Source organism: Sceloporus occidentalis, unplaced genomic scaffold (genome assembly GCF_023333645.1).
Source record: "Sceloporus occidentalis isolate IW3139 unplaced genomic scaffold, rSceOcc1.0.p SCAF_5, whole genome shotgun sequence".
Lineage (NCBI taxonomy): Eukaryota > Metazoa > Chordata > Lepidosauria > Squamata > Phrynosomatidae > Sceloporus > Sceloporus occidentalis.
In genome coordinates, this window is record NW_028316985.1 from 156,140,081 (window position 1) to 156,284,259 (window position 144,179).

General features: G+C 39.3%; 1 protein-coding gene across 3 annotated transcripts; it reads left to right on the forward strand.

Moving 5' to 3' along the window:
• Positions 1-6,122: 6,122 nt before the first annotated feature.
• Positions 6,123-120,115, forward strand: PRDM5 (PR/SET domain 5). 3 transcript variants are annotated; one of them, XM_089525869.1, is made up of 17 exons: positions 6,123-6,410; positions 9,179-9,262; positions 26,316-26,438; positions 33,357-33,549; positions 35,008-35,182; positions 36,495-36,587; positions 36,875-36,996; positions 39,969-40,048; positions 50,368-50,452; positions 52,270-52,427; positions 61,008-61,097; positions 65,964-66,057; positions 67,206-67,366; positions 72,901-72,994; positions 94,153-94,238; positions 107,865-107,969; positions 118,293-120,115. In XM_089525869.1, the coding sequence occupies exons 1-17, from the start codon at positions 6,318-6,320 to the stop codon at positions 118,455-118,457; spliced, it is 2,001 nt and encodes a 666-aa protein (XP_089381995.1). In that variant the 5' UTR covers positions 6,123-6,317; the 3' UTR covers positions 118,458-120,115. The 3 variants fall into 3 exon arrangements, with proteins under 3 accessions (XP_089381995.1, XP_089381993.1, XP_089381994.1); XM_089525867.1 differs by lacking the exon at positions 52,270-52,427 and having other exon boundaries at positions 61,003-61,097; XM_089525868.1 differs by lacking the exons at positions 6,123-6,410; positions 52,270-52,427 and adding an exon at positions 6,785-7,298 and having other exon boundaries at positions 61,003-61,097.
• Positions 120,116-144,179: the final 24,064 nt, after the last annotated feature.

Here is a 144,179-nt window from a genome sequence, read left to right on the forward strand (position 1 = left end):
GCCAGTTGAAAGGCAACCAAATAAATAACACACACACATCAGAAAACCAAATCCTAATGTATGCTATACATCAAATATAATTTGGTTTCCAAAAAAGTATAGACATCAGGATTATATAGGGATATTACACATTGTTTTCTGTGGGATATTGCACCATTTATTTCTGCACATTTTTTGTAGAATGTTGTACAGCTTGGTGTCATGGCTGAAGCACATAACAAATAGAATCACACTGGTTACTTTCTACCTGAAGTAATATTTTATATACAAGGTGAGAAGAAGGGAGAAATGAGCAAAATTCTATACATTTGGATAAACCTTAAAGGATTTGCATTTTAAGGCCAAATTGTGTGCCACTTTTTCTTATCTTTGACTTGAAAAGGAGTTACAAGGATCTTTGAACCCTTGGTTCATCTGGAACTGTGTCAACATGACAGTAAAAACAAAGAAGTAATTACACCCCTTGGCTTACTTGAAAGGGAGGGCATTTAGAACAAAGCAGAAGCCAAAATAACAAATCCAGAGAGTGGACTGCTAATTAAAGTTAGACAATGTAAGCACACCACTTTAAATACAGATTTTTAAATACTGCAGGTTTCTTCAAGACATCCACACAGCTCTCATATTCTCCAGATGCATTGTTTTTCTTTCAGGGTTTTTATAATCAGATTTAAACAAATACATCTCTCCACTGGGGAAAGAACACTCTTTGGCCAGCTCCAATCTGCACTTTGATAAACTGTGTACAGACTAAAGCAATAATACATGCACTCTGGATTGAATTCCCTTCCTAAATTAATCTGTTTAATAGAGTGAGTTCACTTTCAGGTCCCTCTGTCATTCACAAAACTGCTAGTGTATAATGTACAATATTAGCAAAATAACCAAAAGTGATTTACAGCTTCGTGTTCAAACTGGGACTAGGTATAATATTATTCAAAGGGTAATGTTCCAACAGGGGATACTTTGTCTTTAATGATGTATTTAGTTTTACTACGTAGAGAAGTATTTGGCAGGAACGTTTTCTCTAGGTCTTCTCTTGTGTCTTCTGAAGCCACTGAATCCCGGGGATTATGTGCAATGCCTTCTGGAAAATGGAAGATTAAGAATTCAGGATTTTAGTAACCAAAAAGCAATAATTATGTAGCTTTTCTACTACTATTGCAACCACAAATACCATACTAATTCCACCCTTCAATAGCCAATCACGATTTCCAGGGAAGCTTACGAAAAGAAAGCAAAACATAAATATTACAGGAAAAAAATAAGACACTAAAAGAACATGCAGAGTCAGGGAGAGGGAACATATGGCCTTCCAGATATTGTTGGAAGGCAGTTTTCATTTCCCCTTGCAATTCACTATGCTGGCTAAGGCATATGGGAGCTGCATGCCAAAAACATTTGGAGAGCCATACATCTCCCCTTTATGCTGTAAGGAAACACACATGGGGTTATGCAATTGTTGGCAATGCCTTAGAATCATAGAATCACAGAGTTGGAAGAGACCACAAGGGCCATCCAGTCCAACCCTCTGCCATGCAGGAACTCACAATCAAAGCACTCTCGACAGATGACCATACAGTCTATGTTTAAAACCCTCCAAAGAAGGAGACCCCATGACTCTCTGAGGCAACATGTTCCACTGTCCAACAGCCCTTACTGTCAGGAAATTCGTTCTAATTTTTACATGGAACCTCTTTTCTTGTCTGAGATAAGAGAATTAGGCAAACAAGGAAAAAAAAAAAATCTGCTCCTGCCATCTTCCTCTTGCTCATCTTCTGCGTGCCACAGCAATGGGGTTAAGCCCAGGATGCTGCCAAAGAGAAAGTGTGAGTAGATATCTCTGCTCACTTGCTTGCTGTCATCTTCTGATCAGTTTAACATAGGTTGGCCACAGACCTACCTCATCCTTTCACTCACTCACTCACTCTCACTCCTATCACCGTCCCATTCAAAAATCAGAGTGCATATGAATGAGTGAGAGCATGAGGTAGGTCTTGGACCCAATCGTTCTCATTCACTGAGAAATAGCAATTACCATAACTGCCAGCTTGCCCTCTCTTGCTGAGTGCTAGGCACTTCTGGGCTAGGTGACTGGCAGCTCTCAGTGGATATGCTCTGATCTTTATTCTAAACTTTAAAGGAGCCATCCAAGGTGCTGAACCTATTCGAGGGTGCTACTTTGAATAGGTCCTTTAATATTAAGACTGAAACCTGGATACATCAGCTGGGGATACAAAAGACACCACTTTTGCTCACCGCTATGGAACATAGTGGATAACAGTCGAAGCATGCAGGATTGCAGAGAGCTGCACTGTGGGGTATAAAGATTCTTCACAGCAGACCCCAGCCCCAGGTGCCATTAGTGGAGTGTGGGGATGCAGCCCATAGGTCACACCCTAAGGGGAGGTGACACCACTGCTCCCCAAACATTTGCCTTTGGGCAGAAAGCTGCCTACGTCCCTTTAAAATGCAGGAGCTCAATGGAAGAGATAGTATGAGTGGGGAGAGGCTCAGTGGGCGAAGAAAGGGGAGGCCTCAGAGTTTTAAAAAATTGAAAATTATTTTTTATGCGTGCACACACACACACACACACACACACACACACACACACACGCCATGTGGTTGCAAGTTCAATACTAGCCAGGGCTCAAGCTCGACTCAGGCTTGCATCCTTCTGAGGTCGCTAAAATGAGTACCCAGCTTGTTGGGGGCAATTAGCTTACAGTTCTAAACCGCTTAGAGACTGCTTAGTTCAGAATGAAGTGGTATATAAATGAAGCTGCTATTGCTAACTGCCTGCAGTCACATATCTGTTGGGAGTGTTTTGATTGTGAGTTCCTGCATGGTGGGGGGTTGTGGTCCCTTGTGGTCTCTTCCAACTCTATACTTCAATGATATATTTTTTAAAAAAAACATAACATCTTACTAAACTTTCATTTTAACCACATGAAACTATGTACATCTAACTACATTTAGTCTGTGTGTATGCTACAGCGCGCCCGCGCCATATGCGGGCGCGCCATACGCGGCCTTGAGCATACACGCTCAAGCCGCGGGCTGTGCACGGGGTGGAAGGGGTGGCGCGTCCCATTCAATTGAATGGGCGTGCGCGCCCGTTGCGCCCCGTGTGCGCGTGCGCCGCCACGCACGAGCCCCATTGTTTCCAATGGGGCTCGAGCATAGGCGGAATTCGCCTTACGCGGAGGGATCCGGAACGGATCCCCCACGTAAGGCGAGGATGGACTGTATTGCAATTTCAATGCATAATTTTAATTTTGCTAATTGTTTATATCACAACCAATGTCATTAAATTCAGTGATATATGGGAATTATGAGTGATGAGTAACATGTGTCCAAAAAACATACCTAAAGATTCTGTACCATGGCGCAGTGGTTTGAGTGTTGGAGTGACTCTGGAGACCAGGTTCAATTCCCAGCTTGGCCATGAAACCCACTGGGTGTCTTTGGGCCAGTCACATGCTCTTAGCCTCAGAGCATGGCAAGGGCAAACTGCCTCTGAGCAAATCGTGCCAGGAAAACCCCATGATAGGTTCACCTTAGGGTCACCATACATTGGAAATGACTTGAAGGCATGCAACAAATGTAATAAAATGCAGCATAAGTAATGTAGCTGTCAATAAACTATATGAAATGAATTGATATTTATATGAGTGTTTTTAGATTTTATTTTGCAATGTGCTGCATTTTTCTTGAATGTGTGGTGCTTTGTCCTCCTTTGAAGATATGACATCTGGTCACCCTGATGTGTGTGCATGTGAGGTATGACACCATGAGTTACTGCACTGGGTGACGCCAACCCAAGTGATCTACTGGTTCCCCCCTACCTTGTTTTGGGTCATATGCACCCCTGTTTAGCCTAATGGACTATAACTTAGGGATCTGTCTGCAGGCCCAATGAGAACCAGTGTGGTGTAGTGGTCTGAGTGTTGGACTACAACTTTGAAGACCAGGGTTTGATTCCCCACTCAGCCATGGAAACTCACTGGGTGACCTTGGGCCAGTTACACTCTCTCAGCCTCAAAGGATAGCAATGGCAAACCTCCTCTGAACAAATCATGCCAAGAAAATCTCATGATAGGTTTGCTCTTAGCTCACCATAAGTCAGAAATGACTTAAAGGATCACAACAAGAGCAACAACAAGATGATAAGGCAAGGGCAAACCTCCTCTGAACAACTTGCCAAGGGGGTCCCGACAGGTTCATCTCAGGGTTGCTATAATCTGGAAATGACTTGAAGGTACACAACAACAAACATAATGAAACACAGTTCAGTGGTCCCTCCATATTCACTGAGGTTATGGGTGAAGGATCCTTGTGAATGTGGAAAAACCACAAATAAAATAACACTATTATTTTCACCTTTTCCTTTCTAGGAATCTCCAGGTTCCTCAGTGCAACTTTATGGTCAGCATCTGCCAGAAGTCAATCATAGAATCATGCTGGACTAATACTTAGAGAAGTGTTTTCCCTAGGAACTTCTAGGTTTTCCAGCACAACTTCAGACTGCGTTGCACTGGAGGAGCTAGTGATTCCTAGAGAGTCAACTCAACAAATGTGGAGGGCCCAGGAAGAGGAAGAGACAATAATTAAGACCCCCCTCTCTAAGTATGTTGCTATATGCAGATTTTAAGGAACTAATAGGGATATATAATTCAGTATTATATATCCCTATAATTGCATTATTTTAATGATGTAATCCCACTTCAATCCTTGAAAGAGGCGGGACATATAAATAATAATAATAATAATAATAAGTGATATACCTTTAAATAAATCACATGAAACAAAATGTATAGCTTTGATCATGTTTTTAGCTTGTTGCTGTTGTTAATTGCACTCGAGTGGATCTCAACCCATGGCGACTCTGCTGATGAGACATCTCCAAGACTTCCTGTCCTCCACTACTCTGCTTAGGTCCTGCAAATTCATACCCATAGCTTCCTTAATAGAGCCCATCCATCTGGCATGTGGCCTTCCTCTCTTCCTATTTCCTTCCACCTTTGCCAGCATTATTGTGTTTTTCTAATGTGTCCTCTCTTCTCAAGATGTCTCCAAAATATGACAGCCTCAGTTTTGTCATCTTGGTTCCCAGGGAGATCTGCTCTGGGACCCATTTGTTGGTCTTGTTGGCTGTCCATGGATCCTCAGCACTCTTCTCCAGCACCACGTCCCAAAGGCATCGATTTTCTTCCTATCTGCTTCCTTAACTGTCCAGCTCTCACATCCAAACATGGTAATGGGGACTACAATTGTATGATTCTAACTTTTGTGCTGAGTTGTATATCTTTGCCTTTTAGGATCTTTTTTAGTTCTTTCACAGCTGCCTTCCCCTTTCTGAACCTTCTTCTGATTTCCTGGCTGCAGTCCCTTGTTTCTGTGATCCCAGGGATGAGAATTCTTTTACTATTTCAATTTCCTCATTGTCTAGGTTGAATTTGTGTAAATTCTCTGTGGTCATTTATTATTATTATTATTAATAATAATAATAATAATAAAAATAATGATAAATAAAACTTTCATTTCTATCCCGCCTCCCTGTTCATGACAATCGAGGCGGCTTACAGATTAAAAGTACCTACAACCCCCACGTGCCAACAGTTCCCACCCTCCCTTCAAACATCAAATTAAACAATTAACTATTAGAAACACACATGAAGAATAAACATAAGCATCAACAAACATAAACAGAGGAAAGTGCAGTCCCCAGACCTCCCCGGCCTGGAGCCAGGGCCCTTCCAGAGCGGCCTGAAAGGGGGGTGGCTGCCTTCTGGGGGGAAGGAAGGAAGGAAGGCAGGCAGGAGGAGGCAGCCTGGCTGAGAGAGGCATGATCGGCAGGACTGAGCCTGAGCCTGGGCTGCTTTGCTTCCTCCCCAAAAGCTCGCATGCCTTCAGCTCCAGAGAGCCTTTGCCTCCTCCTCACGCGCTTCTTTTTGGCAAACTTTCCTCCAATGGGAGCCTGGCCTTGGCGGAACTGTGGCCAAGAAGAAGAAGAAGGAGAAGAAGAAGCCCCTCTGCCCAGCAGCAGCAGCCTCTCGGGGAAGTCAATGGGGGGCCTGAGGGGGGCAGCAGCAGCAGCAGGAGGAGGAGGAGGAGGAGGAGGAGAGGGGGGAGCAGGAAGAAGAAGAAGGGAGGCGGCTCCACTTTGACCCAGTTGGGGCTGCTTTCTTTCTTTCTTTCTTTCTTTCTTTCTTTCTTTCTTTCTTTCTTTCTTTCTCTCTTCCTTTCTTTCGGGCTTGGCTTCCCCCCAGGAAGAGGGAGAGGCCTAAGCCCCCCTTCCCCCTCCCAGGGCAGGCATGCTGGGCATGTACGTCCCGGACAGGTTTGCCCTGAAGTCCTCCCACATTCAGGACGGCATGGGGCTCTTTACGGCCCGGCGAGTGAAAAAGGTGGGTGAGGCTTGCTTTCCAGGAGCCCCTGGAGAACGGGGGGGGGGGGGGGGAGGGAGGGAGGGGAGTGTGGGCTGCCCTGCTGCTGCTGCTGCTGCCCACTGGGTCTGGGGCGAGGGGCAGCTCCCTTCTGGGCTTCAGTCCCTCTGCTCCATTTCTCCCCTCCAGCTGGCATTGTGTGTGTGAGAAAGAGAGAGAGAGAGAGAGAAAGCCTGCTGCCACGTCGGAAGGGAGGCCCCCTCCCCTCTGGCCACTGCCGCCTCCCTCCCTCCCTCCCTCCCTCCCTCTCCCTGCAGTCCCAGCCCCCTTCCCAACCTCGGCCTCTCTCCCTTTTTGTGGGTCCCTCCTTAGTCCTTGCTCACTTTGGTGTTAACTTCTAGTCATCACTTTGAGAGAGAAAAGTTAGGAGGCGCCCCTTCCAGGTTAAAGAAGAATTCTTGGTTTCTTTGTGCCCCTCTTTCTCTCTCTCTCTCTCTCTCCCACAGTTTCTGATTCCTCATTTATGAAAGACTTGGGAGTCCAGTCCTCCCTCCCTCTTCGGGGCCTGGAGACTCAGGTTTCGATTCTTCCTGAGGTCAAGGCTGCTAAGGTGGACCTTCCTCCTCTGTTTCCCTGCCTGATCTCTCTCTCCAGGGGCAGCCCAGGCAGAGACCAGGGAGGGCAAGGCAAGAGTTGCCCTGCCTCCCCCCGCAAGACCCTTCTTCCAACAAACCCTCTCCTTGGGTTTCCCATGGAAAGGATGGGGAGGCAAGGCACCTCTTGCCTTCTGCTTCCTCATCCTCTCCTTGCGTTTCCCAGGCAAAGTTGGGCAGGAGAAGGCTCTGGAGTGGCCAAGGCACCTCTTGCCTTCTCCCATCTCAGCCATGGACACCTATTAGCTGAACTTGGGTAAGTCACACTCTCTCAGTCTCAGAGAATGGCAAAGGCAAATCCCTTCTGAAGCAACTTGCCAAGAAAACCACATGGGTGACCGTAAGTTGGAGGCAACTTGAAGGCACACAACAACAGTTAATTGGAGCCAGTGTGGCATTGTGGTTTGAACATTGGATTACAACTCTGGAAACCAGAGTATGAATCTTCATTTGGCCATGAAAACCCATTGGGTGGCCTTGGCCAAGTCCCACAGTCTCAGACTCAGAAAAACCCTGTGCAGAAAACAACTTGAAAGCATGCAAAGACAACAACTGTTAATTACGTAATTCATACATATTGAGGCGATGGTGTGTGAGGGATGCAGAGCAGCAACTGAAACCTTGAAAATCAAAACCCATTTTTCAGGAAAGACCGGTTTGCCTTGGGGCAGGAATTCCACCTGCGTCATGCAAATCCAAGACATGCATCTCATGCAAAATATGCAGCTGGTGTCTTTCAGCTGTTAAACTTCCACAGCAAGAAAAAGTAATAAAGAAAAGAACATAATGATAGACACTGCAAGCCTCCAGTTATTGGTGATGGCATTATGCTGGTTTTGGGAAAGCAGTATACAGTTGAAAATGGTGGTTACAATCAGAACCTCTTTTGTGCTTCACATGTATTTAATCCTGGAGTATACAGCAGCACAATGTTTTTGATGTGGAGTACACTAGGTTAGCTGCTGTTTGAAAACAATGTTAAGTGCTGCATTACTATATCTCTGGTTTGTTATAATATATACTGGTAGTTTAGCCTTTCCCACATTGGCTTCCTCCAATTGGTTTGGACTACAACTACAGCTACAGCGCAGTTTAGAGTGATGGGAGTTGTAATCCAATTAATACACAACACATCAGACTGGTGTAATCATACATGCTGGCATTCTGTTAGTGCTATATACATGTATAAATCACACATCTGTGGGGTGAATAATTTGACATTGATGCAACAGATGCATTCTGCTGACATTTACAGATGTGGAACTGCACATATAACAATGTTGCACATTGCAGTTGCTCATTGCACAGAAACCAATAATTGACAGATGCTGCACAGTGTTCCTGTTCCACATGGGGGTTGCATAGTACTGGCATAGAATATCTCTACATACAGATATTAATGGTATGCTGAGGGGTTTTGGAATGCAATCATCATTTGACTGGGATAGATAGATATGAATATAATAGATATGTGGAACAAACTATTTGAGACATAAGGAAAACTGCCAATGTTGTTTTTGTATGTGTTATCATTAATTATTAGTTTCCGGGCAAGGTACAATGTGTTGGTGATTACCTTTAAAGCGCTACATGGCTTGGGTCCAGAATACTTAAGGGAACACCTTCTTCCATACTGTTCATCCTGCACATTAAAGTCCTCTGGGAAGAACTTACTTCAGCATAAAAAATCTAGACTAACTTCACTCACCCAGAGGGCCTTTTCTACCACTGCTCCAAAGTTGTGGAATGACCTGCTGGAGGAGATCCGCCATATTTCTACTCAGACTTAAGATGGATCTCTTCCTGCAGGCCTTTCCAACCTAGCTTCCCTTCCCCGAATATGAATATCAATGATTGTCATTGGCACTTCTTTATATCCGCTCAATTTCGCCTCAATGTTTAGCTAATTGTATTTTAATGTTTTTATATTGTGATTATTTTATCATAGTTGTTTTTGAACTGGGTTGGGAATGGTGTGTGAGGGATGGTGATAAATTTTGAGATAATTTTGAATTTTATTGCAATTTTGATGTATTTTTTTACTGTTGTAACCTGCCCTGATTCTGTGTGATTGGGTGGGCTATAAATAAATCGTTGTTTATTATTATTATTATTATTATTATTATTATTATTTAGGGTGAAAAATTTGGGCCATTTGCAGGAGAGAAGAGAATGCCCCAGGAGCTGGATGAAGACACAGACTGCAGGCTGATGTGGGAGGTGAGACTGCAATATGAGCCATTGTATGTAGCATGTTATCTACAGCATTGGGCCCAAACAGACAGGCCAAAATAAAGCTGCTTTGGGTCACTTTGGAGGTATGCTGTTTAAATGATGCATGTGTCCTAAGAGGCCGGAAGCTGTGCTAAAACCACACTCCTAAGGACTGGAGTGCAGCTTTGGTGCAGCTTCTGGCCTCTTAAGATGTGTGTGTCATTTAAACAGCACGGCTCCAAAGTGACCTGAAGCAGCTTTATTTTGGCCTGTCTGTTAGGGCCCATTGTTTTGCATTAGCTTGCATTTTGGGGTTGAAAATGGGGCCAAGGGCAGATCATAACCTACACTGACCCAAACCCCCACAGCTTGCGCGCGCGCACACACACACACACACACACACACACACGAGGTTTTTAAATTTGACAAAATGTCCACATTCTGGTGCCTGGTTCTTTAAAAAAAAAAGGAGGGGGGAAGCACACTTCCGATGCCCGAATGAGTGCTGGAAACGTCACCTATGAAGATCGCGGAACTGAAATTTGATTGACAGCAGGCGCCTTCATTTTAAACCTGGTTTCTCCAAGAGGGCATTCGGGTTAAAATACACTTGCTTCCGGAGGGATTTGGGGAGGGAGAAACCGAAGCTTCCCAGGTCCTTCCAGCGCAAAAGTGCCAGTGAGAATGGAGCCATAGTGTGAGTCAGTGTGATTATTTCCCACATGAGTTGGATAGGCTTGCTACAGGTTGTCGTATCAAAACAGCTGATCTCATTTTTCAGCTGGTATTTTGTACTTGGCCTTATTTAGTATTATGTAAATGTTTCTAGTTGCTCTGTTGATGTTTTTTGACAATGCTTTTATTGCTATAGATGTGCTATGCACCACCTTGGTGTTTTTAATAATTATAAAAATAATTATAGGGCTGCCATGCAGGAAATTTTGTTTTACAGTAACAGAAATTGGTATAAGGATTCAGGATTCAGTATTTTAAAACCCAGCTTCTACTTTTTCAAAAAGGATGTTTTAATTAAGGCATGTTTTAAGTTCATTAGTGAACTTTCAAATTCAGGGAAAGTGCATGACAAAGGTGTGATGCCAATACCCAATAAATTATTTAATCATCTTTATGATGACAGCAGAAAAGCATAAACTGTTCAAAATAAATGATTATGTACTGAGGTGCTTAATTTGTATGATTCGATTCAGAGGGGAATAATTTTAAGCACAGAATACCCTTTTTTATCAAAAGTTGTAAAGGTATCATTTTGAAAGTAGCTGTGTGGTGATAAATGACAAAATATACATTGATTATTCACTTGAGGTACATTATTCTACTGCTGTTCCTTTTACAAGTGGTTCTATAGAAAGGAGATACTTTTTCTGAAGGTCAGTGAGAAATACTAATCTTTACAGCAATTTTGAATCCTGTGAATTGTTCATTACCAGTTTGTTTGATGATGCTGGACATGTTTATGAATGAAATCCGTAGAGATCAAGATTTTAAAAGCTTTTTGACACATTACTTACTCCTGCCCCCAGTTTTGGAATCTTGCAGAGATTCCTGCATAACAGATTTTATTATTTCCTGGATGATTGATCCTAAGGTTTTACTTTAAAAAAAAAGAGCGGGGAAGACTGATTTTAATGCTAGTGTTGTAATGTATTACAAATCAAGCTGTGAAACCAACTTGATTTGCAAGATTGATACTAGGGATATATTAGATAGGCATTCCAGAAATTATTAAGCCAGTTACTAACTGTTTGGCTTGTTAATGTTTCTTTTTCTGGAATCTTGTAACTTGGTAATTTTATGACTATATCAGTGAACCTCTAAACAGAATCACCCAGCTCTCCACTCATGAGAAACTATTCTTCTGTAGATGCAGAAACATAAACCAAAATACTGGTTTAACAAAAATAGTGATGTACTTCCTGTGATTCACTTATTTATAGTCTGAAATAATGAAGAAAGTTTGTTATTGTTATGGGAGAGCTACCATGGTGTAGTGGTTTGAGCGTTGGGCCATGACTCTGGAGACCAGTGTTCAAATCCCCATTCAGACATGGAAATCTACTGGGTGACCTATGTCAGGTCACACTCTCTCAGCCTCAGAGGAAGGCAATGGCAAACCTCCTCTGAATAAATCTGGCCAAGAACCCCCCATGATAAGTTTGCCTTAGGATCACCATGTCAGAAACAACTTGAAGGTACAGCAGCACCATCACCCACCTTCTAATCACTTCCAACTTATGACGACCCCTCATCAGGTTTTCTTGGCAAGCTTTATTAAGAGGAGATTTGCCACTTTCTTCCTCTAAAGCTTAGGAAATGTGACTTGTCCAAGGTCACTCAATGGATTTTCATGGCTGAGCTGGGATTCACACACCAAATCTCTACAGTGTGCTTTATATGAACGAGTAGGTTATATAAAGTATGTTCTATATGTAAGATCTAATATTTCTGAATCCCTGCACATTTGCTATAGCTATGGGCCTGAACAGACAGGCCAGAATAAAACTGCTTCGGGTCACTTTGGAGGTATGCTATTTAAATTATGCATGCATTCTCAGAGGCCAGAAGCTGCACCAATGTCATATCCCAGCCTTAAGCGCAGCTTTGGTGCAGCTTCTGGCCTCTTAAGATGCGTGTGTCATTTAAACAGCATACCTCCAAAGTGACCCAAAGCAGGTTTTTGTGGGGTTTTTGGGCTATGTGGCCATATTCTAGAAGAGTTTCTTCCTGATGTTTCGCCAGCATCTGTGGCTGGCATCTGACCCAAAGCAGCTTTATTTTGGACTGTCTGTTCAGGTCTTATAACACTAATTGAATCTGAAACTTCAGAGCATAGTTAGGGCTTTGGTGATGTTCAGTGCATTGGGAATTGCAATCACATTCTGTCATATCATCATCACCACCATCATCATCATCATCATCATCATCATCATCATCATCATCATCATCATTATCATCATTTGTGTCCATGCTCTTTCCCAATACTGGCATTCAAGATGGTTTACACATTTAAAAGATTACAGTTAAGACATAGAAAAAGTGTGTGTGGTCTTGTGCGACATAGCCATTTGTTGATCTCTCATTAGACTATCATGTTTGGAGGACTTCTTTTGAATCATACTAGGTGGCTTTTGCATTGCAAAAACAGTTCTTAACTGAAATACAACAGAACTTATGTTATGTGTTTGTTTGTTTGTGTGTATATATATGCACACACGCACATACACACATGGCCCTCCATATCCACAGATTCAATATCCATGGTTCAATCATCCATGGGTTGAAAATATTAAAAACAAAATTCAAAAAGCAAACCCTTTTAATATGTTGCCATTTTACATAAGGAACACCATTTTATTATGGCATTGTATATGATGAGACTTGAGCATCCATGCCTTTTGGTATCTTTGGGTGGGGGAATCCTGGAATCAAACCCTAGTGGGTACCAAGGGCTCACCGTATAATGTAGCACCAGTATAGTTATATATCTCTTTGTACCACGGTGATGTTGCAGTTGACTGTTTGTAAAGAAATTAAATACGTCTTCTGTTTTTAGGGTATAAATACCTTAAAGCAGTACTTCTCAAATAGTGGGGCGGGCCCCCCAGGGGGGGCGCGAGGCTCTGTAAAGGGGGGCGCGAGGCTCTGTTATGCAGAGGTGTACTTATAAGAGGTGTACTTATAACAATTTTATAGACAAATGATACTATTTACAGTCGCGCGGGGGGCGCGAAATGTTTTCTTCTTCCTAGGGGGGCATGACAGAAAATAATTGAGAAGCACTGCCTTAAAGGCACCAGATCCCACCTGATCTTAGAAGCTAAGCAGGATCAGTTAGTACTTGGACCAGATGGGAGACTGCCAATACTAGGTGCTGTAGGCTATATTTCAGTAGATGGAACTAGCAAACCACCTCTGAGTACTCCTTGCCTAAGAAAATCTTATGAAATTGATCAGGTCACCATAAGTCAACAGGTGACTTGAAGACACATGTAGCCACAAATATCTTCTGTTGACAGAAGCCTCAGGACAATTGTCAAATTAGAATAGTTCAATGTTGTGTATGAAAATTCTTCACTGGTAAAACACAGACCATTTGCTATGAAGTAATCTCATTAAAGTAGCTTCACTAAAGGCCATGCAGTTGCAGTTCCTACCAACCCTGATATTTAAACAGTGTTCAGTTATTTGGCTATACCTGACTGGAGAAACTCTTTAAGACCTGATGTAACAATATTTGACATGACCTACAGGATGTTACAGAATGCTCCAGGTCCCTTAACTATAAATAACAGTCAGTCTCAATGCTATTAACAGAGTGTGTGTGTGTGTGTGTGTGTGTGTGTGTGTGTATGCAATCCAAACTCTTTATGGGGTAGAATGTGTTTTTATTTGTAATGCGGCAGAATTCTTGGTCTGTGATTAAAAATAAACAGGGTTCTATGATAGCATCTCAGGGGGTGTAAGAAGTAACAGATATCCTTCTCTGAATTTGAAAAGTGAGGTCCAATCTCAGTTCTCTGGTCTGGCCCTTCCTAGCCACTGAGTAAGGTTTCTGTGGTGGCTCCACCATCCAACCAAGCTCAGTACAGAGAGAAATTTAAATCCCTATGAAGTAAGTCTAACACAAGGTTGAGACAGATGGCCCAAATGCAGTGTGGTGGCGGCGATATTAGGGTTCTGGACCACGCAGCAACTGCACGGTCTGGAACCCTACAATGTGTGGACAGCAGCCTAATGGTGGCCTCTCATCCACATGAGGGCCGGCATCTTGGCGTAAGCAACATGCAGCATCCGCACGTCGCTGTGCGTCGCTTATGTCACGAGTGCTCCATTGGCTGGAAGGCACAAAAAGAACCCGGAAGAACTGGGTTCTTTTTACCGCAGAGGGACGTTGTGCTATTTGGTGGCTGCGGCATCCCTCCGGAGATAGAATGGGCGAGTACAGGCCGCCGTTTCGGGGCGGTCTGTACTGTGCCAGAATTTCTTTCTGTTATTTGCAGTGAGAAGGTATCTTAGATGGTAAAAGATTTTTGTTTGTTTTTTTTTTTTTTTAAATGTAAAAGGGGGCTATTTACCCTGCCTTGTTAGATTTTTTTCAGCAATCTTTTCAAATTTTTCAGATTGAGCACAGTATGCAATCTTCAGCTTTCAGGCCTAATCAATCCCATGAAAGGTCTGCCGCAGGTCTACCTGAGATAAGAGATTTCTTGTGCTTTCTGTCAGACTTTATGTATTACAGAGTGTTAGACATTTAAATTTGCATGTGCTAAAATATAATCTAACTATTCATTGCTTGAGACCCTTCTTTTAACAACACTGAGTTGCACACCTGGACTGTCAACATGCAGACAGAGGTGTTGTGTCTCAGCAACCTGAAACTATGGACTCCATCTCTTTGAAAATTAATTAGCTTGATCTTGATGTTTCTGTGGCAGTGTGGTAAGATGTCATATGATGTTTGGAGCCAGGGTTCAGTTGGAAGGGTAGCAGAAAGCAATATTTATTTTTATATTCTATGTTTCTGGTGCTTACCCACAACTTGGGGGCAGATAACAACAAATTAAAAGAAAGCATAACATAAAATAAGATTCCAAAATAATAGTGATACGGTTAAAACACATAAATACAAATACAAATACTCCCCCACCCATGGAAATCAAATAAAACAAAAACACTGATGAAACAAAAACAACACCGAATAAAACTTATAAAACAAACACCTGCCTAAACAAAATGGTATTAGCTATGCAGCGAGACAATTGTTAAGAAAAATATATGTGGTGTTAATTGGACCATAATTAAAATGTAATAAGATAGTTTGCATTTGTGTTAGATAGCTTGTAGCATTATGTTACTGAGATGAACCAGGTTATATACTTAAGTAATTGATTGTATTCTTATTAACAGTAATGAAATTCATACTGTTTTTAAATAGTTAAAGATACATTTGATGTTTATTTTGTCTCTAACTGATCCAGTGATAAAGAATTTGCACTTATAATACCTGAAGAGCCAATCTTGGATAAACGCAACCAAGGGCCAAAACAGACTGGCCCCAAAGGACGGCGCCACAGCAACGAGGCACCACAGCAACCGCACACCACGGCCCCAATCAGCCAGCCTCTGCCCCAAATAGGAATGTTCCACTTCATTTGGGGTGGAAAAAAGCCACCCCTTCTCCCAAAGGGGCAAGTGGCATCTAAACACCATGTCCGCAAGCCAGATAGAAGCTGGCCGGTGTGTAATTGCCAGCCCAGCTTCTGTCTGGCTTGGGGGTGTGGTGCGTCTAAGCACCATGTCCCAAGCCAGCCCCAAGCTGGCCAAAATTGCCTGTGTCTTTCGGCCCAGAGTTTATATATAGAAGTTGGAAAATTACAGAGGAGTGTTCAGCAAAACTTCAATGCTGTGTTCTCCAAAATTCTAATCAATAAATTAATTGATCTAATTAATTAATTAATTGATTAATTGCCCCATCTGTCTCCTGACATGGGACCCAAAGCAGCTCACATCATGGATTAACGCTTAGGTTAATTTTTTTTAAAAAAATCAAGCTACTATTTAAAAATACCTGTACTTAAAAGCTAGGAAAAGTCATTTAAAACATAAGAATAACGATATAAGTTGCAACTTAGACTTCCCATTAGAAGACCTTACTGCATAGCCAGTTAGTTAGGCAAATGTATATTCAAATGAATAGGTATTTACCTGCTTGTGGAAGGAGAGCAAGGAAGGGAATAGTCTAGTCTCCCATGGGAGAGAGCTCCACAGTTTGTAAAAACCACTGAAATGGCTCTCCTCTGTTTCCTTACCAAATATATCTGTAAGGATGGTGGAACTGAGAGAAAACCCTCCCCTGTGGATCTTTAAACCTAACTGAGCTCATAAATGTAGATTAGCTTTTCAGATATTCTGGACCTAAGCATAGAGGAGAAGGAGCTGTGCTTTCTGTAACATATAATGTAAATCCAGTTTTGAAGGCCCTAACAATAATGAAGCTCTGCAATATCAATAATGCTACAGATTCATGGAATAATCTCCACTTTTGCATAGGCTGTGCTAGTATACCAAACATCATTCCCTCCTCCCCACCTTTCCTTTAAATGCTGTTGCTTTTACTAAAGGTTATATATGGGCTTCTTTTTATGTTCACCAACTTTGGCATTTCTTTCAAGTTTCATATGTAGGCAGTGGCACTTAAAATAATCCTTGACGAAGTTCAAACATCATAAGTTTTCTAAACATTGCTTTAAAACTCTGGTCTTTAATTTCATGGACTTTTATTCATGTTTTCCTATGAGAGACATCATGTTTACCATTGGGAATTTTGAAATGGCAATTTCACCTTCACCTCCTATTGATGTGTTTAATAGCTGATTCAGTTGATCTAATTTTCACTTTCCTGATAAAACACCAGTGTAGATCAAACACTGTTTATTCAGCAGTATTTCAACATACAAGTTTTCTGAAGAATGGTTACCTGTATTGCTTAGAGAGAGGAAAAAGTGACTGATCCACATCTGATCATGCAACTGGAAACTACTACTCTGATGTGGCTGGAAAAGGCATTTCTTAACATTCATTTGGCATCTACATGGTGAGGCCAAGGTGTCTGTCTTAGTAGTTAGTTTTTGACCATTTTGGTATTTTGTCAATATAAGGAAAACAGGCTGTTTTCTATTAAATGCAAGCAGGTTGTCTTATGATTTTTGCAAAGAGAACTATGTTCTTTCTATCCAGGCAGACTAACCCAATCTATCAGGCAAGGTCATAGCAAAAAATATAAGGTGGAATCCTAAACACAGTGAACATATTTCTCTCTCTCTCTCTCTCTCTCTCTCTCCACACACACACACACACACACACACAGAGTGGCCCCTTTTTTACATGCGTAAAAGAAATTCTGCGTATGCTTGAGCCTCATTAGAAGTAATGGAGCTCATGCTTGCGTCAGTGCGGTGCACTATATATATATATATATATATATATATATATATATACCAAACAAACAAAGCAATACAGACAAAATAAACAAAAAAGGTGAGCAAGCAAATAAATAATATATAATTAATTAATTATATATACATATACTTGCTCAAACATTTCTTTGAAGATATAAACCAGCAAACAATTCTATTAGCACCAAAGTTTTTCTAATTTTCCCCATTTTTTTTCATATTGTATTCCCTGTGATGTACATGGTCAGCCTATCCATAATCACGAAATCATTTGAACATATTACTGTTAAATGATGGTCATATTCTTTTTAAAAAAAATACAGATAGAAGATAGAACTTGTATCAGTGGGATTCCATGATGGCTGACTCTGCTGTCATGTAATATCAAATACTATGAAATGTAATAAAAGATTTACAATCTACTCTTGATCAAATATAGTTAGCATACATTTTATGTGCCAGTTTTTATGGCAAATAACACATTAATATTTGAAAAGTTTCTATATTTTTGAAACATAAGAAAAACCCCACTGGTTCAGACCAAAGGCCTGTCTAGTTCAGCTGTCTTTTCCAACAGTGGCCCACCAAATATTATGACATGAACACAATAGCAGCCCACAACCCCTCACCCATTTTTGTAGCCCCTTAAAATAATTCCTTATATCTATCAAGCAAACTTTGTTGAAAAGAATGGGCTGTTCTAGGCAAACATTTTCAAGATCAGTGCAAGGCTAACATTTAGCCACTAAGAACAACTGGTATGAGGCCTCACATGTTCTGTTTCAAAATTAAATTAAGAGTCTAGTCACGGAATATTTTCCCCCTTGCTGTATATATAGGAATGTAGTGTCTTGCATTTCTTATTTAATAACAATCCACCAAATGGTCTCCAACATTGCAAGCAATGTGTTTACCGAGGAAGCCATCTGTTTATTATCAATGTTGTGCTGACATTTTTCTCTTACTGGCTGCAAAGTATTTGACTTCAGCTCACATCCATAGCTTTCAGTAGTAGAGCAGAGTGCATTCTACTACTATTACTTTTGGCCAAACCCAACCTGATTTCACTACAGGCTTAGGCAAGTGATCTAATAGGCCTCTTGAGCCATATTGGGGAATATGTCAAATCCATACCATTTTTACGCTCTGTCTACAACAGAAACCTTATTGCTCTAGGATGCTTTGAAGGAATTCCTAATGTGTAGTGCTTTCCATGGGGCTTCCTGCAATAATGACAGCACTGCAAAGACAGTTGGGGTGATGGTAGTAGGAAGCGTGATACAAGCTTTAAGGTTTGTAGGGCCTAAATACCCTAGAGATACCAGATCTCACCTGATCATGGAAGCTAAGCAGGGTCAGCCCTGGTGAGTACTGGATAGGAGACCACTGACAAATCCCAGCTGCTGTAGACTATATTTCAGAGGAAAGACCTAGCAAAAAAGGCCTGTTACAGACTGCCAAAATAAAGCTGCTTCGGGTGTCTTTGGAGACATGCTATTTAAATGATGCATGGGTCCTAAGAGTCCGGAGGCCGCAACAAAGCCACACTCCATTCCTAAGCAGCTTTGGTGCAGCTTCCGGATTCTTAGGGTGCATGCATCATTTAAACAGCATACCTCCAAAGAGACCCGAAGCAGCTTTATTTTGGCAGTCTGTAACAGGCCAAACTCTTCTGATTATTCCTTCCTTAAGGAAACCCTGTTAAGTTATGGTTCAGCATAAGTGAAGGCACACACATACAAACACAGTATTTAAATGATTATTCAAGTTTTTCATGTTTAATTTTTTTAACTTTTTAAATTGTTTAATTGCTTTTTTAAATAACGCACAATTTAGGGATGTGGTGGTTAAGATATCAATTCTGATGATCGTAAGGTTGGAAGGTTGGCAGTTGGAGGTGCAAGTGCCAATTGATGGGGTGACCAGTCTAGCAGTTTGAAAGCATTCAAATGCAAGTAGATAAATAGGTACCACATTGGTGGGAAGGTAACAATGTTCCATGCAGTCATGCTGGCCACATGATCACCAAAGTCATCTTTGGAAAATGCTGGTTCTTCGCTTAGTAACAGAGATGAGCACTGTCCCTTACAGTTGGAGATGATTTGACAACCTGAACAGACAGGCCAAAATAAAGCTGCTTCGGGTCACTTTGGAGGTATGCTGATTAAATGACACATGCATCTTAACAGACTAGAAGCTGCACCAAAGCCGGACTCAAGTCCTTAGAACTGGAGTGTGGCTTTGGTGCAGCTTCTGGTCTCTTAGGATGCATGCAGCATTTAAACAGCATACCTCCAAAGTGAACCAAGGAGCTTTATTTTGGCCTGTCTGTTTGGGCCCTGTGAAAATGAGAAATCTTTTTAAATAACATGTTTATACTTTTATTAATGACATTTGTATAGTTTTTAATTTGTATTGTTTTTAATATGCTGTTAGCCACTGTGAGTCTCATTATTGGGAGAAAGGTGGATTATAAATGAATAAACTAAGGAATGAATGTGGAGTTGAAGGCTTTCATGGCCAGCATCCATCGTTTTTTGTGGAAGTTTTGGGCTGTCTGGCCATGTTTTAGAAGAGTTTCTTCCTGATGTTTTGCCAGCATCTGTGGCTGGCATCTTCAGAGAATACTTGCCTGGAAAAGAGTTGTGTGTGTGTGTGTGTGTGTGTGTGTGTGTGTATATATTGTGTCACCGTGGGAAAGGAGGAGTCACTGGCTGCTTTTCAGTAAACAAAACAAAACAAAACAAAAACCAATGACAACAACAAAAACAATAACTTCAGCACATATCAGTGAGTCTACTGGATGGCATGGGAAAATCACCTCTGTTTTGAGTCATCATCTGCATAATGGGGATATTAATAATCTAACCACACCACTGAGGAATGCAGGGATTTAGTGAGCTCAGAATCTTGCAAATGGATACAATTTTGAGGGTAATATTTTTAACCACTGAGTCTTTTTTTTTTAAATCTATGCATACTCAGGCACATGTATGTGCTGAAGTCCCACTGTTCTCAGTGGCACTTACTCACAAGTATGTAGCCAGTGTCAGTAGACTTCAGCAACCTGACTGTGTATAGTGCTGCAGTCAACAAGTTTCCTAAGGAAGGTTCCAATTTTCATGATTGCATTTCTTGTCTGCTTAGTATAATGTAATGTTTTGTGTACTTCAGCAATCCCTTCAGGCTTTCAGTCCTTTCATGTTGAAAACACAGAATAAACCTGTGCTATTGTGGAAATGTCAACTGGTTTGAAACTTGATCGCTTTAATTTCATCCATATTCACGCCAGAATTAACACTGACCTTGCTTCCCTGTCCCAAACAAAGTCATTTTCGTTCATATATATATATATATATATATATATATATATACACACACACACATACATATATACAAAATCCATGTATGAAATAAAACCTTTTGGAACATATTTTGCTTTTTGCACAACCATATACAAATCCTGTTATCTTCATAAATAAGTTATATTTATAAATCTGTCCCGGGGGATGGGGGGGTGGAATCTCTCTATGGGAAAAGAGAAATCAATTGAAGAAACTTTAATGTTGCTTACTGGACCTCAAGATGCCTTCATTTTTCTTTTCTTTTCTTTTCTTTTAAAGATAAGAACAGTTTCAAGTAAGTTCATTCTAATGTGATTTTTCTTCAGCTTAGTTATAGTGATATGTCTTTTGTTCGACTTTGGGGCTTGACAGACAGCCCGTTCAGGCTAGGTTGGGGACATGGCAGCTGCATGTCATGTCCCAACTCAGTGCAAATAGGAGATGCGAAATGTGGCTCCTATTTGCACCCTAGAACAGGCGCCATAAGAGCCGTGGCATGCCCTTATGATGCCCTTCATGCACAGCACTGTTTAGGCACTGTACATGAGTGGCGTGGTGTCATCATGGCATGCTCCATCTTTATGGGAGCTTGCCAAGATGGTGCTCAGGCCACGCGGGAGAGTTTCTGAGTGTGTAAATGCTCAGCCCCTGCACAACCCTAGTTTAGGTCCAGGCTGGCACAAAGTGCTGGTCTGTCCAGGCCTTTTGTTGTCTATCAGTGTCTGTCAATAAGGAAATAAGATTACCCTTTCAAGAGTAAGTAAGACAAAAAGATCATGGTATAGTGGTTAAAGCACCATTCCTTAACTTAGGTTCCTACAAAATATTTTGGTTATCATCATCTTTGACCCCTGGTCATGTTTGCTGGTAGTCAAAATATCTGGAGGGATCCATGCCAATGAAGGCTGCTGTAATCACTACACCAAACTCCTTTTTGTCTTAATTATCATTGAGCCCTGGCCATGTTTGATATATTTGATGAAGGATAGGAAAAGACGGGTCTGCATGTTGGACTACAATTACAAAGACACAGGCTCAAATGTTGACCCATTTGTGTACAGCTGTTAACTTGCATCACAGGACTATTGGAAGGATAATGTAGGAATATATGCATGTGCATGAGAATGACATATTTGGCCCTGAGTGCCCTGAAGGAAAAGTAGTCTATAAATGAATGGACCATGAATTGTTTGGCATCCTTTTGCAGGCAGAGGACAATAGTCTTCTCAAAGCTTAATCAGTAGGAAAAAAAGATTAAAAAACAGATTTGGCGTTTGCTGGCGAAACGTCAGGAAGAAACTCTTCTAGAACATGTCCATATAGCCTGAAAAATCCACAAAGAACTATAAAAAAACAGATTATAAAACAGGATGTGGGATGATGATGGTGAGGGAAAGGAATAGTCTTAATGTTTTTGAAAACAAGCATGGAGAAATAATAAGGAGCAGATTTTACACCAGGTGTAAGAAATCCAATTGCTTCCCCCTATCCCAGACTAGTACATGATGATTTGATCACCACAGTCCTGGTGACTTAAAACAGGAAATCAGCTGTGTCCAGGCTGTTACAGTAGTAGGCACTTTAAAATTCAGTCTGGTGCTTTAAAGGAAATCTGTATGAAACAGGTGTGCACAATCTGTGGGCCAATGTATTATGGACATTTTATTTCCTTACATATGTGTTGTGCAATCCTCATGTCCCTGTGATGCTGCCAAATCTTGACTCACTGATTAACACAACTGCTTCTCCACCACTTATGGTGATGCTAAAACATCAGTGTCAGATAGTGGGTATTAGATGGGGTGGGTGTCCAGCAACCTAGAATCAGACAGCATTGCTGCTCCCACATTAGTAAAATAATATTTCTGAATACTCTCACTTTACTTTTCAATGCTGACTCATGAAAACTAAATGGCTCTCATTGGGGGCCTCTCCTGATGGTAGCTCGTTCCTTTTGGGAGAAGCCCATCTGAAACAGAAAGTGGTGGGTTTATAGATTAGGTCAGGAGATCACTTTTATGTTCCACAAACTTCGGGGGGGGGGGGTTGTACAAACTACTGAAAAATACTCCCCAGTTGCCAGAACCTCACTTCTGATTCTCCAAATGAGAATGTTTAATGTTGTTTAGCATTCTGTAATGTTGAAAGTGATTTTAAAAAAAATTCCAGGAATAGCAATTCACCCTTTTTCTGATCCAGTAAAATGACAGGGGATTCTGGGGATGTTGAAGGTCACGAAGACATACTTAGGGGGATGCTTATGGCACCAGAGCTAGCATTTACCCACCCCTAGTTTAGATTATAATTCTGTACCCTCATACCTGGGAGTAAGAATTCAGTGGAACTCACTTTAGAGTAGATATATATGGGAATGATTTGTTAATGGGCTAATCATTTCTTCCTAAAAACTGATTCCATTTCTCCTGTTTCTGTACAATATAAAAACTCATCATGAGGAATAATGTTATAATATCTTCAAAACTGTGGTCATACATAAACTTTTCAATGCAAAAGGATATTGCTGGTTCCCAAGGTCTTAGAGATGCAAGTTAAAATATGGTGAATGTTATTAAAACATGACCTTCCTTTGGAGATCCTAAGAATGGCTCTATTTTTGTTTTGCAATGTGAAGCATAAAAGGTATACATTATCTTCCAGCAGCTGGGAAATGCTACAGCTACATGCTGTGAGGAATAGTGCAGATGTGAATTTTGAAAGGCAAATGAAGAGGAATGATAGGAACTGAAAGTGCTAATGAAACCACAGATGTGTTTGCATTTTCCCAACCAACATTTGAATTTGGGCAAACTGCCAGCAACAGTGTTGCAAAGAATTCTAGAAGATCTTCCATTATTTTTATCAATACCGTACATTGTTTTGAATAGCCCAACATCATTGTCTCGAGTGAATATCAGCGTAGATCAATAATCCTCATTTTTATTGACCTCTGCAGCAAAGCTGAATCATTCCTTCACTACTGTAGAATGGTGTGGGGAAGCCTACATCCTCTAATACTAGTGAATTCCAATTGCCATCATCCATATTGTTGCTGGTTTTCTGTGTCTTCAAGTGAGGTCAGACCTATGGTGACCCCTTTTTGTTTGTTTTGTGCATTCAAGTCATTTCTGACTTATGGTGCCACTAAGGCTAAAACAGTATTACAGGGTTTTCTTGGCAAGATTTGTTCAGAAGGAGGTTTGGCAGTGCCTCCCTATGAGGCTGAGATAATGTGACTTGCCCAAGGTCACCCAGTGGGTTTCCATGGCCAGTAGGAATTTGAACATTGGTTTTCATAGTCCAATGCTCAAACCACTACACTATGTTGGCTCTATTCTGACCTTATCCTGGGTTTTTCTTGGAAACACTTATTTGACCTTATAGCAATAACCTTTCTCTTAGGCTGAGAGAGTGTGCCTTGTCCAAAGTCATCCAGTGGTTTACTTGGATTTCTCAGCGTCATAGTCCAGTATTCAAACCACTGGTGTACTCTTCTTCATCCATGATCTTTGGCTATTCTATCTGAGGCTGTAAAAAGAAGGAATACAATAAAATTTGGAGAACCACAAGTAGCCCAACCTTATTGTAGAACAAAGTCAAAATAGCAGCAGGTATATCAGAAGCATGGTCTGGGAACTATTCATCCCAGCTTTCTTCTACCTGATGCCTTCGGATGACTTACACTATAGCTCCTATCATACAAAGAAAACACGATAACTGGTAATGTGTTTGATAATGACCTGAATAGTAGTCCAACACAACTGAAGGGTACCATGTTAGAGAAGCCTAATCCAACATAACTGATGCTATTTCTTAACAAAAATGGGAAGAATGGGTCTCTTCAGAAGGCGACATAATAGAAATTTACAGCTATCCATGGCATGTGCAGGCTTTGCAATGTGTCTTCATTCTCTAGTTATCCTGTTCCATCTCTACTGATGAAGAATCTATGCAGGTTATTTACAGTGCACTTTGTTAACATATCTACTCAGAATTTACTGAGTTCAGTAGGGCTCTCCTCTCCATCCCTGCCCCCCACCCACTAGGTAAAATAATATAGGATTGCAGTCTTGAGAATGCTGTTTGCCTTGTGGGAATTAGACGTGCTTATGAGCCTTGAAAAATGCCCTCTTCAAAGCACCTGCATAACTTTGCAAAAAAGACTTCCACATCAGAAAAAAACATCTAAATTAGTGGTTCTCAACCTTGAGTCCTCCAAGCAATTTAGATTTCAGCTCCCAGAATCCCTGATCATTTGGGCAAGCTGACTGGGACTTCTGGGAGTTCAAGTCCAAAACATTAGGAGAGCCAAAGGTTGAGAACCACTAATCTAGATGCAGCTAGGAGAGAGACATGTGTGGGAGGAGGAGGCGGGTGAACACTTGCACTGCTAAGCTCCTCCCACTGGTCAGCTTTCTCTAGAGTAGAAGACTGGGTGGCGGTGATGGAGGCGAAGGTGAAGGAGGAGGACAGGCGAATACTTGCCCCTCAAGGATCCATCACTGTCTGGCTTTCTCCTGAAGAGAAGGCCAGGTGATGGTAGAGGAGGAGGAGGGCAGGCAAACACTCGCCCTGGAAGGCTCCTCCTCTGCCCAGCTTTCTCCTGAGAAGGCCAGGCAGTGTACAAGAAAGAGAGGCAAATGCTATCCCCTCAAGGCTCCTCTGTTGCTTAGCCTTTTCCCAAGGAGAAGTCCAGGTGGAGGAGAAGGGCAAGCAAGACTCTTCTGCCACTCGGCTTTCTCCTGCGGAAAGGGCTGGGCAGAGGAGGAGATCAGTAATATAATTAGTATTTAATTGAAACCCAACTACGGCCTGAAGAAGCTAGCCTATTGTAATTTCGGCCCTTACCAAATGCCAACTTGTGTAGGTCTGTTCAAAACTATAAATTGAATTTGGACTACATTTGAGTCTTTTTAAAAGCAGTTTTAGCAGCACACAGAGAATCCTAGAGACAGAAAATTGGCTTTTGGACCCCCTCCAGTTGCCTACCTCTGATTTGCTTATTTTTTCTGCTACAAAAAAAAAAATGGCAGTGTAGAAATAGGAAGATAAAGACAGGTGTATAGATAAACAAATGAACAAATTGTCAGGAAATTTATATAATGATTTTATCTTCAGGATAAAGTATTAAAAATTGTTGAAATTAGATATTTTTACAGTGGAAAAAAACTGAACTGATAATATGGGGGAAAATTAGGATGGACTAAACCTCTTTTTTTTAAAAAAATAGGTAAAATAGGAATGAAATCCAAGTTCTATATATAGAGAGTTAAAAAAATCAAAACAAACAAAAAACCTCAATGGATTGTTCAGAGGTTCTGATAGCAGTAGTCAGTGATATGAAATAGAATATGAAGGTTATGATGAAAGAAGTCATCCCACTTTGGGCAATGTGAAATGTTCCCAACATTTTTGGCAAATGTGTAGAGGAAATGCTGCTTTGATTGTCTTAACAAAAAGTGGGATATAAATAAAAGTTTTATTTATTAATTATTTGGAAAGGATAAAAAAGAGGGGCTGTGAGTTTGAAGAGGATTAACTTCTTAGAGGCATCAGTATGTGGAACAAGGGAGTAAAATATGGCCCATTCCTGGGGAAGGGATAGGTTTGCTTCTCCTGCTAACCATAATAGGGTAAGCAAAGAACCCAAGAAGTCTGTGCAACAAGTTTATAGTGAAAGTCTTTCATCTTTTCCATTTGTGTTCTGCAAAGTTTTGTTTTGCTCAGTGGTTTTTGCAATTTCAGGTACGTGGAAATAAAGGTGAAGTGCTTTATGTCCTGGATGCCAGCAATCCAAGGCATTCTAACTGGTTGCGTTTTGTACATGAAGCACCATCTCAGGAGCAGAAGAACTTGGCTGCTATCCAGGTAATTTCCGTGAATTGTTATCCTTTTAACTCAATCTTTTACAAGAGTGCTTACAAGCTCTGTTGATTTTGGTGTGCCTTATTCCCAGGTAACTTTGCATAGGCTTACAGCTTAAATCTTACAAGTGTGGCAGACATTTGGCACTCCAGATGATCAATTTTCAGGGGTACCTGCCAGCACATGAAATGGTAAAGAACTGTAGGAGCTGTTGTCCAGAATATTACAGAGCTACTGTTTTGTCCACCTCCCCCCCCCTGAAAAATATATGGAAACAAACAAATTGAGCCCAAAAAACTACTCATTTATTCATCAATGTAGTCCTGCAAAATATTATGAACAAGTCCAAGAGTAAGGTAATATCATTTTCATAGGATACCAGAGTATTGTAGTATTTGTTTATTGTTCACAATACTCTGAAATAACTAAAATACCACCGAATTAATGTCCAGAGTGCAGGAACTTACAAGCAGGCTCAATCTGATTAATCTTTCCCTAGGTATAAACAGATTTCTGGTTTTACCAAAGATTGATGTGTTAAAACGATATTTAACCTATTTTTTGAACAAATGTACAGTTTAGTAGCTATGTGAAAACATGAAGTCAAAGGCAAAGCTAAAAGGTACAATCAAACCTACCTCAACATTTCATGTTTAACGTCTGTGTATTTTCCTTATCTTTGGAAAAGCTAGTTTGAAATAAACACATTCAATCCCATAGTTCAGAAACACATTTGGGCATGGAGTGTTCTTCCTCTGCAGCAGGAGAAGAACTGTGCACCACTGGGACACTTTCCTTTTAACACCTGATTGCACTTATTTCCTTTTGATGGCTTTTTGTTGTTGTTAATGCCTTTCATGCTGTTACACAAAGTCTTTGGAATAGAGAAATAGGATACCAAAATAAATCAGTGTTACCTTGCATCTGCTTGAAAAAGGAAAGTTGTAATGTTCCCAAGCAAACTTTTAAAAATAAAATAGGAGCTGTAAATCCAGTGTTCTGCATGGGATCCATTTGTTCAGTAACACATGCCTAGAACTGAGTTGTATACAAATATTTTTAGATAAAGGGTGAGAAGAATGCCATAATGTTGAAATTGCTGCAAAACTATAATTTGAAAGTGTATGAAATTCAAGCATATAGCTAAACATGGACTAGTTTCAGAGTAACTAAGGTCTATTACAGACGGGCCTAGTAGTACAGACTGGGTCCGTACTAGGGTTAGAAAGGGGCGTCACTTCTTGACGCCCCTAACCCTAGTACGGACCCAGTCCGTACAAAATTGTGCAGGCCCATTCTACACGGGTGCCGCCATTATGACTTCACCACCACGCTGCCTCCAAACGAGGCGGCGCGGTGGTGATGTCGTCGTGCCGCGCGAGGGCGCCTTCAGCACCCTTTCCGCAGCGCAAGAAGGAGCTCCAAAACGGAGCTCCTTCTGAGGTTTGCGTCCCTGGCGCAGCCTTTAGACAGCTGCGCCAGGGACGCAAGGGAGAAAGGGGCCGAGCGGCCCCTTTCTCCTCCTTCCTGCCGCCATCGGGTGTCCTTGGGGCATGAAGGCCCAAGGACACCACTTTCCAGGCTGCAGGGAAGCGGCCTGGAAAGCGGCGGATCGGGGCCTCGGAGGCTGCTGTTCTGGCAGCTGAGGCCCCGATACAACGGGGAAAGGGCCGCTTACAAGCTGCCCCAAACGGGCGGTCTGTAACGCGCCTAAGGTAATGACAGATTAATTGTGCAGGTCTACTCAGAAGAAAGTCTTACTGGCTTAGGGGCTGTGCCTGCAGCCGCCCCTTTTACGGCCAGATCAGGGCCATGGCAACCTCACGCCATTGCCTGCGCATGATGTGGCCCTGATTTGGTTTTTCCAGGCCATGAAAAGGAGCCACAAAAAGTGGCTCCTTTTGTCTGCCCTGATAGCCGCACCACCGTGGCTTTATAGTGCTCCTTTGGCTCTACATCCCGACTCTGCCCCAACCCAACTTTTAAGGCCAGACTGCACAGGGCCTTAGGCTGCACAGGACACAAGGCCAGGCTTTCCCCTGACCTCATGTCATCTAGTTTAAACAACATAGGCCTAAATACCAGGGGAAGAATCAGGCTTTATCCTGCCTTTTGAGACATGATCCAATCTGATCCCAGGATAAATAGTCTTTACCTTAGTATTTAAAAGACCTAGTTTTGCAGAGAGTTTCCATGAAACCCTGCTGCAAACCATGATATTTATACCCCCCACCAGTGCTGCTTACGTTAACAGCTGGCAATCTGACTGAGAAGCCCCCTAGTCACCATGTGTGATATGGAAATGGGGCACTGGGCCATGTAGGTGCAGCAGGTGCCCCATTTCTGCTTCATACATGGTGACTGTGGGGCTTCTCAGACTGCACGCCAGCAGTTAAAGTAATAAGTGGTGCCCTGGTCCCGGGTCCCTTGGTCAGCATGGAGATGGGTGTCTGAACAGTTACACGTCCCTACGCTCAGCCAGGGACCAAACCAGGTGAACCCTGGGGCCAGGAAAGCACAGGCTTGGCCCATGGTTTCCGGGCCCATCTGCTTCAGCCCAGTGTTGTTTACTCTTGGGAGAAAAACTGTAGCCTAAAGTGTCCTAGGAATTCTGAAGAACTGTAGCAACTATTTATAAATGCTTTCAAAGTCTGAGGCCAAAGTTGTGAATGTATTATAATGAAAATGTTGCAATTGTGCTGTCTTGCTCCTTTTTCAAAGCATGCGAGATAGATTTTGTGAATGACCTGCAAAATAGGGAAGTGGTTAATCAAATTATTGTGAAACTGCCAAATTGAATGAGTAGTCGTAAGACTGGATAAGACACATAGCTATGAAGTCATGGCCCTTTTCTTTAAATTTTCTTCAGTCTGACAGCCACAATAAACCTTCAGTCTTTGCTCCTGTCAATCAACTGAACAATGAATTTATAAAAAAACTACAGTGTTGGAACCTGTTGGAACCTGCTGGAAAAAGTTTGTTTTGAATAATCTGTGAATAAAAAAAAATCCTGCATTTGACTGTACATTTTATTATTTTAAAAATGTTATATGCTGATGACTACTGCGTGGTGAAGACCCCTTGGTTGTTAATGTCAAAACTCTATAAACAGAATCACAGCCAATCCACTGTATTGAAACCCTCTGTTCATTGGCAAAGGTTAATGGGAAAAGAGGTATTTGCTGTGATGCAGTAGAGTGGTATAAAGACATACTTAACCAATGTAACAATGGAAGATTAGTATTTGAGAACCAGTCCACACTATAATAAATCTGGTACAAGGGATCCATTTCTCAACCTAAATGACAAGCAGGAATTGGGTAGGGAAGAAGAATAGTAATCCGCAAAGACAGCATGGAGGAATTCTAGGTATGTATGAATGATAAAGGCAAGTTTGAGAATATTTCCCATGAATATCCTGTGCTGCACATAAGCAGCTAAATTAATGAAGTGATAATAACAAGACACAAGCATGGACCTAAGGCCTATATTCTTCAATGAAGGTCTGACTCTCTGAGCTGGAAGGGATCCTTGTCAGAATGGCTGCTGGTCAAACCCTTTGAGTCTACCTCATTGTGTTGGTCTTGATAGTCTTATGTATCACTTGTGGTGGCAACAGCAAGAATTGTGGTCAGTAGTTGTGACTCAGACACAACCCAGTAGTTGGGTCTGAGTCATGTAACTGCCACTCACTTTCCCACATTGCCATGATGTGGCATTGGGTAATTATGTAATATTGAAGTCTAAATTTTGGCTAACATCCACCTCCCTGAAAAGGAGCACCTACTAGCTATGCCATAGATTCACATTTTTATGTGTGATCATGGGTTTGCTGAGTATCACTGCAATGGAAGTTTATTGTCTTAATCCAACATTGGCCTTAGAGGAAGAACAGAATTGGTTGGTTCAGAACTGTTTCTAAAATAGTCTAGCTTCAAGGCAAAAACATCAAGGCTGCAGTGGTAGATGCTCTGTTGTTAATAAGAAGTGTATAGTATCTGTACAGAAATGGAAACTGAAGCACGATCTGATTTTATGAATGTAGGTGCAGTTTGAGGGACAGAAGTATGACATAAAGGGATGATTTAAGGCAAAAGTGCACAAAGAGTGGCTTCAGATGTTATTGGACTACAACTCAGAGAATTCTTCACCCTTGAACATTTAATTCAAAGCTCATGTAAATCATTACCTAAATTGCAGGGGATCCTGAGATGGCACCTATAAATTGCATTTAATTGATTGAATTCAAAAGGAAGTAGAGAAAAGGCTTTGGTAACAGAAAGCCAAGATCTTAAGCCTTTGTATACCAGTTCCGAACTCAGAGAACCTCAGGAGCAGGTTCTGAATTATTTTAATTTATTCATTAAAGGGGGAATCAACACACACACAAAGCACACACACACACACACACACACTCAAGAAGTAAGATATATAAAAAGGTGGTAGCAAATAGTAAATTAAAGGATTGCAATGGGCAATGCTTAACAGATCCAGAAGCCAGGCACCAATCTGGGAGAATGCTGGGAGTTGAATGCAACTCAGTATGCTTGCTGTGGGGCACAGAAAGCAGTACTGATGAGTCTTGAATCTGACAGAGTTTCTGCCTGACTGGAAACTGGACCAAATTGTTATTGTGCAAGAAATGGGGCAGTGTTTCAGGAGTTAAATGGCTTTTCCAAGAGTTAAATGACTTTCCCACAGGAGAAGAATGGCACGAGATATACAAGAATGATTGTACAATCATTATGAATGTGTTCAAACAAAAAGAGTGTCTTTTGCAGAAGAAGACTCCTTTGTCTGCGGAATACAAGAAATCACCAGGTCCAACACTTACCATCACATTCCTTAGTAAAGGGATTATGCTAATTTTGATCTTGAGTGCTCTCATCTCAAATAAGTGATTTTGCTGCTCCTATGCTGAGCCATCAAGATTTCCTAATATGGTATGGCTGGTTTCCTGCACTGGGGAGTCCCCTTTTGGCTATATATCTAAAACATCCTTTTTTGACATTAATTTGGTATCAAAAGTTGAAGAGCTGGATCATGAGGTAACAATTTGCATATCAAGCACATTTGGCAGGCCACATTATGTCCATCTTTTCTCTAAGGTGGGGTTCAACTAGGTGGCCCCTGTGGAATAAAGTCATTCTAACCTATGATTCTATGTGAAACCTCAAAGGCATTTCAGAGGTTTAATGATCCTTCTGGGACTATCATCCTGGTCTAAAACACACTGTAGAAACAATTCAGTTTCAGACCATTTTAAGTGCCCTGGCTCAGTGCTAGGGAATCCAGAGAATTGTAGTTTATTGTTGCACCAGAGCTCTCTGACAGAGAAGACTAAATATCTCACAAAACGACAGTTCCCAGAATTCCTTAGCATTGAGCCAGTTAAAATGGTGTCAAACTGGATTATTTCTGCAGTGTGTTTTGGACCCCTGTCTTTCTTCCTAAGTAGTACACAGAACAGTGGATTTCCAGACATTTCTGGTTTGGGCCGTCCTTTTGGCAGTCCATGTGCATTCCAAAGGGTTTTAAGGGAAGAAAATATGCCCCTGAGCCTGCTGAAGCTTCCTGCTCTGACATAGATGGTTTAGGAAATCAGGGCAACTCTTTAACTAGAATGCTTCCTCATATACCCAGGCCAGCAGCAAACAATTGCTCTTGATGGAACTGTAACCATGGATCAAAGAGTAAACCCTTGGAAATCAAGGAGGATCACTGTGCATAGGCAGCTTGTTTTCAGATAAACTGAAAAAAATAAAAATGGTACACTGAAGGACTTCTGTGCCAAGGCATATGTTGCCTTGAAACAAGAAAAAGTAGATTTACATCAGAAGAAAAGTCAGTACCTTATAACTTGATTTATCTTAAATTTAGATTGTGGTAAATTAGAATTTCCTGGAATATACAACAGTGCCATAAAAGGAAACAGTAAGTCTTTGATGAAGCCATGGTATTATGATAGCTATCTGGACTCTACTGTGAAAGACACATATTGAAGAAAATATGTAATTAATTTTCTTCTCCCATTCTATCATTGATCTAAAAGCAAATATGCATCTGGTTCTTGAACATGGCTGGTTTTCTCAAATTTATCAAATTAAATAGTTTTTTGCCATTTCATAAATAAATCATTTTAATCCGTTACACACTTAACTATGCTTTACAAGTGTGATATCTTCTGTTGGCAGTTTCAGTGAATCCTAGTAATTGAAAATTAAATATTGTTATCTTATCATATCTCACAAAGCTTGTCGCAAAATATATAACTATGAACACTATAAGTAAGGTTCAATTAACTTCACTGAATGCTAATCAGATATGTATTATGATTTAAGACAGTACTTGGCAGTCTTCACTAGGTAAATGTGATTCCATTTTGTTTCCTTGGGTATTGTTATTCTTTCCTAAGCATGTATGTTCTGCATAAATATTGACTCAACCCCATGAAAGTGAGGCCATGCAATATGGTTCTTAAAAGAGGGGCAACAGTCCTGGTGAATTCAGTAAAAGTCTACAGACATAGTGAAAAAGTTAAGTTTTTTGGATATCAACAGAGCCAGTGGCTGGGAGAATCTGGTAGTTGTAATGTAACTTTTCAAAGCTCTACAGTGTAGCAAAACTATTTAAATTATTTCCAGTGTATCCAGATTAAAAATAGCTAGATTGGTCTAGCAGTCATATTTAAGCAACATGAAAAAAACAAAGAGTGCTTTAATGGCTAACAAATGTGTTATGGCATAAACTTTCACGATGTCACAAGATTTTCTGTTGATTTTTCTGCAACGGAATGACAACGCTGCCCCTCTGGAAATTTAGAGCAATATGTTATTCATGTTTCGACTTGAAAGCTTGCAAAATAGATCTAAATGTGGATTTTTCAAAAGGGGTTGTCCAATCTTTTACTTTCTCTAACAGGAAGGAGAAAATATTTTCTATCTAGCTGTTGAGGATATAGAAACAGATACCGAACTGTTGATAGGCTACCTTGACAGTGACATGGAAGAAGTAGAGGAAGAAGAGGAGGAAGTAATTATTAACCAAGAAGAAGATGACAGCAACAATAATACTAACAACAGCCATAAAGACTTACAACAAACTAGTGAAAAAGGTACAGTGTAATTAAGGAGAATGGGAAGCATCCACTTCTGTTTAGAGGCACATAATAATAATTTCTCAACTTAAATTTGGGTTTAGGGCAGCCCTCCAGGTGCTATTGGCATGGTACAGACCGTGCAAATGTGCCATGCTGGCACTGATTTTAGGATTAGGGACCGTGTGGCAACCACACGGTCCCTAACCCTAGCAGAGGGCAGTGGTGTAACAATGGCAGCGTCCCATGTACATGGGTGCGACCATTGTGATATAAGCACTGCATGGCGTCTGCACGGTGTTGCACGTCACTTACATCATGACATCTGACCTGCGGTGCAAAAAGAACCCAGTTTTTCCAGGTTTTTTTTCCTCTGGAGGGAAACTGCACAGTTTGGTGGTTGCGGTTTCCCTCTGGAGGAAGTAGACTGCTGGCAGGCTGCCCTTTTAGGGAGGTCTGTCCCGCACCATTGAATTGCGAGTCCAAGCATTCCTTACAATTGGCTGTGCTGATTAAGGCTGTGGGGTGCTGGAATCCAACAACAGTAATAGGGTTGCACTTTGCCCACCCTGTCTTAATTTAAGTAAAACAAAGTATTTTTGTTTTATATTGTTAGACTACAGAAGGAAAGGAATGATTTCAGTGATGTGTCTTCTTTGTAGCTGTCTGCATTAATAAAAGTGGAGCTTTCTACATACATTTCAGATTATTAGTGAACTGGTGGCTGAAATCAATTCAAAGCCAGTTATACAGTGCACCCGTGCCATATGTGGGCGCACTATATGTGGTTTTCAACTTACGCTGAAGCCGTGCAATAAAAGAATGAATGGTGTACATGCCCATGGTGCATATGCTCTGCCGCGCCATGAACACGAGCCCCATTATATTGAATGAGGCTCAAGCATACATGTTTTTCGCCTTACGTTGGGGGGAGGGGGTCTGGAACGGATCCCCTGCATAAGGTAAGGGTCCACTGTACTTACAGTAGAACCATTGAAAGTTGTTTGATTAATTTCAGTGGCTCTGTTCTCATAATGACTAAATCTGGATCCAGTCCATAAAATACTTGGACTACAGTTTTCTGAACTCTTGTTTCCACATATTTTCCTTGCTAATAAAGAATGCTAGACTTGGTTATTTTAGCAAGGTAAATTAAGAAAAATGGGGAAACTGAGTTGGAGCTTGCAGTTAGAAATTACTGACAAATTTCACTTCCTAAGAAGAAAAGCTTTCCAGATAAAAAGAAAGGAGCACAATTGAATTACTTCTCTGTTTTCAGATATTAGTTGAATTGCAAAATGCAAAATTGCAAAAACGTCCTCTCTGAAAATATTAAAAATAATGTGGATCCTACATCATCGAGAATTCTTGGAAATTATCTGTTAAACTTTATGAGATGCTGTGTTACAAAGGTTTAACTGATTTTAGAGCCTTTATGAAATGATTTCTCTATGACTTTTTCTCTCTGCTGTGCAGATTCTCTTAACTGTAAAGAGGACCATGCCTGTCCTAACTGTGAATCCAGTTTTGCCAGCCAGGAAATCTTAGCTGAACATCTTCAAACATTACACCAAAAACCCAGTGAGGAAAAGGAATTTAAATGCAGAAACTGTGGGAAAAAATTCCCAGTTAAGCAAGCTTTGCAGAGGCAGTAAGTCTATATATCATTATACTCTTAATTGAAATTATTCATACCCTGAATATGTCACTCCCCTACTTACAGATGGACACTGTAGACTCAAGCAAACATATCTCAGAGCAAGGGCTGTTGTTCTACATTGAACTTCTTGTGTTGTCAATGTAGAACATCTGCCATTTAACACATTGTGACAAAACTTGTTTGCAAACATGTACAGTGTATAGCTGCTGCTCTCGGAACCAGAACTTCATCCCATACCATTTTTGAAGGTTTACGGGTTTTCAGGTGTATATGATATTATACTTACAGAAGAGGTTTACATAATAGTGTCTACGAGGGTAGTATCATACACATCCATTCTGAGTGCCACAGTCCATGTAAATTGATGTCTTTGAACTTTTTTTTTTTTTTTTTTGCTAATGTAACAGTTTTATTGGACATCATTACATCAAAACATTGTTGTAGTATTACTGAGTGTGTTTATTCTGGTCTCTTTCTCATGTATTCTGACTAATACCTTTTATATGAACTGTGAGCCGCCCATTTCTATCACAGCTGGCTATTATAAAAACATACCATTAAGAATTGATGGCGGAGTTTCTTGTTTTTGTTTTTTTCTTCTTCTCGCCATTCTTCTTCCCTTCTGTGTCTTTTTAGATTTGAAGCCTGAGGGCACAAAGTGTCTTGTTTTCATTAATCTGTAAACTGTTCTGGGATCCTTTTGGGATAAGGGGTAGGATAAAAATTCTTTAAGAAAATAAGTAGATAAATAAAGAAAAATGTTTAAGCGGTGGTGTATTTAAATCTTTGGGGTGTATTTTCCTTTTCCTCAGGATGTTCAGTAAAGCTTGTGTATTTCAATTGTATATTTTATTTTTCAATTTTATAAGCAGCTCTGGGAACACATTTGAAACATGGGATAAAAAGCCTTAAATGAAATAAAATAATATGTATTGGAACCACAATAGACTTTTGGAAATTATGTAGGCCCTATGTCAGACAGCATGTCCAAAAAAGCAGTACTTTTTCTTCTTTAATTTGAGATCTACACTGTAACCTATTTTTTTAAAAAAGGTTAAATGACCAGTGTTTCCCACAAAAACATTGATAATGGTAATTTCAGAATGCTCTTTAGTATCTTGCTTATATACATCAATTTATTCTATATAAGTGAAATTCCAGAGTGCAAGAGATCTATACAGCTCCATTGCAAATTAATCTTTCTGAATACATTAATATTTGAAGAACTCCTGAATCCCCTGAAACCAGAAGGATATCAGAATGTTTAATTCCCCCCCACCTTTTTTTTTGTCTTTTCTCATAGTGTTCTGCAGTGCACAGAAAACATCAATCCAGGAGACCGTTCAAGGAGTTTTCAGTGTTCTGTTTGCAACACACCCTTCAGCTCAGAATCGAGGTTCCCTGTCCTAATTACCGGACTGCTTTCATCCTACTGCTGAGCTCCCTTTGCATGCTTGCTTGCTTTCAAGTTTCATAGTTGTTTTGTGAACCCTAACTGTGCAAGACCAGAAATGCTTTCATTCCTACCTGCTGTAAGTTAAAAAGCATGAAGCGACCCTAGAAGTGTGCTGCACAGCATGTGTTAAGTGCACTCAAATGCCTGCTGAGTGGTTGAATGTTTTTGTCTGTTTCATGGCTGTTTCTTGATGTATTATTTTTCTCTTCCTGATTTTCCAACCTCAGCTATGAGCAACATAAAGAAGCATGCCGTGGTGATGCCAGGTTCGTATGCAAGGCTGATAGCTGTGGGAAAAGGTTCAAGAGCAAAGATGCCTTGAAAAAGCACAAGGAAAATGTTCATAGTGGTAAGCAAAATGTTGAAACTAGGATTTATTGGGGGTCATATTTTGTCAGACTGATGTACTACCTTCCAGTTGTGTTGGACTACAGCCCATAATTCCTAGCCAATTCATGTGTTGTACAACCAGCATGGCCATTCAATACATTGGAAGAATAGCAAGCTGGAGAAGGCTGACATAGGTCCAAAACACACTGCAGAAATAATCCAGTTTGAGACTGCTTTAACTGCCCTGGCTCCGTGCTAGGGAATCCTGGGGATTGTAGTTTATTGTGGCAACAGAGCTATCTGATAGAGAAGGCTAAATGTCTCACAAAACTACAGTTCCCAGAATTCCCTAGCACTGAACCAGGGCAGTTAAAGACGTCTTAGACCGAATTATTTCTGCAGTGCGTTTTGGACCTTAGATGAATGAAAGAAAATGGTATTTCAATGGTTATTAGCTGTTTGAGAGGAAATGAAACTTAAAAGTGAGTACAGAAGTAGGATATTTTGACTACTAGTTTGTGGTAAGAAACAATAGAACATGGCTGTTGGCATCATTAGGTCTGGCACACGTGAGCAGCTTTTGGGATCCAAGGCTGGATTCACCAGCACTGCAGTTGTATTTGGGGGAAACTCTGACCTACTGTCAGGATTGTTAATCATTGGCCCGGTCCAGACAGGTGCGATAGGGTGCCCTTGTCACATGTGAGGGGCGGCACTTTAAGATGCCCCTCGTATGTGACAAGGGCATCAATATGGCAGCGCCCTGTACAAATGGGTGCCACCATCATTATGTGACAGACGCCTAGCATCCTCACGTTGCGGCACCATTGTGATGTCACAAGTGCACCATTGGCGCACTGCAGCATCATAATGGTGCTGCAAGAAGAACCCGCTTTTTCTGGGTTCTTTTTCGTTCACGGGGAAGTCCTGTGATCTGGAGGCTGTGGTTTCCCTGCGGACTAAAGCTGGGCGCCGGGTGACTGTCCTTTTTTGTTACTTACTTAGAGGTTTTTTTTCCTTCCCGTTTTGGATGCGGATAGCTGAATTGTCTTTTTTATTTTATTGATGTTTCTGCACATTTCCTTTTTAATCTGCCTCCCTTACAAACAAATAAATAAGATGCATCTAATCTTTTTCTGAAATAAAATATCTTTCATAGATTAATATGAGGAACTTAAACCTTTGTAACAAATAAGCTGACTAATAAATTCTCTGTCACTTCTGTGGGAAATGTATTTGACAGATGACCTTTTATTAGCTTCATCATTTTACACAATATACATTAAAGATCCAAATTTCTTTTGTGTTCGGCTATGAAAATGTTAGTAAAATTCTGTTTCTTACTCTATACTTGGAAAGATGGATGACTTATATTTTTTCAGCTCATCATTCCATGTAGAAATAGTAGTTGAGGAACTGGCCACAAATGAAGGACAACAGTTGCCCTTTGTGTACAATTCGTATTCTGTTTGTGAAATGGATAAATAAAAATATTTCACAGATTCTCTTAAGCCCTGAAATGTGTTTTCTATTTTTGTGATTTGAAGTTCCTAGGGCATTGAATTTACATACCATACCATTTTTGTATGACAAATGTATAAAAATAATTGTCCATGAAATATAAAATCACTGTCTATTGGATGCATATTTTTGTTCATCGTTGTGGTTTTATGCCTTCAAGTAGTTTCCATCTTATGGTGACTCATAGGCTACAGAGAAAAGACCCACAACTGTAAGTTATAGTTCTACAATATCTGAAGAGACAGATAGTCATGTCCTCAGCCACAACTATTTCTGCTGAAAACAAGTAACATGGAGAAGGACTCTGGGGATAGTTTCAATACTTGGACATGGAAGAAGGAAGCCCTTCAATTATCTGGGGTCCAAGAGATTTAAGACTTTTAAAGTCTGAAATGGACTGGCATCCAGTGCATTTGTTTTTTCTTTCAGATTCATCAAAACATACTGTATTTATTTCTCTGTGATCCAACGTACAATACATTAGGGTTGGGAATATCTATCTCTTCAGATATTGTAGAACTATAACTCCTCAGCCTTAGCTAGCACAGCCGATAGTAAGGTGATGGGAACTGGTTGCCAACTATGTCTGGAAGGCATTCCCAACCACAACATTATAGTAAGGTAGGAGAGAAATTATACAAGCAGAAAAAACAACAGTTAGGTGGTCTTCGTTTAAGAGAGGTCACATTGCCTGTCAGATGAAAGTTACTTTATGCCACAGATGCTGCTTGGGCCTCCAAAGACAGGAGTGGATTTAAGGGTACCTTTAAGCTGTTTTGCATGAGCTTCACTTTAGTGGCTGTGATCTGGTACATTAATGACCAGACATTGGTTTGCCCTTTCCATTTTCTGAAAGCTGTCCTGAATTTCACACTAAAATCCTAGCCACAACTTTATGAATACATTCTATGGAATTCCGAGAAAATAATCAGTAATTAATATACAATGATTAATATGCTAGAGTTGGATTAAGCATTCAGGAGACCAGGACTCAGTCATGGAAAACCACTAAGAAATCTTGAAAAAGTCACACTCTCTCAGCACACCTCCTCTGAGCAAATGATGCCTTAAAAAACCCAGTAATCAGGACACCATAAGCCAAGATATCCCATAATATCAAGAATTAAATATCTTACATGTTCCAAGGTAGCTCTAACTATCTGGGCATGGTAATACTGTTTGTACTAAGTGATACTGGATAAATTGGATTACTCTATTTTTTAAGCAGCAAAACAAAACAAAATTCTCTTCTTGCTTGACATTCCACAGGAAGAATCCTCTGTAGGGCACCCATAGAGAGCTGTCTTGTAACTTAATACATTGGAGGTAGGATAAAAGTGTAAAAATTCTTGTATCCATCAAATGGCCTGTGAAAAATGGCACAGGCAGTAAAAACATTTGGCTTTCCCTTTGTACTTCTTTATTAAAGCAGTTGGTGGTGATTTTTGTTTTGTTTTGTTTCTGTTTTAGGAAACTCTAGGAAAAGGCTCATGTGCTCCGTGTGTAATAAGAGGTGTTCTTCAGCAACAAATCTTCAAGAGCATCGAAAGGTCAGTAAAATGAAGGCTGACCCACAGCAGGCTATGGCTTTGCTAAGGTATAAGGCAATAGGGTACTGCCACTGCAGAGATGCTGAGATGTAAAGTATTGGGCAGATTTTTTTTTCACCCTGAGAATGACAGCTTGCATGGATCCTAAATATTTATTTCCATGACAGCAACAAATGAAAATTAGAACAAAATCATTTAGTATTTTTGCTCCTTTCCCTTTTCTATGAACAATAGTTTGTTTCTTCTTTTACTAGTTTCTGTCTCTGCTTTCCAGTGTTTCTATTGAATTCCTGTTTTTCACCTATATTCCACTAAATTATGAATATGTCTTCAATCCACTATTTTAAACACCCCAAAGGGTAATTTGACCAAAGCCTACTTTTAATGGTTTGTCCTATTAACAACTGTTACAATGAACAGTCAGAGCAGTGTGTGCTCTACAGTGAAAACATGTTTACTTTTATTTATTTATGATCCAGATTTTGAGGGAAGAAAAATATTGCCTTGACCTTAGTTAATTATGTAGACTAAGCAAACAGATGTCTGTGTGCACCAGTTATACACAGGGAGAAAACTACCCAGGATGCTGCAGCTTTGATTTTGAAAATATTGTTAAAACTCCCTCTCACATTTGCCACACATTTTTCAAGTCAATCATGAAGTCTTGAGGTTTGGAAACAACATGTTTTTAAAATGAAGAGCAACACTCTGAAGATTTCTGTTTAATATGATTTTTTTTTTACAATTTATATCGTATAAAGTGCTTATATATGTTTTCTTTTTTTCTTTTATTTATTCATTTACTGATCAACATAGATAACCAACACCCAACATACAGTACAGTGCATTATACATAACACATAACAGTTACTGCTAATCAAAATGATAAATTGTCCTATTATTCTTCTTTCCGAGATGCCCTAAAAGACCTGATCTCTTAATTTACAAAAAAGGTTCTAGAGAAAAAAAGAAAAGTTATATATTAATATATTGATATAATTATCTATTACAGCATAATAATTCACAAAGGCTATTTTAAATACACTTCTAACTGGTCATCTATTATCACCATTACAGTGTACACTTGTTTACACTTTAAATCTCTCAATTCTACTTCAGATAATATTTTCCTTCTGACTTAATCAAAATTAATTCCAAAATAAAGGTCCTCACAATGCCATTCTTCTATTACTTTATCTACTGGCTTTCCACGCAGACCAGCTGTTAACATCTCTAAATTCCTAACGTCTTTCAATTTAATTAGCCAATCTTCTACACTCGGAGTTTGGATGTTTTTCCAATATTGAGAGTAAAGTATTCTAGATAACATAACCATATATAAAATTAGAAGAGCAATGGATCAAACGAAATGTCCCTTTGTAGAATTTCAACTATATTCTTATGTATAGTTTTCCAAAATTCAGAGGCTTTCCCACACTTTCACCAAAAGTGGAAAATAGTCCCTTCATGCTTAAGACATTTCCAACACTTAGTACATCCCATATTATAGATTTTATTGATTTTAGTAGGGGTCATGTACCATCTATATAACATCTTCGTGTAGTTCTCTTTATAATTTTGACAGGCAGTAAATTTTGTAGTTACTCTCCAGGACTTTTCCCAATCCTCCAATTGTTTAGGATTCCCAGTGTCTTGCGTCCATTTTATCACTGAATATTTGATGATCTCATCTTCTAAATTCCTTTCTTTTAGAGATTTATATTATTTAGATAAATGTTTCCCATCTTTTTCTTCAAAAATAATATCTAAGTCATTTCTAACATTTATAATACCCATCCTATATAGATCATTTTTGAATTGTTCATTTAACTGGAGATATAGGTACCAATCTATCCCAAAACCAGATATTATTAATTGATCTCTTGTTTTTATAACAGCATTATTAGTACTATCCCATTCTAACAAATCCTTATATCTAATCCATTTTACAGATTCATTTTTAGTTCTGTTGTAAAAAGCTTCTTTTGGGGAAACTCAAGAGGGAATGTTCCTATAATATACAATTTTTATTTTATTCCACACCCAAAGTAAGGCTTTTCTTAGAAAGTGATGTTTAAACTCTTTATGTTATTTATCCTTGTCATACCATAAATAAGCATGAAGGCCATATCTTAAGTCACAGCTTTCCAAACTAAGAAATCTGTCATTTGTCAAATTTATCCTATTTTCTAACCAACATAAGCATCTGGCGAAATAATATAATCTCAAATTTGGAAGTGCACAGTCCCCCTTTTCACAGTCTTCTGTAAGAGTTTTCCACCTAACTCTTGCACGTTTTCCTTCCCATAGAAATTTGGAGAGTTCTTTTTGCCACATGGCAAAGCATTTTTCATCTGATATACAGTCCGTCCTCGCCTTACGTGGGGGATCCGTTCTGGATCCCTCCGCGTAAGGTGAATTCCGCCTATGCTCAAGCCCCATTGGAAACAATGGGGCTCGTGCGTGGTGGCGCGGCGGCGCAGGTGCGCGCGGGGTGCAACGGGTGCGCGCGCCCATTCAATTGAATGGGACGCGCCGCCCCTTCCGCCCCGCCCGTGCCCCGTGGCTTGAGTGCGTATGCTCAAGGCCGCGTAAGGCGCGCCCGCGTATGGCACGGGCGCGCTGTAACTGGGAGGTTCAAAAATAAATACATAAATGCCCAAATATTTTGCTTTTTTGCTCACTTTGTAACCAGAAATATTACTTAATTCCTGGTCTTCCTTTGCTGTTAAATTCTTAGTTATGAATGAGGTCTTAGCTTGATTTATTTTTAAACCTGAAAATTGAGCAAACTCGTGTAAGGTATTGTTTAAGTTTACGATTCCTTGTAGCGGATCCTCCAAAAAACAAATTAAATCATCGGCAAATGCTCTTGCCTTAAAAGTGTGATTTTTAATTTTAACTCCTTTTATAATAGGATTTTCTCTGATTTTATTAATCAAAACCTCAAAAGCAATTATGAAGAGTAATAGTGACAGAAGACAACCCTGTCTAGTTCCGCGTTCACTTTTAAAATATTCTATTTTTTCATTGTTCACAAGAAGCTGTTCTCTCTGTTCCTGATATACTGCAAAAATCCAATTACAAATTTTTGTACTTCAATTCATCTTTTTCAATAATTCAAATAAGAAAGGCCACCTTAATCTATCAAACACTTATTGTTCTTCCATTAAAAATAAGGCCAGTTTTTTTTCTCATTGTGGCTCTCAAAATAATCAATAATATTTATAACAATTCTCAAATTATCTTTGATTTGCCGCATTGGGAGAAATCCACATTGATCTTCATGAATATGTTTAACTAGAATATTTTTAGCCTTTCTGCAATAATTTTAGTATATATCATTTAATCTGAGCTGGTTAGAGAAATTGGTCTGTAATTACCCATATCACATTTGTTAACATCACTTTTTGGGATTAATACAATTAATGCTTCTTTCCATGTTTCAGGGATCCCATTCAATTGAATATCATTGATTGTGTATTTTAAATAAGGAATCAATATCTCTTCCATTTATTTTTTTTTGTAATATATCTCATAGATAGACCATCAGGTCCTGGTGCTTTATCTGTTTCATATTCTTAATAGCTTTGAATATTTCTTCAACAGTAATGTCATAATTTAAATACCTTCTCTCTTCCTTATTTATTACCAGTGCTTCTTGGTCCCTTATATATTTATGAATATTCTCATTGTTTTCTTGGTCTCAGAATTGCTGTAGATTCCCTCAAAATATATTTTAAATAAGTTCTGAATATCATTTTGTTCCATTGCAATTTTACCTTCATGTCTAATTTCAGTTATGATTTTGTTTTCTTTCTTTTTCCTTATCCTATATGCTAATAACTTTCCAGCTTTCTCATCATTTTCAAAGTATTTTTGTTTTACTGATAGTAATTTTTCCTTACTTCTTCTGTTTCCAATGTTTTCAATTCTTGTTTAAGAGCTTCAATCTTAATCTTAGTTTTTTAATCACCACTCTGTTTCCAATCTTTCTCAGCTTTTATCAAATCTTCTCGTAATTTCAGAATCTTTCTTTCCTTTTTTCTGCACTGAGTTTAATCAAGGTCCCTCGTATAACTGCTTTACTAGTGTCCCATAATACTTTGCTCTTCATACCCTCAGTCTTGTTTTCTTTAATATACCATTGTAACGATTGCTTGGTTTTTTTTAAATAATGCTCTCATCATTTAATAAATCAGGTGGTAATCTCCAAGAATAGTCCGTTTTTCTTTCAAAAATATTTAAAACTATCGGATTATGGTCAGAAAGTGTAGATGGTATAATATCCATTGATTGAATAAGTGGAAGTAGTTCTTTAGATGCTAAAAAAAGATCAATCCTGGACCATGAGTTATGGACTTCAGAATAAAAGGTAAAATCCTTACTTTGTTTATATTTATGCCTCCAAACATCTTCCATTGCATAATCTTCAATAAGATGAAAGAACGATTTTGGTAGTTTACCCCGATTTTTCTTTATAGAGACATTCCTGTTGGATTTTCTATCAATTTCAAGACATATAACAGCATTAAAATCACCAGGCAGTAATACGTTGTAATAGTGAATTTCATCCAATTCCTTATGTAATTGGGTGAAGAATTTCTCTCTGTTATCATTTGGGGCATGCACCCCCACTACCAAAATACCCTCCTGATCCTGATTAAGACACCATGTTATCTGCCAGATTGATTCCCTGTAATTGACCATTGTAGCATGTTTTGAATTTTTACTGTTCCTGGATTGTGATTGTATTTTAAGTATTGTATTTTACTGTATTGTATCTTATGATTGTATTTATGTTTTTTATCAGGTTGTAACCCCACCTCGATCAGAAGGGAGAGGCGGGGCAATATAAATAAAACTTTTATTATTATTATTTTTATTAAAATAGTTGTGCTTTTAATTTTGACCTCCACAGCAACATATAAACCTTTATTATTTTTCAAGACTTCTTTGGATTCATACTTTTTGCTTACATAAATTGCAATTCCTTTTTTCTTGTTATCCAACAATGAGCAGAAACAATTTCCTAATTTAGGATTCTTTAGAAGTCGTTCCTCTTTATTTTTAATCTTTGTCTCCTGAATACAAGTTATGTCACATTTAAGTTTTTCTAGTTAATGAAATATCAAATGCTTATATATGTTTTCAAACTCTTTTAGCTGACATACTGTAAATGAAAAATACAGGAAGACGCCTCTTGATAAGAGAAGAATTTACAACCGTTGTCCCTGATGGAAATGCCTGGTTTAATACATTGTGCTGTTTATGCACCTTGATAAATTCCCCTTTGGTGCTTGCTTTTTGGTTCACTTCCTGTTGTTGTCTATTTGGTTCTGTTTTGTTTTATTATCTTTCTTTGTTTGTTTTTGCTTGCATTATAATTGGCCAGGTATTAAAGCATTTCTTACGTCAATGAACTTTCCATAAGGGTTCCAGCAATAGCATAAAAATTAATTTCTCTGCAATTCAAAATGACTACTCCATACTAAGTAATAACTTAAGTAGTAACTCCATAGAGGTATTGGTATGCAGGGTAGGAATTCTGCAGTTTTTATCATGAGGCACTAATTCTTTTTGAGTGTTACCTAAATACATGACTATGGAGAAAGATTAGATTATGTTTTTGAAACTTGTACCATCCTCTAGCTGCTGTGCATTTAGTCTTATTGGGAAAGGGAACATACACACATAGAGTTGTGTACAATGTATATTAGTGTTAAGATCACCTTGCAGATACACTTTTGTTCTCTATAGTAAGAAAAATGATGGTGTCTGAAACAGTCACTCTTCAGAAATGAAGAAGTATGTTCATTTCAGGCTACATAAACCTTTGTTAGACCCAAGAAATTAAGATTAATTAGTTTAGTTCTTGAAGAATTTTAAAGGAATTAGAGTGATATATTCCCCATTATGTAGAGAAATTTGATGGCATTATTCTGTACCATGTAAGATAATTCAAAAGGGATGTTCTTAGGGTGGGTGATGTTTAGGGAAAGGACCATAGCTTAGAAGAAGAAGAATTCTGTCCATGGCTTCTCCAGTTGAAAGGATCCAGTAGGAGGTAATAATAAAAAACATTGCCTTTGACCCTGGAGAGCCACTGATGGTCAGAGCAGACAGTAGTGTAATCTGCATTGCAGAAATAATGCAATGATACTGCCTTAACTGCCACGGCTCCATCTTATGGAATCCTAGGATTTGTTCTTTGTTGTGGCACCAGAGCTGACAGAGAAGGCTACAGATCTCACAAAACTACAAATCCCAGAATTCCATAGCATTGAGCCATAGCAACTAAAGTAGTATCAAACTACATTATTTCTGCAGTGCAGATCAGCCCAACATTGAGTTATGTGGACAAGTAGTCTGGCCTGGTATAAAGCGGATTCCTGGGCTTCACTTCAGATGACCCATCATGAATATCTTGCTTCAGAAGAAATGCTGATAATATCTCATATGAAAGAATCACCATTCTTCCCTGTAGTGCATCAGTCTATAATAGTAGACTTGCAGCTTTCCTATTATTTCAAGGGATGGGGAATTGAGCTATCCAATTTGGTGGTTGATGAATACAATCCCCTGCATGGAAGGATTTTCCTGGACATTTCTTATGCAAAATATTTTTCTATTGATTCCCGTTAGTGGGGCTGCTCCAGTTATTTCATTATACAAAACCTAGACGGGACATTACTTCAGAGTGCAGGATGAACATTTCTGACAGTTGTGGAGCTACTCCCTGCTATTCATTTCAGTAACCATTTAACAACATGATAATAATTAGACCACCATCTACATTCCTACTAACATTATCTAATGGACAATTAGAAGTAATGTCTATCACTGTGCTATCCTCAGCCAGATGAACAGAAAATAATATTTGCTATGATGAAGAGTTCCATAGTTTCCACATTATTTGTGTAGCATCCAAAGGCATAATAGAGACTTCTCAATAAAATAAAATAAAATAAAATAAAATAAAATAAAATAAAATAAAGAGATCTCTGCTCAGAGTAATTTACAATTTAAAAATAAGTGTTGTTTTTAGAAGTAGCTAGGGAGAACAATTCAGGAGTGAGAGTGTGTGTGTGTGTGTGTGTGTGTGTGTGTGTGTGTGTGTGTATATATATATTGCGGGCCAAGGCAAACGGCCTCTACTCTATTCTCATTCTTCTTGATTTGTCTGCGGCCTTTGACACTGTTGATCACTGTCTCCTGGTTGATTTACTTTCTGACCTTGGGTTCTCTGACTCTGCTCTCGACTGGTTTAAATCTTACTTGTCAGACAGATCTTTTGCAGTAGTCACGGGTGGTCAGACTTCGTCCTCTGTTCCCCTATCTGTTGGAGTTCCCCAGGGCACTGTCTTGGGTCCCCTTCTGTTCTCTCTATACCAGGGGTAGGCAACCTGCGGCCCGCAGGCCGAATGCGGCCCGGCAAGGCCTTGGGACCGGCCCCAGCCTGGTCCTGCCACCGATTGTCGCCAAGGCCTTTGGCATCTCGCGCGAGGGGCATGGTGGGGCAATTGTCTATAGAAGCCTCAGAAACATGCATTTATCTTAACATTTTTTAAAAATCAGCAGATTTTTTCACGTGTCCTCCATTTTTTATTTAAAAAGTGCCCTCCATTTGAAAATTTTATCCTACATTTGTCCTAGTTTATTTATTTATTTATTTTTTTAAAAATTATTTACTTATTTATTTTTTGGCTTCGGCCCCCCAGTTGTCTGAGGGACAGCAACCCGGCCCCCGGCTCAAAAGGGTTGCCTACCCCTGCTCTATACACACTGTCCTTAGGTAAACTCATCAGTTCTTTTGGTTTCTCCTATCATCTGTACGCCGACGACACTCAGCTGTATCTCTCCACCCCTGACCTTTCGACAGGGCTTGAACAGCAAGTTTCTTCTTGTCTGACTGCCATCTCTCAGTCGATGCGGCTTCGGCACTTGAAGCTCAACATGTCTAAGACTGAGCTTCTTGTCTTTCCACCTAAACCCACCCTTCACTATTCCTTTTCTGTTTCTGTCGACGACACTTCTATTCAACCGGTTCATCAAGCCCGCAGTCTTGGCTTCATTTTTGACTCTTCTCTGTCATTTATTCCCCAGATCCAGGCCACCGCCAAGGCCTGTAGATTCTTTCTCCACAACATTGCCAAGATCCGTTCATTCCTCTCAGCCTCTACTGCCAAGACTCTGGTCCATGCCCTAGTGGTTTCGCAACTAGATTATTGTAATCTCCTTCTGACAGGGCTTCCTCTTTCACACCTCCATCCTTTAATCTCTGTCCAGTATTCGGCTGCCCATATTGTCACATCCGCTCGCCGCTTTGACCATGTTTCTCCTCTTTTCTCCTCCCTTCATTGGCTCCCCTTCCCCTTCCGCATCCGGTACAAGCTTTTGTTATTGACTTTCAAAGCCCTCCATGGATTGGCCCCTCCTTACTTATCTGACCTTCTTTCTCCTTACATTCCTACTCGTACCCTCCGCTCTGGTAGTCAAGGTCTCCTGTCACAGTGCAGGACTACCACTGCCCCCTCCCGAATTCGTCCCTTCTCGCTTGCTGCCCCTTACTCCTGGAACCTTCTTCCCCCACATGCACACCTCATCACTTCTTTATCCAGTTTCAAAACTGAGTTAAAGACTATATTGTTTAGAGAAGCATTCCCAGAGCTGAGCCCCTCTCTGACCCAGGAAGCCTCCTTTTAAGCATCCATTAAGAAGCTAAGCCCTTCCTCCAGTCCATCTGCCTTGGTCCAGGCCTCGGAGGTGGAGAAGAACTGCTGGACCTGATCCCATTCCCCACCACCACTCCCCTCTCCTTTTGTGTCGTGTCTTCTTAGATTGTAAGCCTGAGGGCAGGGAACCATCTAACTAAAAGATTGTATGTACAGCGCTGTGTAAATTTACAGCGCTATATAAATAAAGGTTAATAATAATAATAATAATAATAATAATAATAATAATAATAATATTCTTTCTGGTCTCTGTGCAGTCCTATATATGAGTTCTGTAGTTGTGCAGAACCTCACTCTGGAACTTTCTAGAGTCTGGCTAGCATTTCATGAGCGTTTTGTCCCTTAACTCAGCACATGTGTTCAGCATTTACTAAGCAGACAGTGGTCTTCTGGGACTTGACTATAAAATTGCCTGTCACGAAGGTATAAGTTTTTCTGTTTTCTCCTTGGGCCCATCATTGTCTGGGCCTTCCATTCTCCAGATTAGTTCATCTTTGCCAGGGCTGAAGCTGGTTTATTTTCTGCCATGTAAAGCATCTAAGTTGCTGTCATTCTCAAGAGTAACAGATTCTACAAATAACTCCATCAGTACTGACCAGCTTAATTCTTATGTAAGAACCCTTCACCACTCTTCAATGTTATAGCAGCCTCTTCAGTCACTAGAATACTGTATTTCAGTGCTGTAGAAGATGAATTACCTTTTGGTCTAATTGATTCTTGATCTGAAGCAACTAGTAATGTGTGAAGAGGCTGAAATAATCAGATACACACCAGAAGGGGAATAAGATATTGTGCATGTCTTGACTCTGTATTTCATTCAGCTGAATGATGACATATTCTTATCGTGATCTGCACCTTTTTTTGTTGTTAATGGCAAAAACGGTCTTTTCAGCTTTACCAATACACCATCACTTCTACTGAAGGAATAGGCCCATTGTCCCTTGTAGATGATCCCCAATATAGATACTATCAGTTGCTGTACATTATTTAACCATCCTAATTTATCATGAGTGATCATTAGTCTCAACATCTGATGTTTTCTTATATAAATTGCTCTGTGCAACATTAGGAATTGACTGAGAAGTTAGGAATCATGCTATAGCATGCATGCTGAGATAGGAGGCAGGTTGCTCAATAAAATGCTAGCCTTACTCTAGGAAGTTTTAAAGAGTGGTTCTGTCCAAGTATATGACCACCCAAAGAACCAAAATTCATTTTTCTTCTCACAGTTAATGCTTATAACTGAAATGTTCAAAGCCATATTTTAAAGGTTTATACTGGGGGGAGGCTTTTCTGGTGGCCACTATATATTCCATTAATGTTAATGCAATTGTTAAAAATAAGTGGGCTGTGAATTGTGGATATTAGTAGTTTCTACTCACTGGAAGGAGCTTTTAATTTTGGAGATATATGTTGTTGTTAAGGAAGGGATAATTATGAAAAAAAAGTATATCCATGACTATTATCATAGCTCTGAGTTAAGGAACCATTACAGTTTGAGGTTTTTTTTATACTTTATGTTGTGTGATCATGTATAAATTACATATTTAATTATCATAAATTATAATAAATACTATATTGCAGGTTCATGAGATCTTTGACTGTCAGGAATGTGACAAGAAATTTATTTCAGCTAACCAATTAAAGCGTCATATGATAACTCACTCAGGTAAGTAAAAAAACCAACAACCACATTTGCTACCCCATCATAAATCCAAACTTCACCTATTGCTTGGGCTCATGTCTGTGCTAAAATATTAAACATGTGTTTGTATAGTGTTTGGGGCTAATTAACAAACCAACCAGTAGTGCAGTCTTAATCCAAAAATGTGCTGGCTATAGGGGGCAAGAAATGGGCAGCATCCTCTTTTGCTGGTTCAGTTGTCTTTATGCTGGCATGACCCATCTCTGCTGCTGATCTCAGAGATTAGGTGGCAGATGAAGCTGTCATCTGAAGTCATCCAGCAGAAGAATTAAAAGAGGTGGAAAAGAGGAGAGGGAGGGAGGAACTGAATTATGCCAGATCTTATAAACCTCTCTGCACTGAAGGACAACACTAGGGGGGTGCAGGGGAATGGTCTGCACTAGGTGACAGCCCAGAAGAGGAGTGACACCCAGTTGCCCCCCCCCCTCACCTTAGAGCTGCTGCCACATTCTCCTCATGAGGAGACTGGCATGTCAGCACTGTGGAAGGCTGAGTGCACCCTCCACCTTGGTGCCATTGCCTCATGTACCAGGTGGCACCGGGGTGAGGATGCCACTGACTGTCACTGTCCTAGCACAGTGTTAGGTGAGGGTAATTTTAAGTAATTATCAACATTCTTAAAGTGAGAGGTTCTGAGATTCAACACAGCTTCCACTGTGCTGGTATCATCTCAGATGGACTTTAGCCATCTCTGTGAGTTTGGATTGTATGCAGAGATGGAGCCTTATGATGCTATAGTGCAGTTGTTTACACAAAGTAGTTAACTTGGTTTACTTGGATTCAAGATGATAGAAATATTGACAAGAGTGGCACTGCAGTCTTAAACTGTTTCTTGTAATGCTTGCTTCCATGTAAGTGCTTGCAGTTGGTGGCTGCCTAAAGCAATGTATCATTCAGCCTATGTGTGTTTCAGCCTTTATGTACAAGTCAAATACTTTACAATTAATCATTTGTACATTACCTTCTTGAAAGTTCCTTCTCCTTAACATACAACCCTATCTGACCTTGTATACTCTTGACATTTCCTGAAACTTGATCAAACTGGTTTAAAAACAAATCCTAGTAAACTTATTGCATAATGGAAGATAATGTAAGTGATGCATAAATGACTTGTAGAGATGACAGTATTCATGGACTGGCAAAGAAAGTTATTATAGTAGTTGCAGGAATTACTACTACCGTGTCTGATTAGGTTAAAACATGGCCCGATCTTTTCAACATGATAAGCACTGTTGGTTTTTTCTGCTGTTTCCATTTCATTGCAGAAAAACAAACTACCATTGCTTCTTAGAGACAACTAACTATCCTTTGATGTTCTAGATTAGAATGCTGTAGTGCTAGATTCAACTAGCAACTGAAACATGTAAACTTATACATACCAACTGTTTTTTTCTTAAATATGAAAACAAATATGCTATGTGTATTGTTAATTAAGTTTTAAAATATTTAAACTGCCATTTTTTTCACATTTGTCGTCTGGCAACAGGCTTTGCTTCTTTGAAGTCATTCTCTTTTGATTTAAGCTAATTAATCAGAGTTTAGTTTTTGCTGTGATTGTTGCAAAGAACGTGCCAATTTCTCGAGATGCGCCATGGCTTATTCTTTATGAAGCGACTTAACTGTGTAACATAAAGGGCATTAGATGTCTTTCTAATTGGTTTAATCTTAATTGGGTTGACTTCATTGCAGAAATCTTTCTGAGAAGATGGCTGTCTCTTCCTTTCATCTTCTACCCCTGTATAAACAGGAGATTAAATGTCCCCCCCACTCATTTTCTGCAGAAAAACGCCCCTACACCTGCGAGGTTTGCCATAAGTCCTTCAAACGACTTGATCAAGTGACTGCACACAAAATAATACACAGTGAAGATAAACCCTATAAATGCAAGCTTTGTGGAAAGGGATTTGCCCACAGAAATGTTTACAAGAATCACAAGAAGGTAAAAAAAGCAAACAAACCAAAGGCAAACCACTCTGCTGTTGTTGTTTACAGCTCTGCCAGGCTTAGATTTACAGCTGTTGCTCATTTCAGTGATAGATCAGTACGCTTTGGCATGCTTAGAAACATGAGCTTCGAATTTTGCAAAATATATTGGTTAGTGTTCTGCAAATAGCTCAGATATTGAGATGATAAACAGGTTATTGTTTGGTGTTTCTTTTAATCAACCCAAACTAGTTCTGTTGAGTAGGTTCTTTGTTTTGTTTTGTTTTAAATTGGAAACCTATAGTGATGTTGCAGTCATTCCATATCTTTTTGACTACTGAGAGAAGGATTAACATTTGAATTGCATTTCAGTCTAAATGCTAGCAGCGGAAGAAACTCTACCCTAAAAGGATAGTGGAACTTCACACTCAGCCTCCACTAAGAGACCCCTGGCTGTGTGATTTAAGCTCCAGTCTGCCTGTCCTAATTTCGATAATGCTTGTCATTACTGTTGACCCTGGGTTACTTTTTCAATGGCATGGCTGCATCCTTGACTGCTTCTGCTTCTGCTTCAGAACTGCAAAACTGTAAAAAAATAATCTGGCTGATTTCCTGCCTGGTCTTCGGTACCCTGTCGCTCTTTCCTTCTTATCCCCCACCCAACACATGATGAAACAGATATACCAATACTTAGTATTTTTCACAGTTTGGCTCATGTTATATGCCATCTGGGAATTTGGCACCGGATCTTTGCACCATCTTTTGTATTTTTAGCCATAAATCATATGAAAGTAATAATAATAACCAGAGCTTCTTGCGGGGTGAAACAATGATGACTGTTCTTTCTAACGCAGACAGGATGCTTGAATCTGTTGAAAGACAGACCAGCTTGCGTACACAGCATGATCATAGCTTGCATATGTAATGGATTTCTACACACACACACACACAACTTATAAAGTGGCTGCATTTACATGAAAATAACACAAAGACTTCTGAGCAGTCAATTCTGAATATAAAGAAAACAGAAAGGAAAAGCTTTTTTTCTTTCTTATTTTATAGTTCTTAAGGAAAGCATTCATTAAAATTATCTAAGTGTTTTCTCATGACCCAAAGCACAATCTAGACTTTGCGTCTGAAAATGCTTCGCATTCATTTTGAGAGGGCCATAGTTCAGGTATGAAACTATGTCCACAGTGGTATGTTTTCATGTTTGAGGTAATAGCATCTTTTATTATGAGCTAAAATGGACTTAGATTCTGGAATGATAGGTTTGAAGCTTATTAACAGTATTGGACTAAGGAGATGAAGAGTGGATGGGCTTCTGTTTCTGGTGTTTACTTTCCCCTCAAGTTAGAAACCTTGTGCTCAACCAGTGTACTCTCAGTTTACAAAGCAGAACATTTACTTGGGATCTTTTAGGGATAAATCCCATTGCTAGTTAGAAATTGTTGTTGTTATGTGCCATCAAACGGATTCTATTTATGAAGACCCAAGGTCTAGCTAATTACCCATTCTTTTCAATAGTCTAAGCAACCAACAGACATAAGATGAATGACACACATCAGCTAGTGGTTTGCCAAGGGACAACAGTCCACTTTTTGCTCATTTGAGAGACAGTCCATCAGCTTGTTTAAACAGAAAGATGACAGAAAATATTCTGTGTAGATAAAGAAAATATTTATTTATAGAAAGCTTAATACCTTTATATTGTTAACATTTTTTTGGTTTCCCTGAGTAAATTTGAAGAGAGGCCGTGTAGTGTAGTGATTTGAGCACTGGACTATCTATGATTCTGGAAAACAGGGTTTGAATACTCACTCAGACATGGATACTTATTCCGTGACCTTGGGCAAGTTATATTCTCTTAACTTCAGAGGAAGCCAAAAGCAACCCCCCTCTGAACAAATCTTGTGGGGTGGGGGGAAGCCATTATTGGTTCACTCTAGGGTTGTCATAAGTCAGAAAAGACTTTAAGTCACACAACAAGAACAACAAAATAAATTTCCTGCTTCTTTAAATTGTGTAGACTGAGAAAATGTGTTGGGTTTGCTTAATTAATTTTGCACTTGCAGGCTATAGTGTGAGACAAAAATCAAATAGAGCGCTAAATCTATGATACTTACAAACTGTTTCGCTCCTACTCTGAATTTTTGCCAGGTTTAGGCACTTTCAACGTATGAGTATTTTGTTCAGTCTTAGGAGCTAAAGATTCTTAAAAAGTAAACAATCCTCCCACACCTTCCCCCCAGTTATTTCATATCTGCAAAAAGTATATAAGAATTAGTACCAACAGCACGAAATGAACTACAGTTCCTCTTACAGAAGTCCGAGTTTCTTAAGGTTTTTCACCCCTTTAAAATCCTTATGGTTTCAGAAATAAGACTGGGGAAGCATGATAGCAGTGTGGACTGAAAGCTCAAAAAACAGGTTGCAAGTAAAAATGAACTGTAATTCATTCATCTTCTATAAGTTTTGTAGCTCTCTTAGTTTTAAGCCTAGAATGGAAACATTATACCTTCTTTGTATTTTCACATTTGAAGTTATCAATTTGAAGTAAGAATATTTCACCCTAAATATACAGCATCCAAGGGAAAAATGCTTGGTGATTATGCTGGCTGTGTAGAAATAAACAAGTATGGTATATTGTGGCCTATAAATTCACAAGTTGGTCATTTCACGGGTCATCTCCAATTGAGAGAAGAGTGCCAATTGTCCAATTTTGGTGGACAAGAGAAAGAGCTGCGTACAAATCTCCAGCTCACCTAGTACAGCAGCATAGTTTCTGAGGCTTAATTGATTTGTTGATGCAACTTGCAAAGATTCTCTAGAGCATCTCTGTATTTACTTAGTAAGCTTACTACTTCCCTCGCAGTTGTGTTGTGTGTGTGTGTGTGTGTGTGTTTGAATGACAAGCTGTGAGCAACCTTGGTTGGTATTTAATGCATAATGCTTAATGATATCAGCAGGGACTTTCCTTAAGTTTTAGATTTAGAAACCTCAGGGCCAGGGATGACCATTAACTGGCAACCCTATTTGTAACTGTTAGTAAAAGCAGATACTATATGTAATGATTAGAGCTACATTTGTTAGTCGTGATCTCTTCCAACTCTATGATTTTATATGTGTTTGGTAGCTGTGTAGCATTGGAAATGCTGCAGAAGTAGATAACCAAAAATACAAAAGCTGAAGCCATTCACCTATGACTAAAGGCCACGGTGCTTAGGATGAGTGGCTTGTGGCATGATTAACCAAGGCACCTCATCCTGGAGAAATGGGATGAGGAATGTCCTTTCTTGGACCATGAGCTATCCCAGAAAAAAAAGGCACGTACATGGACCTGATAGATGGTATATGATTGCTCATGGTTTGGAGAAAGTAAATTGTAAATAAACTAGACTGGTCTGATCCATCAGTCATCTTTTTCTATTCAGTTAATGTCACATGCCTTCTGGGATTATATATGACAAATGAATCTGTCTAATTTTTAAAATAAAAGCCTTTGTGCGTTAGAGACTACCCTTTCTCCCACATTTCATTCCTGCACTTATGCAATAATGACTGCTGTCTCCCATGCTAGTGAGGCAATACCTCTGTTCCAGGTTTGAGTCTGAACTTTAAATGAGCTATCCAAAGTGCTAAACCTCATCCCTAAAACAGGCTCACAGACTTAGGTCCAAAACACACTGCATAGACAATCCAATTTGAGACTACTTTAACTGCCCTGGCTCAGTGCTAGAGAATTCTGGGAACTGTAGTTTTGTGAAACATTTAGCCTTCACTGTCAGAGAGCTCTATACCACAATAAACTACAGTTCCCAGGATTCCCTAGCACTGAGCCAGGGTAGTTTAAGCGATCTCAAACTGGATTATTTCTATAGTGTGTTTTGGATTTTAGATAATCCCTTTACATTACATACTAAAACCTGAAGTGGGTTAAGTTTCACTGACATGGGAGCCCCCAGCCACCACTGAAGGTAAATAAATTGTACTTTGAAAGTCACTAAGGAGAAAGGTTCCTAAAACATCAGACTGGTGGGAAATTGGTCTGCAAAAAGGCAGGTCCAGTTCCCCTCAGCTGTTTTTTTTGTTGTAAAATTTAGACCATAATCTTTTAAATGTGAAACAGATGTGTGATTAGACACACTGAAGTACCTAACAACATCTAATTTAGCCAGTAACCACTAGGCCTAAAGTATTCTCCCAAGTAACTGTAATCTCCTTTGCTGTCATTTTGAATTTACCCTCTGTGTAATTCTTCATTTGTAAAAGGTCAAGACCTGTGGTTCAAGCCTGTTTATATCCTCAGATAATCTTTAACCTGGCTGTAGAAGCAAGTGATTTGTAGCATCCGAACATACTGTACTTTCTGTCACTATCATTACAGCACACTTCCCAAAGTGTCTGAATTTTGACACAGAAAACCATTTACATAGTACTCAAATTGAGCTTTTTTTGTGTGAGATTTATTTAGAAGAAATCCATAGATTAGTAATAACACATCTTTGTTACAAAAAAACATGTATTTGACATTTTGTTTTGAATCACTGGAGGTCAGTTTTTGGGGATTGGTTGGGGCAGGAGAAATTACTTAGGGTACGGCCCTGAAGGGGTGGCCTCCAGCTGCTCCTTCCTCGGCTGGATTAGGGCCACAACAACCTCATGCTGTGGCCCTGATCCAGCCTTCCGAGGGTGCAAAAAGGAGCCACAAAATGCAGCGGCGTGGCTATTGGTGATCCTTCACTGCTGCATCATCTGGATGCAGTGCCAGAGAAGCGTCATGATACCGTGCGCCATCTGGAGCACAGTGTCAGGGTGCCCTGAAGGACAGAGTTGGGCATATGTCATCAGGATGTTGTGCCCCGACTCTGCTCCCAGGCTAGCCTTTCAGGCTGATCTGTACAAGATTAAATAGTTAAATTATTTAGTTAATACTAACTTGAGTTAGTTGAAAGTATCTCAAAGGAGCAAAAGCAAGATTATGAAAAAGGAACTGTCTGAAATAGAAATAGAAAATCCATACTACTTAGCTTTGTGTCATAAAATCATCTAGTTGATCCATAAGTTGCAATATTACCTCTGTAATATTAGTGATGAATGATACCCCAGATATGTATATTTCCAAGAAGAACAATCAAAAGAATTTTAGAATTAAAAATTTTGTTTCATGTTGTTATGCCACCCTATAATAAAACTGTCTCAGGGTGGCTCATGTCATTAAAAAAAATAACCACAACAATAAGAAAAGTAATGCAGTGAAAATGTAAAAGGCCTTGAAAATATTAAATTACATTAAAAACATAAAATACTTTGGGAGAAGAAAAAATATTTTCATCATGCACTAACACATAATAGCATGGATATCTGGGGAGGGCACTCCATAAAGGGAGTCAAGCAACTGAGAAGGCCCTCAGCCTTATAGACAGTCCCTCCCTCTCCCCACTTTCAGTCATTGGGGGTACTTTGAAGCTGATGTAAAGGCTTGGTCAGATACCTATGGGAAGAGATGTTTCTTTAGGCGGGGTACAGACGGGCAGGGGAAGGCGTCTTGGAGGTGTATTCTGCTGAATACGGAGCCTCCAGACCGCCCGCCCCGGGGGTGTGGCTCAGGTGTATGGGGCTTCCACACGGGGGGCACTGAAGACGCCTCACCTGGGGCCATTTCTGACCCTCAGTTTCCATACCGCCGCCTTGGAGGACGCTGCAAAGAGAGAGGCAGCTTCTGCATGGGCGGCCAAAAACGGGGCTTTTTTCTCTTTTGCCGGCTGGCGGATGCGCAGCTGCGGCGCTCAGCACCGGCGGCAGAAAGCCTATGTGCACATTTAAAGCGCCCTGGCCCCTTTAAACTTTTTCCCTCAGCTAGCCCAAGAACAATGGTGGTCTCCTGCCAGCTGGTGATCAGCTGGTGTTGGCATCCTTGTCCACTTGCACGTTGGTAGTGTCACCAGCATCATGGATACCTCCTCTCCTTTGGTCCCCACGCTTTTGCTGAATCTGCAATGCACAGCCACAGCTGTCGCCACTGCCACCGCTGTCCCCCTGCCATCCCCATCACCTCCCTTGTACATATGTAAATATTTAAAGTTTTAGGGGTTTTTTATTGTTAGGTGAAAATGGCACAGGAATGTGTGTAGGGGTTCACTTTAAATTCCAAACTTTCCCCAATTCTAGCAGCGCATGCGTACATGTTGCTCTAGGGTTAGGGTTAGGGTTAGGGTTACGAGCATTAAAATAGAGTGCAGCTGTGCTGCAGCTTCCACATCTGCATGGCATCTGACGCTCTAATTAGAGCCTCGGTGCAAACTGTGCATGTTCCAGGACCCCGACTCATTATGCGACGCAGCAGGCACGGAGCTTTTAAATGGGCAACTTAAATTAGCAGCATAACAATTCTGGCATACCGGTGCAGCAGCTTATAGACAGAGATGCGCAGCTGCGCAGTATATAGAAAAGAAGCGGGGAAAAGCAGCACCTTTTTAATGCCGCTTCTTCCCGCTTGGGGCATGCGGGCGGCGTGTTCATGGCGGCATTCAGGTAAGGGCCGTCTGAAGGCTATACCTTCATGACGTCATGAACACACCCCTTTTTGCCCGTCTGTATCCCGACTTAGTTACTTTGATCTGAAAACATTTAGAGCTTTGGACACCTGGAAACAGATTAGTTGCAAGTGCCGTTGATACCAAAACCACTGGTATCACATGATAGAGATCAGCCTCTGTTAGCGTCATAGCTATTGACTTGCATAAGAGTGAATAAATGAAATTACTGAACTGTCTTCAGAAGTAGCTTCAACATGTGTTGGATCACTATCCAACGAGGAAACTATTACCAGGCTATCTGAGCAAATAGAATTGCAGCTGGTATAAAGTCCTTCTAAAGTGGTTCAAGTGACAGTGATGGACCACAAATTGGACACTTGATCCTTAAGGGAAGGGGGGTGTGGCCCCCTTCAGAGCAGTTTTAACACCACTCAGATGAGCAAGTGGGCCACCAACATCACTTCCATTTATCTGGAGCGAGTACTGGTTTATTTCCTTTATCCTGTTTGCATTCTGATCTCAGGCACCATGTTTACTATCCACCTAGGTTAATTTCTTTTAAAGGAAGACAGAGCAGCATGTTTGTGACATTTCAGCCACGTGCCCTTATGACCTACAGATATTACATGTAAATGCTAAAATAGGATGTAGAAATAACTGTGGTCTCCTACTAAGTAACTGCCATGAATCTGAACAATAACCCCTAGCTAATACCATCTTTAGAGAATGGCCTGCAGGTAAGTATGGAACCATTTTAAAACAGTACCGCCAGTTCCCAGTTCAGTCAGCCTCTCATCATTTATTACCATGCCAAAGAATCTTTGTCTGTTTGTCTACTGTGAGAAATGTTTAGTCTTCCTGTCTTGTGGACCTAACTGCTTTTCCTTTAGGGCTGTTTCCAGAAGCCAGTAAATTTATATTTTCAGGCAGTAGCCCATCTAAATTGCAAACAACTTTGGAAACATGATAATGTTTCCAAACTAGCTTGTCATAGAGAATGGGAGTTAGTTATGAAGAAAATTTGAATTCTGCTGGATGTAAAATTAGTGAACACTTCCCTGAATCTTTATAACCACAATCAACAACATTCTGTCTGCATTTAACTGAGAGCCAATTTGAATATTACACTTCACATGTGGAGACTGATAAAATGCACTTATCCTTTTGCTCTGTGTGGCAGGCATACATTTTTAAAAGCCTCTTACCCTACGCATTGGCTTTGACTTACATGATCTCTCTAAGCCAAAGGCAGCAGGATATAGCTTGCTGGCGTGGAAATCATATACTTACTTTGGCAAAGGCATGGGATAAGAAGGTTCTAAACATTTATTCCAATGACCTGAACTATAAACTGGACATGATCATTCTTGCAAGGTAGCAACTGTGGTTATATTCCTCAAACTTTAATAGTTGAGAACTAGAAAAAGCCCCCAAAGAGCTATTAAATGGGTCAGCAAGCGATACTATTCTACATCTATTCCAAATGAAACAAAACAACTTGTTTACATGATCAGAGAAGCAAGATTTGTTTGTTAGAAGGATGGTACATCTGAATTAAGAGCTCTATGTTTATATAGGCTACAACTTTATGTTCAAGAGCTACATTTTTTTTTGTACTGAATTCTGTTTAGATGTGCATCCATCTCTGACTAAGATTATGTGCTGTTGTTTTAGAGGTGTATTGACTTTATATGAGAGGCCTAGTAATTTAGGGGCATTTCTCATGTTTGAAGGCTTATAACTTCACTATAATATCCTATCATTAAAGAACCTAGACCTAGACAAGTTAGTTTTTGGATACAGCTTCCAGCATGGCTACTGACTATACTCGCTGGGTGGTTGCAGGAATTGTATCCAGAAAGTAACTTTTATAGATTTTGAAAGTTATAGATGTTGAGCCTGTTTAAGGAGTTGAAGACCAGGGCAGCTGATCACCTATCAAGCCCAAAGTATGTTTTTAAATGGGAGGGAATTTAAAACAGGTGGAATTTTAAGTCATGCATGGTGCCAGATTAACAGCCCCAGAGACTGAAGCCTTCTATTTATCCACAGAACAGGTACAGCACAGTCAGCAGCAGTGCAAGCTTCCCCACAGCAAAGTATCATCCAAATCTCTCAGCCCTCTTCTGGAGGATCCACCTGTTGAGGTGAGAAGGTAGTTCAGTGTCTTTATATCCAGACATGATTTGGCTTTTCTGTTAAAAGAGTCATGCCAGTAGTGTTGCCAATAATATGAATTTTGCATAAAAGCCCAGCAACTTCATAAAAATGGCTTCCAAATGAAGTGCTGCTTCATAGCAACATGGTGTTTTTCTAGAGGGGGAGTTGCCGTGTCGCCTGCTGTATATTAACAAAAAATGACAGCTGAGCAGTTTAGAATTTTTACATTGTTCTTTCTACTGATTCAAATCAGGAGGCAGGAACAAACCCCCTTGAAATCCTACTACGTGGCAGGAAATTATGTGCTTATGCATGTGTAGGAACGTTATTTCCAGATATGGAACAGCTAAAGTAGCCTTTTTGTTCCTAATGAGCCTTTTACATTGTGGAGGTGGCAGACTGGTAATGTCTATGTTTTTCTCTCTATATATAAACTTATAATACTCTATTTTTCTCCCCCCCCCCCTTTTTTTTTTTAAAATCATCCTTGAAAAACTTCAAAAACATCTCCCCCAAAGGCTAGGGATGGCATGCAGCCATTATTACCATATACATTCATCCCCCCACATTCATTTGGGTTAGGGGCACAGGACCTCCGTGAATGTGGAAAAACTTCAAATAACAAAAACACTATGTTTTTACCTGAGAGAACACCTCTCTAGAAATGTCTAGATCTTTGAGTTGAACTCTGTGGTCAACATCTGCCAGACATTGACCATAGAATTGCTCTGGAGGAGCTACAAATGCCTAGTGGAGTGTTCTCTCTGGGAATCTTAAGGTCTTCCAGTGTGACTTTTGGTTAAAGTTGACCATAGAATTGCCCTGGAGGACCTAGATATTCCTAGAGAGAACATATTAATAAAATCTGTGAATAATCAAATCTGCAAAAGGCAAAGCCACAAATGTGAAGGAATGAGGGCATTACATATTATCATATGAAGAATTACTTTTTTTGTTTTGTTTCTTTTTTGTGGGAAATAGTGTCAAAGGTAGTTCCAGGTTCATGTAAGTAGAATGTATCACTGTAAATTCCTCATCTGTCCCCCGGTAATTAATTTATGTATTAATTAAATAGTAATAAGAAGGAAGAGGAGGAGGAGGAGGAGGACTAGGACTAGGTAACAGTAGCACAGTTTCTGGGTAGATGAGACACTGTAGATAAAAATCACTCAGTTTAGTTTACTGATGATCTGTTGGCTGACATGTATTATCAGGGTGGCCTCTCCTCATTCATTCCGTCCATAGTTCTATGATAGCAAGCTACAATAGATCACAATCTGTGTGATCTATCAGAGTTTTCAGTATGAATGTGCTTCCAGTGCATTAAATCAGAACAGCAAAGCACATATCCTTCTTCTTGAGGTCAGAATAATTGTAAGGCCAGTGTTTGGATAGTTCAGTTTTACATTTTAATCAGTATTTTAAATAGTGACATCCAAATTAATTTTCTCCTTGAGGCTGCCACTGAAAACCTAGGAAACTTTAGGTAGTGCAAAATACTGTACTGCAATCAGATTGATTTCTGAGTTCTGATCATATGATACTAATTTTATTTCCTCTGTGCTGGGTTCTGCTTAATTTCTGTAGGTAAAACTACTTGTACTTACCTACAAACCCTAAAAAGTTCAGAATGAGATATTTGAAGTGTCATTTTTTGTCCCATATGGCTGTGCTTGTCCATTTTATCATTCATTAGGGGAGGTCCTAGTATGTGTCTCATTATGATTGGTTGGGATGTAGGAGAGTGCCTTTTCTATTGTGCTATTCCCTCCATAGAGAGGTTGAATTTGATCCATTTGTCTTAATATTTAAGCAAGCTGCTCAGACCCTTTTATTTCACCAGGTTTAATGTCAAATCATTCTATCTTTGTTTTGTTATATCAAATAAATTGTAGAAATTTTGTGATTTTTAAAATATATTTTATGCTAAAGTGAAGCATTTCTACATTAAGTAAACAAAGCATATTTGTCTAAATAATAATGTAGAAATAAAATTGCAGAAAATGCAGGGCATTCTTCATGCTTGTTTAATTTCAGTAGCAAAATTTCATTGGGTGGTATCTAGTGATGCCATTCTGTTCATAGAAGGGCTGTCATTCTTGCAAATGTACCCACTAATGGGGCATGGTGATGAATTTCTCATTCTCCCAACAACCCTAGTGACCCTTAAATATACTCTGAAGGATTGGGGATCCCCTGAAACAGTATAGATCTGTACTAGCCCAAAGGGTCAGCTACTTGATTGAATATCCTTCTATTTATTTACCACTATGTGGATGTTTGATATATTGATTTTAAGGCAGTAGATTTCACCAAAGTGCAGTGAGATTGCTTGAAAGTGTATATATACATGTAGATTTGAAGCAAACTATAGAAAGACAGACTTAGGGTCTAAATACCCAAAAGGCACCAGATGCCATCTGATCTTGGAAACTAAGAAGGTTCACTTCTGGTTAGCATTTGGATGGGGGACCACCAATGAATACCAGGTGCTGTAGGCTACATTTTCAGAGGTTGGAACTGACAAAACCACTTCTGAGTATTCCTTGTCTCAGAAAACCCTATGAAATTCATGGGGTCACCATAAGTCAACAGATGACTTGAAGGCACACACATATACACATAGACAAATAGATGCCATACCTTCTAACCTTTCATATATGAAAACTAGGATATGTGTGACCAAGCAACATCAGAGTGTGGTACTGATGGCAAAATTTATTAATAAGGAATACAGACAAACTAGGAGAGGCTGCACCAATTTGCTTTTGCCTATGTCTATAGGAAAGGGAAAGATTCCGCCCCTATTCTCCTTTCCTACCTGTTGAGTTAATGAAAAGCAAACTACTTTTTCATTTTGAAATCAGTTTGTAACAATTAAAGTAAACTGAGGACAAATGAATTGTTATGTGCTTTAGTCTATTGTAAGCTGCTGTGAGTCCTGAACACAGGAAAAATATGGGACGACGATAATAAGGGAGGCAAGAGAAACTGGGACATATCAGAAATAGATGAAAAAGCAGGACTACACAGGATTAATTGGGGATGTCCTTGCTAAATTGGAACAGTTAGGAAGTATGACAGATGTACATACAAGCGCACACATACTCATAGAGACAATGAAATAATTATTTCTTAAATGTATGTACTAATAGTGTCTTAACCACTTTTTTAATGGAAAGGTGGAATTAAAATGTAAGAAATAGTGCAGATAGTGTTTTTGTTTCTTTTAAAATGTTTATATGTGTGTAGAGGGATATATAAATACGTATGTATGATCCCAGTGAGGTAAAGGAGGTGTGTTCCAGTGAACTCATTCGCTTTTGTATTAAAGCTAAACCACAGGCGAGTTCAAATATCATTTGGAGGGTTTTAATAAAGGAAACAGTGAAAATGATAAAGAATTTGGAAATAAGTACCATTTATAGGTTTAGGATCTGAATAATTGAAAATACATTGTCATAGTTTACAGTTCATTTCACTGTAGCCCCTGCTTTCTGTTTGGAAACAGATTGAGAATTTGTGTAGTGTTTATTTTTTACTTGTAGGCTAAATCTTGCTTTTGAATAGGCAATCTGAGACCCAGTGAGATACATTCACTGACACAACCACACCTGTAAGATGGAATTGGTAGGGGAGATTGCTGTTCTACCAATTGCAGTCCACAATGGTGCCCACAGTACACCCCAGAAACTTGCTCTGGAGGGATGATGAAACATACAGAGTCAAAGTCTGAGTAGCTCTGATGGCTATGTGGTGAGAAGGGAAATGGGAAGCAATTTCTGTTGTGCAGCTGCTGCAGTGCTGCTGCAGTACTTGAGAAATGTTAGATTTAGTCCACATTTGGCAATTAACCACACTGTGAGCTATGATGAAACAATTCCAATCATCCTTTCTATCATCAGGAGACTTTTAAGTTAAATCAGGTGTAGTTCTGGATCTATCTAGACACCTTAAGTGAATAGTAATAGGAAAAACACAAGATGGCTGCTGCTTCAAGACATTTCTTTCACATCTTCTGAGAATAGACCAAACGGAAGACTGCTTGCATCAGGTCTGCTCTTGACAATCCTGCCCCATAGACCAGCCAGGGGTTTGGATTGGTTTCAGCTTCCTAGATTGCGAGGTGCCATTTTCCCCATGAAAATTTTTCAGGAGATTATGGCTCCCCCCATAAAATCATGGGTTTATTACCTATTCAAGAAGACTATTTAGCATGTGTACATATTTTTAGAGTCATGGTTTTATATTTTATAATATTATTTGAAACATCATGCACTTTAAAGGTGGTAAACAAGGAAGATGCCTTAAGTCCTAACTTGGGAGAAAGACAGGATATAAATAAATTGAATGGATGGATGGAACCTGTGGACAAAATTTCTGGCATTCTGTTCTGACTTCTGTTTCAAAATATCAGACATGTTGAGAAGAATTGAGTCTTAGTAATTTTAAGCTTCAGAAGATGCAGCAAAGTAGATGGTTAAAAACTAGGCTGCAGTTAACCGAGGAAATGTCATTCTTGTTCATTTGCATGCAAGATTTTGTAAATCTTTATGTTTTGGCATCTGGTGAAACACCAAACAAAACCTAGAATGATCTTTAAAAAATAACATGTATGCCCATATTTATAGGCACACCTCTTTTTGTAGTGTACATCTGCTTAATAACAACTGAATTAAATTATTACCTTCTCTCCCATTAGTGGAGCATGTGAAAGACTTAAGCCTTTTATACTTTTTTGGGTTGAAGGGAGGCAGTAGCTCTACTGAACCAGGTCAGCAAGGCTAGCTACTATGATTTAATTGTTTTCTCTGAGCTTTACTTTTTTATAATACTTTGTCTTTCCTCTACAGACCCATTCTGAAGAGAGGCCATTTCAGTGTGAGGAATGCAAAGCATTGTTCCGAACCCCATTCTCTCTGCAGAGGCACCTTCTGATACATAACAGTAAGTGCTGCTATGTCGAGGTTCACAGAGCATAACTAATTATATTTTATGAGAGGTGAACAGAGAGAGAGGACCACAGAGACCATCTGAAAGTTGTAGGGAGGAATTGTTTGCTAATTGTTGAAGCTGTCTGGGACTTCTGCTTCACTGGTGGGACTTCACTGTTTTCAGAACCAAGACCCTGATTCAGCAGGTACTTTCCAGCATTCAGCACAACTGGCTTGCTTGTCTGAATGATTAAAACCAGAACTCTTGTGGAAGGCATGTCCACCTCTTGTGGGGCTGTTGCTGAAGTGTGTGGCACCAAAGGGGGTTGTCCCTTTGGGGAACCTCTTCAGGGTACATGAGGGTGAGGGCCTGGCCTTTTGCCTGACAGTTGTGTAAGAGATTTTTTTACCTGTTTTTGCATCTGCTTCTCTATATACTGAATTGGTTGTTTTTAATAACTACTGCTTTGTCTGCCCAGTATAGGAAGGATGAGCTTTTTAAATTTTTTAAAATGTATGTCCACATTTACTCTTTAAGAATTGAAAGGAGTTATAATAAAAAAAACCACAGTAATAAGACTCAGTAAAACAATAGCTATAAACACATTAGGAAATATAATAAAATTAATATAGGTTCTTCCTATAATTGCCTATAAATGTTCTCTTGCATTCACAATAGTATGTGGTTGTCTGCAACTCACAGCAGGTTCAGGGAGTTTATATTTTGAAATGATCTAGAATGGTTAAATAGGCCCAAGAAAGTAATAACAATGACAAACACTGATAATTTTTTTGGTTCAGCACGGCATAATTTTTCCATTACTGAAGATTGCACAAACTGCTCCTCACATGTGAAACTCAAAGAATCTTCTGAGATAGCAAAATGTTCATCCATGTTAGTTCTTAGAGTGGATGCTCTAAAATGGTACCATCTTTGATAGAAAAGCATCTTTATGGAATAACTGTAGCAGTAGGATGTCCAGTATGCTGGACAAATGTAGTTTTTAAAATTTGTTACTTTTCAGTAACACCTTGAGGCATCAGGGAGCACTTCATTCTGCCTTGTGATCTGGCTGTCTTGAATATGTTGATAACTGCAATGTGTTTATAAACATCCATTAGTACGGTAGTAATATAGCTTTACTCCTTCTTTTCACTTAGGTGAAAGAACTTTTAAATGTGATCACTGTGATGCTACATTCAAAAGGAAGGACACACTGAATGTTCATATACAAGTTGTTCATGATGGCCATAAGAAATATAAATGTGATTTGTGTGACAAAGCCTTTGTGACACCCTCTGTGCTTAAGAGTCATAAAAAAGTAAGTAATGATACTAGAGACAACCACTTTGTTCTACATGTTGGAAAATAAATAAATGGGAAGAAGGAAATGAAAAATCCAGACTTTGGCAAATCCATTGTTTAATCAACCAAAATGTCATAACAGAGTGGGCAAGATTTTGAGCAAGTATAATCTGTAATTTGTAAATATGTGGTCATTATATAAATTCTGCTCAGTTTATACAGTACTTCCTTTTGCATTTAGAGATGATAGAATTCCTTTGGAAGAAGTTGCTTTCAGTTGTGAATTGTTCATACAGAATAAGTAATAGATTTATAGATATGTATAATAGAAGGGTTAGTGTATTGGATTATAAATAGAAAGAAAGTTTATCATTCCAGTGAGTGAAAAGATTTGGATCTGTATCAATCTATTTCCATTTACAACTTGTACTTAAAGGTACTAGTAACTGGAAAACTCTTCCACTTATTTTGTGTGTGTGTGTGTGTGTGTGTGTGTGAAATGACTAGCAATTCTGGTTAAAGAGTAAATATACCAGTGGCTGAAAAAGCATACTTATTGTAAGAGCATGATCAAACATAGTAACACTGTCTTAGGGTGCTGTGACCTAAACTAGTTTTACTTTTAGTCAAAGTTAGAGAATAAGAGGACAGGAAGAGAATATGTGGGGAGATACCTAAGTTTCCATTACAGAGAGGTCAGAAGTGCCAGCATGGTGTAGTGGTTTGCGCACTGGACTACTCTAGAGATGAGGGCTCAAATCCCTGCTTGGCCATGGAAAGCCTCTGATTCACCTTGAGCAAGTCACACCCTCTCAGCTTCAGAGGCAGACAAAGGCAAAGGCCACTCTGAACAAATTTTGCCAAAAACAATAATGTGATAGGGTTGCCATAATTCAGAAATGTCTTGGAAGTGCACAATAATGACAGGATAGTTGGCTAAAAGACAAGGAGTTTTGGGTCACTGAAGACTACTTAACGCTATTGCTGCTGCTCTCTCTCAGACATGTTTAAACATTTAAGTGGTAAGTGTTGCTGCATTTCCGACATTAAAGATGTTACATACTTTATTCTATCAGCTTTTTATATCTCTTACAGATAATTTTTTTTTGGGAGGGGGGTGGATGGATGAAAAATAAAATAAATACACAGGTTCAGTATCTCTTATCTGAATAGCATAGGACAGAGGTGTTCCATATTTCAGAATATTTTGGGGGGATTTTGGTATATCTGTATTTGCATGTACATAATGAAATGGGGGAAAGACTGAGAATCTGTGAAATGTTAGGATGTGTGTATTCACAAATCCATTTCACAAATCCTCACATCATTGTCCAGCCACATTTCTTTTGAGCTACCTTTCTCTCCAGCCTCACAAATAGAGTACAGGTATATAGTACGCTACTTGTGTTGTACCCCAAAGGTCAGTCATATGTCTATGTGGCAATCGGCAGCATCTATCAGAACTTGCTAAAAAAAAACCCCAGTATTTTCTTGTGTACTATGGGGCTCGACAGACAGGCAGCTCCGTGCCACCCCTCTTTGCCTCTCATTGTTGCCGCAGCAACCAAATGGCGCGGCAATGATGTGCTCCCTCCTGGGAGCAAAATGAATCTGCTGAAAGCAGCTTCCTGGAAGGGTGCAGTTGGCGTGCGTGTGCCCCCAATTGCATCACTTCCTGCCAGTGCTGTTTGGGCGGTGTGCGACACTCGTGCCATCATGGCTCATGAGGATGGCAGCGAGCCATGATGGTGGTGTCCTTGTGGACTAGGGCTGCTAGGCATGTAAATGCCCAGCCTCATCTTGCCCTAGTTCATAGTGAGGATGCCGCAAAGTGCCCATTTGTAGTGGGCCAATAAGCTCCATGTCTGTACACTTTGCTTATGCTTGGTTCTACATTAGTAATTTTTTGTCCCAGCATTTTTAGCCCAGCTACAGTATGATCTACATATCAAAATAAAATTTCTCTATTGCCTTTTCAAAGATGTTTTGACTGTTGTATAGTGATGGAGATTTGTGAAAATTATTGTGATGGCCTTAACTTATATTCAGATCTGTCTAGTGAAGAAAACTAACAAACCAACCATTTTTGTTTTTTTATTCATCCTTTATGGGAGCGTAGAAGCATTAGTTCCATAAGAACTAATGAACTGTTTATTTGCGTAACAGAAAAATGGAAGTGCCTCTACCATTTTATTTGATTAGTTTAGGTAGTGATGCCAATGTCTTCATTCAGAGTATGTTAGTAGATTTCTGTCTAGAATCTGTCAATGTAATTGTTAACCAATGTATAATATTTCTAAACAGACCTCTCTTAATCCACAAGAATTTAGCACGAATTCCCTAGTGTCAGAAAATGGAAAGCTATATTGGCTTGTTATGTTCTGAAATAGTATACCATTTACAGGAACATAAAGGAATTGGTCACACACGCTATACAAGTTAAAGACTTATACTTTTGAGTGCTGAGTGTAAAACATTATAATAATTACAGATTTTCTTGGCAAATGAGAATTGCAGCCTATTACAAATGGGGTCAAATGTGAAGTTCTTAAATCATCTATGGAATTAACCTTTCAGTAATCTCACCCATGTGATCTTGTTTGAACAAAGTTTCTAATTCCATGCTTTCAACAATGTTCCCAATGAATGTGTGCAACTCTATGGATTATCCTCAGTCTCTCAGAAGACTACCGCACAATATAATACAAACTGAGTCAGCATAGTTTTTCATTTAGTGTTTCTACCCAAAGCCATGTTACTTAGATGATGGGTTGGTAGCCTGTGCCCCTCCAAATGTTGTTAGAATGTAACTTATGATGGTGCTAGCTAGGGTTACATATCCCCTATTGCAATTGTTGGGATGTCCAATCATAGAATCATAGAGTTTGAAGAGAGCTCAAGGGCCATGTAGTCGAGCCCCATACCACACAGGAATACACAATAAAAACACTCCCAGCAGATGGGCAAACCTCTTAAGAAGGAGACTCCACCACACTTCAAGGAAGTGTATTCTACTGTCAACAGCTCTTGTCAAGAAGTTCTTCCTAACTTCTGGAGGGCTACAGGTTCCTTATGAGCTATAAATCTTTTGTAAACCTTGTCACCAAATTTTCTATAGGCAAGAGACCACAATGTTCAAAGATCTGGTGGAACTTACATCAGAGAGCAAATGTTACTATGGCAAGTATGTCTGTTGAGTCCATAACATGGTTATTATTAGTGTCAACATAGGCCCAAAACTCATGGGCCAAAAAGAGTGGCATCCAGCCACTTTGGGGGTGGGGGGGTGCAGATGGCACATACCTCTGGATTGGCTGGAAGATTCTCTGGGACCACCTAAGGCAGCCCGAAGCCACCAGAAAAAGGAGCACGGAAAAAATACTCCTTGCCAGTGGCCTGTTAGGGACTGTGGCAGCAGCCCGATTTCAGAGAAGGCCGGTCCCCAGCCACTTGGGGGCTAATTGGGGCTGGAGCAGCCAAAGGCTGCCACTAGCTGCTGGTAGGTTCAGGCCTTAGTTTGTCTGGTATTATTATTAGACAATAATAGCCTTTGCCATACCTGTGTATAATGCAAAAGAGGGGTGTTTCCTCCTTAAAGGTGGAAAGCCCCATGTCATATGACAAATTGCTTTTCAATTTGTTGGGAAATTGTTGGGCTGTTGGGAAAACACAGGTTGCAGCTCACAATACAAGGAAGCAGTAAGTACAGGGTTTCTCCTTATCCCAGGAGTACAGTTGAGTTACTTAATTATTGTCCCAAGTATGCAAAAGTATAACAGATGGTTATGCTTGTGTTGGTTTTACCACAATAAATTTAATTAATGGGAAAAGTGGAGTTCAGCCAAATAGAGTAAATGATCACTTGACTTGTAAAGAATAGACCTAATCTTTAAATCATTTAATGTAAAGCTACTGGTAAAGCAACTGGTTTGAAAGTTCAGAGGATACTGTATTTTCTAGATTAAGAACTTAAGTTGAGTATCATCAGCATAAAATTAATTATGTAATAAACTATCTCACTGAGTAAAGGCTGCAGAAGGCTATGAAAAAGTGGAAGAAGCCATACTTTCAACAGTTCTGCTTGAATTGCCTTGGGTTGGCAGTTACTGATTAAAGATGGCCCATCTATTGCAAATGCATAGCATAATGTTGAAGATGCCTATCTCTTTCATATTCTAAAGTCATTGCAAGGTGTATGCCCTCTTAAGACAAATTCTAGTCTTCAGATTGAAGTATTGACTGGCTTGTATTTGCCCTAACTTTTATTTCATTATGGTTTTTGTGCTGTTGCATTTGATAAGATAAGCTAAGTCAATATTGGCTCTCCTTCACTCTGTAAATCTTGATTTTTGATACATAGAATAAATATTGACATTGTTTATCCACTTGTGATGGAAGAAGCAGTGGTAGGAATTACTGGAATTGGAAACCTCTAGAAGGTCATATCTTCTGTCCTCTTACCTGGATGACAGTGAAACTTACATTTTGATTAAACTGCTAACACTTACGTGCTTGTCATGAAAATTTGTCAACCATATTGAAATACAAAACACAAACTGGAAGACAAAGGCAAAGTCTCATCTCGTGTGATAATTACCTTCTAAAATTGTGTCCAAAGATTAATAGGAAGTCTGAAGCTGGACACATTGGATGCAACTCTGTTATCATAGAAAGTACCAATGGCTGAACTGGGACATCTATCTTTGTTTCAATATGAGATCTAGCCAACTACAAGACAGAACTCATCTGACCAACCAGAGGCACATGGTGTTGTTGGCTGCCAAACAGCCATTCACTAGACTTTCCACCACACTAATTCACTGGAGGTCATTTTCAGACACTTAAAAATAAGCAGTCTGATATATATATTTATGTACTATTTGCATTTTGTTTTCTCATTTAAACAAGGAACTTCAATGTGATTAGCTTTGTGTGAATTGTTCTTATTATATTTTACGATGAATTTCAGTTCAAGTTACACGACAAACATATGTATATATTTATTTCTCACCGCTTGAAACAAAAGATATGTTTTTATAACTTCCAAATCTAATTTTTCTTTTAGAAAATGTTTTGCATGCCAAACTCTCTTAGAATTTTAATTAAGAATATTATTAGTAGAATTGGACATGAATGCAAACTTTAGGGTATGGTCTTAGTTTACAGAACTTACGGTTACCATTAAGAAATCAAAATTAGTGCAAGTTTATTTTATTTTGGTTTATTTTATAAATGAGTAAAAATATGCAAGTAGTAACCATCTCTCTTTGTCTGCCCCAAAGATTTTGAAGAAGCAGTCAAGAGTAATAGATTTTTCGTGAGCTAAACCATTTGAGAAATGAATAAATAAAAAAAAAACATTTGGTAGTTATAATAGATATTTATATCATTTATATCTGGTTTATTGGTACTGAGTGGAAAGATTAGGGAAGGAATTTTACAGTGTAAAGTGCTACGATTATTAGATCGTAGTGAACCATTTAGATTATTGGAAGAGGAAATTAAAAAAGTGATTATAGTAATTTCTTTATACCTCTTTCCCTTTTATAGACTCACACAGGGGAGAAGGAAAAAATTTGCCCATATTGTGGGCAGAAGTTTGCAAGCAATGGAACACTGAGAGTACATATTCGAAGTCATACAGGTACAACATTATATGTGAGATGCCAACTATTCTTAAGTGTTTGAATATCGTAGTATGGATTTCTCTGTTGATACTATTTAAGTAAGAAGCTTTATTTATCTCCCACAGATAATGATATTTTGCCCAATATTTGTGAAATTGTTCATATCTTGCTCACCGAGTGCACTGAATATGTTGAACCTTTTCATCCAGCTGATTATGAACTATTTAGTGATGCTGTTTAGTTTACATATTAACATGAAGCTTTAGGAACAATGGTAACAAACAACAGCAAAACAAATAAAATGAATTTCTTCTCTGTGCATTGGAAAATTATATACAAAATTAAAAGATTGTATGAGAAAGTAGAATCAGAACAGGAAGTAAGTTTGATCAGCTGAGCAAGTGGCACTGTGCGTTTGACAACAATTCATTCAATCTGTGCATGCGTGAGAGAGACTGAGAATGAATGAGACAGAGGAAGACTGAAGGGAAAGGAAAGCAAGTTATTTCTGTCAGTCAGGCTAAGATAAAATTTCCATAATATCCTAAAAACAAGTGCCTTGTTTTGTTTTGTTTTAATAACTGCCTTTATCCTTTCAAAATCCCTTCTCAACTTGTGCCAGTATATGCCTTTTTAAAGAAAGTAAATATTTGGTATAAGGCAATGAACAAACATAGGCCTGTTACAGACTGCCAAAATAAAGCTGCTTCGGGTCTCTTTGGAGGTATGCTATTTAAATGATGCATGGGTCCTAAGAGTCCGGAGGTTGCGCCAAAGCCACACTCCATTCCTAAGCACTTGAGTGAAGCTTTGGTGCAGCTTCTGGATTCTTAGGATGCATGCATCATTTAAACAGCATACCTCCAAAGAGACCCGAAGCAGCTTTATTTTGGCAGTCTGTAACAGGCCATAGTGTCCTTCCTGTCAGTACAAGTATATAGTGAATGCATGGAAAGAAAGCTTGGTTATATCTGCTAGTCCTGCCTCCAGCTTCAAACAATTGGAAAAGTGTGAAAAGTACACACATGGGGTGTGTATTCTCATGTAGGCAGATGGATTTTGTTAGGGTTCCCAGTAATCCATATAAAACTTACATGTGTGCAGTTTTATGTGGAAAACCCATGTTGTCAGTTGAAATCCAGGAAGAGTGACCTCATTTCTTTTCCCCCAACTGAAGAACTGCAGTGAGGATAAGCGTTGTTTAGTTGCCTTATCCCTCAGCCAGTTGTGGCAGCACCCCTAGGGTTTGATTGTTGTTGTCTTTAGAGGGAGAAGCACACAGCTGCTGCTTTCATATATAGGTCTCAGTTTATATGTCTGTTATGAATAGGGTTGCCATAACCCGGTTGCAACCGGGTTTTTCCCGGTTTTGGCTGCACCTGCCCGGTGATGGCACGGGTGCAGCCAAAAACCGGGAGAAGCCCGGTTGCAGCGGGGTTGCTGGGCAACCCTGGGGCCTCGCTGCCCTCCTCCTCCTCACCCGCGCATGGCCACGCGGAGGAAAAGGAGGGCAGCGAGGCCTGGGGCGGAGGAGGCTGCAGGGAGGCGGCACCTCTTGGGCGCAGCCGCGCCAACCTCCCTGCCTCCCTGCAGCCTCCTCGCCTCCTTCCTGGCCTCCGCGGGGGCCAGGAACGAGGCAAAGCTGCGGCGATCGCCGCCGGGCTCCCCGCCTCCTTCCTGGTCCCTGTGGGGGCCAGGAACAAGGCAAGGCCGCGGCGATGGTCGGCGGCCTGCTCGCCTCCTTCCTGGTCTCTGCGGGGGCCAAGAAGGAGGCGAAGCCCCGGCCATGGCCGGCGCTCTCCTTGCCTCCTTCCTGGTCCCTGCGGGGGCCAGGAACGAGGCGAGGCCCCGATCCTGGCCTCTGATCGCGGCGAGGCCCGTGGCCCAGGCGGGGAGGGAAAGCCTCCTTAAGTGGAGGCTATCCCTCACCGCTTGGCCTCCACTCCCCGCCGCGATCGCGAGGGAAATGTAGGATAGAATTTTCAAATGTAGGACACATTTTTGTGTGTCCTACATTTGAAACTTCTGTCCTACATTTTTCCCGGTTTGGAGGTCCGGCGCTATGGCAACCCTAGTTATGAATGTCAACTTTGGGAAAAAGGCCTGAATACCCTAAAGACACCAGATATTTTGTCTGATTTTGGAAACTTAAGGAGGGTCAGCCCTGGTTATTACTTGAATGGGAGAATGCTAAGAATACCAGGTGATGTAGGCTATATTTAAGAGAAAGGAACTGGCAAAGCCACCTCTGAGTACTCCTTGCCTTAAAAAGCCCTGTGAAATGCACAGGGTCACCATATGTTGTCAGGTGACTTGAAGGCATACACACACAAAACTTCAGGGTGAGAACAACATTTCTGTATCATACCAGCTCCTGTTTGTTTATCTTGTTATATTGAACTGAGGACAAATATTATTTTGGAAAAGTAAATAGTTTCACATTGTGCACCTCAGGAAAAACACTGGGCCATTGTCAGTGTACAAGATGACTGATACTTCAAAAGTCAAGGCTGTTGCATGTGACATTTTTTCTATATGAAATTTTGTTTGTTTGATGCATAGGATTAGCAAGAGGAACAGTCATTCTGCACTTTAAGCAATGTGTGGTAATCTCTTCTTCCTACACTGACATTACTCCTCTATAGGATAAATATAATGTATAAAGGTGTTGTGTAATTTTGGAGAAATAATATATGATGTTTTTCATTAACTGCATGGGCACACCCTGGCCTAAAGTTTCTGTACATCAGGCTTGACTTCATGTAGTTTCTATATCAACTTGTTTCAGTACAGTTCCTTTCTCCACTTCCCTCATAGTTTTTGTTGTGCTATCATTCAGTACCACTGTGTCCTCACAACTCTGTCTGTTTATGTCTCTGTCACCTAATATGAAGTACTTATCTATAGATCTGAGTGTATATAGTAGACAAACATTTCCAGAACAAAGTAGATGCCCTGCAGCATTGTGTTCACCACAGACTACATATTTGAGTAATTGGCAAGCTGCTGAGTGTTTTAGCAATGTTTGGTTTCCAACTTAAAAGGGTGAGGATTGGCGTTTGACATGCAAAGTGCTTGTTAACAAATAGTCTTCCTATGACATTCTGTTCAGTTTTGCATAAACAAATTTGGCTTGCAGAAAGATGACAGAACATGTGCACTTAATCACTTGGCTTCCTAATATGTTTGATAAGTCTTAATCACTTCCATCTCTAACGACCACCTGTTAAGATTAAAGCTGTTTACTTGTTTGGTCCTGTTTGTAATTCTGACTGTTACCAGGACTGAATACTGATTACTGCAATGAAAGTTTGGATTGTGTAGCTGAAACAGAATCTTCTTCTTGGGAAGGGCTGAAATTGTGGTTTCTAAATACTGTAGATGTTTAGGACTCAGCAGAGGATCACAGAAGCCTTATTTGTGTGTCACCAAGATACTGACAAAAAGTGCTGTAAGAACATTTTCAAAATGAGGAAAGATGATATCTCAGATATGGTCTAAAGCGAACATTTGGTGTAAATTAATACAGTTGTGACAGAGCAATATGAACCTATTTTATGGGATTGTTGTAACGATGACAAGAAAATGGGATTTATCCAGTACCCGACTTCTGCTAGCAGAATAGTGGAATGCAATGCAAATAGGGAGGCTGATTTCCTCCTTCCATGCAGTCTCCATTGCACCATCCTGTTGTAGAGTGGACACCATGGAGGACTGTGGAAAGAGGGGTGTGGAAGGGGAAAGAAGTTCTAACAATGCATTGTTGGATTTTGACAGTTGTGTGTGAAGCAATTTGAATACTAAAAAGCACTGTGTTACAAAGCCACCTTTGGTCCCTTGTGAGAGAAAGGTGGCATACAAATGAAACAAACAAACAAACAAACAAAGAACTAAGGACTAGTATTGATACTAACACAAGTTTCACTCCATGAAACACTCACAGTTTAGGTATCTATGAAAGACACTGGATTTGAATAGGTTGGGCACTGACATACCTCCAAGCAATTGTGATCATTTATGAGCACATTCTGATTCATTAAATTAATTATATGTATGTTATTTTCAGATATTATTTTGGAAGCATTTCTCTCTGTAAAACAGGAAGTTCACAGTGTCTTCAGTTTGCTTTATGGTTGTATGATACTGAACAAGAGAATCGTATATGGTTTCTAACACCCTTCCCTGCCTTATCTGTGAGATCTTGTTCAGCCACTGGATGCTAGCATTCTTATTCTTTCAGATGTATAAGTCATGTTGTAAATTAAGTTTTAACTAGGCTTTATGATTGTTACAGTTTAAATTTGTGTTTTTGGTAATTGTTCATTGCTAAAAGGACTCTTTAATAATATAATAGTTTTGCCAGGAAGTGCATAGCATTTAAAAGTAATACAGTTGTTATTATGAGAAAACTACAATGCACAAAAACAAACAGGGTGGTAAGAGAAGCCAGAGATCGATAAATCAATAACAGAGATGGGAGAAGGTTAGATGACAATGGAGATTAGAGTTATATCAGCCATGGATAATTCTGTAAAGGAACTTTTGTCCAAGGAAATAAAGACAGTGGATACTTACAGAAAATATATGTGATGTCTTCTTGGGACTGTATGTATTCAGAATGTAGGTATACATGATAGTATGCTTGAATGGGTTCTACACATCAGAAACACTGTGCATAGCAAATTAGGACATTAGAGAAAAGGACTGTTTAGAATCCTTTGCTCTGGCACTAGTTTCCCATGGGCAGGGAATTCTTGACTTTAGGGGATTCACATGGAAAACATCTCACTGAAGCATGACTTTGGCAAATAACATGATGGGATCCATATGGTGTTCTATACTTGTTTACCTGGAAGTAAGATTCATTGAACACACAGTGCTAGGGCTAGATTGCCAACTTTGTAACCATCAACATGTACTGTTTCTAAGCCACTGCCCAGCTAGACTCTTTACAGAGTGATCTAGCTCCACTGAAGCAGCCCAGATTTATTAAAAATATGGCAAATAAGTCTTTTAAGGTTCCAATGCTGAAATGGCATCTATGGTTCTTGTGGTTATCTGAGACTCTATAGCACATTTTCCATTACTTTGTCTTACGGCTTCTTAAGGTCAGAGGCAGTTGAGTTGAATTTAGAAAAGGTATTCACTGACCATGGCATAAGTTCTATGCTGTGGCGGGTCACAAATTGTGAAAGAAACTGAAGTTTCTCATCTCTTCCAACTCTATGATTCTGTGATTCTATGATTCTAAGTATAATTTGGGATGTTGAAGCCACAGGACCAGAATGTTAATTATTTGCCTACATTTGCTTGAAATTCAGCTATAGTATGCGCTTGGGTTTGCCTAGTTGTGTTCATACCAAACAAAATCTAATTACAAATTACTATCTTTTCATCAAATGATAGTTCGATCTCATTGTTGGTTGTGTCACAAATAAGAAGAAGACTGACTTCAGATAAAAAGTCTGAAAGATGAAACATATTCTAGCCTTGTGATTGGTTTTAGTGGAGGGAAGGACATGACCGATACACTTTCCCTTATTCCAGCTGGTGAGAGTCAGATTTTCTCTATATTTCTTTTGGGTTTATTCAGAGCTTTGGAAAGTTATGGTATTGGACAACAACTCCTAGAATTCCCCCAGCCAGGATGGCTGCTGGAGGATACTGGAATTGTAATGCAAAAGTAACTTTTCCAAGCTCTGGACTTGGTTCTTGTGTGCCCACACAACCTTACCTGCAATGATGATTATAATGATGATAAATTGTTGATACCTTTTGCATTCTGACTGTATTAAAGGGAAGACATCGTTCAGTAGTTTTCATTTCCCCAAGGGAGAAGAGATTTAGGAGATAGTGTTACAGGTTTAAGTTTTCCTTACCCACCCTGGCTCACTTTGGGGACAAAAAGGTTCCCTAACCCCTGGAACAGATTGCTCATCCATAAAATACTGCAAAATAGCAGAAAAGCAATGAGGAGCTCAACAAGAAGTGTAATGAGTTATTTTCCAGCTTTGCAGAGATTAATGTCAATGGCTTATTCTCCAAATGCTATATTGAGTAAGGGAAATGAATTACTTTTAAAAAGTAGCTTTCCAGGTCCTGTTGGAAAACAGTGGAACTGAATGCATGCATTTTACTGGTAGGTCTCTATTTGGGATATAAGGTCAGGCAAGGCCATGGAAGGTCTTAAAGGACCCTTCTGTGATCTGGGAGTGCAGGAATTGAAAGAGAACCTCACTTCATACGTTTCTGAGAAATAGCATTTTAGAAGTTAAATTTAGGAGTGCAGGGATTGTTTACAGAAATATATATGTGGTGGTATACTGTTGTTAGTTCCTGAATAGGTATGGATACATTATATACCTTCTAGTACTTACAGTATGTCATCTGTGTTACATTTTCAAACAATACAAGTTCAAGAGTCTTTTCCCCCCTGCTGGTGTTTCTTCAGCACAGAGAAAGTCAACATGTTTTGGCAGGAGAAAGGTTGGGGGGGGGGATGACACCATAACAGAGGAAGTAATCTGACATCTCAGCCTTCTAGGACCAAGAACATAGAAGCATAAAAGAGGTAGCTCTGGATTCCAGAGAGCATATGAGAACATATATCTCTTGGTAAAGGAACAATGTCCAAGGGACGTTCTCACTTCTGTAAAATTATATACATATTTTGCCATAGTGCTGTGTGTGACTACTCATACAGTTAGAAATGTGAGGATCTTAAACAAAGGAAACCAAAAGAAGTGGCGGGACACCAATAAGTCCTATACTCTTCATTTTTTCCAAGGGCTTTCTTGTTAACACCCCCCCCCCCCCCCCGGCCAAATAACTAACAGGTTGTGCTATATTATATTTTTTCATATGAAGCTTCAAGTGTTAGCACTATGAGACTATTTTTAAAAATGCAAAAGGGAACAGACATGGGGCCGAAACAGATGGTTGCAAAGGGGCGTCTTGAAACTGCCCCCACCAAAGATGCCTCAGGGCCATAGCAAACACATGCTGCAGTGCCAAAGGTACCCTCCGTCACCGGCCCAAATAGGAGTGGAAAAGATATTCTCCTATCTGGGCTGGGTTTGGGCTTCCTTAGGCGACCCCAAGACAACCCCCGGGTGGCTTCCAGGCATTCCAGGGGTGTTTGTCATCAAAATGCCATGCCTGGAGTGGCTTGAAGCTGCATCCATCTGATTGGCTGTGTGGCTTCCGGACATCTTGGGGAACGCATGGTCAAAGCGCCATGTCCCCAAGCCGCCTGGAAGCCAGCTTTTCCGGCCAGCCTGTTCAGACCCAAGATTTCCTTTCCTTTTAGTTACTAGATTTTTAAATTTCTTTTGTTTAGTTTATGAAGCATTCAACATATGCTGTAGCAGTGTTTTCATGAGGAGCTGTAGCACAACTGAGAAAGAAAAATATACAAGAATTGTGAATTAATTCTTGTTAGAAAATTTTTGAAAATGCAAGAAAGGAGACCCTAAGATAGAAACAGAGATAGTTATCCTACATTAAACACAATCTGAAGTGACACAAATACCATATAGACCTAAACCGAACTGCTATTCCCATGGAGAGCATCTCTGCTGAATCAACTCTAAATGGGCCTAACAACTGGATTTAGGATATAATCTTAATTCTAATGAATATCTTATTTTATTTTCCACAGACTCATCTATAGTCAAACTGTAACACATACAAGAGAACACATAGAAGTTTACTTGTATCCTAATCCACAGGTTGATGTGTTGGTCACCATATTTCAACTTGAGCAGTTCTCTCAATTAAGGTGGTAGCTAGAACTGCTCATTGCCAGTTTATACATTTGGCAAGGTAATTCAAAATAATGAAGTGACAAAACTTTCCTTGGAATATACAATTTCAGATTCTGGGTGTGTATGGGGATGGATTGGCCTGTTTTGGGCAAGCCCATCCTTCTGGTAAAGAACATCCTTCCATTTAGAATCATAGAATCATAGAATCTTAGAGTTGGAAGAGACCACTAGGGCCATCCAGTCCAACCCCCTGCCATGCAGGAAATCCAAATCAAAGCATCCCTGACAGATGGCCATCCAGCCTCTGTTTAAAGACTTCCAAGGAAGGAGACTCTATCACCTTCCGAGGAAGTGCATTCCACTGCCGAACAGCCCTTACTGTCAGGAAGTTCCTCCTAATGTTCAGGTGGAATCTCTTTTCCTGTAGCTTGCATCCATTGTTCTGGGTCCTGTTCTCTGGAGCAGCAGAAAACAAGCTTGCTCCCTCCTCAATATGACATCCTTTCAAATATTTAAACAGGGTTATCATATCACCTCTTAACCTTCTTTTCTCCAGGCTAAACATCCCCAGCTCCCTAAGTCGTTCCTCATAGGGCATGGTCTCCAGACCCTTCACCATTTTTGTCGCCCTCCTTTGGACACGCTCCAGTTTCTCAATGTCCTTTTTGAATTGTGGCTCCCAGAACTGAACACAATATTCTAGGTGGGGCCTGACCAAAGCAGAATACAGTGGCACTATTACTTCTCTTGATCTAGACACTATACTTCTATTGATGCAGCCTAAAATAGCATTGGCCTTTTTAGCTGCCGCATCGCACTGTTGACTCATGTTCAACTTGTGGTCTACTTGGACTCCTAGATCCCTTTCACACGTAGTTTCATTCAGCCAGGTGTCACCCATCCTATATCTGTGCATTTCATTTTTCCGCCCTAAGTGCAATACCTTACATTTCTCTGTGTTGAATTTCATTTTGTTAGCTTCGGCCCAGCTTTCTAGTCTATTCAGGTCATTTTGAATCTTGATCCTGTCCTCTGGGGTATTAGCTATTCCCCCTAATTTGGTGTCATCTGCAAATTTGATAAGTATGCTCCCAATTCTGTCATCCAGGTCATTGATAAAGATGTTGAATAGCACTGGGCCCAGGACAGAGCCCTGTGGGACCCCACTGGTCACTTCTCTCCAGGATGAAAAGGAGCCATTGTTGAGCACCCTTTGGGTTCGGCCGGTCAACCAATTACAGATCCATTTAACAGTTCCTTTGTCTAGCCCACATTTTACAAGCTTGTTTGCAAGAATGTCATGGGAAACCTTGTCAAAGGCCTTACTGAAATCAAGATATACTATATCCACAGCATTCCCTTCATCTACCAAGCTGGTAATTTTGTCAAAGAAAGAGATTAGATTTGTCTGGCATGACTTGTTTCTCTGAAACCCATGTTGACTTTTTGTGATTATGGCATTGCCTTCTAGATGTTCACAAACTCTCTGTTTAATGATCTGCTCCAGAATCTTTCCTAGAACTGATGTCAGACTAACTGGACGATAATTGTTGGGATCCTCTTTTTTCCCCTTTTTGAAGATGGGAACAACGTTTGCCCTCCTCCAGTCTGCTGGGATCTCTCCTGTTCTCCAGGAGTTTTCAAATATGATTGCCAATGGCTCCGATATTACTTTTGCCAGTTCTTTTAATACCCTTGGATGGAGTTCATCTGGTCCCGGAGACTTAAATTCATTTAGATTAACAAGGTGTTCCTCTACTATCTCTTTACTTATTCTGTGCTGAAATTCCCCTATTCTGTCCTCTGCTCCATTATCCTCAGGTTGAGCACCCTTTGCCTTTTCTGAGAAGACTGAGGCAAAGAAGGTGTTGAGTAATTCTGCCTTTTCTCTATCTCCTGTTAGCATTTTGCCATCTTCTCCACGCAGTGGCCCTACCGTTTCCTTCTTCTTCCTCTTGCTGCGGACATATCCAAAAAAGCCCTTTTTATTGTTCTTAACCTCTCTAGCAAGCCTGAGTTCATTCTGCACTTTAGCTTTTCTGACTTTACCCCTACACATGCCTGCTATTTCTTTGAATTCCTTTTTTGTGATTTCCCCCTTTTTCCATTTCTTATACATGTTCCGTTTCAAACTTAGCTCGGTTGAAAGTTCCTTAGTCATCCATCCTGGTTTCTTGAGACACCTCCCGTTTTTCTTTCTCACTGGAACTGTTTGAAATTGTGCCTTCAGTATCTCCCTTTTGAGAAAGTCCCATCCGTCCTGAACTCCTTTATCTTTTAGTATTTCTGACCATGGAATCGCCCTCAATACTTCTCTAAGTTTACTGAAATCCGCTCTCCTAAAGTCTAGGATGCGTGTCTGACTCTGCCTGGCTTCTCCTCTCCATTGTATAACAAACTCCAGGAGAACATGGTCGCTTCCATGTTTTATAAGAAATTGGTTTGTCTCTGTTTCTAGTTTAAAATGTCTAGATTACATGAGGATGAAAAGATCTGTTAAATACGTATCAGAATGGCTAATGCTGAGCTAAACTGGTGCTAATTTTGGTTACCATACTGAATCTTTATTGGCTCTACGGAAGAGTAAAATTGGCTTCGTGAACCAATTGTTATGTCATTTTGACTTTTTATTCTTTTGCATTTTATTGTTTGCTTTTTGTTCTCCTCCATGTTTATATTTCCCTGTTTTTATTGCAACCTCATTTCATAATAAACAAAATTGTGATAATCTTTTTTTCCTTTTCAAAGAAAAAAAATCTGTTCTCTATAAAAATACTTCCATTCTCATAAGCCACAGAGTTAAAAAGATCTGCATTCCTAACCCATTGGGGTTATACATCATTGTCTATTTTATCTGCCTGAGACAGTTAAATCTTCAAAAGTACCTGTAAAATCTCAGGCAGCTGTCAGCCTCCTGTTGGTTTGCTACTAGTGGATGGGGGAAACACATTCTTTCAAAGGATGGTTGTCTTGATTGCTAGTGACTTCTTTAGATCAAATGAATTACAACATTTAATAGGTTGACGATTCTTAGGAAAGTAAAGAGGAGGAGCACTGGGTTCATGGAGGTCAATACATTTTAATGTTCTTTGGAGAGTAGGTGAAGAATAAACATATACAGTACTCCATCTTTTAAAAACAGAAGCCACAATACAGCAGAGAAATAAACATGCTTAAGCCCACTGAAAACGACAGGCTGGAACATAACATGATCCACAGGCCTGAGTGTACCCAAAAATGTAAGTTGGGGTCCTTGCCTATGAGGCAAGTAAGTATTGCTTAAAGTATGTTTGACTTATTTCTGAATATGTATATAAAGGTTCAAGGTGCCAAGGAGCTTATCTTGGTTCATTACATTTTGAGGACTTTAAAACTATTAACTATTTGGAAAATATTCTAAGTGTGTGTTTTTTGCTTCTGCAGCAGTTGAACAGGCAACCATGCATTGATTTTAGAGGAACTAGAATTGAATTGTAGTTAAACTAACATTTTTTTTGGTTTGTCTGTTGTAGCAGTTCAGTATTTCAGTGTTATATATCTTCTTAATGTTTCTGTTTAGGATGTCTGAAGAAAATTCAAGTGCAAGTGCATTTTCATGGAAGCTGTAATGGCTGCAGACCCCCAAATTCAGTTTTGCTGAGTTATAGTAAATTAGAAACTCAGTATTTAACTGGAATTAATTCCAAGAATTTATATATATTCAGTTTGCAAAAAAAACCCTGATTAGATTCTGCATAGGTGAAATGTGTAGAAAACCCTTACTGAAACATAAGCAATTGCAACTGCCTTATTGTTTGTTATCCAAATGCCTCTCTCATGTCCTGTGGGTGCTTTGAAAAGTCCAAACCAACATTGTGTTGTTATTCAACTGCCAAGTTACTGGAACTTTCCTCCTCCTTTTTACTCTAGCAGCCTTCAACACTGTCCAGACGTTGGTGCCAGAGAGATCCTCAACCTTTTAGAGTACATGTTGCATTTTAGGGGGGAAAGCTGATTTTGGACTGAAACAGGGAATGGAGATAACTGATAGATGGAGATCCAGAATGGAACCGCCCCTTTGGACTTTGTCTAAAAGTATCATATTTCCTTTTGGATTATCCATCATCTCAATGTTCACTGGGCTGTTTGCATTGCTGTATTACACATTTCTTGAAACAATGGGCAAATGGGTCATAAAGATCTGATGTTACATATGCTAGGGCTGTCCTGTATTCTTTAGCTGAAAGAGGGTAACATAGCATATTAACAGCCCCCTCCTTTTTAAATAAAAATGTAATCTTCTATCTTGTGTTAGCAAGCAAACTGAACTGATGCCCACAGAATCCCTATTAGTGCATCTGACTTTCCTCAGTTGGTTGGATGTATAAACTAATATTTCCTGCCTTCTAAAGGTACTGGATTATATATTTGGAAGATTACTTCAAAGTAACCTTCCAAAGTTATAATCCATTTCTCCTTTACCTTAACCTTTTTGTCCATTCATACTTGTTATTGCCTGCTGTCATCACCTCACACTATGTCTCCTTAGAAGAGCTCTCTTACAGCTTCCTTTCTGGACCTTTCTATTGATCACCTGGCAGGGAGTGTTGAATGTGTGATCCAGATGGCCCTCTTTCCTTCACCTCCCCTGACCTCCTACCCAGGAGAATTAGCCTCGTTGCAGAGATATGGTGTATTTGTGATTTGGTATATTTTTGTTGTCTGGTTTATTTTCGCTTCTTAAACTAATTTACAATGCTGTCAAACCAAGAAACATAGGAACAAAAGATTAATACTTTTATTTTTAATTTCTCTATTTTATTGGCAAGAAAAATTTAATAGTGCTTCTGAGTAGGCATAGAAGAATACATTTCTAGAGCTTGAAGATAGTCCAGTCCCCTGCCAATTGAGGAAATCACTGCTGAAACACCTCTGATAGATGTCCATCTAACTTCTGTTTTTTTCAGTCTTCAAACAATAAAGACAATGTCTCTGAAGACTTTGATAACCTCAGGATGAATACAATTTACTCCCCTAGAACAGCATGGCAGTACTGCAGCTGAGGCATAGCTCTGTTACAAAATTTTGTCCAGATGTACTAAATATAAATAACACGCTCCAATTTATCCAATTGATTAAAAAGGCAGCTACTGTAGATACAATATTTTTCCCCCTATGAGGTTGTTTAAAAACTCTACACTCTGATTCTGTTAGAGACAGATGGGGAAAAGACTTGTGAATCAGTTAATAAATTACACATGAAAATTGTGATAGCGAAATGATAAACAAAACATATTGGTTGTTGGAAAGATAGTCAGAGGTAGATGTGTTGGCCATGCAGCAAAATACAACAAAATCCACTAAACAAGGCTACTCTTACTGGATGAACAAAAAAGCACAAATTACATCATGCGAAATTTTGAAGCTTCAGTGGCTTCTTTATCAGATAAAGATGTTAAAAATCAAACTGGAGAAGATGATGATATTAGAGACATTTTGTCTCAGATGTTACTTCTAATGTCAATAAGATGTTTTAGAAAGATATCAATGCAGACAAAGGTCACTTCTTGGCCATATGGCCAGTAAATTTCAAATCCACTGTTGTTTTTGACCAGACTCATGGCGGCCCTCTGGATGAGACAACTCCAATGTCCAGGTCCTGCAAACTCAGACCCTTGATTAGAATCCCCCTTGATTAGATGTCCTCCTTGATTAGAATAATAGAATCATAAAATTGGAAGAGACCACAAGGGCCATCCAGTCCAACCCCCTGCCATGCATGAACTTTAAGCACCCCCAACAGATGGTCTCTGTTTAAAGACCTCCAAAGGAGGAGATTTCACCACACTCCAAGGGAGTGTGTTTCACAGTCTAACATCTCGTCCTGTTAGGAAGTCCTTCCTAATATTTAGGTGGAATCTCTTTTCCTGTAGCTTGCATCCATTATTCTGAGTCCTCTTCTTTGGAGCAGCAGAAAACAAGCTTTCTCCATCTGAATATGACACTCATTCAAATGCTTAAACCACTTTTTAACTGTCGCTTCTCCAGGCCTAACATACCCAGCTCCCTAAGTCTGTCTTCATAAGGCATGGTTTCCAAACTCTTCACCTTCTTCTGGACACGTTTCAGATTGTCAATATCCTTTTTGAACTGTGATACCCAGAACCAGTATCCCAGGCACTTGTTTTTAGGATATTATAGAAATTTTATCTTAGCCTGACTGACAGAAATAACTCTGCCCTGTGTGGGTCTGACTGCTCCTTTCTTAGGAAGAAAACATTGAATTGTTTTTATAGGCGGGATACAGACGGGCAGGGGAAGACGTCTTGGAGGTGTATTCTGCTGAATACGGAGCCTCCAGACCGCCCACCCCGGGGGCGTGGCTCAGGTGTATGGGGCTTCCACATGGGGGGCAGTGAAGACGCCTCACCTGGGGCCGTTTCTGACCTGCAGTTTCCATACCGCCGCCTCGGAGGACGCTGCAAAGAGAGAGGCAGCTTCTGCACGGGCGGCCAAAAACGGGGCTTTTTTTTTCTTTTGCCGGCTGGCGGATGCGCAGCTGCGCAGCTGCGGCGCTCAGCAGCGGCGGCAGAAAGCTTATGTGCACATTTAAAGTGCCCAAGCCCCTTTAAAACTTTTTCCCTCGCCCTGCCCAAGAACAATAGTGGTCTCCTGCCAGCAGGTGATCAGCTGGTGTTGGCATCCTTGTCTGCTTGCACGTTGCCAGTGTCACCAGCATCATGGATGCCTCCTCTCCTTTGGTCCCCGTGCTCTTGCTGAATCTGCAATGCACAGCCACAGCTGTCGCCGCTGCCACCGCTGTCCCCCTGCCATCCCCCATCACCTCCCTTGTACATATGTAAATATTTAAAGTTTTAGGGTTTTTTTATTGTTGGGTGAAAATGGCACAGGAATGTGTGTAGGGGTTCACTTTAAATTCCAAACTTTCCCCAATTCTAGCAGCGCATGCGTACATGTTGCTCTTGGGTTAGGGTTAGGGTTAGGGTTAGGGTTACGAGCATTAAAATAGAGTGCAGCTGTGCTGCAGCTTCCACATCTGCATGGCATCTGACGCTCTAATTAGAGCCTCGGTGCAAACTGCGCATGTTCCAGGACCCCGACTCATTATGCGACGCAGCTGACTCGGAGCTTTTAAATGGGCAACTTAAATGAGCAGCGTAGCAATTCTGGCGTACCGGTGCAGCAGCTTACAGACGGAGCTGCGCAGCTGTGCAGCATACAGAAAAGAAGCGGGGAAAAGCAGCACCTTTTTAATGCCGCTTCTTCCCGCTTGGGGCATGCGGGCGGCGTGTTCATGGAGGCATTCAGGTAAGGGCCATCTGAAGGCTATACCTTCATGACGTCATGAACACACCCCTTTTTGCCTGTCTGTATCCCGCCATAGTTTTTTGTGGGTTTTTTGGGCTATGTGGCCATGTTCTAGCAGAGTTACTTCCTGACGTTTCGCCAGCATCTGTGGCTGGCATCTTCAGAGAAACATTGAATTTCTCAAGAAGTCTCTGTACTGTTACATGTGGGAAAATATTCAGGTGCTATATAGGTAAAATTTGCCAAACAAACAAACAAATAAATTATAGCTCAAGTGAAAGAGTCTAACCTTTTTTGGAGGCATAAACCTCAAAGAGTTAAGTCCCAGTTCATTAGATCCCATTTGTCCCTCTTGGACACTGGTAAGTTCCAGCATACATTGTTTTAATGCCATAAAAACAGTAGCCCTTTTTTTGGACAGGTCTCTGACAATAAAAGATTAACATTTATTTATTTATTCAACTCATACCCCACATTTCTCTTGGCATGGGACACAAGGCAGTTTATAATATGTATTTATATAAATTGTGTCCATACAGTACTCTATATACATTTTAGAGTCCATGTTATTACATTTTAGTTCTTTTCTTTTTGCCTTAGAATTTCTATAGGATTTTATAGTGTGTTTTACTTGTTTTAGCATTGTTTTGTGTTATTTTGAAATGGCCTAAGGGCTAATCAATAACATTTCTTTCTTATACAAATTGTGTATAATTAAAAGCCTAACAATAAAAAGACATTATTATTATTATTATTATTATCCTGTTTCCCCCCCAAAATTAGGACTCCGAGCAGCTTAAAATTTAAAAAACAAGAGAAATAAACAGTCTTAGGACATTAATTTAACACAGTTTAAAACAATTAAAACCTACTCAGATGATGAAGAGTACAGCATATCCTATACAAGACATTATGCCCCATCCCATTAAGAGCAGAAATCCTGTTTAAATAAAAACACCTTTGCATACTTGAGGGAAGAGAACAGACAGGGAGGGAATTCCTCAGTCTGGGAGCAGCTGTCAAGAAGGCTCTCTCTGTGTCTTTGACTGCCCCATCTACATAATTCCTAGATTTTGAAAAATGGACAAGGAATTGTTTGACAGAACTACACTAATGATGAAACATATAATATTTCAAAACTGGAAATCTAAGAATAACAGCTATAAGACTATGTCAAACAATCTGACATTGTTTTCTCAAACTCTATGCAGATTAATATTATATATTAATATTGTTATAGCATATCATAATAACCACCTTGTCCAAATTTTCTTTTCTTTTTCTCTGTTATTATTTAATGGATTCATTTACAAAAAAATAATTATATACTTTTTTGTACATACATTTTTATTCTTGCAAATGTGAAACTGTAACATAATGTGCTATGAGAGATATAATGGAAATTATAAAAATTACTTTTGAGAACTCCATAATTTTTTAAAACTCAAATGGAAAAGAGGTCACCATCTGTGGTGTGTGTGTGTGTGTGTGTGTGTGTATGTGTGAGTGAGTATGAGAGAGACAGAGAGAGGGAGAGAAAAAAGAGGCAGAGGGAAGCTTGTGAAAGTAATTTTTGGGGTACATTTTCCAAAGTATGAGTTGTGTGTTGTAGGAATATCATATGAAGGTATATCCTTGGCTATTCTGGCTTGTACTGTTACAGTGGTTTGAACAAGTGCAGACAGTCACACAAGTTAAAGTGGATATGCATCGGTTTAGTTCATGTGAGAGCCCTGTATGCTAACAGCAAGAGTGAGGGACCCTTTGTGGTCGGCTGTTATTGTCAAACACAGCTTCATTTAAATGCTTTTAGTCTAAGGTATATGCTGCATAGAAAAGGCATAATTCTATGTCTATAGTAAGAAGACTTGACACGTGGCACACATATATGCTTGTGGAGCAGAATCCTCCATACAATAAACATGATAGCCCCCCATACATATACACACACATACACATCATTATTGCCCCTATGTCACAATGACATGTCTTTAAGTACAACTGAAGCCTCAGATGAAAAATATGAGCCTCAGGTGAAATATATGATGAAGAAATAACACCTTAGACTCTCTATTGAAACAAAATCATAAAGCAAGGTTTTTTTTTAAAAAAAAAGAATTAGGACACATCTATCAATGGATGATTCATGGCAGGCCATATCAGATATATTTTGTTATCCTATCAGAGTTTCCTTTTACTTCCATCTGCTGATAGATATGTAAACACATTACTTACTTCCCAATCTGTTCCCGTCACCCCAGCATCATCAATCTGCGACGGGAGCCTCCTGGTGGGATTGTGGATGGCACTATTAAAGGGGAAACACTTCCATTTTCATCATGGAAGCATTCTCGTAATTGTTAGAAAAGGGGCCCTTTTTAAATAACAGATTAAATCATTATTAAAAAAGGGCTCTTTTTCTAACAATTACAAGAATGCTTCCATGACGAAAATGGAAGCGTTTCCCCTTTAATAGCTCCACCTGCAATTCCATCAGGAGGCTCCCATTGCATGTCGATGATGCTGGGGCGACAGGAGCAGAGCGGGAGGTAAGTAATGTGATAAACTCCATTTTCTTTCTACAAATGTAACAAAATTCACATTTGCAGAATTGAGCGTTCCTGCTTCACAATGCAACCCTTGAAAATAATTTCTGAGAATTGGGGAACCATTAGGAATTATGCAGGATATAGTGTGGGAAAGTATAGAGAGAAGAGGGATAATTTGCATCTCCCCCCCCCCCCTTTAAGTGTGAGCACAGGGGCAACCTAGAATACAAACCATATTCTTCACAGGCTGTAAAGACTATGATTAATTTAGGAAGGACATTATGAACAGCTTCCATACTCATCCTAAGCCAGCCTTTTAAAACAAAGCTCTTTCCTGTAAACAAAGAATAAAAGAAAGGGACTCAATGTTGACCTGTCAGCACTGATCTGCTTACAGACCTCTCCAAATTTTCTCCTTGAAATGCAAAAGCCACAAAACATAAAAATGTCAACTGGATTAATTAAATGTTTGAACCCCAACAGCTCCTGCAGTGTCCAAAGGATGACAGCATGGATTAGTGACACTGAGGGTCATGAGAGAGAGTGTCACATTTCAAAGGGATGTGAAATTTGTAAATCAGGGCACTTGGGACAGCTTGCAGGACTTGTGAAAACATATTTGTCCAAATCCTTACACTCACAGTTAATGAGCTAAGGAAGAGTGATTCCAGTGGGAAGAGAGAAAGGAGCAATCCGTTTTATAAGTACACTACTGTTGATTCCTCTGTTTGTTTCTTCAAGTGGTTTTATTCCCAATAGTATCAAAGTATGGCTGAACTTCTAAGAGCTCACTTCTCTAAACTGGGTGCATGTACATCTGCATGTAATCGTAAAAGTAATCCAACACCACTACAAACAAGTTTAAAAATGTTGTAAGATGCAACCTGCTCTACTCTTTTGAAAAAGTACTTCATTGCTTGCGAATTGTTGTTTGGATCCTTTGTGAGGAGAATAGTGGAATATAAAGAAAAAAATAAATGTTTGAATCTTAAGTAAATCACTGTTGTTGTTGTGTTAGTGGTCTGCCTTCACCTTCAAGTCCTTTCCAACTTATGGCAACCTAAGGTGACCCCATCATGGGTCTGAGGATATGTGTCTATCCCAAAGTGAATTTCCATGGCAAATGAGGAATCAAGCCCTGATCTCCAGTGTCACTCAAACCACTGCACCACACTGGCTCTTAAGTACACATTTACCTGTTTACACACTTGTAATTTCAAATGAACACTGACCCAGTTTTCAGATCTGCAGTGAAGGCCCCATTTCATATCCTACCGTCTTGAGAAGATAGTTTGAACAGTACATAAGACATGGCTTCCTCAGTGGCACCATGCTTGTAAAACTCCCTCCCAAAGGAAAACAGGGTGGCCTCACTCAGCCCTTTCCAACTTCTAGTGAGCAGCCAAGACTGCACTGTTTTGTAAGGACTTTGGTCCATCAAATCAGGGGTAGCTTTGGGATAGCTTTTAATTATATACATGTGTTTGAAATTATTTAAAAGAGAGGCTTCTTTAAAAATACTTTAATAAAAAATAAAGTTTAGAGAACTTGTACACTTGAGTTTTGATTTTGATTTTGTTTTGTTTTATAGAAATTGGCTCCTCGGTTTATACATTACCCACTCCTGCTATATAAACACCATGTGCATGGAAAGTTTTTATGCTTTTAAAGGATGGCTTCTTACCGTTTGCCCACAAAGAGATTGCCATATAATGAAACCTAATGTGTGCTCATAGATGTTTTGTTTGTAGAAAAAGTTTCTTGTAAAATGTATGAAAATGAAGTTCCAGTTCAAGATGGTATCATCTCCTCTTCCTTCACTGGATGACTCCATTTCTACTGTTGCTTATTTAGGGCCTCTATTTTCAGAAAGTCATAAGTTTATTTGAAGTGTGATGGGACATTTTGAACCAGATCTTGGTGTATCAATACACAAGGATATCCTTTCTGCATCTTTGTTGTTGCAGATAAACAGTGAGATTCTGAGTTAGGTTTATAGATTTGGAGCAATATGTAAAATCCTTCAGCTATTGGATATATGCAAGCATTGATCGAAAGGCTGATAGATAAGAAGCAACAGGAATGAGAAGAAAATGAAGGTAGGGAAGGAAAATAGAGGAGGTTGTTTCAATTTCACTTAGGTGGAGTACCACTAGGGTGTAGGAACCTTTCAATAACAATATATTGGCATCAGAGTGATGTAGTGGTTTGAGCATTGGGCTTTGACTCTGGAGACCAAGGTTTGAATCCTTGCTCAGTCATGGAAACTTACTTGGTGACCTTAGGCAGGTCACACTTTCTCAGCCTCAGAGGGAGGCAAAGACAAACCCCCTCTAAACAAATATTTCCAAGAAAACCTTGTGATAGGCTTGCCTTAGGGCAGTGGTTCTCAACCTTGGGTTCTTCAGGCATTTTAGACTTCAGCTCCCAGAATCCCTGATCATTTGGGCAAGCTGGCTGAGACCTCTGGGAGTTGAAATCCAAAACCTTAGGAAAGCCAAAGGTTGAGAACCACTGCCTTAGGGTAACCATAACTCTGAAACGACTTGAAAGCACACAACAGTACACAACGTTTGACTTCTTTAACTTTTTTTAAATCAAATAGAATATACTGTCTATTTCCCATATAATATACTGTCCATCCCCCATATACGTATAGTGGTGAGTTTTGTATTACCGGTATGTTATTTGTTTTAAATTAAAGAAGCCTTAATTTGGGGTGAGGGGAGTGCAATAGGGGACAATGCACTTAGGAAATCAACTAGAAGTTATGCAACATGACCAAGAGCAGCAATATTTAGCTGATCTGTTTTGAGTTAAATGTGACAAATGAATAGAATAGATTGAGGTAATTAAATTGGATGGTGACACCCAGATGGCTCTAATGATGAACAGCTGTGAGGTCAGGGAAACATACTGTACTTTGAGAACAATTAATGACTCTCCATAAAAGTGACCATAAACTGACCGTAATAAGTCACCCTAGTCCTCACAGTTGTCACTAGGAGACTAGGGTGGGACATCATATTCATATCTTGTTAAGGCAACATCAAACTGCTGTCCTTTTGATCTTGATCTGCAGGTCTGTCTGAATAGTTTCACTGTGGCATGTTTGTACACTTCAGGGGTGCAGATATAACAATCTGGCCAGTACAAATCATGTAGATCTTCTCCACTGTATATACAGCTCACTGGAATCAAGGCTTTGTTGCATGAACCAAACATTGAAAGTTGACTCATAAACATGTAGTGCTTCTTTAATCTTCTTAATCAGGACTTTCTTTCTCACAGACCACCTTTTTTTGAGATCCAGGTCATGATGAGATGGAACATGATTTAGCAGCCTTGCTGAAACAAGGAAATTTTGGGACTCACAATTCCCTAGCTTGGAAACCAACTGAAAATCTTATGTATACTATGGTGAATCAATGGGAGAAAGGGATCATAAATTTAAGAAGAAATAATTCTGAGAGGGAAGAGGAAAATGAAATAATAATTTTTAATTTTGTAAAACTAATACTTATTATTCTAGTCTATTATCTTATTTTTCAGGTGAACGTCCTTACCAGTGCCCATACTGTGACAAGGCTTTCAGCAAAAATGATGGATTAAAAATGCACATTCGGACCCATACAAGGGTAAATATTTATTTATTTATTTATTTATTTATTTATTTATGGCATTAATGTTCCCCCTCTTGACCCCCCAAAGCCCCCAAGGTGGTGATACACAGTAAGTAAAAACACTTTCTAAAATTACATAAATTACATTAAGCACCAATCAAAACAATTGAGATTTCTCATTTAAAAAACAGCTCTAAATTTTTATTTTTAAAGGAGAGAGATCTGTTATCTAATCTTGTCATGCAACCGGTTACTAATGTAAAATGGTCAGTAGGAAGAGAAAGAAGTTTATGTTTCTTTTTTGCTATGGACACACCTCCAATAGTAAAGCAAGTTTAAAAAATGAATAAACTGAGCAGGATATGACTCATAAAAATGTTCTGTCTGGAAGTCTAGTAGATGATCTACTAGATCATCTACTAGACTAGAATTGCAATATCCTTCTGTTACATAAATACAAATGTTTTGATGTCAAATATATTATTTTAAGCCTATTATTTTAAATACAGAGGAAATTCGATATTCTTGTTTATTTCACTTTGAGTCCTGCAGATAAATCCACATGCGTGTCAACTGCAGAGCTTAGCTATTAGTATCCTGCTTGTATATATGCTTAATTTGTTCTGCCATTTTGAAAAAAATATGAATTTTGAATAATGTCAGTTCTCCTACTACAGGTAGGAGGAGGTTGAAACAATCAAGGAACAGTATTTTTCATTTGACCAAGCCAAACCAAAGGACTGTATCAACAGTGTGTATTGATAAGGAGTTCACAGGCTGGAATGCTATTGCTGTTTTGTGCTAAGATCATTTATATGTAGAATTCAAAGATATAGCCATGTTAGTCTGTAGAATCAGTATGTAGAGAAATCTTGTAGCACCTTTAATCAATCATTTATATGTGTCCTATGAATGCCTCCTTGTGTGTAAGCCCTCTTGAAGTGTTATATGTGTTTATTGGAGGGCAAGCTCCATGACAGAATGTTCTTATATTAAGGAATGTTCTTATATTAAGGAATCATTCCACACCTGTGTCAGGAAAGATTCTAGCACTGCTTTCTCCCTGATTCCGTGTTTCTTAAATTCAATGGTTTATTTATTTAGTAGTGTAGAAGAGTATTCTGAGTCTCATTCACCAGCAGTGTGAGATAATCCAACCCAGACAAAGGTTTACTACTACTTTGACAACAATGGCTCTGAATAATTTTGTGTTTAACTTCATACACACCCAAGTCTCCTGCAAACTGCACCACAAATGTCATCAAGCACACTGAAAAATGGTTAAGGAAATTGTCTAAGGTAGGATTGGGGACCTTCCTGGCATTAGAATCAATTTAGTTTTTCCAAAGACCAGTGCAGGAATCAGTGAGTGGAGACATGTGTCGTTTCAGTGGTGGGTATTATCTTATTGCTGTAATTAAAAATTTTCCCATTAAATGATCAGAAAATCTGCGGTATTTTTAGTAACATTAAACAAACAAAGAAACCTTAACTTGGCCAAACAATCAGGCTTTTAGTGTTTTGCAATATTAAATCTCATAATAAAATGTTAATCTTTGATCAGCATATACATATTCTGGATGCATTGTGAACCTTCATGGTTTAATCAAAATGTCCTCATTTTAAAAACAGAAAATAGTGTATTTCCATAGTCACTTAACTCAAGCCATGTGCGGCATGATGGCTTAAATATGTTTGAGACATTGTGACAGATTGTCAGATAAAGAGATGAAATGTCACATATCTCAGAACTTATGACAAACACTTTCATTGGAAATCCTTGCAACCATGCTAAGTGTGATTAAAAATACACAAAGCAAAACCAGAAGTCTACTGAACTCTCCCAGTTTGGTCCTGTCATGTTGTTTACACACTGGAGTTCTGAAATGTAAACGTCATTCTTGTTTATACTTGACTGACATTTTGTATAACCTTTCACCAAATTGTGGATCTTTCATTTCAGAATAATGAGTGCTGATGGTGTTGTGATGTTAGTAATATCAGCCATATTTATTTCAGACTAACACCAAACAAAAACACAAAAGGAAACAAGTCTGTTCTTTTAGAATTGTAGTTGATTACAATGAATGTTTTCTTGCTTTATTTTTTATCAAACCTAGATATACTCAGTTGTTGGTAACAGCATATTATGCAGACACCTCCCCCATGATGTTGGTTTAATCAAAGCATTTCAAACCCCCAAAGTGACACCTGTTTAAACTCTTTGTGGTTTCCTGCTTGATTCTCTTACTCCATGACTATAGATAGATGTTTGCCACAGATGCCAACAAATGGTGGATTAAATGTTCAACAACATGCATTTCATTAGATGATCATAAAGATGAAAGCTGTGCTGTTAATTATGATTTTTTTACTATAATTTACATAAATCCTACAATATATACAATTAAATTTATGATTCTGAGGGTCTTTTTTAAAAGACTGTGGACCATGTGTTGTACATCATTGCTTTTTATAAATTAGCATAGGAAAGAATTACTTTGTTATGGGTTATTATTTAAGAAGTGGTAGCAATATTGTTTGTTTGTTTGTTTATGGTGTTTATACCCCACCCTTCAGCCCTAAAGGCTATCAGAGCGGCTTACAATTATTGAATTATTCTTTTAGTTGGCATCAGTCAGAACTTTTTCTTAAGGGGGTAATAATAGCATGGGGGATTTTTGTTGGGACCTTGGGGTGGGGGAGAATTAGACTGAACGTCACCTCTATATATTATACAGCATGTGGCTGAACAGATGGGCAGGAAAAAGTGACTGGAACCTGCATTTTCTGGAAGCGGGTTGAAACCTCACTGTCTGCACTGGCTGCTCTCAAGATGGCCTGAATGCTCATGTCCTGATAGCATGTGGTGTTAAGCCATGCTGCTGGGTAGGGTTTTTTTTAGTCATCTCTCTACCATGCATGTGTGCAGTCACACAAACACACCACCAGGGACTGCCTGCTGCTTAAATGCCATCCCATTGGATGGCCACACACACCTTGGATCGACCACACAGTCACACTTCCACGGATACAGGGCATCAGAGCATCAGTGTGACCAGTAAAACACCAGCAAAGCACAATCATGGGCCCCTTCTACATGCCCCCTTCACTCCATGCCATCTCTTGGACTCTCTGGTTTGTGTATGTTGTACTTCTATCCAGTGGAGGTGTCAAACCTCACTGTTTTGCATTGCCACCCTGGTTGCTTGGGTATGCCAGCTTCGTTGTTTTTTTAATGTACACCTGCTTTGGTGCATTTATATGCAGCTTTAGGGTTAGGATTAGGATGGATCTCTCCTTCAGAACCACTCTCGCATCAGGGCGTTTACATGCTGGGTCATAGGTGCACATTTTCCAGGCTAAGTAAGAATATCCCGTCTTCGTTTTGCTCCAGTTTTTATCTCCTGAGCACAGCTTCAATCCAGTTTTCCATCATCTAAATGCCCTGCCTTCAAAGCAAGTGAAAACTGGTTTATTTGGCCCATCTGTTTCACACCTATGTTACTGAGCCCCCCATACACATACACCATATTTAGGGGTTGTTGTTGTTGTTGTTGTTGTTTTAAAAAATGTGAAGAGTTTGCCCATGGACACATTTGTATCACAAGTAAGTTAGCCTTCAGTGGGCTTGACTTTGAGTCAAATCATGGGTCTGCCTTACTCAGACAGTGCTCTTTGTCACCATAGGACTGTGAGGATACATTTTAAAATGTAACACCAGGCCTTCTACATACAAAGTATGTGCTTAACCACAGAATGAAATTCTAGGTTCTTTAAGAACATTGTGATAATTTCTGTCTCAGAGAATAACAAGCTCTGACAGCATGACATTTTGACTGATTGCTCTTTAGTTATGGTTGCTATCTTTAACCTTTAATGATATCCTTCAAAATTTGAAGCAAAAGCTCATGAAGTCTATAGAAATAGAATGTTCTTTTTTTCACCAGAGCCTGAAATTTGAATATTATGAATTATGAATAACTGAACAGCATTTTATTAGGGTTGTAAGGCAGAAGTGGGAACCCTGCAACTGTAGAGATCCATGCAGTCCTAGGCCCCCTCAGGATCCTTTCAGAAGATCTCTGGAAGAGACCAAATCAGACCTCAGCAACAGCAATCTGTCCCATTTCAAAGCATCCTCATGGGTGGGGAAGGAGAAAGGAAAAGAGGTGGATGGTTATTTTTGGCTCTAAACCCATCTACCATAAGCACCACCTTTTTGCTTTTATCTCTGGAAATTGAAGGACAATAATCTAATTCCAGTAAAAATAGCTTTCTGGCAAGTGGAATTCATTAAATTACATTCCTGGTTACTAGGGGTGCCAACTAGATTATTTGGGTCCAGAGAATCATTGAGCTCGCAGAGAAATGCGGAATGCAGAACCAAGCAGACATTAGTGTTCAAAATATTGTTATAAGCTACTGTTCAAATTTTAAGCCTTAAAAGAAGCCTGAAGTAAAAGAAACAGTTGTACAACAGCAAGTCAAAATATAATCTCCAATCTCTGTGTGGTAATATGATGTGGATTTAGTAGTAAACACTGCCCCAACCAGGACAAGTGGATAGGAAAACTTGTGCAAATAAGAATGAATGCAGCTGCAAAACAACAAAAGTGAAGTGTGGTCCCAATGTGTTAATTGTAACAATCAACTAACCCTGATTAACCAAAATCAAGGAAATCAGTCAAACTACCTCCACATTAGCAACAATCAAGCATTACGTTTAAAGTAACTAATTCAGTGTCTCAGTTCTTTTGCATCTTGGTAACACTCCAGAATAGATACTCTTGTTAGTATGGCTTCATAAATGAGAGGAAGGCAATATGTTTGGACTAAAATGTACCATTAGAAACCAATTAGGAGCCAGGTTTCACTGCAAGCTCAGGATACAGCTAGATGAGCAAGGCTGAGGTCCTCTCAGCTTTGAACTTCAGTGTAACACAAATGAGTCAGCATACTGTACTAGTTTAAATGGTGGACAACGACTCTGGAGATCAGTGTTCTGATTCCTTGCTCATCTATGGAAACCCACTGGATGACCTTGGAAGAAACATATGCTCTCAGCCACAGAAAACCCCTTTATAGGTTTGCTTTAGGGTTGCCATGCATCAGAAACAACTTGAAGGCACACAACATCAGTATAACACATAGAATACAGTTGTATGACATGCAGATTTTGTTTTCTGTCTCTTATGCATATATTTTTAATTTAAACCACCTATACATCTGTTACGTAAGTGTGTAACTGTGATGAACAGGGGTAATATGAAAGAAAATGAGATGAGATTAAACAAGTCTAACAATTAAACAAGTCTACCAGCCGTCTCAATATTATTGGAGAGGTGGAGTAGAAATAAATTTTATTATTAATTAATTAATTAATTAAGGAGATGTAAATATAAAGATTAGGAGCTTGGGGTAGATGGGAAAGAAACATGAAAATATCAGAGAAGAGTCAAGAAAGTGAAACTGAAAATATTGTGTCATAGTGTCATAGTGTTGTCACAATGGTGGTGGTAGTAGCAGAAGACATTACAATACAGTGCATATGGGAGGGTGCCTGTAGAAGCATATTGTTTCTTTAGCAGTTTTTGGTCATTGCGATTTTTTTAATTTATTTTTTGCTTAATGAATCCCATTGTCCTAATCAAAAGTAGTTGAAAAACATTACCATTTGAGTGAGACGATAAGTCCAAGAAAAGATTCTCTTATTTTGCCAAGGGTCTGAAACAGACATCTTTCTTAGTTGCAGGACTGAAGGGTTTTTTTTCTCCTTATGTTTAGCAATCTGTATCTATCTACAGCTCTTTGGAGGTTACCTTCTTTGTCACCTAAGCTCCCATGATTGTAAACAACTGTATATCTAGTATATCAGTATTAACATTCTGGTTTAAGAATCTCTTACAGTTTGGATTTTGAGGACATTTATATGGCGAGAGAATAAATTTATCCTTCAACTTTATTATCTTTTATATACTTATTTGGTAAACAATTATATTATACTGTTGTACACCTAGTAGAGGATAATCATATCACATAAATTATATCAAATAAATATTCTAGTCTAGCCACATTTCTTTCATAGACATTTCAAGATCTTGGCTTATTCCCTTTAATCATAGATTTTACATACTCTAGACATCTTTTTTTCTTGGACATTATATGGTCTGGTATCTTATGTATATTATCTCTTATAAGGAACACATCCTAAGCTCATAAGGTATATTGAACATGTACTTGTAGTACATTTAGAAGTAAGGATATCATTTATGCAGTACTGAGGTGTCAAAACTCTTATTTCATCTCTTTATGGAATTGGCTCATCTCATATAGGCATTTACCTACATTTGCAGTATTTGGTAGCTCTCCAGTATATTGCAGTACATATAAGGCATAGTACAGATGTTTTTAACTTAGTTCAGCACATACATTTACATACATTTATATGCATACATCCAGTATTGTTATTATTGCAGAGAGGATTTCTCATTCTGCCTGTTCTGGGAGTAAAACTCTGATATGATACATTGGTTTTTGAGAATTGTAAATAAAATCTTACCCTTCCTGGGGTTTAGCATACAGGCACACACTTTTGGATCTCCAGCTTGACTGCTCTAGGCAAACCAGCCATGACTCGCTACTTTTTCCTGCTTTCATAGCTTTTACTGCCTTTGTTTATTTGTTCTATCTCTGAATCACAGAATTAGTTCACTAGATTTCATTTTAACACAGTTCTAAATAACAAACCTCATCTGCACAAATCTTGCTAAGAAAACCCTATGATAGGGTCTCCTTAGGCTTGCCATAAGTCGGAAATGACTTGAAGAAAGAACAACAAACAACAAAGATCAAAAAATCTCAGTTTGGCTGTCTACTTGCAGTTTCCTTATATGGGATGGCCCAGCTAGTCATATTTCCATATGCTAAAATATGAATTCCCTTTCTTATCTGTGATTTGGAATTCCATTGGATAAATGAATTTTAGGTCTATACGTTTAACCTTAGCATTTCCCCGTGACACAGTCAGCAACTTTTAGGCATGATTTTTAATACAGTTTTAACCCTTAAATTCAGAATGCAGGATAAGAAGTGACAAAATCATTATTAGTGAACCTGTACAGACAGACCAAAATAAAGCTGCTTTGGGTCACTTTGGAGGTATGCTATTTAAATGATGCATGCATCCTAAGAGGCCAGAAGCCATGCTCCAATCCTAAGGACTGGAGCGCAGCTTTGGTGCAGCTTCTGGCCTCTTAAGATGCATGTGTTTAAACAACATACCACTAAAGTGACCAGAAGCAGCTTTATTTTGGCCTGTCTGTATGGGCCCACAGACACAGTTCCCATAACTGGATAAGACAAGTGGGAAACTTTGCTGAATTACTTTCAGTGGTTGAAAGCAAGACTTTAGAACAGATTTGGTAAAAGTTACTTTTTGACTATAACACTCAGAATCTCCCAGCTGCTGGGGATACAGGTCTAAAAAAGTAACATTTCCATGTTCCATAAAGATAAACAGGGTAGGGTAAATAGAACACTGTTTGTAATGTGAACCTCATATTGAATACTGTTTGCTGGTGTATACAGACAGCTGTCTGTCTGGATCCAAGAGTTTATAGGACCATTACTGAGATTTGGAACAGGTGAGGAATGGTGTAACATGAAATCTGTATTGAATGGCAGCAATTTTTTAAAATTGAGAAGTATAGTCCAAAAAAGCAAAAAAGCAGAAACAGGGTAGCCATCTGGTATCTCAGGTTCATACTCCTTGGACTTCCATGTGGTCCCAGTTAGATAATGAATCTAGTGGAAACTCTGCACCTTCCTGAGATGCTTGTGTGGAATGCCAGCCACTGTATGGACCAACACTTGCCATCTTAGGGGATATACATGTGATATTGTTTTTCATATTCAGCCACTCTGGCTGCTTTTAAAGACGTCAGTTGAAAGCACTCCATGTCTAAACCTTTCTCAGTTTTCCTTTGATTTGAGACCTAGTTCAGTTTTGTTTTGTTTTGTTTATTTAGCTTTGTATGGGAAAATATCCAGTTAGGACAGCTATGTAAAGTTAACAGTGGTATGTCTAAAAAACTTTATAATTTCACCAAGCATTTGTGAAAAATGAGGGTTCAGTTTTAAACACAGAGAATAGTTTGATGTGGGGATACTAATAAAGAAAAATATGGATTCTGAGGTGGTATAATCCTTTTAAGAGAGTGAAATGTCATGGCATAGCTTAGAAAGATTACTTTTTGGATGTAGACTCCCAGAATCTACCAATCAACATGGTTCAAAGGCATGCTGTTTTAGAAATTCTCGGAAGTATAGTCCAAAAAAGGAACATTTGCAAGCTAATATGGACATCCTAACTGAATAAGTATAAAGGAATAACTTGCATTTCCTGAAATCCAGCATCTCTTAAAGAAATTACAATACTCATGTATAAGTCTAGAAATTTTAGTCAGATAATTAACCACAAAAACTTGAGTTGACTTATCCATGGGTTACTTTAGGTACTATACTTACTATAAAATAAATAAATAAATAAATAAATAACTTTATTTATATACCGCCCTTCGAAACATCAGGGCGGTTAACAGCAATATTCAATACAATTTATAAAAACAATACCATTAAAACAGTAATAAAAGAACTTGTGCCAGATCACAAACAACTGACAGAGGGGGGAAGAGGACTCTCAGGGCAAAGAATCAGGGGTAAGCCTGCTTGAAAAAGAATGTTTTTAGCCCCTTCTTAAATTGGGCCAGGGAGGTTGCTGAATGGAGCTCGATGGGCAGCAAGTTCCAGAGGGTGGGCGCCGAGATGGAAAAGGCCCTTCTAGTGGTGTTAACCAATCTAGCCTCCGGAACTCTTAACAAATGCTGCCCGGTGGATCTGAGTGTGCGGGGCGGATTGTACGGAGAGAGGCAGTCCTTTAAGTACCCTGGGCCCAAGCCATTTAGGGCTTTATAAGTTATAACCAACACCTTGTATTGCGCCCGGAAGCGAATAGGCAGCCAATGTAGGTCTTTTAAGACCGGTGTTATATGACTGGTCCTAGATGTATTAGTGACCAGTATTGCTGCCATATTCTGCACTAATTGCAGCTTCCGGGTATGGTACAAGGGTTGCCCCATGTAGAGCGCATTGCAGAAATCCAACCGAGAGGTTACCAGAGCGTGTACCACTGTTTCTAGGTCCCCCTGGCTCAGGTAGGGACGCAGCTGGCATATCCGCCGAAGCTGATAACAGGTGCTCCTGACCGTCGCGTCCACCTGAGATGTAAGGTGGAGCGACGAGTCGAGGAGCACCCCCAGACTACGTACAGAGTCCCTCACGGGAAGCGTGATCCCATTCAGGACAGGTGGAACCACCACCATCCCTGGGCCAGGAGAACCTATCACAAGTACTTCCGTTTTCTCTGGATTCAAGCTGAGCCTGTTTCCCCTCATCCAGCCCATTACCGACTCCAGACAGGCCACGAGAGGAGAGATGCCATCCCCGGTCACTGCATCAGTCGGAGACATAGAGAAAATTATTTGGGTGTCATCAGCGTACTGATAACCCCGTGCCCCATGTCTCCGGATGATCTCTCCCAGCGGTTTCATGTAAATGTTGAAAAGCATGGGAGACAGAATGGCTCCTTGAGGGACCCCAGATGTTAGGGGTCTCTTGTCGGAGCACACGTCTCCCAGCTGCACCATCTGGAACCTCCCAGAGAGGTAGGACCGGAACCACTGGAGCGCAGTGCCCCCGACTCCCACCTCTACCAGGCGCTCCAGAAGGATACCATGGTCTATGGTATCGAAAGCCGCTGAGATGTCCAAGAGCACCAACAGGGACACACTTCCCCTGTCAATGCCCAGATGGAGGTCATCGACCAAGGCGACCATGGCAGTCTCAACCCCGTAACCCGCCCGAAAGCCGGTTTGAAATGGGTCTAGATAATCCGTTTCATCCAGGATCGATTGGAGCTGGATCGCAACCGCCCTCTCGATCACCTTACCCAAAAATGGCAACAGCGATACACGCCGATAATTATTATGCATCAGGGGGTCAAGGGAGGGCTTTTTTAATTAAGGTCTTACAGTGGCCAATTTTAAATTCGAAGGTCAGGTAAATACACTCAATATAGGACGTTTGACGCACATGGTTCCTGGTTAGAGACAAGGTGTTCTTATGCACCAAGGCAACACCCCCTAACCTGGTCTGGTACTTCACTGAGAACCCAGCAGGTAGGGCCTGAGCCCATACAGCTTCTCCCTCAGGCCCAAGCCAGGTCTCAGTAATGCAAGCCAGGTCACAGTTGTTATCCTCAAGCAGGTCATATATTATATGGGTTTTGTTTTTAATAGACCTGTCATTGCACAGGAGCAGAGACAGGGTTTGTGGTACGGTTGGAGTGACCCTCAGGTCTCTTTGGTTAGGGGAGGGACAGGAAGGCGGGATAGATATTAAGCATCGATCTCGCCTTCCTCTGTAACGCTGGTCCACTCTCCTACCGCCATACCTCCCCTTGCCCCACACTACCTCAATAGGAGCCCCGTCCAAACATGAAGAGTTACCCTCTACCTCCCCAGCCAAAACATTCCCCGAGTCCATATCCCCCCTTCCCCCTGTAGCACCATGGAAAGGGCAGAGAGAAGACACTTCAGTCATTCTCTGCCCCATTCGGCACAGGAACACCTCCCTTGCCCTCACTCCGCCGCTGAAAATGCGCAGCTGCGGAGATGCAGAGTCCAACAGCATTCCGTAGGCGGCTCCCCCGGGACGGTGCGCAGATGCGCACCTCCGACAACCCGGGGAAGGCCACCCGGCAGCAGTCGCAGCTCCAGCAGCGGTGTGCCCAGTAGAGAACGGAGTGTAATCTGCCCTGGAAGCACTGACCCTCTTTTGTTCTCTCATCCATCCAGCCTTTAGTGTGAGCACAAATAGTTACGCCTGCTGGAATTTTGTAGGTTCCTTGGCATTGCTTTTCTTTGCTTCATCTTTAGATTTTTTGTTACATGTCCCTAAGTTTTACCCTCGACTTATTGACAGGTCATATGAAAATCCATAATTTTGGCCCCAAAATCTGCCCTCGACTTATACATGAGATCGACTTATGGTAGAATATATACAGTATCTATGAAACAAAAGCAAGTACTGTAAATAATAACTACCTTCTTAGTTTTTATTACAAGTAACTGATACTTCAAGGACAGAAAACATTCACAATGTGGAAAAAGTTGTTTGCTTGGCTCATTCTCAACAACAATAAATCTATTCAAAACATATAGATAAAAACTATAGAAACAATGGGAGGGATATTGATACCATTAAGATGGACAATGGGGACACTGAAGATATTAAAGCAAAGACAAAAAGATTTAAAAGCACCAAAAAGAAAGGGGGGAAATGACTTAACTATAACTATCAGCAAACACAAAGTCATCCGGTAGATAATAAAAAACTGATTTCACAGGCACTGAAGAGCTTCTAGGACTGTAAATTCCAGCTGTTTATGGAGCATCTATAATATTATAGAAAAATGACTTCCACTCACCAAAGTAAAAGAATGACATCTGTTTGCATTTATTGATGGCAGAAACATAAAATGGGTTGAAAGTATGGATAGTTGTCTCTGGTACTAAGTAACTTAGTAAATAAAAAATATGGTAATTGTAAATCAAAGCATATATAATAAAATCAATTGTTTAACTTTCTTCTCTTATGGAACCCAATACATTCAGAACATATATTTTAGTCTTATATTATCACCTTAAGTTGCAAAATGTCCTCCTAAAACCATCCCTTTTCGTCTTGCACTGTTGTTCTTCCCTGCCTGGCCAATTCATGACACCATTACTGAGTGACGAACATGCATGTGTGAACCAGTCCTATTAGTGTAAATAATAAATGACATGGTTTTGTTCAATAGCTAAACAAGAATGTTTGATAAACATAAATATATAAAAAGTCAGAATGATCTCTCAGTAAATGTTGCAAGATACCTCTGGTTTATATGTATTACCTGAGCCCATTCTGCCATTTAATGCTTTATAGTGGTGGTGACCAGAAATGGGTTTTTAATATGAACATTATATGTGAATGGAAATATGTCTCTTTTTCATTTAACCATAAAATTGTTTTAGAAATATTTTTTTAAAAAGAGTCATAAAGCATTATAATAAATGTTGACCTTGTCAAACCCTATTAAATTAAAAAAAGAAGAACAACAGTAGAAAAATCTGTACTTCTGTAAATTTTGATGTACTTCCATTATTCTGAAAAGATGGTACTTTCTTTAGTTTAAGAAAAACTAAAGGAAAAATACAGGCAGTGACTGGATGACAGTATTTTGAGGATGCTCCATTAAAATAAAGCATGACAATTCATCACTTAATTCTTAGTATCTGCCTAACAGTGAGGTTGCTTCCTATTGAAGACAGAACAAGCACCACTAACAGGATTAAGTACATTACACTGGGAAAACAAAATAAAGAAATTGATTGTTCTCATTGGTGTCATTTCTTCTCAGGGGATTTTACTCATGGGTTTCGTCCTTCAAATGTCTACTTTTTAGCAATCAACTTCAGCATATAGAGATGAACTGAGCATATGTTTAGAGTGACATGTTGAAATGATGCCACAGGAAAGTAATAAATGAAATATTCTTGAGGAGCAGTTAGTAATCATATACTTGTGAATTTACTGTACATTCTCCACATTTCTTTGTACTTTAAATATGGAATTGCTTACTAAAATTTTGTTTTGAGTATCTACTGAAAAGGAGATATACATAATAAAATGGATTTTCAGAAAGCTTACACAGAATGTGGTTTGCATTAACTGCAATGCAAAACAAATTAAGGGTGTGTTGGTAAAGCCTGTTTTTCATATGGTTGAGACGTATACTTCTGTAAAAATTGCAGGGGCCTGCTTATAGACTATTTACTCAGTCAATAGTTTTTTAAAAAAACCTCATTGACGCAAAAGCTTGAAGACAGGGTCTGCATGGTTCCTTTCTAAATATCTTGTTTGCTAGGAAATTATCTTGTTCAGATGGTTACCCAAAATAAAATAAATATTTAAAAGCCACAAAAGTGGATAAACATTTCTCTGAAAGGAAAAACCAATGCAAAATAACTCCATCATTAGGACTATGTTGTGACTACATTGTGGAAGTTTGTATGCATAGTGAGTGCCTTGGTAGCCTTGTACTCTGAAAGATTATTAGCGTACAGATCTCCGAAATTGCCTTTTATGGTGTATGCAGATATTCTTTCATTATTTGTTTCTTCGAAAACCTCGTACTTGTGCTTTCTGGTACTATGGATCACAAGGTTTTTTTAAAAAAAAATCTTCAATTAATGTTTTCTATAATAAATTTTAAATCAGGCTTTCTGAAACATCATGTTGCTTAAGGGTTCTTTGACCCATTAATTCCTATATGTTAAAGTGGAAAGTAGCAGGCTGAAGTTTTCCATAAGCTTTTAGTTCATTATTGAAGACTTGTTTTGTTATTCCTTGCACTTGTATCTGTGTCTTGGAGCTGATCCCATGAGTGAAGAATTCAATGTGCAATGCTGCCCTTTAATGGGTTTTGCTCTCTATTGACTTTCACTCATTTTCATTCCCCTTGTTAATATCTTATAGGAAAAGCCTTACCAGTGTTCTGAATGCAACAAAGCTTTCAGTCAGAAACGTGGCCTTGATGAACACATGAGGACCCATACAGGAGAGAAGCCATTTCAGTGTGATGTGAGTTGGTTTTCCTTTTCATCTACTTGTGTTTCATCCAAAGATGAATGCCAGGGGTTTATTTCCTATAAACACAATCATCTGTGCAGAAGTCCCATTGAACTCAGTGGGACTTCTTTCTGAGCACACATGCTTCGGATTGCACTGTCAACCTATTTTGCATATTGTATAAATTTATAGCACTTTGCAGTACAGTTGCCCCTCCTAACTCACGGATCTTAGATCCGCACCCTTGATTACCCGCTGAGGGGTGACCTCCACTGTTTCCAATGGTATGCATGCCTGGGCTGTGCACACGGGGGCACACCCCATTCAAGCCTATGAAGCGTGAATATACATGAGCCTTCATTTGCGTGGGGGGGTGTGTGTGTTCCAGAATGGATGTCCCAAAAAAACAGAGGGCCAGCTGTACTTCCCAATAATTTTTTTTTTCATTAATGGACACAGAATGCTTTTCTTTTGCTTCTTTAACAGCACAATACTTTAATTGTTTCTTTGGAATTAAGCTCCTCTGAATTCAATGGGACTTACTTCCCAAGAAAACATGCATAGGATTATGCTGTAAGAATACCTGCTTGTCTAGGAGTTGCCCCATGGATCTTAGGCAGTTTTCTTTAATGAGACTTAACTCCCAGTCATGTATAGATTTGTACTGTATATGAAATACTTATTACTACAAACAAGAGTTAAGAGTTTTTCAGACCTTTATTTGAACCTGTTGATAAACAAGCCACATCTTATTTAAATCTTATTCAAGAAACAACATTTATTTACTTTCCAAAGGAGTGGTCTTGCCAATCTGTCATGGGAGGAACAATGAAAAGTGTTGCATCATCTTGAGATTAACAAAATGGCACAAATACAGGAAAATTCTTGTTAACCATGTCAGGCCATTGTAGTGTCTGCATGTGAGTCTTGAGAGTGGATGTGGAAAACTTTCAATATCCTGCATTGTGCAGTGGAACTAAATCATGGGGAGAGGGGGAAAGTAAGTAGATACTATAGTCCTGGGACAGTATAGAAAGGTGATATTCTGCTAGTGCAAATAACATTTCATGCATGGGCACCTAGTTCCAAATTCTCTACAAGAGAAAGGGATTCCAAGCCAATTGCACAAGTAATGGTGTGCCTAGGGACCACAAGGGACACACTTGCTATTGATTTGTGTGACTGGAAAAACTAATGGAACTCTGCTAGCACACCGTTTTCTTCTACTGATGTAGTGGTATGCTTATGTCTTGCTTCATCTCCTTTATTTCTTTTTACTTTTATTAATAATTTCATTAATGTAAAAGAATCATAGAATCATAGAGTTGGAAGAGACTGCAAGGGCCATCCAGTCCAACCCCCTGCCATGCAGGAAATCCAGATCAAAGCATCCCCGACAGAAAAGAGCTGTATGGGATAATGTTTGTACATGAATTGCTGTTAAAACATTCTTGAAAATATGAGATAATACCTCTAGCTCAGTTCTATATGAAGTTTTATAAGTCAGCCATAGGCATTTATTTATTTTCATAGCAGCATGTCCCAATTCTGTGTATGTTTAGTGAGAGGTAAGCCTCTTTATGTTCAGTAAGACCTTCAGGTAAGGGCCCAAACTAGATGATATGCAAAATACATACATGCTTTTCACACATCTAGTTTCAACATTTAATAACAATATGGAGAGACCCCATTCAGGATCCAGACACAAAGGTTAAGCTTTTCCTCCCACAGTACAGTCCTGATGATAAAGACCACCCCCTGAATCTGTTATTATCCTTCTATCCCATGAAAAGGTTTCCACTGGCAGTTGATGGCACGCTCCTGTCAATGCTACTTTATTAAATTTAAGAAAAAAGCACAGATGAATGAAATACAAACATGTGCTTTCAAACATGTAGGATTACATGCTTTAGTTTTCAGGCTGTTTGCAATGTCTGCTTCATTTCCCATAGCAATTTTTCTTAATTTTAGTGTTCATAATTACATATATAGACTCTCCACACATCAAGGATGTCTATTTGGGGAAATGTTTTTACGACTGCATCTTTTTTGTTTCTTTCTGGCTATGTAAGGGATGTAAAGGAAATTACTGCCCATTCTAAAATCATAAAAGTACCTACTAGAAATGCTTACTTCAATTAGACGGTTGGCATTGAAACCTAAAGATTATGGTTTTCCTTTTCTGATAGTTTCTTCTTTCCTTTGTTCAGTGGTATAATGAATTGTTATAGAATGATTTTTTGGATTATAATTCTATTTCTATTCTATAATTCTATTTTGGTATTTACGTTTAAAGGTTATCTATTGATCTGTTAGCCTATTTGGATACATGCAAAGTTTGAGAGAGTGTTGCAGATGTCAAGTACTGTGAGAAGATGTCAGATCTAAAGGCAAATAGTCTTTAGTTTTTTGTGGGTTTTTCAGGCTATTAGTCTTGTATGCTATTATCTACCTCCTATTTTGGGAAGGATATAGAACTCTACTTCTAGATGGTAAAAGAGGCAAACCTGCAAATTTTGTTACCGTAGGAATGTTATTTTTTTTAAAAATAACAGTTGTAGCTCCAAAGTGCAAAAGTAATGCTGAAGTAATTCTTATAGTTCACCCTTTTAAAAGTAATTATTTACTCCTCATTTCTCAAAAGTAACTAAACTACAAAAGTAGTTATCTTTTTAGCCCCAAGACAGACAGGCCAAAAGAAGTGGCTTCTGGCCACCTCCCCCCAAAGCGTACAGAAGCTGCTCTGAAGCAGCAGGAGCCGAACTTTTCAGGAGTGGATTTAATCTGCTTCTGCTGGCAGACTGTTTGGGACCATGGCAGTTTTCTGCTTCAGGAGTGGGCCATGTGGTCATCATGGTCCCAGCCCAATTGGGGTTGGAGTGGCCTTTGGCCACTCCTACTGGGCCGCCCACTTCAACCCTTAGTTGTATTTTTAAAGCCTGGATATTATAAGCTGCTGGACCACAGTCCCTTCCCACTCCAACTATCTCAACAATCACAGCAGACCATAAGGCAATGACACAAGGCATTAGTCACTATGTAATATTCTTCCTGTACTGTTTAGTGAGGCCACATCCCTGTAACTATAAAGATAACCAAAGAAAATATACCTAGATTGCAAAAGGAGGGATATTTTCTTTCTTTAAGTAGCAACTGTAGTGTGATGTCCCTATATCTTTTTTACTGGGGAAAGGGACTAATTTTAAGTAATTAGTAATTTGTAATTCATTACTTACAAGCTTGTGTGTTTGGCTATTTGAGTTTACTTCTCTATAATAAACTGCCTCCATGTTAGTAGGAAATTTGGTTTCAAAAAGTATCCACTTACACTAGTGTTTTATGAAAGATCCTGCCTAGATAATTTAGTTACATGCTTTCTTAAAAAGGATTTCATGCTCAAATACAAGGAGAAATTTGGAAAGAGTGCATATTCTGCAATATTTCACAGATGGAAATAGATACAATTCTCTGTCCTTATAACAATTCTCTTTCCCCACTTTAGCTGCAATCTTCTAAGTTTCCTGAGAGTTAGCCTCACTGAAGACAATGAGACTCACTTTCTGAATAAACATACATACAAACGCTGTAACAATTATTGCCAAAATACCATTCATCAACCTGGTATTATGCTTTGTTGTTGCTATGCAGATAACCAAAATAATAATGATTGGTTGGTTAAAGATATTCTGGAGATTTTGTGCAACATTAAACATATTATGTTATCAACAATTCACTGTGGTTCCTATCACTGAAACATGAAAAAGATAGTGCTTGGAAATTTACTGTTTGGGACTCTTATGGCCATGATGGTTGTAGGATTCTGGGAGTTATAGTCCAAAAATATTTTTCAAAGTTGTACATTATGTGATGGCTTAGGGCCTTATCACACAAGGCACCTACTGTGCTGGAATCGTGGCCCAAACGCTTCAGAAGTGCAGAGGTGCGATCGCCGGTTGCATTTCTGAAGCATCACTGAAGCACATCCCGCTCTTCTCCCGCTGGTGAATCATTCGTGGATCAGCCATTTCTGTAATAACAGGATCTTCCATTATTGCACCAGTTTGCAGCAGTCCCAAGGTGTCCTCAGCACGGGCAGCTTGAAGCTTCTCCTTCGTGGCCGCCTGTTTCGGCCCAATGCCTTCCATCCTTTCATAGGTCGGTAAAATGAGTACCTTTTGTTTAAATGGAGTAGGTATTTGGCCTCTGAAATGTGTTTTGTTTGGTTCCCCCCTCCCGCTTAATGTCTACTTTTACTTTCCAATTTAAAACATTGATTGCATACAGAATAATGCAAAACTAAGGGTTTGTAAAGCCAAATGTCCATATGTCATGGTACACCAGGGTTCTGGGATAGCCTGTGTTATTCATGATTGAAATGCTGATTCATTCTGTCCAAACATTTTTGTTACAAACATAAGCAGCTAATAATGTATATATATATATTAGCACTTGGCTCATCTATTCTCTGGCAAGCAGAAAAGTAACCCTAGAACAAACCATAGTTTTGCATTAGTTTTGCTAGGTCGTGCCAGATCCCAGCATCACACTAACCAAATTGTAGGCAGAAGCTATTCTGGGTTGTTGTAATGTCCAGACATCATATCTAAATTTGCATAACTTACTAGCTGTGGTTTCTGAGGGGCTGCCAAACAGAATGAAAGCTTTGCTGTTGTATCTGAATTCACAAATTGCCAAATCACTGTCGGATGTCCTCCATGGCTGTTGGGAGCTCGTGATATTTCACATGTCTTTTGAAAAGTGAGATGGAGTCTTTGACCAGAATCCAGTTGCAGGTTTACACTGATTTAAATACAGTTTAACACTTGGTTGCACTTTCTCCCAGCAGGATGCACAAAGGTGGTATCTTATTCAAGACTGTGCAAGGTCTATGATGCTGGCATAAATCATTGTGCAAGCTTAGGAGCACTGCCCTATTATATAAGTGCTCCTATTTTGTGAATTGTTGAGTCCTGAACTGTGGTAATGACATCATCATCATCATCTCCATAATCTTTTCTTCTCTGGGGCCAACAATACCCAGTTTGTCAAACATTCTTCATAGGATTTAGTTTCAAGACCCTGCACTATCCTGGACATGTTCAAATGTTAGTGTCGTTTTTAAATGAAGTCACAGAGAGAACTAGACATACACGGCACCCTTCCCTTACACAGGGTATCTGTTCCGGATACCCAGCATAAGGGATATTCTGCGGATGCTCAAGCCCCATTTAAAACAAGGGGGCTCGTGCACGCGGCGCGGCATGTTGCATGTGCCTTAGGCACATGCACCATTTCCTTTTATGGTGAGCGGCTTTCAGCGTAAACTGAAAGCCGCGTAAAGCGTGCCCACGTATGACACAGGCACATTTTACTATTGTAAATTTGGTCTGGATAGGCCAGAACAGAGCAGCACAATAACTAATCTGGACACTTTGCTTCTGTTAGTGGAGGTTACAATCACATTACTTTTTTTTAGCCTACATTATTTAGTATTGCTATTCTGTTTTGTTAGAGGGATGTAAATCTTTACTTCTTTCATTTTCACATGAAAGAATGAATTATTTCAAATCTCATCCCTCACACAAACTGCTGAATGAGTTTATGAGAATTTTGGTGCATTCTTCAGTGCCTTTAAACACTTTTTTTTGGTGAAAATTTCATTTGTGAATAAAGTTATATTGTGTCAAAAATCCAATATTTTGCAGCATATTCTGTGTAGAAAAATCTTACAGTGGTTTATAATTTTCTCATTTTCCTACTGGATGTCTCATCATATCAAGACATCTTTTCTTTTTAGAGAGATCATTTGCAAGGATTCTTTACATCTCTACTACACTAAGGCACTTAGTTTGTTTTCATATACACAACCGCTGTGCTGCTTTCCTCTCATATCTTGGACTTTTATATCTAGAAATTCAGTATTCTTTTTATTTAGTCCCATTTTATTTATTTTTTTATCTGGATTTGTAGTGTGATACTTGGCAAAATTATCATCCATCATATGATAGACATTGTTGAATTTTACCAGTGGAGGCTGCAGGTGTTACGTATATATTCTCAGTTTTTCACTTGTCTCAGGAAAGACTACATGCCAGGAAGAAGTATATTTCCCTTAACATTTTAACTTTCCACAGAAAGTAGGACCTTTTAAATATGTAATTTTCAACCCAGAACAGTGGTTGTCAGCCACTGGTCTTCTAAACATTTTGGACTTCTTACAGCCGGACAATGTCCAGTAATTCTGGAGGTTAAAGTCCTAAGCAGCTAAAGAACCAAAGGTTGAGATGCACTGAGTCTGAAGTGATATACTCCCAGGAGGGGTTTTATGTGTGGTATATCTAAATACAGTATTAAACTGTTAGCATACATTTCTCTTACTAGGATACATCTTTGTTCTGAAAAGTAGTTAGCATATTGTTGATACTTAAACTTGCCCATTTAAATCTTCACATTACACATTTAAATACATTAAACGTTCAGTTAAATGTATATGCTTGATCAGCATATTTCAATTGCTTTTTCTTTAACTTTCAGAGACAGTATTCATATTTTAGAACATTTCAGCAACAAAAAACTGCTTGCATACCTTAACTTTCAAAATATGACAGAAAGCCTATATTTTGTGTCTCGCCTTTCCTATTTGAAGCAATTCCTATTATAATTTTTTCTTCATGCATTAAAGTATCACTTTAAAATCCTGTTTATTGCTTTGTTTTATTTTAACCTAGCAATGAATACTTCTCTGTTTGTTTGTAGGCTTTTAAATATTGAAGCTATAGCATATCAAGTGGAGTTTACTTTTCAATGAGAAATAGGTATTTAGTGTGCATCTGTAAGCAGTTTATTCTTCTCCTTTTGCAAAGATAATGTGCCATTGTTAAACTGTCATCACTGCATGATTGAGACTCATTAAAAGCTCCTTACTGGTAGCAGAATTTGACACAGCCCATCTGCTGAGGTTGGTATTCTTACAGTGTATTTCCAGTAGGATAAGTAATGCCTCTAAGATGTTCATGCATGTGAGTTTATGCAAATATGGCTGTCTGTAATTTACAGAGTTATATCTGTTTATTGTAGCATCTGCCTCTGTTAGGGTTACCATTTTTTTGAATCTGATTTTTAAAAAAGACATTTAATTGTGTAGAAGCAACGGTCAGATGATCTCCTCTTTAACTGACATGGTCCGATGGTCCACAGGCAAAGTACAGATGCATCAACATGTCCTGAGTCAAAATATGGATATTCTTCTAGTATCGCATTTTCATAATGAGGATCACTATGAAACCCCAAAGTTATTGTGACTACACATTGCCTCCACTCTTCCAGATGTTCAAACAAAAACCCACCAAACAGTGATACCTTTATTGGACAACTAAAATGCACAATATACTTGTTGCAAGCTTTCGAAGCTACACTGACTTCTTTATCAGGCAGTATGTTACAAACCAAACAGGAGGAAAAAAATTGGAGATGTTAGTAAAATGCCTGCATTTTGTTGTTTCTGTCCTTAGTTAAGATGTATGAGGACAGAAACTAAAGGACTGTATTTACAGCTTGGGGTGCTCCTGCTTCAGATGTCAGCTCAAATTGACATGACAGCCAGGAATGCTTGCTATCAGCTTTGGTTTATAATCCAGCTGCATCCCTTCCTGGAGCCTGGGGATCTAAAAATTGTGGTACACACACTGGTAACCTCACGACTTGATCTTTGCAATGGATTCTATATAAATCTAAACTTATTTATTTATAATCTTATTGTATGTACAGTGCTGTGTAAATCTACAGTGCTACATTAATAATAATAATAATAATAATAATAATAATAATAATAGGGCTACCCTTGTGTCTAGTTTGGAAACTTCAACTAGACCAAAATATGGCAGCCAGATTGGTCACTGGGAGTTCCAGGTGTGACCATATAACACCAATTTTAAAGTCCCTTAATTGGCTCCCCATTAGTTTCCGAACACAGTACAAGATGTTGGTTATGACCTTCAAAGCCCTTCATGGCTTCGGCCCAGTTTATCTACAATCCGCCCCACACACTTAGGTTCTCTGGAAAAAAAATATTTCAGACAGTAAAAACTAAGCTGGCTGCGGTTACCCAGAGGACCTTCTCTTGTCCTGTTCTCAAGTTCTGGAATGGCCTGCTGGAGAAGACCCACCATATTACCAATCTTGACAGCTTTAAAAAGGTGGTCAAGATGGATCTCTTCTGACAGGCCTTCCCAGATTAGCAGCTCAGTTGGCCCCATTGACTACCCCGTCTTGTCCATTTTAATAATTTTAACAGTATTATTTTATTGTTACTATTTATAATTATGAGTAATTGGCTATGATGGGTAGGTGGGTTTCTGGGACATTGTATTGTATTGTATTTTAATGTTTTAATGTTGTTAGCTGCCTTGATCTTAATGGAGAGGTGGGGTATTATTATTATTATTATTATTATTATTATTATTATTCCACTCCCCTTTCCCTACTAGCTCTGCCTTAAACATATCACTTCTACTTGCTCTACACAATGGCTGGCTCTAAGACCCATATAGATTGTGATTACAAAAAACAAAACAAAACATGTGTATGTGTGGTTACTGAATTTCACCACCACCTCTCTCTTTTTGTTCTAACTCATGGACTAAAAAGATATACAGAATAGCATATTGCCAGTTCTTGGCCTGCACTATTTACTTTGCTCTACATCAGAAAAATATTTACCATGGTTCAGTGTATAAATTTGCCAAATTTCATAGTTCTAACCCAGAGTATATGATTTTAGGCTTAACTGTTCTGTACTCCTCCTGTACTCTGTAAAGATATTTTTGATTTAATCTCTTTGATTGAAGAGTAAGTGGTTCCTGAGCCACCTCGGCTGTGCAGTCACACCTGGGAAGGTTCCAGCTCTGTGTCAGTGTGATCCATTAAACTGGAAGTTTAGGACTTGAAAGATTAATATTTCCTTTTTAGCTCAGCTCTCACTAGGTGGATGTGTTAGGTTACAGTCAGGTTAGAGCCTAACTTTATAATATGCTGCAGCTGGATCCTGGTTGTAACACTGCCAGCTGCAGCATGGGGTTGCTATAGTTTTAAAGTTCAGCTTCATATGTATCCAACACATTTATCTAGTAAGGGATGAGCTGAGAAAATAAACATTACTCTCAAATCCCAAATGAACAAGGAGATACAGTGCCAGGGATACAAAACCTTAGATACCAGAGATGTAAATGTTTGCTTATTTTAGCTTCTCACACATTAACAAAAAGATTTAAACAATTTATTATCCCATGGGTGAATTATGAGAATTCTGTACATTTTTTTCATTTTTTCCCCATTTAACTTTTAATGAAAAAAAAATACATGAAAAAAGTACTACCTTTTATATAACCTGTTGTGTCTTCATTGGTTTGTAAAGTCAGCTGATCACTTTCAGGCTGTGGGAAGAAGACAACCAATCATTCTTTATCTCAGTGGGACATCAGTGCTATTGGTAGAACAGGTTAAGACACTGCACAGTAGCCTTGTAAATAAGGCCACATTTATATTTTTATTTTTTGCCAAGCTCCTAAAAGACTACTTTCTGTGCTGATCACAGAAGGGAGAGCTATTCTTCCTCCATGGCTAGGAAGACAAACCACGTAGGCTGTAGAGCAGAAGCAAAACCATCCATCCCTTCTCTATTAACCCTCTAGCTTCCATGTGTTGATTTCCATGCCTGCATAGAATCCCTGGTTTTTCATAGCTACATACAAGACTGTTCTCAAGGCCCCATTTGATAATCAATTCCTGGCATCTTAAAACTAAAACAGGGATATAAATAATACAGCCTTCCTGATGTTGCACTGCAAGTCCTAGCATATCTCACTCTGTATATGCTGGCTAGGAATATAGGGACAGAATTCAACAACATCTGGAGGGGTTTCAGACCCCACTCCTGATTTACCAAATGTGGAGTTATCTGAAGAATGAAATCCGAGAGAATGTGCAGAACAGCAAATAAAATATTAATTTCCTTCTCAGATCCTTTATATCCATACCACATCATCTTATACAATTGTAACTCTGTTGTTCTTTGTTTCTTGAATAGGGACTGCTTCATCCATTGTGATGCAAGCCATCCAAATTTTGCAAAAGGTTAAAGTATCTCAGTGACACATTTCAAAAAAATCTACATTTCTCTGCTTCCAAAATGAGGACAAAGGATTGCCTTCTTGCTTATCTGTGGTTATACATAATGTCAAGTGATTGAATATGTGTTTATGCAATTTTTTAGATGTATTCAGTCAGTTTAATGGTTTTGTTTTATGTTTTCTCTCTTTTTTTTAATCTGTGCTTTAGGTTTGTGACTTGTCATTCAGTTTGAAGAAAATGCTGATCCGACACAAGCTGACTCACAATCCAAACCGCCCGATGGCTGAATGCCAGCTGTGCCACAAAAAGTTTACAAGAAATGACTACCTCAAAGTGCACATGGAAAATGTCCATGGAGAAACTGACAGCTAATTTTGGCTTACACAAAAAAGAGTGCCTAGCATTCCCTTTAAGGGTGTATAAACTCCAGACTTCTGACCTGATTAGTGAGTGCAAGACACACATACACATAAAACCTCTCATATGTTCATGTAATTGCTTTATTGTCCAAGTTAAACAAGGTTCAAACAGAAATAAGTTATTTAAGTGTGAATTTAACCTTTAATGGAAAAAACCTCACCCAAATCTCTCATATTTTTGTCATGCTTCGATTTATGTTCCTCTGTGTGGTGAAATCAATACTAAAACTACAGTCCTAGATGCAGTTAAAGTTGCAACAGCCATTTTGTAAACTAACAGCATGCAACTACATATCCCAATGGGAAACGTTTTCCTCTCTGTTCTAGCTCCATGTGTAGGAGATTTAGATTCTAGTTATGCTGGAGTTTTGGTAGGGATCCTAATGGCTGCACCTGTAAAATTGATCAGTTATTACATGAGTGTATTTAAAGAATGTGTGTTTTGCTTCTTACTGGAGTGTAAGCAATATTGAGCTCAATGAGAGCTACTTCATAAAAGAAATAATGGGATCGAACTACTTATCCTGGAAGGAGTTCAAATTATTGTTTCAGGATTTGGTAGGTGGGAGTACAAGGATGGAGATTGTATCATTCACATAGTGGTTGATTGCAGCTCCCTTTATCTCTCATTGGTTATACTGGCTAGGGATGGTGGCAGTCACAGTCCAATGGCATCAGTAGGGGTAGATGTTTTCCACCCCTATGGTATTATGTTCATGTGGAATACATTCTCATGCAAAATAACCCTGGAAAACTTCAGTGACTTTAAATTAGGGTTGCCATTTGTCCTGAAAAACCTGGAAAATCCCATATTGAAGGGACTAAAAATTATGCCAACTGGCTGGGCCAGTTGAAGCAGTAAATCCCAGATTTCTTCTTTATCCCAGGATGACAAGTACCATATATACTCAACTATAAGCTGACATCATGTATAAGTTGACAGCAGGTTTTGGGGCCAAAATGATGGATTTTGATATGTCTCGTGGATAAGTCGAGAGTAAAACTTAGCGGGGTGCAACAAAGGATGCAAGGATGAAGCAAAAGAAAACAGTGCCGGAAAACTTACAAAATTCCAGCAGGCATAACTGATTGGCTTCATGGATGAGAGAATAAAGAGGGGGTGTGAGTGCTTCTAGAACAGATGGCACTCTTGCCTTTCACCAGTGGATGGTTCCTTTTTTAAAAAAAAAATAAGAATTTAAGCACAGTACAATACTTACACTGACTCTTGGAGAAGTCAACTCAGATTTTTGAAGTCAATGTTTTGACTAAAATTTCTAGACTTATACACGAGTATATACAGTGGGTTAAAATATGGCAGTGGTGATGAACCAGGAAACCATGCAGAAAGACCAACACTGGTGGGAGCCTCAACCTGACTAGCAGGTTCCAGTTGCTACTGAGCATTGCCACCTTATTCTTCCATTCCATTCCCTCCCTCTTCCCCTGACCAGAAGGTGGGAAAGGAAAGGTGGTGAGCAGAGATGGCCTTGTGTTGTGTGGTGATTGTGTCGGCAGCTTGAGCTTAGGACTAGACAACCAGGTAGAACTTTTCTTCCAAAAGGAGTCCCTTTACTTTCTGGGGCTACTTGGAAGCCTCCCTCTCTTCATACAGGCTTGTGTGGGGCTGGGGCTGGGGGGGGGGGGGGAGAGAATGCAAAAAAAGAGCTCTTAGGTTGATACTGGTACTGAAGTTGAAACATAATGGTAGAAAAAGTACAATGATTAATCAGTTACATTTGCCTAAGCAAAATGCAAATTAATAATTATAATAATATGCAGATTAGATGCCTGGATACGAGGGACTTGAATATGGCAACCATACATTAAATCTCAGGTGTTCTCCCTTCCAGTGTTGAAATTTTACATACAGAGGATGGTGTCAGATTTTCTGGGTGTCTTTAGTTGATTTCATACTTCATACAGTTGACACAAGCCTAATATGAAAAACAGCTAGATCTCAGGTCATATAACTATGAATTATACTGTAATCTCTCTATGCGGTTGGTAGATGGGCACACTGGTACCATGGTTTCTTATGCCCAGCCCAGAAGGGGCAGCATGCACCCGCCCCTTTTACAGCCAGATCGGGGCCATGGCAACCACATGCCACTGCCCTGATCTGGCCTTTTTAGGATGCAAAAAGGAGCTGCAGTAAGTGGCTCCTTTTTGCGCCCTGGAAAGAGTATGATAGCTGTGGTGCTGCATGTTTACAGCACTCCTTTGGCACTGCATCATGCAGATGCAACACTGGAGGAGCACCGTGATGCAGCTCGTGGCATCATACTGCCCTGGAGGCAGAGCTGGGGAGTGTAGCATGTAGACGCTATGCCCCAACTCCACCCCCAACCCGGCCCAAGCTGCCGGTGTGCACAGGGGCTTAATGACTAGAATTTATTTACCCTACAGAACCAGAATGGCTATTCAAACAAAGTTTCTTCTGGCTTATACATTTTCAAATAAATTCAGAATTGATATTTAAATACTGGAATCTTTTTCAAGCACCACTCTGGTGTAGTGGTTTGGCTGTCTTAACTGTTTCAGCATGGTTGTTCTTATGTTTGGTTTCCATTCTGCAAGGCAAGCCAAAAGCAAACACTGTGAGTGATTTCTGCTGAATGCTGTGTTTGCACTAATACAGTGTTTGTAAATGCCAAGAGAAGAAGAAATAAAATCCCAGAATAGTATCCCACATCTGATTAAGGCAAGGAACATGTAATTAAATTGCTAGGAATTATTCCCATGGAATCTTACATGATTTGAATGAGACTTGTGCAATAGATCTGTCATTCATATTGATTTTTATTATTATTATTTTGAAGCCCAAAACTGGCTTAAGAATAATTTGCTAACTGGAAAAACCTTTTCAGCAGCTAGTTTCTCTTAATTATAAATGGAAAATATCTAAATTCTCATACTTGGACAACTTAAGCCAGTGTATAGCTGAAAGGAAATAAATAAGGCACTAATATCTAATTTTTAATGGGTACAATTTTTTTTTAAAAAAAGTCTTCACACTGTGGAATACAGAACATGACATGATAATAAGAATTGCATTCAGTAATGTCAGATTAATAGCATAAAATAAAAAATGCTCTAGATATTGTAATTAACTCCTTTGCAGTCCAATCCATTGTCATTCGTAACACTTCTGTCTTGGTTTAGCTCCTACTGGAGCATGCTTAGCTCTTAGTGGAGCATGTTTATATTAATTTTCATTAAGACTCTGCCAGCCTACTATTCTGGCAAGAAGAAGAGGAAGAAGAGAAAAGTAATGGTAATCAAACAGAGACAGACAACACTTCTAACAACTTCCCTCATAGTTAAATGCACATGTAAGAAGGATGTATAGCTAGCCTCTCCTCCATTGTCCACACTGATTTGCTTGTATCACATTTAATGAGCTTGAAATGGCCCCTAAATCATACTGACATAAAGGTGTAGAGCATCATGGGCTGATAAAAATCTTATGTGTCAAATCTCAATGTACATAGAACCCTTTCCTGACTATCCAATGTATGACTAGTAGGATGTGTGACTGGCAGCAATGAGTACATTGGTGACAGGGCTAACCTATACAGCCCTGCAGCCACTGTTACATGACCTTTGAACATGTGAGGATTTTTTCCTGCAATCCTAAACCCAATTTCTTTCAAGGGGAAAGGCATAAATGATATGTAAACATCTTAGCCACATGGCAAAGGTTTAATTCATTAGCTGTATTACCGCACCACCCAAATGGACATTTGGCCCAGCCTACACTTAAATGTGTTATGCAGATTGGTTTCAATTTTCTCACCTTCCAATTAACCTTCAAGTGTCATCTCCTAAACACATTCCTATCTATTCAAAACTATGCATATTCTGTCTAGCAAACAACAAAGTTTAAGATTTGCTAGGACACTGCCTACAACCAAGCCTAGATTAGAGTCTATTCTTCCGAGTGTTGCTTGCTCTGTCCTAATAATGCTGCTGACCAGCTCCAACAAATCTCAGGTCTCATATAGACTGGTTAATCATCATGGGGTATAATCTACAACTTATGAAGTGTAAACTTCCTTCCATACCATCGGGTCTCTTTCTACTGTTGTTCCAATAGATGTCTAATTTCTTCAGGTTATCAAAAGACCATATTCACCATATGGGCTTGCCCATCTTTTGAAATGTTCTGTGGCCTTTCTCTCCATCCCACCACCATCACAGATAGCTCTGGTGGAAACATAGGGGGAAAGAAGTCTTATTGGCTGATCCAGGGCTTTATTGCTCCCTAGAAAGATTAGACTGGTATGCTTCCTTCTGTCCTTCCATAGGCAGGTGATTTTTTTGTTTATTTGTTTGTTTTGGCATGCCCTGCTGAACGAGAAAGGGCTTTGCATAATGAACTGTATTATCTATTAGTTGTTTTCTTCAGAATAATTGTGCTTTAAATTTTGTTGTTGTTTTTTTAAATTTCTGTATGGTGTTTATTTTTACCTATACGTGTTCTAACTTTTGTAAGCCTTTTTGAGTCCCAGTCCAGGAAAACAGAACAGTTTTTGACCATGATTTCCAGGCTGATTCTTAAGCCTGGAATTCTCTCCCTGAACCCTGATGTTAAGTACTTCTTAACAAATTTCATCAAACCCTAATCTGCAGTCTTGCAGATCTGCTAAAATTGGTATATAAAATTTACACACAAATCCTTATGCTCTTTCATTCTCACAATCCCTTTAGTATTTTTTAATTTCTGTTCCAATCTTGAGCCCCATGGAAAAAGAATCAATTGTAGTGTTCAGTCTGTCAAATAAATTCATCTTCAGTACAGTAAGACTAGTTTCACACATGGCATTTCCTCTGATATTTGCATGCCATCTTGGCTGTTTGGGGAAAATATTTTAGACATACCAAAAATTAAGCCAAAAATAACAGAGGGTTTAAGACAGAAAAAGAAAAATTTGTTAGATAAGCATTTAAAACATATATAATCACATGTTTTTAAATCCTATTTTTACACACACCTACACTGAACCTTTCTTAATACAGATGTAGGATATGGAAGAATACAGACTACCCGAATAGCATGTGAACTTAGTTGGTAGTACTTTAACAATCAGTTTGTGCAGTACTTTTCTTTCTGTCAACATGTCAGCATTCAGCATGTCTTTGATCTGTTGAGCAGCTTAATTTGTTAAATTTTCTTATCCAGAACATGCTACATTGCATTAAATATTCAACTTATAAAAACATCATTCTCTTTGCAAAGAGTTACTTTTGCTTGAAATGTCAAGAGTTTCCAGTTGACAAGCATTCCAGTACAAGACCTGGACCTCATCCTCCATGTATGTGTGTGTACATTCAAGTTGTCCATTGATTTTTGGTGACCCTATGAATTTCATATGGTTTTTTTTTAGATAAGAAATACAGTGGTTTTGCCAGTTCTTTCCTCTGAAATGTAGCTTACAGCACCTAGTATTCTTAGCAGTCTCCCATGCAAGTGGTAGCCAGGGCTCAGTCTACTTAGCTTCCAAGACCAGACAGGATCTGGTGCAATTACATCTATACACAAATATCTTCTTATTCTGCATGGCAAGACAAATTATGAATTCAGCTTTGGGCCAATCAAAGAGCATGTTTCAGTCTTTTCTGTAAGTGAAATACACTAAAGTAAGGTGGATCAGAGATACTTTACAAGCTGCTGCTTCTGTGGGGATGTAATTTGAGAATCCTTGTTCTGTCAAGTCTGCTCTGAGATCTTCATAAATTAACTTTCAGCTGTCAGTTATGTTGACAGGCACACATGGGATTTCTAGTTTAAAAGTCTTATAGTAACTGACTTTATTGAATTATGTCATTTGAATTTAGCAGTTATCACTCACTCAAGCACATTACTTGAGTGATGAATATAGTCCAATCAGTTTAGCTCAGTGGAAAATCTTAGAGTTGGCGTTAAGTTTTGCAATCAGCCAATCGGATTGGATTGTTCAAATACCCCAAAAAATGAAATGAAAAGACACACACACACACACACTGGACTCTGTAAAATGCCTCTAACAATAAAGCATATATGGCTGTGTTTTATTAAAGATTTTTTAAAATCACATAGAATAGACAAAATAGGGTTATACATGAGATGTGAACCTAAACTGAACTGGTCTCCTTTAGACTGGTTCTGGTGCTTTTCAAGAAGAAGCAGGCTTCCCCATAGGCCCCCAGAACCACAGACTCAAGAGGAAGATTTTTGCTGGATTTGTGCTTCAGGAAGCAAGGAGTTAAATGAAAAAGCAGATAAAATCCTTTAGGTTTTGTTTCAATGGATCTTGTTTTTATGAATTACCCTGAGGGGGAAAGGAGGAGAAAGAGTGTGACTGGGTGACTGGCAGGTTTAATTTCTAATTCTAGGATACATTTTACCATGGTTACTCCAACTACCTGGTTTAAGAGGAGCACATATAAATAACAAAAATATATAAGTGCTTTTTCCTTTCTTTTAGTTTCATTTTAAAACTTTGTGATAAAATAAATGGTTAGTTCTGTAGCAAGTGAGATGTGCTTCAAACTTAAGTGTTGTGTGTGGGGTAGGATAGACTGTTAGTCAATTCAAGTTGGGTTTTTAAAAAATCTTTTTCTCTTTCCTTCTTAAAAAATTCAACCATTTTCTGACTTTTTCCTCCAGTGAAAAATCTTGATTTTTTTTTTTTTAGGGTTACCATATTTTGAAAAGCAAAAAAGAAGACACATTTACTACTTCAAACTACCAATAGCTATGATGACTCTCAAGTTCAATATACCTACTATATAAGCGGAGAGCCAAAGTGGCTTAGTAGTTTGAGTGTTAACTATGGCTCTGGAGACCAGGGTTTGATTCCCATCTTGGCCATGAAACCCACTGGGTGACTATGGATAAGTCATATGCCCTCAGCTTTAGGGGAAGTCAGGGGTAAACATCCTCTGAACAAATCTTGCCATGCAAACCCCATGAGAGGGTCACCATAAATCAGAAATGACTTGAAGGCACACAGCAACAGCAATAACAACGAACTAGATAAGCTGTGATCATTGCTACTAGATATATTCCTGACACTGTATTTAAATAACAATTCAGCCTTCCCTTTTCCCCTTCCCCATCTCTTCTGATACCCATGTCACTTGTTCACCAAGCTGCCTTGTCCCACTGCTCCCACATGGCTGGAGGCCAGTGGCTTCATTAGGGGATGCAGGGGATACAGCCTCAGAAGAGGGATGACACCCAGTCATGCCCTTTCCTCTGAGCCTGCCCTATCCCATCCCCCTCATGAGAAGGACGGGGAGACTCGATGGAGGCTGAGCGTGCTCCCCTCATGCTCCCCCATGCCATTTGGTTCTTCCCTTCATGAGGAGAAGGATGGGGCTGCCGGATGGAGGCTGAGTGCACTTCTCCCCATTAGGTTCCATCATTCTCCCCTCCCAGGGGTGGGGATGCCACTGCCAGAGGCACCTTTAGGTGCCTTGCTCATATCTTTTGGGTCTGTCTCCCTTCTCTCTCCACCACCTCTAAGCCCTCTCTTTCTCTGAGCACTCCACTGGGCCAGCCACCATGCCTTCTTTTAGTGGAGCTCTTGATGGAACCAGCAAGACAGTGATAAAAAGACAGCAGCAGCAGGCAGAAGGCAAAGCAGCAACTGATGTTTTAAAAATCCTTAAAACAGTATAAAAATCTACCAAGATAGGATGGGTGGGTGGGTTATGTTTTCTGTGGCAGTAGTGTTAGAGACTGCGCACCATTCAGATGCTCCCTAACCCTAGTTCGTACTAGGGTTAGCCTAGTACATACTGGTGGCGGCAAAATGGCGGTGTCCTATCTACACAGGCACCGCCATTTTGACGTGACAGATGCTTAGCGTTTGCATGTCCCGGCATCATAAGGACATCACAAGTGCACCATTGCCGCACTGCGACGTCTTTATGGCGCCACAAGAAGGACCCGCTTTTTGTGGCTCCCTCGTGCAGCAAAACAAGACACCCTTTTTGGGCGGTCTGTATAGCGCCAGAATAAAAATAATTTTGATAAATCCACCCAGACAAAAATTTTAGCTCTGAAAAAGGAAACATGCCCAGGGAATGCAAGCTGTATGGTAACCCTATTTTTATCTAAGATCAGTCCCTCCTCTTATTTTCTTAGTCTCTTTCTGTTATGCTTTGTATAATAGAATTTAGGCAGCAAGTCCACCTTCTTTTCCCCTAGTTAGAAAAAGAAACTGTTTGAATCAAGTTTTTCTAGGACAAATATGATGTGTGTTTCATTAAACATCAACATTATATTACTATCATTACCCTATTTGTCATGGTGTGTCTTGTTTTGCCTTCTTTTGTGTACAGCAACACTTCACGTGAGACAGGCACTTTAATCCATGCTCCCTCCCTTATGAATTTTGTGAAATTTTTATCATTCCCAGACCATCTTGGCGCAAGTCCTTTCTACTTTTGTTCTTATTTCAGTTAACATTATTTCTGCCTGCCTTTTCCTTAATGCAACCACAAGCAAAAAATAATAATCCAACCCGTTAAGTCTTCCTTCACAAGATTAGTGATATAGAATTGTGGTACAGAGCTGCACAGTTAGTGGGAAGCAACAGCTGGAATTCAGGATGAGATATAAGGTGGACTCAGTACTCTAAGGGCATCAGATTCCATCTCATCTTGGAAACTAAGCAGGGTCAGCTCCAATTAGTACTTGGATGGGAGACAGCCAATGAATATCTGGGACTGTGGTCTATACTTCAGAGGATGGAAATGGCAAAACTATTTCTGAAAATTCCTTGTCGGGGTCACCATACGTTGACTGGCAATGTGAAGGCACACAGATACATACACAGAGAGGGATAAGTGAATTTATGTGTGTGTGAAACCGAAATGAGTAGCTTCACAATGTCAGTATTCACATGGGTCTGACGGGATATTGCAACATCTGGTTTCTGGATGTGCATCAGGATTGGCAGTGGTAGCCAGTGGAATGACTGATGTGCCAATCCCAATGTACACCTAGATGAAATGCCAGAGCACAAAAGAGTATGCAGTGCATATATGGAGTGCCTGGTATGCATGAGACATGCCCAATGTGCGTCACAAGGATTAATGGCCTTGTGAAGTTTCCAGTGTACATTGGATGTCTCTGATGCATATCAGAAATTCCTGATGTTCACCAGGAGCACCAAGTGCTCATTGGAGCACTTAGTGCTGCCCAGATGCACATTTTCACAATTTGCAAACAGGATTTCACTGTATTTCTGCAACATAGCTATGGATTTGTAAAGTTAAAAATCATGACAATGGTGCAGAATCGCAGCCACCATGATAGAGGACATGGGGAGGATAAGTCAAAATGGGAGCAAGATAAAGGCTATCAAACCCCCTGAGGATATTTTGAAACAAACAAGAAAATGAAATAATAATAAATTACCTAAATTTCTCTTCTGTTAAAATATAGTATATGCTGATTTTTTAAAACGCATGTTTTTCATTACATATATATGCCTTTTTTTCTTTTTTAAAATATATGTCTTTAAAAAAAAAACCAAATACATCTAAAATCCAAAAGAAAAATTTTCTATAATATGTCACATGCTCACATGACTCTTGTCTTGGCAGGATTTTCTCTGCCATCCATGTACACCATCAAGTAAGAAAATGTGTAACATATTAATAGACACATATTGTAACCTTCCAAACACAGTACATTGGATTTGTGTGCTCACTGTCTCTAAACCAGGGATGGGAATCACAAAGCCATCTAGATGTTGTCGGATTGCTATTTCCATTAGCCTAGTGCCAAGGTAATCAGTGGTAACGACTCCTGGGAGTTGTAGTCCAACACTATCTGGAGGACCACGTGATTCCCATTCTCCCTTTTCATGACTAATATTACAGGCTGAATATTCCTTATCTAAAATGCTTGTGATCAAAAATGTTTTAAATTTTGGATTTTTTTTTCAAAAATGTTAATCTTATATTAATTAATTTATTTTTATTTTTTGGGATGTTGGAAAACCTTGTTTACATATATGTCCATGATGAGATATCTTGGAGATGGGACCCAAGTTGACATACAAAATTCATTGATTTGTTCAGTGTCAACCAGAGGGTTTCTGTGGCTGAGTAGGAGCATTCCAATTCTGGTCTCCAGAGTTCCAGTCCAATGCCACACAGCTCAGTGCTACTTCAAGGCAAAGAGCATTCAAGGCAAAGAGCTGACAACGGTGACAAAGGCTCAAGAATGTACAGTGTCAGCTTATCAGACTCTAGGTAAGGTCCCATCAGTAAATGCTACTGTTTTATCTGTCGAGAGATCAACAACTTTAGCAAACTTTCCAAAATCAATCTGCTATGGAAGATCTATAAAGCTGAATTTTAGACATCAGTTGATGTGTTTACTCAACTTTATATGAAGAGATATAAGGCAATCCTATAGTCCTGTAGTGGAGAACCTATGGCATGTGTGCCAGAGATGGCATGTGAAGCCATTTTTCATGCACATGGAGGATGGGGAAGAGGTAGCTGAAGGCCTGGGAGAGTGTAGGGGAACATCCAGCCCTTGAAGACCTGCACTGTCCTCCCAAAAGTCACACTCCCAGAAATCCCCCCTTGCCCTGGAAGTCCCACTCCCGGTGCCAGAAGGCCTTTTAGTTTGGGCACTCAGTCCTTATTTACTGAGCATAAAAAGCATAAAATTGTAACAGGATTCCTTTATATCTTTAATTGCTGAAATAGACTAACATGACTAGGTCTTTCAGTACCTCAAAATTATGTGGCAACCCTTTTACCTGCATTTGGTACCTCAGAGTGTGTTGACATCCTGAAGTACTGCTATAGGTTGTAAAAACACACACAAAGTCTGGCAATTCTTTTACATATCATGGAGGTGAAGGCTGAAATTTGGCCAACACATAGAAATGGAAAGTCTTATTTTGTTGAATCTTCATAGTGTTGAATTTACTCATAGTGGTAGAGCTTCTTTAGGCATATCACAGCAAAAGGGGTGAATACCTATGTAACCAACAAGTTCCACTTTGCTTTTGTTTACTTCATTTCTGTGCTACTTTAAACATATTTTGCACTTTCAGAGTGATGAGTATTTTGTGTAGTCATTAGGTTTTTTAATGTGTTTTTAAGGCTGTCTTAATTACATTAACTTTTTTAAACTTAGGTTTTAAATAAAATATTAGTTTAATTGTGTTTTCACTTTTTTATTAACAGATTTTTAATTGCATTGTGCTTTTAAACTGTTGTATATCACCTTGTACCACATGCTGGGAGAAAGGCAGGATAGCAATTAAATAAATAAATATTAACCAAAGAGTAACAATGCCAATTAAATCTATGTGCTGTGTTGTAACATTACCGTCCCACATTGTAACACTACAAAATGTGGAACTGTCCAAGGGGTGGGTGAACATCAGCAAGAAACCATATAAATATGAAAGATGGCAGAGTATCATCAAGATCAGTTGCTAATCTCATTAAGTACTTCTAAACTGTGATGAATTATTGGAATGCTTGGTTTTGACACACCTTTCATTGTTCTTTGTATTTTGTTAAATTGAAGGTTTGGCAGCTTACAGCCTTCCAGATTTCACTGTGGACTTGAACTTCCACCACTGCCGATGCTGACTAGGGCTGTTCGGAGTTGCAGCCCAACTATATCCAGAAGGCCACACTTATCCACTCCAGCATTAAATAGATCTGAGTGCTTAAATTCTACTTGTCTGCCAGGCTTGGCCTGAAAACACAGGGATGTCCCGGGTATAATAAGAGATTCACCCTACACTCCACAAAACAAATGATGATTCAGAAAGAAGAATGTTTTGTACATCAGCATTTCCATTTTTAAAACTTTTAATTTCACACAGAGAAGGGAAATAAGGACACCTTTTTTTTTCTTTCCTCTTTTTGTCTTTCTTACAACTCACCAGTTAATGTGGTCTTGAGTGTTAACTGACACATTAAGTGTCACTTTCCCTGTATCTTGTTAGTTCTGCTCATGTGACATCCATCTTTCAGGCAACTGAGGTGATGTTTGACCCTTGGTAGCTTCTCAAGTTACAAAATAGTGAGATCAGAGACTTTGCTTGACATGCACTCTCTCATCACCCTCCAGTGAGAAAAGAAATCAAGAAGAAACAGCTATCTAGAATGGCAGATAAAGAGAGAGACCAGATGCTCCAAATGCTCTCCCCCTTCCATCAATTCTATCTGAAGTAGGTGAGAATGCATTCCTGGGTCTCATGATCCGGGTCTGTGATGAGATTAGCTAGCCTAGGATCAGCACAGAAGCAAAGATGGGGAAAATAAAGGCAAAGTGAACTAAACAGACAAATAAATAAAAATCTAGAGAACATCTGAATGAACTGTTATGATACACATTTGCTTTCAAAGAGATTTATAGTATGTGAATTACTGAGACCCAGCCAGAGACCTCTGCTAAGAGACTCAAGTCAGACAGAAGCACAAGTGTCTCTGAACTGAAAGAATCCATGCTCTAGAGCCTGAAAAAGCTACTTTTAAAAGATTACACTCCTAGAATCACTCAGCCCATGTGGCCACTGGTGGATTCTGAGAGAGGTAGCCCAAAAAAGTAACTTCCCAAAATCTCCTATGTTTTTCAGAAAAAAATCTCCATGAGACACAATGCACTTATTGCTTTCTAACACAGGTTGCTTTGAGGGGCTGGCTCACAGGGTACAAAATCCTCTAAAGCAGCCCCATGAATGTAATTGCATAGAGGAAGAAATATATAAGTTCTCATAATAAGCACATTTCCAGGCACAGCCTGCCAGCAATATTTCATGTAAACAAGGCCCCTGAAAAATGTGCCCCTGTGCTCACATAAACCTCCACAGCAGCTGTCAGTATGGTCAATCCATATTATTTTTTCACAGTTCTAAACATACCTACATGCTTGACACAGATGTCAAACCCCTTTGCAAACTAACATTGAATGGAATCACTCAATGCAAGGTGTGGCAGATAATATTTAAGAGCAATGAGGTTGCTACCCAACATTTAACTGCTGCTGTTATTTAAGTTTCTGTCCTTCACAGTTAATGGCATAATGAAAATCAAGAAATGTTCTCTACCAGCATAGCTTTTGGGTCAGCTAAAAACAAATGATAACGTGATAATAATTTCCATTACAAAACCAGTATAAGGTGGGTAGAATATTTAGGGATCACAAAAGTGTCCCAAATCTTGACTTACTGGTCAGCAGCCACTGCAAGTGATGAAGGTTTGTTCTCCTGTTAATCAGAATGTATCAAACAGAAGTATCCACCCCTGCCACAAGAGATCTATGATTGGTCCCAGAAACACTATTTACCTATGCAACTAAAGTACATATTTAAAGCATTGCATCTAGAATATCCGTGTATATCCACTACATTTGAATGATGCAATTAACACTGCACTATTTTCTAGTAAGGAATGGGGAAAGACGATGGTTTCATGACAGTTTGTGCAGACCTTTCACAAAGAGGTCTTACTTCTCTGAGAAAGGAGGCTGTATGCTTTCAATTCCACAATCTCGTTTCCAGTTTAAACAGCTGTTCAAACACAACTGGGGGAAAAATTGAAGCAGATTCTTTGGCAACATAAGCAATGTATACCTCCTTGCTGCACTTTGACAGGATTAGCAGGTTTCTGTCTACCTTTATCACTTGAATTCTCTCAGTTTTATTTTTGCAATAAGTTGAACATACTTTCTACTCTGGAAATAAGCTCTCTGAAGCTTATCTGTTCAGAAACAGAAGAATTTAACACTTGCATTTCTTAGTAAGTGGAATAGTATTTTATGGGGTCAATATTAACATACTTAGAAGGAAGGTTAGCCACAGTTGTCATATAGCAGGGATATCAGAAAGCCTCAGTTTAACACTGACCAGTAATATGCACATGACAGATCATATGTCCAGTAACTGTAGTGTAAGTTTGAGCGCTGGACTCCAATTCAAATTTCCACTCAGCCATGGAAACCTGTTTGGGTGATCTTGAGAGCAAGTTATATTATCTCAGCCTCAGCAAACCTGCTCTGAACAAATTTAGCCAAGAAAATCCTGTGATAGGTTCCCCTTAGGATCATCCTAAGTCAGAAACAACTTGAAGAACTAGGCTTGTGAAAGAAAGTACTTCTTACATTATTCTATAGCCATCTTGTGCTGTCAGTTGTCCTTCTAATTGGGAATGCCAATGAAATATGCCTTGAGATCCATTGGAACCAGATATTCATAGGTTCTGGGGCAGTGGCATCATTGTGATGCTGGAGTGCCTTGTGTCAGTAGAATCTGTGTCCACATGAGAAGTCTTGGCTGCGCTTGAAATTTACTGTAATGTTTACAGATATGCCGAACTGGTTAATGACTGTAATTTTAGTGTGGCAAAAACAGTGATTAGATCATGATATCCCCAGGATGGATAGACAGGAATGTTTGGCTAGGAACATAACAGGAGGTAGTCAGGAAGATTGGCTTACTGCTTTGGGTGCAAGGAGATCCTTTGTTTCAAGTTGCAAAAGGAAATGCAGATGCATTGGGGAAAGGAAGCAACACTAAATACACCCATCTAGATTTGATTGTTTTATAACCTGGATGTGCACATGTCTCAAGACATGCTCCTATTTTCCTGGGAATCTGACCTAGTGTTCTTGAAAGGTAATTGATCTCTCAAAAACATACTATTTCCAAATAAGAGATATGAAATACAGTGTGAGGTATGCAGGGTATGTTAACAGCCTAGTTGCAATTTTGTCGTTTCTCAGTCTCACTAGGCTTGCTGTTCCTATTAAAAATGGCATTAGCACACCGGCCGAAGTGGCAGCAAATAATCTGTGAATAGTCAAATCGGCAGATAGGGAGGGCTGACTATACAGTGCCAATGCTCTCTTTCTCATAATTTCTTTGGCAGTGGCATTGAAAACGGTGAGGGCTATTCCTAAACTTTCATATTTCTATATGGAGGGCAAATCTTTTGAAACATTCAGAGTGGACATTGCAGGCAGAAATGGAAAATGGTAAAGTTGGGAGGAAAAGAACAAATATTAAACAGGAAGTAATTTTGCTAGAATATTGATACTGTGATACTTCAGGCAAAAAACAGAATGTTAAGAAGCCCATCTGTGGGAAAATGTTGACCTTTCATAATGTGAGTTTTGAACTGTGCAGAGTTCAAAGTGAATTGTCTGATCTGAGGCAAAACTCTATAAATATTACATTGTGTTTGAACTCATTGAATCAATTTGTTTTCAACAACAACACAAAATCAGGCTTATTCATCATTTTTCCAATAGTAGCAAATCTACATGCTTAAGGAAATGTAGCCATTGGCCAAGATCTTGCATTATAAACTACAATGCATAACTTTACTATGATGTAGCTAAATCTCTGACATGATATGCAACTCTTTTAGTGAATTGTGATAATGCATATCAGGCCACTGCATGAAACATTGTCATGCAATGGGAGCCCCTGTTGTGTAATGGGAACCACTGCACAATTGGTCTTATGCTGCTGGCTTTGTTTCCACCATGTTGCCGATGGTCCCATAGTATGGTGTCTTCTGGGGAGCAGAGAAAATGAACATCCCACAAAATGCAATTACTTTATGTGATTGTAAGTCAGTTTATGATGGCATAACTTCCCAAAAGCATGCCAATAATCCAAACAATATTTTGAAAAAAATCTGATTATAATGAATAAATTCATTATTAAGATGTGGTCACTATTAAAATCAATCTGACACAGAACAGACTAGAGTTTCCCCACTGTTCCTTTGCATGCTTAGCCATCAACAGCAAGAGTGGGAGAACTCACTATAAGACTCTGTGGTATACTGTGGTGGGTTTGCTCCTGACCTTAATCTTTACAAACACTGTTCATTAGAGTGGACACTTTGTACCCTATAACTAAAAGTGATTGAAATTGAAATTTTCCTGAAATCAAGTAGCACTTTACTGAGCTGAAGGTTTGGTGAGGAGCTCTGCAATGTGCCTGGACCTTGTAGGGGAAAAGTATATCATTCTTCCTTCTCTTTTAAGTTAATACATTTGAGTGCATTTCTCCAGATGCAAAGTCCAGGCAACCTTACCTTCCTTGACAAGAAATCAACAAGGCTCTTCCCATCCCAGCTTGGCACTAAGGCAGCACAGTTCTCAGATACAATTCTGAATACCAGAGTGAAGCCAGAAGGTCAAGCAAAAGGGTCAAGCAAAACCAGCCTGTGGTGGCCTGTGGTGTCTGGCAAATAGCTAGGAGACCTAAGGCAACATGTGTTTGTATCAATACCTCACTTGCTTTGCAGGGCAATGAAAAGCAAGAAGTTTTCTTCTCCTCTCCAAGAAGGATGGCTTTGAAAAATGAGGTCTAGAAAGGTGTTCCCAACTCTGCTTACTAAATGTGGATTTCTGCAATAACTTCCTATGTCTTTTCATGAACATCAAGACCAAGCATTGCAATATTTATTATGTTATTTATTTAATAGTTTTGAATTGTTCATTACAGATTGTTGGAATGAAAGCTACCTTTAGGCAACAAGGATGTCATTCATCTGTCTACATCTCTTGCTTCAGAAACAGTCTGCCAAAAAGTAAAAGCAACCTTCATTACAGTCAGGCATGTCTTTCTGAAAAATTTGGAGCAGAGCCAGGCTAGACTCCAGCCAGTAGTCCCTTTGCTTGCTCCAAGTGGCTGCAGGAACAGACTGTGTTTATTGCCAAAGGCAAAGCAGTTTCTTCCTTGATAGTGCAACTGGACTTGGCTGCTCTTTCCCCGCCCAATATCCCTTCTTGATACCATTTTTGAGAAAAAACAGAACCAGAGAAGTACACATCCTTTTTTCCTGAAGCCAAATAAAATGGATCACAGATGGCTCCTTGGATTTGTATGTTCTCTTTCTGATGTGCTGTAGGTGAATCCACAGCTGCTGTTGATTTTGTGAATAAATTGATAAGCAGAGCTCAAGCGCCACTCAAGCAGCCAGAAAATATAGACACAGATACCTAGTTTTATTCCTCATTCCTCATCCCAGACAAAATATTTAATATCTGAGGCTGCATCTTCTAGTTCAGCTGCTTGGATAAAAGGAAAGGCTTAGTTTTCTTTTGTATTCAGCTACTGGGCTGCTTTGTAAACTTAATCACTAATGATTTTCTTAATTAGGAAGTTAAAACTGCTGAGTTATTAACTATCCATTCAAAAGGCTTTGGGTGAAAATAGCAGTGCATTTCTATTATGTAGTAGATTATTAGTAATCTCACATTTGTTCTGCTTTGCTGTTTTCTTCAGAGCTTGGAAGGAATTCATTACAGTAGTTGCCATTGCCAATAATGAATTACTTTCCGAGCAACAGAAGTGCAGTGCCATTGGTTTTACAAGAACTGCAAAGGGTCCCAATGAAGAATGTTCTTACATGTTATTCACCAATACAAGGTCCATATGACAAAAAGATATTACCATGTCTTATGATTATCCTGTCAGTGAGTTATGCAGATGTAAATCCAACCTAAATCTGTGTAACTCACTTGTTTAGTCATTGTAGCACCTGGAATCCCCTACCAACAGCATAACTCCCACCCCAAATCCCAACATCTAGCTGTTTAGCCTCTCAACACCAAACATGGCCATGCACTCAGTTGCATTTATTTCTAGTAAAAAATATTTAGGATTGGAACCTGAAAGAAAGAAAAAATGGTGAGGCAGGAGGAAGAACTGAAAGATGCAGCATAATATCAAGATTAGCTGTGTTTGGATTAAAGTAACATGGGAGATACGGTGGTATTTTTTTAATGGTTCCTGAATATGTGCCCCTAGTTGACAGTTGGCATTAAATAGAATGGAAATTGAGCATGTCATTCAAATAAAAGATTTCTCAACCATTTAGACTGAATTGTGGTAAAAATCCCATGTATTTCAAAATACCTCACTGAAGGTCAAGGAGCTAGAATTTCCTACTGGTTCCTTAGCCCCATTTTAGGGGCCGATTTTAGGGCTCTGGAGGGCTGGGCATCCATACGTGTCCAGCCCTACTAACAGCACCCGTGTGCCATCTTGCCACAGCCCCGTCCACGCAGGGCACATGACGATGACGTATGGGTTTCCATGCGCCTAAATGGCGCTCACCAGAAGCAACGGCATCATGGCACACAAGCACCATTATGGTGCTCTAGGCGGCTTCTTTTTAGGGAGCGCATCGGTGCAGCGCCATGCAGTTGGTGCAGCACTGACAAGGGGCAAAGATGGGCAGCATAGAGCCACCCGTCTGTATCCCCCCCAGTCTCATTTTGCAGCCTAAGACATTGAGAAGGAAGCGTATGTTCATTGTGTACAACAACATGACAGACTTTGTGCAAAGAGTCTTAGGTAATTGCAGCATAATTCATTTCAGCAACCTCCCCATGTGTCTCACATTGCCTTTCCACTAAATCATTCTTTCAGCTGCTGCTTTTTTTACATCTTCATTTTCATCACATTTGGGTAGTTGGAAGGCTTTCGTATTGTTCTAACTGGAGCACATTGTGAGACATTAATATAGCCCCTGTCAAGGTACATGATGTGGAACAGTTTGCTCTGTAGCACCAATGAAAACAGATGGGGGAAACAGGGCAGTGTGTGATGTAAGATGTACAGAAATGTGGATCTTGCCAATTTATCATGGGAGACTGCTGACAAACAAGTGACAGTAATTGATGTGCCTCTTGAGATGCAATCTGGAACTACTGCACCTACTGAAGATTCATTCATTGCAGTTTAGTGGTGAATAACTGTCTGCCTTAATTGATTCCCAGCATTACTATATTAGAGTACAGTGTCAGTGACAGGTTTCCTGCTAAATTAACTATTTTACTCAGCGATATTTTTTTATCATATGAACTTCTGAACCGCCTACTACAACATGCTTAACATCTTGGCTAGAATCCTTTTAGAGACTTTGCTAACCCACAGTCATGCTAGCATAACTACTTATTATGATGTTGTGCAAGGAAGTATCCAATACCTCTTTTTGCAACAGTTTTTCCCAGGCTATTCAACTGCCACCTGATAGCAGGGATGCAACAGCTTGTATCTTCTGGAACAGGCAAGTTTCCTGCCTCATCTCTTAGCTGACAGACTGAAGACTCTTTATCTTATGTTGCTGGTCTGAATCTATCCAGAGTTGCTTAGCATTTATCGTTTAAGGCACCTGTGCTTCCAAGGTTGTAAACAACAGTACTATCTGGTAGGCAGATCAATATCAACTTACTATTAAAAATTCTCTTCAGCTTTAAACCTTCAAGAGTTTTTAACAGGAGAATAAGTTTTTAAGTAAGTTTTTAAGGTCCAGTAAATCAATTAGCATATGCAGTTATACATTTCTTGGCAAAGATCGTCATATCACACAGACTATTTCCAATCTAGGCACATTATTTTATAGATATTGCAGAATCTAGGCATATATCTCTTATCATAGACTACATAGAGAATGCCTTTTGCTTTCTTAGATATTATATAGTCTAAGTATGGATGTTATAATGTGATATAACACATTATATCTTCATGTGAGGAAAATAATAACAGAAGGGCATCTAGGCTAACATGCTCTGATCCCTGCATGTTTATATTAACTATACAATGCATAAAACCACAATTGGGCTTATCAGAGTATGTGATAAGACTTGAAAATCTTAGCTTTGTTATCCTGATTTGACACACACACCCCATTTCTCCATACAGATATACAAAGGCATACATACACTCGGTTCACACTGCATTACAGAATACAACCAAATGAGATAACAGTAGAGTAACATTCTTTTTAAAAACTGTGCATAAACTGGTAACTCTTGTAATAATATTTTTAGACATAGCCATGTTAGTCTGTTTAAGATATAAGGGAATTTTATAGCCCCTTACTTTCAACTAAGAAGACAAGCCAAAATATATGGCAGAAACCCACTAGTGGTTGCATGTAGCTCACCGCTGAGGCCACTCAGTTGTATCCATGATGAGCTACAACCATTTCTGGAGCATAATGCTACCTGCTAAGGGTTCCAGGTAGGAAGTGTTTACTCACCCACAGAGAGCCTGCTCCATCCAAAACAGCTACTCACCTACAATAGGACACATTAAATGGATTAAAATCTAGGAACAAAACCTTGTCACAAACCCAGAAGCCAGCTCTTCCCCCACATCCACATTGGAAGAAACATCTCAGGGCCCAATAATATTATACCAGCATTCCAGTTGCTCATTTTCTAATGCAATATATACCATTGTTTGTGAGTAATGCTTTTTGGCATTTTACATTGGAAAAGGATAAATGGAAACAAACTGAACATTAAAAATGGGAATACAATAAACCAGTTGCTGAACACACTAACCTTTCTAGACATTATATCCTGAACCACCAAGCAACAGTCCTTGAACAAAAACATTAAAGGGATTTGAAATGGAAACAGCTGAATTAGGGCAGAGTCACAAATTCTAATCCATTGGCAGTTGTTGAGCAGAATCTGTTGACCCCTTTTGCCAATCAGTGGTGGTGCGCCAATGAGTTGTGACAGCTTCCCTGCTTCTAGCTGGCAAGAAAGCACAGTGCCCCATTCACCACCACCACCACCAGCATTCCTTGGAGCACCTGGCTGGATTTTAAGGTGGGTATATAACTGTAGCAATGATACTACAACCATACATGTGAATTGGAAGCAGTTATGAGGTCATAAGCTAATTTACAACATCATAACTGACTAACAGGGTGCCACTCTATGTATATTAAGTATACAATTAAGAGAGAATTCGCCAATAAAGCAAAATATGAATAAGCTAGCAGCTGAAGAAATCGTCATCCATGGGTCTATGAAAGGAGGCACATTCCATGTTGGTAGATGACTTGTAAAGAAGTTTATAAGAAAAATGTCAATGTCATAATGGCTTTTATCAAAATGTATGGTATAGTCACACTTATAATATTATGCACAGTTCTAGTTGTTGCACCTCCCAAAAGATACTGTAGAGCTGGAAAAGATGCAGAAAAGAACAACCAAAATAACCAAGCAGCTGAAAGCCTTTCCCTGTTAACAAAGGCTACAATGTTTAGAGCTGTTAAGTGGGGAAAAGTAAGAGAAGATATTATCAAGGTGTATATAACTTTGCATTTGGTGGAAATATGGAAGGACGATTTTTTCCCCTCTCATATTACTAGAACCTAGGGTGTTTTGTTTTGTTTTTTCAGTAAGGTTCAGGACAGACAAAAGATGATAGTACTAAACTATGGAATTTACTACTACAAAATGTAAATTGCAAGATGTACCAAAAATTAGTGATGAATACAAATGATTAGGTGCTAGTCATTAGAATGATCATTTATCATATTGAATACCATGCAGTTACATGTATTAGCAATAGGTAATTACAACAGAATATACATTGAAATGGAACGAAAATGTTCAGTGTTGAAAACTTTCAGTAAAATGTGGTTGAATTAGAATACCAATTTAGGTCCAAAATCAGACTGGACCTAAAGGTTATAGTCTTCTATATTTTTAAAAATTATTTTTGGAACCAGACATATAATAATAGTTTAGCTGCTTCATTCTGTGATCTGTCAGAGGGAGGCAACAATAATTGACCTCGAAGGAGCTTTAGCCACTGGTAATGAATAAGACAATCAGGATGAATATATTTGGAGAAAGCATACCAAAATAATCCAAGTCTTGTGCATTATCAATTCTCTGCTACAACAGAAGGCTACCACCTGGTGTCACATAGTTTTTAACAAATCCCTAACCCACCTTTTTCATTATTTTTACTAGAATCCAAACTTCTGTTTAGCAGCCCATCTTTTATTCAAAGAAAGTTCAAAGAAATGTAAAGCAAATGTTGCTAATCCTCCAGAACTCCTCAGTAGCCAGGCTAAGCTCACACAGCCCCTTGTATAAGTGATGTACTAAATGTCTAATAAAACATATGCTATCAGTAATATAAATAGAAAAGCACAAAACCAGAAGCTAAGCAGTGAAGGATACACATTCTTTAGTCTCACTGTGAAAAAGTTGGAATACACTTTGCATTAAGAGTAAGCTAAAACAAAAAAATAAGGTAAAGGTCAACTGATTTTCAACGGATAAAAACTTTTTTGGGGGAAAAGTGTTGGCTGTGGGAAGGGGAAGTAAATACACCTGTGCTCACCTTTTCTGTACATTTCTTACCCTGTATCCACAGCTACTTTACTCCTCCTTCTTTATGTGGTAAAGTCTATCCATTTCATTGAATCAACAGAACTGTGAGGAATCTGTCTTCCAGAGGCAGCAAAGAAAGGACTTTCTGTTGTTGTTATTAAGATAGCTGCTGTCATTAGAAAAAGAGTGGCCCACTGCAGAAGAGACCGGGGATCATTTTTATGATTTCACTTCTGGGTTCACTTTTGGCAGGTTTCTGGCCATTTTGGGGGTTCACATGGGGGGTTACAGCACTTTTGAGAACTGGAGAGTTTGGAATGGAAAATCTCCTAGGAATTTTGTTTTTATTTTTGATGATCTGATGGTTTTCAAGGGCTGCATTTTAGGGCCCCAAGGACTGCATGTAGCCCATGCATGCCATTTTGCCTGCCTCTTCCCAGGTTAGAAGCTCTACTTTCAACTTGTTTTCCAACTTAAACAATTCTGTTATCCTCTAAGAAGCTCTTGTAAGAAACCAAAGAACATAAATGAATCTCCACTGTAACAATCTCATACCCTCCAGTATTTTACAGATAAAAACCAGGCAAACCACATCAGATGTGTGGTGAAGATGGCAAAAGTTAATAATGAATTATTAATAAAGGCTGCAACAGTGTGTTTTTGCCTGAGTGTACAGGGAAGAGCAAGGTTCTGCCCTCTTCTCTTCTCCGTCCTGCTAAGATAATTGAGGGCAAACTACTCTTACACTTTGAACTCAGTATGCAGCAATTGAAATAAGCCAGGATGAAGTGGGAAAGTGGGAGGAGGGGAGAAAAAGCAGAACATCTTAAAAGCAGATAAAAAAGTGGGACAACAGAGGATTAAATAGGACTAAACCTGCCAAACAGAAATAGTTGGGAGAGTATGCAATCTACAGCTTGGGTATTATTGTTAAAAAGTAGTTTTCTGGTTGATGTCATTCTAGACAACGTGATATTATCATTTTTATCATATATCCACTCAGATTTGGTGGCATGATGACACTGGAAATCTGAATCAGAAGAACAGCAGAAAACACTGCACTTACACTAAGCAGACTTCTTGATTTAGTTCACTTCCACACTACACAATGCCAGCACTTTAACTGCCATGGCTCCAACCTACAGAATCTCAGGATCTATAGTTTGGTGAGGCACTGGTAGAACATTATAAGTTCTTTACAATATTACAATCCCAGGGTTCTATAGGATGGTGATATCGAAGTGCTATAACTGTTGTGTAATGTGTTGTGTAGTGTGAAAGAGACATTAACCATGTAACCAGTCACTGTTGGCTTTGTGATAACATTAGAAAACCAAATGAAAATGAGGGCAATGTCTTCTGCTCTCACTCTTTTTGTCCCATTTTCACTTCTCTCCCTTTAATGGTCATAATGAATTGCAGAATTGTGCGCATACATTACTGCTTTCAAAGGCTTCTGTACGCCAAACTTTGTGATTGGCAGTGGCTGGCAAAAGTGCAATGGTGAGATGAGATACAAACAATGGCTTGTGTTTGAATACCCATAGTAGGTAAGCTTAGAGTATCAGAAGATTTTGTGTTTTCTTTCTTTCTGTCAACACTGTGATAAATGGAGATTCGTGCATGGCAGCTGTAATCTGAATACTGCATGAAATAGGTTTGTCTGTAATTCTGTTGTGTCTGAAATGTTGAGTTATAGCTGGTTGCTTCTCTGTCACTTTATTACACCATTGAAAAACTGTATAAAAGATGTATTGCATCAAGAGGTGTGTTCTTTTGTTCTAAAGGAATTTAGGATGCAGATTGTTCGTTATCCATTAGCAAATATAATAACCCTTGAATTCTCTAACTCCCCCCCCCCCCCAAAAAAAAAATTAATGCATTTTAGGCATGTGGAATAGAAATATTTGTGTATCCTTAACTATATTTTAAAAAATCTGCCCATATGAAACTGTCCATATGAAAGTGTATTACAATAGTACTGTTCATCTTGATAAAAATCAAACATTTTGGTAACGATACTCTGTCCTACTCTAGTGCTACTATGGCCCTATTTAAGGTGTTATATTATCTGAGTAGATTAAACATGTGAGAAGAAGGAGCATGCTAGCCCTGCCTCTCTTTGTGCACACAGAGGGCATATCTGGAAAAGGAAAGCTTCTTCTCACCATGAATTCTTGACCATGTGGAAAGCCTCAGTGGATACAGGAGATGCAACTCTGCAGGCCATGTTTCTCCACTTATAGAGAGCAAAACAAATATGCTCTCTACACACTTTTGTAGGTAATACTGGCTGCGGCCACACTGCAGAATTAATGCAGTTTGACACCATTTTAACTGCCCTGGCTCCATCCTGTGGAATCCTGGGATTTGTTGTTTGTTGTGGTACAGGAGCTCTCTGACAGAGAAGGCTAAATATCTCACAGAACTACAAATCCAAGAATTCCATAGCATTGAGCCATGACAGTTAAAGTGAAATCAATCTGCATTGATTTTGCAGCAGTGTAGATGGAGCATCTCTGTTATCACGTCAGTTAACACTTTGCCAAATTGGCTTTGTGTGAGAAAACATAGAAAGCTGCCTTATAGGGAGTGAGACCATTAGTCCTTCTAACTCAGTCTTATCAGCAATAGCTGAGAGCAACAGACTTCCAGGATTTCAGGCAAGATTCTTTTCTAGGCTGTCTGGAGATCTCTGGTATCCTCTGGTGGTCTTTCATCCATTCCAACCAGGCTGGACCATCAATGGCTTCTGAAATTAGATGATATTAGACATGGTATGGATGGTATGACAGTAGATAACTGTAGATAACACATTTAATATGGTGCAAAAGGAGAACTACAACCTATATATTTGAACGTTCTTCCAATTGCAGATATATTTGGTTGCATCACAGTTTTTTCTAGCCTTCTTGAAATGATAATAGACAGCAGAGCAGGCATTGCTGCTGTTAAGTATGAACAGAGTTCTTTAATGTGGGTGATCTTTTTGTCTTCTTCACATAAACCTTAGATATTTAGAGCTGAGATCCTCAGACAAAGGGTATTATTGTACATTCTTGGCTTCAAAAGAAATCCTTGATATTTTGGCTCCACAAGCTTCCTGGAGGGGATTTCATAAGATCCATGTCTTCATATCTATACACTGCACATGTTCTGGGTCCCAAGCATTATTACTCATAAGTAATGAATCAAAGACATCTCTGCCCCCCCCCCCCCACGCAAAAGAAAAATATGTTTAAAACTAATATCGTTACATCATTTTTCAAGTCTGAAAATTAGGTCAAGCATCTGAACACCTTCTAGCCTGTGGATGCAGTAAACTGTGCTTTAAAAACGCCTCTTTCATTTAATAGTTTTACATTTCTCAAATGGGCACACTGTGTTTTTCATGCCATTTAACATGCATGCAAATACCACCAAAAATGCTGGATATAACTGGATCAGTGACTGTGAGCAGCTGTTAATCTCACATCATGGAATTGAATTTAAATAGGCTTAACTGTTTCAGATGCCTACAAGACC

Excerpts from the sequence above, each read along its gene's own strand:
- PRDM5 (XM_089525869.1), top strand. The coding sequence starts at position 6,318 with ATGCTGGGCATGTACGTCCCGGACAGGTTTGCCCTGAAGTCCTCCCAC. Across the intron at positions 36,588-36,874 it reads CCCTTCAGCTCAGAATCGAG|CTATGAGCAACATAAAGAAG; the intron begins GTTCCCTGTCCT and ends TTCCAACCTCAG. Across the intron at positions 94,239-107,864 it reads ACATTCGGACCCATACAAGG|GAAAAGCCTTACCAGTGTTC; the intron begins GTAAATATTTAT and ends AATATCTTATAG.